Source organism: Ranitomeya imitator, chromosome 7 (assembly GCF_032444005.1).
Source record: "Ranitomeya imitator isolate aRanImi1 chromosome 7, aRanImi1.pri, whole genome shotgun sequence".
NCBI lineage: Eukaryota > Metazoa > Chordata > Amphibia > Anura > Dendrobatidae > Ranitomeya > Ranitomeya imitator.
The window spans coordinates 153,088,508-153,225,641 of NC_091288.1; the positions used below are offsets into that span (position 1 = coordinate 153,088,508).

Sequence of the window (137,134 nt, forward strand, 5' to 3'; positions counted from 1 at the left end):
TCAAATCCGCAACGTGTGCACACAGCCTTAGCATTTAGTGAGCCTAGCAAAAAGGCAAGCAAAAAACAAGTGTGGGATTGCACTTTTTTTGCAATTTCATCGCACTTTGAATTTTTTTCACATTTCCTGTTACACGACATGGTGAAACCAATGGTGTCGTTCAAAAGTAGAACTTGTCCCGCAAAAGATAAGCCCCCACATGGCCATATTGACGGAAACATTATGGCTCTGGAAAGAAGGGGAGCGATAAACGAAAAAAGCTCCAGGGGTGAAGGGGTTTAGAAACATGGATATGGACATATCTATGGAAATAGATATATAGATATATCTGTATGTATCCATCTATCCCATATCTATCTAATTCTATCCATCTGTCTGTGTCTATCTATCTATCTATCTATCTATCTATCATCTCTCTATCCCATATCTATCTATCTATCTATTATCTCTCTATCCCATATCTATCTATCTATTATCTGTCTGTGTCTATCTATCTATCTATCATCTCTCTATCCCATATCTATCTATCTATTATCTGTCTGTGTCTATCTATCTATTATCTCTCTATCCCATATCTATCTATCTATCTATCTATTATCTCTCTATCCCATATCTATCTATCTATTATCTGTCTGTGTCTATCTATCTATCTATCTATCTATCTATCTATCTATCTATCTATCATCTGTCTGTCTATTATCTATCTATCCCATATCTATCTATCCCACATCTATCTATCTATCTATCTATCTATCTATCTATCTATCTATCTATCTATCTATCTATCTATCTATCTATCTATCTATCTATCTATCTATCCCACATCTATCTATCTATCTCATATCTCTCTCTCTCTCTCTCTATCTAATATCTATCTATCTATCCCATATCTATCTATCTCTCTATCTATTATCTATCTATCTATCTATCTATCGCTCTGTGTAATGGAGTGTGGGTTGGACAAATGTAAAAGAGGAGTTGGACAGAAATGACACCACAAATCTTTTTGAAGAGAGAGGAGGGAGAGGAGGGAGGGGTTTGGGTGTGTTTTTGGAGGGGGTGTGCTAGATTCGGGCTTAGTGGCATTGCAAAGCATCATGGAACTTGTAGTATTAGGTCACAATAAGGAAGTAGTCGATTAACCCCATGAGAGCTGAATCCAGCACTGAAGATGTGCTGCTACAGCATGATAACAGCTAATATTGCTAAAATAAACACAGTAGATGTTTTCAGTGGCACATAATAGCAAGATTTATGAAAAAAAAAAAAAAACTTTATAGTAGTGGATAACTTCTTTAAGAAAGCTGTACAGTATGAGATTGAGTGCAAATGACGATATGCAGAAGCATATATTCTCAATGATGGAAGTGATATCACAGCTAAGATCTATTGGTGAAGATATTAAAGAAAGTCATGTAGCAGCTATATTGTTGTGCAGTTTACCAGATTCGTATACAGCCTTGATAAATGCCCTTGAGACGAGACCAGAAACTGACATTACATTAGATTTTGTGAAAACAAGACTAATAGATGAATATCAGAGAAGAAAAGAACAAAGAAATGATTCTTCTACTGAAAAGGACAGTGAAAACGCTCTTAAAGCTACAGAATTAAAAAAAAAACTATAATAAAGAGACAAGAGAATGCTTCAGATGTAAGAAAAAAGGTCATTTAAAGAAAGACTGTACCATATGGAAAGTAGAACAACAAAAATTACAACATAAAAAGCATACAGAGAAAGTAAAAAACACAATTTCCGATTCATGTGAGAATAATTGGAATGGCACATTTAAAGTAACAGACAAGAAATCATCACTTGGTTGTCTTCAGTGCACGGACTGTGTGACACTGAATTGTATCTCATGTTTATCCAGTATGAAGTAAATACTGTTTACTCAAGATATCTTGCTGATTGAAGCTTTCCTAAGAGAGCTGTCACACAGACCGCTCTCCAGCGACCAACGATCCCGAGGTCCCCAGTAACCAGGGTAAACATCGGGTAACTAAGCGCAGGGCCGCGCTTAGTAACCCGCTGTTTACCCTGGTTACCAGCGTAAAAAAACAAACAGTACATACTTACATTCAGCTGTCTGTCCCTTGCCGTCTGGTCCCTGCACTGACTGCTGGCCGCAAAGTGAAAGTGAAAGCACAGCACAGCGGTGAGTCACACAGCGGTGACTCACTGCTGTGGCTGTGCTCTGCTTTCACTACGGCCAGCAGTCAAGGCAGGAACCAGACAGCAAGGGACAGACAGCTGAATGTAAGTATGTACTGTTTGTTTTTTTACGCTGGAAACCAGGGTAAACAGCGGGTTACTAAGCGCGGCCCTGTGCTTAGTTACCCGATGTTTACCCTGGTTACCAGTGAAGACATCGCTGAATCGGTGTCACACACGCCGATTCAGCGATGTCTACGGGGAGTCCAGCGACGAAATAAAGTTCTGGACTTTCTTCCCCGACCAGCGATCTCCCAGCAGGGGCCTGATCGCTGCTGCCTGTCACACTGGACGATATCGCTAGCGAGGACGCTGCAACGTCACGGATCGCTAGCGATATCGTCTAGTGTGACAGTACCTTTAGTACAGTGGTGACTGCAAGAAGACGCACTCTGCAACACTTATAACTTCCTAGCAAAAAAAAATTTTGTTTCCAAAATTGTGCTGATGTAAAGTAGACGTGTGGGAAATGTTATTTATTAACTATTTTGTGTCACATACCTCTCTGGTTTAACAGAATAAAAATTCAAAACGTGAAAATTGCGAAATTTTCAAAATTTTCGCCAAATTTCCGCTTTTATCACAAATAAACACAGAATTTATTGACCTAAATTTACCACTAACATGAAGCCCAATATGTCACGAAAAAACAATCTCAGAACTGCTAGGATCCATTGAAGCGTTCCTGAGTTATTACCTCATAAAGGGACACTGGTCAGAATTGCAAAAAACGGCAAGGTCTTTAAGGTCAAAATAGGCTGGGTCATGAAGGGGTTAAAAAAGTTGGACATATCTATAACGGGAGGAATTTTCTCACCTTTAGCGAAATTAAGACTAAATTTAACTTACCCTCATCTGAATTAATATTCTTTTTAACCCTAAAAGAGCATATACAGAAATTACTGACTAGCCAACCATTAAATTTAGAAATTCTTTCTTCATTACTGTGTAGTGTAAAGAACAAACATATATGGAGTCTAAATAACCTCTACAGTCACTTCAATAGAGATACCTCTTGTTTTAAAAATATATACATGAAAAAATGGGAATCGGACCTCAACATTTCTTTACAAGTTGAGCAATGGGACAAGGCCATTAAGGATACATACATGTAAGCCCGCAAGGGCAGGGTCCTCGCCCTCTGTATCAGTCCGTCATTGTTAGTTTGTTTACTGTATGTGATATTTGTAACTTGTATGTAACCCCTTCTCATGTACAGCACCATGGAATCAATGGTGCTGTATAAATAAATAATAATAATAATAATAATGTCTACCATTTCAATGGCTCTACAGGAGTCCTACTTCAAGGTGATCACACGTTGGTACTACACACCAATTAGACTTGCGCATATATATCAGGATCACTCTCCTTTGTGCTGGAGGAAGTGCGGATATCAAGGAAATCTTTTTCATCTTTTTTGGGGCTGCCCGAAAATAAAACCTCTATGGTCAAAAGTTTCATTTCATATTAATTTATTTGTTAAAAATTTTGTGATTACTCCCCAGAGGGTTCTCCTTTCTCTGGACATGGAAAAAATTGATCCTCAGGTCAAATACATCCTAATACATATATTTCTAGTAGTCAAAAGTACAATAGCACTCTGGTGGAAAAAATCAGATTCACCCAGCTTTACAGATATTCTGGATAAAATCTATCAGCATAGTGCATTAGAATGGAGATTTCCTGCCAACACCAATGGTATTAGAAAATATCTGAAAAAATGGAAGATTTGGAATGACAAGTTTTGTAAAGAGTAAATCTCTTGTAGTCATGCAAAGTGGATAAAGATTGTTACTTTATATCTCTTTCCAATGCATTGCATAAGAAAAATTGTAGTATATTCTATTCAAAAGATCATATTTAATGTCTTTTTTTTTTCTTGTCTATTCAAGATTGATATTTGGCTCTCTAATTATATTGATTCCCTTTTCCCTCACCCTTTTTTTTTTTTTTCTTTCTCCAATGTTAACCCCTTCCCCATCTTCCCTTCCCTTTATCCCCTACCATTTCTTATGCAAAATTTCAATAAAAATATTTAAAAAGAATATGTAACATGTCATTTTCGTATGTGTTTCCCAATCACTTGGTCTTCTGTAAAAGGGCCATTGTGTTCATACTATGAATATTTCCATACGGCTACTTTCCCAAATTTTCAGTCTATAAGGGCTGTTATAGAGTCGTTCTTCTCTCCCTTCACCCACAAGGAAATTAAGGCATTGGCGCTCTGGGTTACCTCATCACTATTAGCTCTTTTTTGAGGGGGCGGCTTGCTGTTCTTATTGGCTCTTTTCCTTGAGTTGTTCTTCTTTTTTGGTTTTTCTGCCCTGAAGAATGAATAGATAACCCTGACCTTCTACATGTGTAATGGACAAGAGAAGAAGACCTTGAGATGAGGTTATAGTGTGAGGCAGGCGCCATCACTGATTGTAACTCACTGCTCCGTTGTTCTGTCCTCCTCGGATTGTCTTGATAGCTCCATGATTGCAAGTGCGGCATCAATCTCATCTCTGTGTAGATTAGACAATAAATACATTAGGGTTAGACGTACATTTGGCTCAGGCGTAGCCAGTCGCATTCAGACACGAGTCTGACATCGACGAATGGTCATGACCATATCTTTTAATAACCGTTATGTTGGTGGCACTATTAATTATACGGAGTGCATGCATGGAGCATCTTCAGCATCCTACACTCTTGAATGTTATGTGCCATTTTAACCCCTTTACCCCCAAGGGTGGTTTGCACGTTAATGACCGAGCCAATTTTTACAATTCTGACAACTGTCCCTTTGTGAGGTTATAACTCTGGAACGCTTCAACGGATCCCAGTGATTCTGACATTGTTTTCTCGTGACATATTGTACTTCATGACAATGGTAAAATTTCTTTAATATTACCTGCGTTTATTTGTGAAAAAAACGGAAATATGGCGAAAATTTAGAAAATTTTGCAATTTTCCAACTTTGAATTTTTATGCAATTAAATCACAGAGATATGTCACACAAAATACTTAATAAGTAACATTTCCCACATGTCTACTTTACATCAGCACAATTTTGGAACCAAAATTTTTTTTTGTTAGGGAGTTATAAGGGTTAAAAGTTGACCAGCAATTTCTCATTTCTACAACACCATTTTATTTTAGGGACCACATCTCATTTGAAGTCATTTTGAGGGGTCTATATGATAGAAAATACCCAAGTGTGACACCATTCTAAAAACTACACCCCTCAAGGTGCTCAAAACCATATTCAAGAAGTTTATTAACCCTTCTGGTGCTTCACAGGAATTTTTTGAATGTTTAAATAAAAATGAACATTTAACTTTTTTTCACAAAAAATTTAATTCAGCTCCAATTTGTTTAATTTTACCAAGGGTAACAGCAGAAAATAGACCCCAAACATTGTTGTACAATTTGTCCTGAGCACGACAATACCCCACATGTGGGGGTAAACCACTGTTTGGGCGCATGGCAGAGCTCGGAAGCGAAGGAGCGCCATTTGACTTTTCAATGCAAACTTGACTGGAATTGAGATGGGACGCCATGTTTCGTTTGGAGAGCCCCTGATGTGCCTAAACATTGAAACCCCCCACAAGTGACACCATTTTGGAAAGTAGACCTCTTAAGGAACTTATCTAGATGTGTGGTGAGCACTTTGACCCACCAAGTGCTTCACAGAAGTTTATAATGTAGAACCGTAAAAATAAAAAATCATATTTTTTCTCAAAAATTAACATTCCGCCCCCAATTTTTTATTTTCCCAAGGGTAAGAGAAGAAATTGGACCCCAAAAGTTGTTGTACAATTTGTCCTGAGTACGCTGATACCCCATATGTGGGGGTAAACCACTGTTTGGGCGGATGGGAGAGCTCGGAAGGGAAGGAGCGCCGTTTGACTTTTCAATGCAAAATTGACAGGAATTGAGATGGGACGCCATGTTGCGTTTGGAGAGCCACTGATGTGCCTAAACATTGAAACCCCCCACAAGTGACACCATTTTGGAAAGTAGACCCCCTAAGGAACTTATCTAGATGTGTGGTGAGCACTTTGACCCACCAAGTGCTTCACAGAAGTTTATAATGCAGAGCCGTAAAAATAAAACAAAACATTTTTCCCACAAAAATTATTTTTTTAGCCCCCAGTTTTGTATTTTCCCGAGGGTAACAGGAGAAAGTGGACCCCAAAATTTGTTGCCCAATTTGTCCTGAGTGCGATGATACACCATATGTGGGGGGAACCACTGTTTGGGCGCATGGGAGGGTTCGGAAGGGAAGGAGTGCCATTTGAATGCAGACTTAGATGGAATGGTCTGCAGGTGTCACATTGCGTTTGCAGAGCCCCTAATGTACCTAAACAGTAGAAACCCCCCACAAGTGACACCATTTTGGAAATTAGACCCCGCAAGGAACTTATCTACATGTGTGGTGAGCACTTTGACCCACCAAGGGCTTCACAGAAGTTTATAATGGAGAGCCGTAAAAATAAAACAAAAATTTTTTCCCACAAAAATTATTTTTTAGCCCCCAGTTTTGTATTTTCCCGAGGGTAACAGGAGAAATTGGACCCCAAAATTTGTTGTCCAATTTGTTCTGAGTGCGCTGATACCCCATATGTGGGGGGGAACCACTGTTTGGGCGCATGAGAGGGCTCGGAAGGGAAGGAGCTCCATTTGGAATGCAGGCTTAGATGGAATGGTCTGCAGGTGTCACATTGCATTTGCAGAGCCCCTAATGTACCGAAACAGTAGAAACCCCCCACAAGTGACATCATTTTGGAAACTAGACCCCCTAAGGAACTCATCTAGATGTGTTGTGAGAGCTTTGAACCCCCAAGTGTTTCACTACAGTTTGTAACGCAGAGCCGTGAAAATTGAAAAAAAAAATCTTTCCCCCAAAAATTATTTTTTAGCCCCCAGTTTTGTATTTTCCCGAGGGTAAGAGGAGAAATTTGACCACAAAAGTTGTTGTCCTATTTGTCCTGAGTACGCTGATACCCCATATGTTGGGGTAAACCCCTGTTTGGGCACACGGGAGAGCTCGGAAGGGAAGGAGCACTGTTTTACTTTTTCAACGCAGAATTGGCTGGAATTGAGATCGGACGCCATGTCGCGTTTGGAGAGCCCCTGATGTGCCTAAACAGTGGAAACCCCCCAATTATAACTGAAACCCTAATCCAAACACACCCCTAACCCTAATCCCAACAGTAACCCTAACCACACCTCTAACCCTGACACACACCTAACCCTAATCCCAACCCTATTCCCAACTGTAAATGTAATCTAAACCCTAACCGTAACTTTAGCCCCAACCCTAACTAGAGCAAAAAAGATAAGGTCTGCACCCACTACCACGTCAGGAATGGTGCAAAAGTATAGAGGTAAGTGCCACTAATAACACAAATCATATAAGAAAAAAGCACTAATAAATACCAAATATAAAAGCAACAAAGTTTATTAAATATATTTAGAGTAAGAACACCTCAGAGCTCCAGTGTTCACCTAGGTACGTACTTTCATTACTTGATCCTTTTGTGGGTCTTTTTTCGCTCTCGGTGTACAGGTGGTATACAGCCCCCCACACTCTCTTTGTGCATATATGTATCTCTGCACATTGTATCGGTTTATCTAGTCCTGAGCATAATTTACTGATGTGTATGTACATACCTGAGGGAACCTGTCTCTGTTTGGTGCCACCTGCTTCTGGCTCACCCTGTCACATTCCCATTTTTGTTTATTTTGTGTTCTTACTCTAAATATATTTAATAAACTTTGTTGCTTTTATATTTGGTATTTATTAGTGCTTTTTTCTTATATGATTTGTGCCCCAACCCTAACTGTAGCCTTAACCCTAGCCCCAACCCTAACTTTAGCCCCAACCCAAACTGTAGCCCTAACCCTAACCATAGCCCTAACCCTAACTTTAGCCCCAACCCTAACTGTAGCCTTAACCATAGCCCTAACCATAGCCCTAACCCTAGCCCTAACCCTAGCCCTAACCCTAGCCCTAACCCTAGCCCTAACCCTAACCCTAGCCCTAACCCTAACCCTAGCCCTAACCCTAGCCCTAACCCTAGCCCTAACAATAGCCCTAGCCCAAACCCTAACCCTAGCCCTAACCCTAGCCCTAACCCTAACCCTAATGGAAAAATGGAAATAAATACATTTTTTTAATTTTTCCCTAACTAAGGGGGTGATGAAGGGGGGTTTGATTTACTTTTATAGCGGGTTTTTTAGCGGATTTTTATGATTGGCAGCCGTCACACACTGAAAGACGCTTTTTATTGCAAAAAATATTTTTTTCGTTACCACATTTTGAGAGCTATAATTTTTCCATATTTTGGTCCACAGAGTCATGTGAGGTCTTGTTTTTTGCGGGACGAGTTGACGTTTTTATTGGTAACATTTTCGGGCACGTTACATTTTTTGATCGCTTTTTATTCCGATTTTTGCGAGGCAGAATGACCAAAAACCAGCTATTCATGAATTTCTTTTGGGGGAGGCGTTTATACCGTTCCGCGTTTGGTAAAATTGATAAAGCAGTTTTATTCTTCGGGTCAGTACGATTACAGCGACACCTCATTTATATCATTTTTTTATGTTTTGGCGCTTTTATATGATAAAAACTATTTTATAGAAAAAATAATTATTTTTGCATCGCTTTATTCTCAGGACTATAACTTTTTTTTTTTTTTGCTGATGATGCTGTATGGCGGCTCGTTTTTTGCGGGACAAAATGACACATTCAGCGGTATCATGGTTATTTATATCTGTCTTTTTGATCGCGTGTTATTCCACTTTTTGTTCGGCGGTATGATAATAAAGCGTTGTTTTTTGCCTCGTTTTTTTTTTTTTTTTCTTACGGTGTTTACTGAAGGGGTTAACTAGTGGGCCAGTTTTATAGGTCGGGTCGTTACGGACGCGGCGATTCTAAATATGTGTACTTTTATTGTTTTTTTTTTTATTTAGATAAAGAAATGTATTTAGGGGAATAATATATATATATATTTTTTCATTATTTAGGAATATTTTTTTTTATTTTTTTTTACACATTTTGAAAAAAAATTTTTTACTTTTTTACATTGTCCCAGGGGGGGACATCACAGATCAGTGATCTGACAGTGTGCACAGCACTCTGTCAGATCACTGATCTGACATGCAGCGCTGCAGCCTTCACAGTGCCTGCTCTGAGCAGGCTCTGTGAAGCCACCTCCCTCCCTGCAGGACCCGGATCCGCGGCCATCTTGGATCCGGGGCTGGAGGAAGCAGGGAGGGAGGTGAGACCCTCGCAGCAATGCGATCACATCGCGTTGCTGCGGGGGGCTCAGGGAAGCCCGCAGGGAGCCCCCTCCCTGTGGGAAGCTTCCCTATACCTCCGGCACATCGCGATCATCTTTGATCGCGGTGTGCCAGGGGTTAATGTGCCGGGGGCGGTCCGTGACCGCTCCTGGCACATAGTGCCGGATGTCAGCTGCGATAAACAGCTGACACCCGGCCGCGATCGGCGGCGCTCCCCCCGTGAGCGCCGCCGATCGCGCTGGACGTACTATCCCGTCCGTGGTCATGGGGGCCCACCCCACCTCGACGGGATAGTACGTCCCATGTCAGAAAGGGGTTAAAACAACTGGTAGTCAGCAAATGCGCTAATAACAATATGCTTGTTATAGAGAAGTCTGATCGCGGTTTAGTGCGATATATGCTGTACTCTGAATGTGAGTTATAACAATTTACAGTGAGGGACATCAACAATATAGATGACAGCTAGACCCTCACTGTGCGCTGTCGTTGAATGATCGGACCGATAAGGCCGAAAACACCATATCCCAAATTATATAATAGTTGAGGCATATGCAATGACTCTTACTGTGAGGGATAATTATCGAACGCTCCGACCGATGGGGCAAAGTGGACCTCATCGTAAATGAGATGATGTTCTTAGCATGCATTTGGATGCTCCATAAAAAAAGAGAGACTGATTTATAATGTGGATAGTTAAACTATCAGTCCAAAGATGTCTGATGGAGGCAGGATCACAGGGACAATAAATTGTCAGCATAAGGAGCAATGATTAAATGTGATCTTGACTTTAGCGCTGTTATAAGAAACACTCAAACAACAAAAACACATGGTAGTGATCGTCATATAGATAGATTCATGTCGAAAAGTATATACCCATGTGTGTTTGTAATAGACTATACCGGACCTATCATCATGAAACAGACAGACAAGGGAGAAACAACAATAGACTAGTCCAAAAATAGTGAATCAATTGTACTTTATTACTTTAGCAGTATACAAATGATATATTCCAGTATGCCCGTAACTGCCTTATGGATCTATTTGTGACTCTGGTAGTTATCCGTGGACATTGACATATTCGCCTATAGGAGTATTGTACTTTAGGTTCTTTAATACTACATCCTACTCAAACATTCGCATTAGGGATTTTTAGTTTTTTTGTAGTAGTCTCTAATGCTGTAAGAGTTACATGATGGTCTGAAGTTTTCTAGTAAGTGTTTGTAAATAGATGTCTCCTGATGAGATGTCTAATAGAGGGATGACGAAACGCGTGGAGACTAGGGAACTTTTACAGGAGGAGGGAGGAAGGAATCCAGCAAAGCCGTCCAACGTTAAAATTTAGCTTATTTACAAGACATTAAATAAAAAGATTCAAGAAAACCGTAAAAAACCTCAGCCTTTTCTGGTGCAAAGCAGATGCCCTTAGAGACCTTTTAGAAAGTGTTGTTGCTTTCATGTATGCAACCTATGAGGTTTGAGAGACATTAGATGTTTGTATGAGTGATATTGTGGAATCAGGACTTGTACTTCAGTGCGTTAATTGTATTTAGTTATTGAAGTTATTTAATGTTTTTATGATTAAAAGTTGTTTTCTGCCTTTGTTAGGTAGTCTATGTAACAGACAAGAAATGAGACGTTAAGATGAAGTTATAGAGTGAGGCCGGTGCCATCACTGAGCGTAACTCACTGGTCAGGTTTTCTTTTTTCCTCAAATTGTCTTGCTAGTTCCATAAGTCCGAATGATGCGTCAATCTCATCTCTATTTAGAGTATACAATTAATGCATTAACATTTGTGAGATTTTACACTTAAGCTATAAAGAGACAATACCTTTTCTATCCCCTAATTCATGGACATAAAAGTATATGAACCCTCTTACACAGAAGGTGCAGTACTATACAAATGGTGACTTACGTTGTGTACAGCCTGCAGTTTATTTCTGCATCGGGATCTCCAATCTCAGGAAGTACAGCTGCCTGGTCCAAGCAGTATTTTAGTGTTCTTCTTTTTCTTGGATATGTTGTTTCAGTACGATGCACAACTACTATTGGAGGAAATGGGGACTGTTAGGGTGCGCTCACATTAGCGTTTAAACTCGGTGGGTGCAATGTGAGATAACCTTGGATTGCAGTCCCTTCAATGTTAGTCAAAGAGGCCGTGCTCATCGCCGAGTTTTTTTCTCACTTGAAATTGGGGTGAGGAAACACGTGCAGCAATTTGCATATGGTGGCATAAAATGGACGAAACTCACCAATGAAAGTCAGTGGGTGCAATAAAAAAATTGCACAGCACGTAGATGATGCGTGTGCCGTTCGATTTTTACACCCCCATTTCGTGGGAAACCCGACATTTCATTAGCATGGTACAGTAAATTAACAGTGTAATCCGTCAGAATAGAATAGAATGGATAATACAGTACATGTAAATGTAAACCGTCAGAATAGAATCGAATGGATAATAGTGATGAGCGAATATACTCGTTACTCGAGATTTCCCGAGCACACTCGGGTGTCCTCCGAGTATTTGTAAGTGCTCGGAGATTTAGTTTTCCTTGCAGCAACTGAATGATTTACATCTGTTAGCCAGCTTGATTACATGTGGGGATTCCCTAGCAACCAGGCAACCCCCACATGTACTTATGCTGGCTAGTAGCTGTAAATCATTCAGCTGCGGCGATGAAAGCTAAATCTCTGAGCACTAAAAAATATTCAGAGGACACCCGAGCGTGCTCGGGAAATCTCGAGTAATGAGTATATTCGCTCATCACTAATGGATATAGATAGAATAAAAGAAAATAATAGCGTGAGGTTCCCTATATTATTCTTAACCAGCTGAGGGAAAGGAGACTGCTGGGGGCTGATGTTTATAGTCTGGGAAGGGGGTAATAAACATGGAGCTGAATCACTGAAGTCCAGATGTATTAATAATTGTGGTTTTAATACAACGCGTTTCAGAGTTTCACAGAACTTGAAGTTGAATAAAAAACACAATTATTAATACGTCTGGACTTCAGTGATTCAGCAGCGCAGAACAGGACCACGTTTTGTTACCCCTAAACTAATACCCAATGGTATACGTAGCCATTACTGGTTATTAACGAGGGAGAGTACCCCACAAAAAATTACATGGGATCGACCTGATTTAATAAATCAGTAAAGGCTAGGCAGACAGCTGTAAGCTAATATTAACAGCCTAGGAGGGTGCCGTGGATTTTGGCACCTTACCAGACTAAGAATATCAGTCCTCAGCCGACCCTCAGTTAGATGCGCCAATTCTGGCGCTAAGCCTCAGCTCTTCCTACTTGCCTTGGTTCAGTGACAAGTGGGGTAATGGTATTGGTGTTGATGTAATGTCAGCTGACATCAAGCCCAGATGTTAGTAAATGAGAGGCTTCTATAGCCACCTCCATTACTAACCCTTGTCAGTTTAGGTTAAAAAACACAGAAACACAGAAAAATAATTTAATTGAAAAAAAAAAAGCTATCCTCAACTGTCCGCTGATAATCAATAGCCCAACTCAGCTACATCTGGATGCTTTGCTGAGCGGTGACATAAAACACCACCGTTCTTCCCAGCATCCAGGAGACACCGAGCTGAGCATGAGAACGCAGTGTCAGTGCCGAGTGCTGACGTCAGGAAGATGACTGGAGTTCATAGCCAGTGAACTCTGGTCATCTCACTGACATCACAGCTCGCTGCGTGAGAAAGTTCTGTCAGATGACATCAACCCTAATATTGTTACCCACTTGCCACCACACCTGTGTGCAATTGTGGTGGCAAGTGGATAATAGTATTTGGGTTGATGTCAGCTTTGTAACGCCATCTGACAGAACTGCAGGTTATTAAAAGTAGGGGAACCCCACATTGTTTTTTTAGGTGGTTACCCTGTGTTAATAACTAGTACAGGCTAAATAATTAGCTGTGAGCTGATATTAATAGCCTGGAAAGCTTCATGTTTGTTACCCCCTTCTGAAAGCATAAACACCAGCCCCTAGCTGTCAGCTTTACCTCAGCTGGTTAAGGAACATGGTGGACCCCACACCATTTTTTACTTCTAATTCTTTAATTATTACCTAAATACGTGTACAGTAAACTAAACATGCACTGCACTAAATATATATCTCACTGACATCTATTAATCTGTCTGTCTATCTCTCTATCTCTGTATATGTTTGTTTTATTAGTTCAAAAACTAGCTTGAAATGACAGACAATTACTGTATGTAAAAGCACATTGCATACGTATTTCCTACATATGTCATGCGGATGGTAGGTGAGGGAAAGCGCACACTTGCATAGCACTCGCTTGGCATACAGATGCTCGGTGAGACTAGGTGAGAAATAAAACTCAGGACACTCGTATGACACTCTCTAACTTTTCTGGCCGAGAATTTCAGCTTCTTTTTATACACCAATGTGAGTGTTCCCTTAGGAGAATTATCTGCTTAGGAAACGATAGCAGCCAAATTTGGGTTTACAATTTACATTGGACTTTCTTCCAGATTTTCTCCCCTTATCAATAATTTCTATCTATTTTACTAGGAATATTGGTGATAATAAATATTTGTAAATATCTGTTATCCAGCACTTGTCAGGCTGCTCTTATAAAGGGAAGCCGTACCTCAATTCATTCTGCCCAACCACGTACAGCATGAATCAGAGTCTGGTTACACGATGGCAGCCAGGTATGTTTTTCTCTATAATGCTCTGATGTTTCAGAGATGACATATTCCGTCTCCCTCCCACTGTCCTTTGACGTCCCGGTTTCTTCCTGTCCGCTCCAGGTGATTGACAGATCGCTCCCTAGGTTCACATTTGAGAGATCTGTCAATCATCTAGAGTGGTGCGGGGAAAAGCTGCCGGAGCTCGTGTAGCTCTGACTCCTGCTGCCCGTAGTTCAGGAACTATTTATCTAATGGCCGGGTTTCCTTTACAGGAATTTTTTTGTACGACTATTTTATGTCTTCATTTTACACTTACATGGTATTTCCTTTTCCCAGAAAAAGTTGAGCATGCCATCAGATACATATTCCTTGTACCTGGCCCCTTTATTTGCTCTGGTAGATCTTGGTTCAGTCATTATTGCTGACAGCAATCTCGATTTTTGGTTCTCACTTCACAGAAAGTGAATATAAAATGTTGCGTTTTCACTGCGTCAGTAAAACGGTTAGTGGCGGAATGTTTGGTTGCCATAGAGAGAGAATATTTGGCTTGTTACATCATGCACAGTATGTGATGCCATCACTCACTGGTCACAGCTACTTACTGCAGGGTCGTATTCACCTCTTATTCAAAGTGTCCCCTCTTCAATATACAGTTTTTAGATGCAGTGACATATAATAATGATATATTGTATCATGTGAGGGGGAATATATTAACTTTCACATGTTCCTTCATCAAAATAATACATAATTAAACATCTAGAAGACACTACTCCCTCATAAAATATAAAATATAAAGTATGGTATCTTCCTATATATTCTGGCAGCTGATTGGCCGGTGATTTGACTGTTACAGCAACATGAAGCGCAATTATTTAAAGTCTTCCACCCCATAGTTGCATCAGAGAGACACTTTTATGGTAATTCACCTTATTAAAAAAAAAACTAAAAAAACGTGAAACATGACACCTATAAAAAGAGGCTCTTTATTATGTTGGCAGCATAGTGTTTATTATGTACATGCGGCATAAACCTCGGTGATGTAAAAATAAACATGGCCATTAGGGCAAAACAAGAAAACAAAACAATATGGTATATCACAGTCAACACGTCTGCGGGAATCCGCCCATTCAGGAGAAATCAGCATCCAATGGTCCAGCTTTCCTTAACAGGACACATAGCGCTCGAGCTCTACTCTCCAGGCCTCCTGAAAACTGAATGCCTCTGGAGGCCAACTATTTAAGCCCCCGACCACACCCTGGGGTGGAGATAAGGTGGACATCCTCCCACCTGCTCTATGGTTGTCCACAAAAACCCAGCCCTTAAAATGGCCGATTAACCCCTCTCAACATATAGTGTGCTGGAGCAAACTTCTGGACTTCAATTCACTGAAGGTAATGACCTCAGTGAGACGTATCTCCTCTCCAGCACATTGCCAGTGACTTTGTCACGCCTGTAATATATTTTGAGTGCATCATAATCTCAGTGCTATTACAGTAAAGAATCGCCATTAGTGTTGAATTGTCATCTATTTTATGCATGGCCAATGCAAAATTCAGTACTTGACATTTAAAGATAGGGCAATTTCAAATAAGGACAAAACATTATTTATTTTTTTCATAATACATTTTATTTCTAAACAGTACAATTTATAGTTTTGTTGAAAAATTCATTCATGGCAATGCTTGTAAACATCTGCATCAGGAAACATGGCAGAAAGTCTGGCTCCAGGACTAAAAGCTAATTTCCAGTTGCTGAGATACTACAATTCCAGATGGTTTTTAGGTTTAAAAAGTCCTAGAAAATACATGAAATTGTATGTTTCACTTACATGGTTGCATTTAAAAGCTGACGTCCCATTGGCCAGCTTACAACCCTTGAGTAGAAAAAAATGCTGAAAATTTTCATTCTCTAAAAGCTCAAAGCTAAAACTGAAGCGAAGCAGAGAGAAATCCGAGGACAGAAAAGCTGCTGGCTCACGTTCTGCATATAAATCCTTATATGATTTTCAGATCTTTCATTGCCGACTCCAGGCTCTAAAAGAGGAAAGCAGAAAATATAATTGTACAACTGTTGTACAGACAAGTCTAGGTTTATTGGGGTTCAATTCGAAAAGATCAACATATCATAATAGTGGGGCCACCTGTATATTAATGGAATGCTAACCAAAGTGCGTGTAAGGACTCATGCAGATGGCGGCAGTTTCGGTCCAAGAGTGATCCTTCAAAATATTGGATTCCACAACGCACATGTCCGATTTTGACCCAAAGAAAAAAACTTCAGCTTGTATGATTTGCCTCCGATGATCGGATGGCACTTGCCCATTCATGTCTATAGATCCGTGGAAAACATCAGACCTGACTCGGATGACATCTGAGTGCGGTCTGATTTTTACAGACAGACTGAATGGAAAAGATAGAGAAGCTTTTATTTTTAATTTAGTTCTCCACTTCTGAGAAAATTGGATCAAATTCTGATCAGAGTGTGATAAGTATAATTGGACCAATTTTCTCAGATAGAGGACATATGGTAGTCTGCATCTGTCCAAAAACAAATGCAATTAAAAAAAGGAAAGACACGTACAAAAGATTAGTTGTTCTTGCTAAACTTGAGCAATGTAAATATTTATAGGTTAATATGGGAAAGAAGACCCCACGTGTATCATCACAGGAGGTGGCCCCTGAGGAAGCTGCTCCCTGTGGCGATACGTGTGAGTCCTCTTTCCCATATGATGCTTTTTTATGCCAGTTTACCTGGTGACTATGGACAAGGCTCTTTATTGCAAATAGCTATTGCTTTTTTAATTTTATACAGTATATTCTTTTGATACTGTATTATTTATTGTCTGTACATGTGCATTGTACCTTTATTTTTTACTGAATACTACTTGTGAGGCAGTGACGGGTATTATATTTGAGGGACGCCATGTGTCCCCAGGATGCGCATAGAAGCGTATTAAGGCCGCTGGAGTGCATTGCAGTCACAGAGTTAGCTACGTTTGCAATGCAGAATCAAAGAAAGTGAGGTCTTAGAAAAGCTACAGTATTTGCCCAAGGCAGATTTAAGAAAACCTGTTAAGGGCTTTTATTTTTGGAGCGAACTACAGGATGTCAGTGGAGTGGTTCGCTCTCTCCAGCTGGGTCTTACAAGTGGCCCAGGGCCACTGATTCCATTTAGAAACCCTGCAGTAAAGGGTTTGGGCGTGTCAGTGCTTGTTTTGCAAGCTGAAGAGCATGTGGCTCTGCAACAGCTGGCTTGTGTGAGGCAACACAAAGCCAAGACCAGCGAACACCTGCATCCCGCAGCGTGACACGGTGGAGCAGTCGCCCACGGCAAACGGTCTTGGATACGGACTGCTTTGATGCCCTGGCTGCAATCTGAAGGAGTGCTTTTCATTTTGTGTGAGTTTTTGGACATTAAAATGTTTGCTTTTGAACTTTTCCTGGGTAACGGCCTCATTATTGTACTACATACTTGACAGCACTTTAGGGGTATTACCAATTCATACTTATCTTGGATATCCACCACATATTGGGTGGATACTGGGTTGTATCTCATGGCGCAATATTAAATGTTTTAATTTGTTTTATCTAGCCTTTTTGTGTTTGTTTCTTAATAAATATTACCATTTTGCAAATTTAGGAAGTCCAACCAATCTTTTGTTCTCTCCTTTGTTTGTAAAGAAAAAAGATCAGTGTTTTAAACATTTATTTTTAATTATTTTTATTCTTACTGTATTTTTTTAGTCTTGAAATCTCTGATTGCTTATATTATATTTTTCAATATCACAGTGTAAGGAAGTGGAGGTGCTGCCCACAGTCTTCACTTGAAGATCTGCAAAGTGATCTAAAGTATTATGATGTGTTGTATATCTTATAACTTGTTAGCAAAGAAGTTGTGTTCTGCCCAAGCACGAGTAGTTGACAGGCACAGTTAGAGTTAATGGTTGGGACTAGCCCAGAGTGGGAGGGGCTAAAGTGAAGTGACAACAGAGGGCTTCCTGTCAGAAAGTCAGATAGTGATAAGCCTGCAATAGTAGCAGACCTCAGGTCTGGCTGAGTAACAGAACTGCATGGTAGTGGGTACTTTTGTGGCAAGAAGGAGACGACCGAGGCAGGTAGTAAGCTCCTATGAGAGAAGCGACGAGAAGGAAGTGAGCAATGTCCAGAGCCAGTCCAGAGCAAAATAGACAAAAGGAAGAAGTGTTGGGTCCAGGGGCAGAAAGCCTAGGGGGACAGTATAGGGTTGTCTGTCAGTTAACATGATAGAGGAGGAAGGTTAAGCGAGAGAATAGGAAATGCCTTGTGTGGTGGTCCGGAGGCTTCAATAAAGTGGAAAGCTAAACAGTAGCCATATTGGCATAAAAACTCCCCTAAGGGGTGGGGAGGCAGTTATTGTGGACAAGGAGGCTCCCTGAATAGCGCATGTTGGGCTGTGTTGAGGCAGAGGAGCTAAACAAAGTAGACGGCAAGAGTGATTCTTGGAAAGTGAGAAGGAAGTCTGTGATAATGTTCCATGTCATAACAGAAACATTCTTGAAGATAACTACCTACTACCTGCTGTACATAGTTCCTCAAAAGTTATTGGTCAGTAAAAACCATTTATTTATGAACTGTGGTCTCCCTCCCTGAAGTCGATAATATCCGATCTTGTCCAGCCGAATAGTTCAGCACCATGCGGTCTGCAAGGGAGTATCACCATTACAGCTAAAGTCCACGGATCTCCATTTTCATGTAGCATGTCGGGGTGTGAAGCACAAGTAGCTCACCCATGGCTACTGCCTTGTGCCACGTTACAACAGTATTGTAGTTCATTGTGAAATTGTTGTTCTCCTGTGAATCTCAGCCTGTAGCTGTATGGAGGACTAACATGGCTGATATGGGGGCCTTCAACAGGCTCCAAGCCACAGTGGTAACCCATTGCTCCCCTTTCTTGAGAAAGGCATCTACACCGAAAAGTTAATATACATGTGTCTGTATACCATTGGGTCCAACACTTGAGAATCATCTTTTTTTTTGCATCAATAAATTTACAACACTTTTTTTGTGTGCCGGAGTTCATCTATTTCATTGTAAGGATGATTAACATGGCAGATATGGTCGCCTTCAGCAGGCTCCAAGCCACAGTGGTAACCCATTGCTCCCCTTGCTGGCCGATGAAAGTTGGTGCACTGGTAATAGCGTAACTTTTAATGCCACAAAAATATTTTTTGCTAAAGAATTCATGTACTTCAGTAAAAAAAAGCCCCCCAAGCATAAATATGCTTTAAGAGCAACATGCTGTTTATACACTTTCAGCTAAAGTTTAGGAAACAGGACATGACTATGACGCTGTGTGAATGATGAGTGTCGCTTACCTTGATGTCCCAGATACACATGCCTCCATCCATCCCAGTGGTGCAGAACTTTGTACATTTCACCTTCCCTCCAGTCAGCACAGAGATTTGACTGTAAAGTACATAAGATTTTTAATATTCTGAGTACCTAGTCAAAGAGAATCTGTCACCGACTTTTTTGTATATAAGCTTCGGCCACCGCCATCAGGGGCTTATCTACAGCATATCGAAGTTCTTGTCTATAACAGGAGCAGCAGTGCACAGCGCTCATTCTACTGTATCTGCTTAAAGGGAGATAGGGACAGCTGACAGATAATGGACTATACCCTGTGCTATTCTCTTTTTCAAAAGGCCAATAAGCTTGTGTTCAGTCTCTGAAGGCAATAGGGTTAACAACACATAAGGTCCATGTCATCTGCTGATTTGGGCAGTATTGGCCAGCCATCTAAGATGTGTAAACAAGAAAAGTAAATGGGTAGGCGTCATGCACGCAGGTGGCACAAGTGGTTCATGGACCCACTGTGCCCCAGGGTCAGGTTTACCTAGGAGGGGCGTAGCTAAGCGGCTACCTGGAGCTCCTGATGGTGGAGTCAGGCTTGAGCTGCAAGTAGCTGCAGGTAACACTCCTGGCAGTCCCCGATACTGCAGCTTCTGATCCCCCAGGGCAGGTACACAGACACGGATAGGACTTGGGCTCCATTCAGACTACTAGGTTTAGGGTCCACGGGTTGACTGGTTACTGACACAGAGTCTCAGACAGGGCTGGCTCGGATACTGAGAGGACAGTCCGGATACATGGAATACTCCGATAGGCACACGTTCAGACACACGGGTCTCAGATACTGATTCAGATACTGGCCGCACATGGACCGGGGGATGAGATTTGGGCACCGGCTGCACAAGAACCAGGGATTAGGGTTCAGGACCCTGAACTCTATGACTAAGAGCGAAGCGGGCCCAGAAATGCATCAGAATGGTTCCTGTTACCACACCATACCCATGTGGATTATAATTCCGAGCATCTTTAATAATACTTGAAGATTTGCTTTCATATTTGGATGTGCCTACCCATTTACTTTTTTTGTTTGGACATTTCTGTTGCTCAGCAGTTTTGGAATGGCTCTCCTGACGATAAAGACAGGTGTCTCTTAATGTGAGCAAGGTGGGAATTTTTTCTCCTTTTTTTATGCATCCGAGATGTATGTGGTCTCCTGACTCTCTCATGACATCAGAATGATCAGAAAGTTTAATATTCAAACACTCAATCTTTGTGTTTTCTTGGGATAACAGCTGTCACCGGAGGGGTATAGAAGCTGCCTACTCCCCTCTTCCTATGAAAACACATAAAAATACAGAAGAGCTTTCATATATGTGTGGAGGGAGTTATCAGAGATAGCTGTCAGCCAAATGAGCGAACATGAGGACATATTTGTCAGCCAAAAGCTATCCAAAGTGCATGGTCACTGTGACACGTGAAAAATTGTTCCAAATATTGATTACCTGATGCTGTTCTTGTGTAAAGACTCCAGAGAGCTGCTATTTGTATCAGAGCTGGCCTTCTTGTCTAGATTCTGAAATCTTTCTCTTGCAGTCATGCCTCTTTGTGAACTTTGCTTGGGAACATCCAATTTTCCTCCAAAGCTCTGGGTCCCCTGGGCTTCATTATACGTGTACAAGATAGGATAGCAGTCATGACCCTGGGATGGTAAATGAGAGAATTAAAAACTAGTGACAATAGAAATGTTTAAGGTGGTAGTCCAGCACCTAAAATATATATTCTGACTTCTCTATCCTTACACCCTAACCACTTTTGTACTTAGATTTATTACACAATACCCTACATTTTTCCCTATCTTACTAATCCCTAAATGTTTTTTTACTGCATTACTGTGATGTTTCATGAGTGGGACTGCACTCACTTCCCTGCAGTGTCCATTGCACCTCCTGGAATGGGACGTTATCAGGGGGAATCGCTGCAGTTACTAACTAGTCTCTTGCATCACTGCCCTCTGAAGATGTCCTGGATCCATGGTGATGGACGCTGCGGGAGAAGTGAGTGCAGCACCAGCTATCTGCTTGTACCTCCACTACAGCTTCTGTAAAAGAAGATGTCGTCAGTGGACAGAGATAGAAGACGTGAGTGACAAGAGCACCACCTCACACAGCTTCTAGCACCACTCTTAAACAAATCTTTGTCATTGACCTGTAATACAAGCTGTGAGTGACACCAGTGCCACCCCCTGATGATGCTTCATTTGAGGGTGGGGCTAGAAGTTGTGAGGCGACACTAGTGTGACTCACTACTTCTATCTCTTCTTTCAGTTAGAAGCTATGGTGTCACCGGAGATAGAAGCAGAGAGATGGCGCTGCACTCACATCTCCCACAGCATCCATTACCCAGGTTCCAGAAAGTCTTCAGAGGGTGGTGATGCAAGAAACTAATAATTATTCCAGTAGAGGCAATGGACACTGCGGGAAGTGAGTGCAGCCAGCTTCCTGTGACGTCACAAATGAAACGTCACAGGAAGTACAGTAAAAAAAAACCACTTAGTGATTAGCTAGATAAAAAGAAATATAGAGTGTTGTGTAAGAAAGAAAATGATTAAAGTGGTTAGAGTGTAAGGATAGATTGTTCGAAAATACATTTTAGATGTCAGACCACCCCTTTAATTAGTGTTAATGAGAATGTATCTATTGCTTTATATGATAGTTGTAGAGACCACAATGATGCATGCCTTCACGCCTTAAAGGGAACCTGTCACCTGAATTTGGCGGGACAGGTTTGCGGTCATATGGGCGGGGTTTTCGGGTGTTTGATTCACCCTTTCCTTACCCGCTGGCTGCATGCCGGCCGCAATATTGGGTTGAAGTTCATGCTGTGTCCTCTGAAGTACACCCCTGCGCTAGGCAAGATTGGAGGAAGAGAAATGCTGCCTATGACCCAAAGAACACATCCCTACTGTCAAGCATGGAGGTGGAAACATTTTGTTTTGGGGGTGTTTCTCTGCTAAGGGCACAGGACTACTTCACTGTTCAGATCAGGGGACTGTTAGAGCCATTGCAAAACCTTTACCTTTCATATTTTGAGGTAGTCTATTATGAATTTTGATGGCTATTTAGGATCATTATCCAGGTGTATAAGGCATCTATTACTAAGTTACCATGACAGAGCAGTAACAGAAGACCACTGCGTCTGATGAATCCTGCTTCGCCACTGAGAAGAAGTACTTCTCCGGCGTATTAAAGGTGTTTGTTTTCTTTCAGCAGGACAGGGGTTAATAGGCCATGTGGAAATCCCTGCTTTCAGCTGTGCTCAGTTAGCCACTCCTCTCTCCTATAAAAGCTAGGCCTTCTGGCCAGATCCTTGTCTGAGTTAGCACTTGCTGGATAGACCTGGAGTAGTGGGGAGCTGGTGTCTGGAGAGCTGGAGAAGTTAATTGTGGGACAGTTGTTGGGTTTGTATGCTTGGAAATTCCTCATCCTTACCTGCCTTATTTTCTTCCCGCCTCCTTCACACCCTGGTGAATACCTCTATTATTTGTGAGATTATATTTTGTGTGAGTGAAGTTTTCTTTTACTCTTGTCTTGGTTCCCCTGTTTGTTGGGTTTGTGTACTACGGTACACGGTAGCGCCTCTCTTCCCCGGCTGGGGAAGGGGACAGACGCAGGGCTGCAGTTAGGAGACAGAGCAAGGGCGGAGGCCCCAGCATCCTTACCATCTGAGGTATCCTGGGGAACAGGGCGAGTTAGGGCGCTGTTATGAACTCGTGGTTTAGGAGCAATATGGGACGAGCTCTGAAGGAGGTGGTACCTGTACTGACTGCAGTTCCTAAGCTTAACACAACACTAGCAGTAGCCGTGGGATGTTCCTATCACTCCCTAGACACCTCGTCACAGCCGGAGAACTAACTACCCCTAAAGATAGAAACAGGAAAGCTATCTTGCCTCAGAGAAAATCCCCAAAGGATAGACAGCCCCCCACAAATAATGACTGTGAGTGGAGAGGGAAATGACATACGTAGAATGAAACCAGGATGTAGCAAAGGAGGCCAGTCTAGCTAGATAGATAGAACAGGACAGAATACTGCGCGGTCAGTATTAAAAAACTAGAAAAATCCACACAGAGTTTACAAAAATCTCCACACCTGACTAAAGGTGTGGAGGGTAAATCTGCTTCCCAGAGCTTCCAGCTTAACTGAATAAATCTATACTGACAAGCTGGACAAAAAACATAGAATGTACAGAACAATTAAGTCCACAACATGTGGACAGAAAAGAGCAAAGCAAGGACTTATCTTTGCTGAACTGGTCAGGATATCAGGGAAATCCAAGCAGAGATGTGAATCCAACCAGGAACCATTGACAAGTGGCACTGGCTGAAGGAAAGAGCCAGGCATAAATAGCCGAGCAGAAAGACAATCAGTGGAAGCAGCTGCAGACTGCTAAATCCAAGGAGCAGCCATTCCACTTACAACCACTGGAGGGAGCCCAAGAGCGGAATTCACAACAGTACCCCCCCTTAAGGAGGGGTCACCGAACCCTCACCAGAGCCCCCAGGCCGATCAGGACGAGCCAAGTAAAAAGTACGAACGAAATCGGCGGCATGGACATCGGAGGCAACAACCCAAGAATTATCCTCCTGGCCATAACCCTTCCACTTGACAAGATACTGAAGCCTCCGCCTCGAAAAACGAGAATCCAACATTTTCTCAATCTCATATTCCAACTCTCCCTCAACCAACACCAGGGCAGGAGGATCAACCGAGGGAACAACGGGCACCACATATCTCCGTAACAAAGATCTATGGAAAACATTATGAATGGCAAAAGAGGCAGGAAGGGCCAAACGAAAAGACACCGGATTGATAATTTCAGAAATCTTATAAGGACCAATAAACCGAGGCTTAAACTTAGGGGAAGAAACCTTCATAGGAACATGACGAGAAGACAACCAAACCAAATCCCCCACACGAAGCCGGGGACCAACACACCGACGGCGGTTAGCAAAACGTTGAGCCTTTTCCTGAGACAACATCAAATTGTCTACCACATGAGTCCAAATCTGCTGTAACCTGTCCACCACAGAATCCACACCAACGGCAAGAAAGCCACCCAATCATCCTGATCAGCAGACACAAAGCATCTCAAATAGGTTTCCAAGGTCTTATTAGTTCGCTCAGTTTGGCCATTTGTCTGAGGATGAAACGCCGAAGAAAAAGACAAATCAATGCCCATCCTAGCACAAAAGGCCCGCCAAAACCTAGAAACAAACTGGGAACCTCTGTCAGACACAATATTCTCCAGAATGCCATGCAAACGAACCACATGCTGAAAAAACAATGGAACCAAATCTGAGGAGGAAGGCAACTTAGGCAAAGGTACCAGATGGACCATTTTAGAGAACCGGTCACAAACCACCCAGATAACAGACATCTTCTGGGAAACAGGAAGATCCTAAATAAAATCCATGGAAATATGCGTCCAGGGCCTCTCAGGGACCGGCAAAGGCAAAAGCAACCCACTAGCGCGGGAACAGCAAGGCTTGGCCCGTGCGCAAGTCCCACAGGACTGCACAAAAGCACGCACATCCCGCGACAAGGAAGGCCACCAAAAGGACCTAGCAACCAAATCTCTGGTACCAAAAATCCCAGGATGACCAGCCAACACTGAACAATGAACCTCAGAAATTACCTTACTTGTCCATCTATCAGGAACAAAAAGCTTCCCCACTGGACATTGGTCAGGTTTATCAGCCTGAAATTCCTGAAGCACCCGCCGCAAATCAGGGGAGATGGCAGAAAGAATCACCCCTTCCTTAAGAATGCCAACCGGCTCAAGGACTCCAGGAGAATCAGGCAAAAAACTCCTAGAGAGGGCATCAGCCGTAACATTCTTAGAACCCGGAAGATACGAGACCACATAATCAAAACGGGAGAAAAACAGGGACCATCGAGCCTGTCTAGGGTTCAGCCGCTTGGCCGACTCAAGATAAATCAGATTCTTATGATCAGTCAAGACCACAACGCGGTGCTTGGCTCCCTCAAGCCAATGTCGCCACTCCTCAAATGCCCACTTCATAGCCAACAACTCACGATTGCCGACGTCATAATTGCGCTCCGCAGGCGAAAACTTTCTGGAAAAAAAGCACACGGTTTCATCAAAGAACCATCAGAATTCCTCTGAGACAAAACGGCCCCTGCCCCAATCTCAGAAGCGTCAACCTCAACCTGAAAAGGAAGAGAAACATCCGGCTGACGCAATACAGGGGCAGAAGTAAATCGGCGTTTAAGCTCCTGAAAGGCCTCAACAGCCGCAGAGGACCAATTCGTCACATCAGCGCCTTTCTTCGTCAAATCAGTAAGGGGCTTAACCACACTGGAAAAGTTGGCAATGAAACGGCGATAGAAATTAGCAAAGCCCAAAAATTTCTGAAGGCTCTTCACAGATGTGGGTTGAATCCAGTCATGAATGGCTTGGACCTTAACAGGATCCATTTCCATAGACGAGGGAGAAAAAATAAAACCCAAAAAAGAGACCTTCTGAACTCTGAATATGCACTTAGACCCCTTCACAAATAAAGCATTATCACGAAGGATCTTGAATACCATCCTGACCTGCTTCACATGAGACTCCCAATCATCGGAAAAAATCAAAATATCATCCAAATTCACAATCAAGAATTTGTCAAGGTTATTGCGGAAAATATCATGCATGAAGGACTGAAATACAGAAGGAGCATTAGAAAGCCCGAAAGGCATCACAAGATATTCAAAATGGCCTTCAGGCGTATTAAATGTAGTTTTCCATTCGTCACCCTGTTTAATACGAACAAGATTATATGCCCCTCGAAGGTCAATCTTAGTAAACCAACTAGCCCCCTTAATCCGAGCAAACAAATCAGAAAGCAAAGGCAAGGGGTATTGGAATTTGACCATGATCTTATTAAGAAGACGATAATCTATACAGGGTCTCAAGGAGCCATCCTTCTTTGCAACAAAAAAGAAACCCGCTCCCAATGGTGACGAAGACGGCCGAATATGCCCCTTCTCCAAAGACTCCTTAATATAGCTCCGCATGGCGGCATGTTCTGGCACAGACAGGTTGAAAAGTCGGCCCTTAGGGAACTTGCAGCTAGGAATCAAGTTAATAGCACAATCACAGTCCCTATGTGGAGGAAGGGAACTGGACTTGGGCTCATCAAATACATCCTGGAAATCCAACAAAAACTCAGGGACCTCAGAAGAGGGGAAAGAGGAAATTGACATCAAAGGAACGTCACTATGTACCCCTTGACAACCCCAACTAGTCACAGACATAGTTTTCCAATCCAGCACCGGATTATGTTCCTGTAACCATGGAAAACCCAGTACAACAACATCATGCAGGTTATGCAACACCAGAAAACGGCAATCTTCCTGATGTGCAGGAGCCATGTACATGGTCAGCTGCGTCCAGCACTGAGGTTTATCCTTGGCCAATGGTGTAGCATCAATGCCCCTCAAAGGAATAGGGCTCTGCAAAGGCTGCAAGGAAAAACCACAGCGCCTGGCAAATTCCAAGTCCATTAAGTTCAGGGCAGCGCCTGAATCCACAAATGCCATGACAGAAAAGGACGATAATGAGCAAATCAGGGTCACAGATAAGAGAAATTTAGGCTGTACAGTACTGATGTGTGAAGACACAAAAGAGAATGGTAAAACCAAAAACACTCAGTTTGAAAAAATGTTTGCAGTAATCCGCAAGTGCTAGTAAAAGATGTAAATAACAGGGTATTTGGTTGATACGTTTTTTGCAAAAAATGTATACTAAGCTGCTCTACCAATCTTCACGGTATACCCATATCAGAGCAGTCCTAACTAATGTATGCAATCCCTATCTGATGTATTTAAAAACCTGATCATCTGTATATTACCTGTGTGAACAGGGTTCAGAGAGGAAAAATCCATGTGTGCATACAGGACAGAACAGCTTTTGTGCAGCTAGCCCAAGAGGAGTGGTGGAACTCCCCAGTCTTGTAGACACAAGAGAACAATCATGGAAACAGGAACACATGGGCTACTTGCACAGTGAACAAGTCTGTAAGAACATGTTCACACACCACCAAGAAACCTGAAGACACAAAAGAGAATGGTAAAACCAAAAACACTCAGTTTGAAAAAATGTTTGCAGTAATCCGCAAGTGCTAGTAAAAGATGTAAATAACAGGGTATTTGGTTGATACGTTTTTTGCAAAAAATGTATACTAAGCTGCTCTACCAATCTTCACGGTATACCCATATCAGAGCAGTCCTAACTAATGTATGCAATCCCTATCTGATGTATTTAAAAACCTGATCATCTGTATATTACCTGTGTGAACAGGGTTCAGAGAGGAAAAATCCATGTGTGCATACAGGACAGAACAGCTTTTGTGCAGCTAGCCCAAGAGGAGTGGTGGAACTCCCCAGTCTTGTAGACACAAGAGAACAATCATGGAAACAGGAACACATGGGCTACTTGCACAGTGAACAAGTCTGTAAGAACATGTTCACACACCACCAAGAAACCTGAAGACACAAAAGAGAATGGTAAAACCAAAAACACTCAGTTTGAAAAAATGTTTGCAGTAATCCGCAAGTGCTAGTAAAAGATGTAAATAACAGGGTATTTGGTTGATACGTTTTTTGCAAAAAATGTATACTAAGCTGCTCTACCAATCTTCACGGTATACCCATATCAGAGCAGTCCTAACTAATGTATGCAATCCCTATCTGATGTATTTAAAAACCTGATCATCTGTATATTACCTGTGTGAACAGGGTTCAGAGAGGAAAAATCCATGTGTGCATACAGGACAGAACAGCTTTTGTGCAGCTAGCCCAAGAGGAGTGGTGGAACTCCCCAGTCTTGTAGACACAAGAGAACAATCATGGAAACAGGAACACATGGGCTACTTGCACAGTGAACAAGTCTGTAAGAACATGTTCACACACCACCAAGAAACCTGAAGACACAAAAGAGAATGGTAAAACCAAAAACACTCAGTTTGAAAAAATGTTTGCAGTAATCCGCAAGTGCTAGTAAAAGATGTAAATAACAGGGTATTTGGTTGATACGTTTTTTGCAAAAAATGTATACTAAGCTGCTCTACCAATCTTCACGGTATACCCATATCAGAGCAGTCCTAACTAATGTATGCAATCCCTATCTGATGTATTTAAAAACCTGATCATCTGTATATTACCTGTGTGAACAGGGTTCAGAGAGGAAAAATCCATGTGTGCATACAGGACAGAACAGCTTTTGTGCAGCTAGCCCAAGAGGAGTGGTGGAACTCCCCAGTCTTGTAGACACAAGAGAACAATCATGGAAACAGGAACACATGGGCTACTTGCACAGTGAACAAGTCTGTAAGAACATGTTCACACACCACCAAGAAACCTGAAGACACAAAAGAGAATGGTAAAACCAAAAACACTCAGTTTGAAAAAATGTTTGCAGTAATCCGCAAGTGCTAGTAAAAGATGTAAATAACAGGGTATTTGGTTGATACGTTTTTTGCAAAAAATGTATACTAAGCTGCTCTACCAATCTTCACGGTATACCCATATCAGAGCAGTCCTAACTAATGTATGCAATCCCTATCTGATGTATTTAAAAACCTGATCATCTGTATATTACCTGTGTGAACAGGGTTCAGAGAGGAAAAATCCATGTGTGCATACAGGACAGAACCTGTGTCTTCAGGTTTCTTGGTGGTGTGTGAACATGTTCTTACAGACTTGTTCACTGTGCAAGTAGCCCATGTGTTCCTGTTTCCATGATTGTTCTCTTGTGTCTACAAGACTGGGGAGTTCCACCACTCCTCTTGGGCTAGCTGCACAAAAGCTGTTCTGTCCTGTATGCACACATGGATTTTTCCTCTCTGAACCCTGTTCACACAGGTAATATACAGATGATCAGGTTTTTAAATACATCAGATAGGGATTGCATACATTAGTTAGGACTGCTCTGATATGGGTATACCGTGAAGATTGGTAGAGCAGCTTAGTATACATTTTTTGCAAAAAACGTATCAACCAAATACCCTGTTATTTACATCTTTTACTAGCACTTGCGGATTACTGCAAACATTTTTTCAAACTGAGTGTTTTTGGTTTTACCATTCTCTTTTGTGTCTTCAGGTTTCTTGGTGGTGTGTGAACATGTTCTTACAGACTTGTTCACTGTGCAAGTAGCCCATGTGTTCCTGTTTCCATGATTGTTCTCTTGTGTCTACAAGACTGGGGAGTTCCACCACTCCTCTTGGGCTAGCTGCACAAAAGCTGTTCTGTCCTGTATGCACACATGGATTTTTCCTCTCTGAACCCTGTTCACACAGGTAATATACAGATGATCAGGTTTTTAAATACATCAGATAGGGATTGCATACATTAGTTAGGACTGCTCTGATATGGGTATACCGTGAAGATTGGTAGAGCAGCTTAGTATACATTTTTTGCAAAAAACGTATCAACCAAATACCCTGTTATTTACATCTTTTACTAGCACTTGCGGATTACTGCAAACATTTTTTCAAACTGAGTGTTTTTGGTTTTACCATTCTCTTTTGTGTCTTCAGGTTTCTTGGTGGTGTGTGAACATGTTCTTACAGACTTGTTCACTGTGCAAGTAGCCCATGTGTTCCTGTTTCCATGATTGTTCTCTTGTGTCTACAAGACTGGGGAGTTCCACCACTCCTCTTGGGCTAGCTGCACAAAAGCTGTTCTGTCCTGTATGCACACATGGATTTTTCCTCTCTGAACCCTGTTCACACAGGTAATATACAGATGATCAGGTTTTTAAATACATCAGATAGGGATTGCATACATTAGTTAGGACTGCTCTGATATGGGTATACCGTGAAGATTGGTAGAGCAGCTTAGTATACATTTTTTGCAAAAAACGTATCAACCAAATACCCTGTTATTTACATCTTTTACTAGCACTTGCGGATTACTGCAAACATTTTTTCAAACTGAGTGTTTTTGGTTTTACCATTCTCTTTTGTGTCTTCAGGTTTCTTGGTGGTGTGTGAACATGTTCTTACAGACTTGTTCACTGTGCAAGTAGCCCATGTGTTCCTGTTTCCATGATTGTTCTCTTGTGTCTACAAGACTGGGGAGTTCCACCACTCCTCTTGGGCTAGCTGCACAAAAGCTGTTCTGTCCTGTATGCACACATGGATTTTTCCTCTCTGAACCCTGTTCACACAGGTAATATACAGATGATCAGGTTTTTAAATACATCAGATAGGGATTGCATACATTAGTTAGGACTGCTCTGATATGGGTATACCGTGAAGATTGGTAGAGCAGCTTAGTATACATTTTTTGCAAAAAACGTATCAACCAAATACCCTGTTATTTACATCTTTTACTAGCACTTGCGGATTACTGCAAACATTTTTTCAAACTGAGTGTTTTTGGTTTTACCATTCTCTTTTGTGTCTTCAGGTTTCTTGGTGGTGTGTGAACATGTTCTTACAGACTTGTTCACTGTGCAAGTAGCCCATGTGTTCCTGTTTCCATGATTGTTCTCTTGTGTCTACAAGACTGGGGAGTTCCACCACTCCTCTTGGGCTAGCTGCACAAAAGCTGTTCTGTCCTGTATGCACACATGGATTTTTCCTCTCTGAACCCTGTTCACACAGGTAATATACAGATGATCAGGTTTTTAAATACATCAGATAGGGATTGCATACATTAGTTAGGACTGCTCTGATATGGGTATACCGTGAAGATTGGTAGAGCAGCTTAGTATACATTTTTTGCAAAAAACGTATCAACCAAATACCCTGTTATTTACATCTTTTACTAGCACTTGCGGATTACTGCAAACATTTTTTCAAACTGAGTGTTTTTGGTTTTACCATTCTCTTTTGTGTCTTCAGGTTTCTTGGTGGTGTGTGAACATGTTCTTACAGACTTGTTCACTGTGCAAGTAGCCCATGTGTTCCTGTTTCCATGATTGTTCTCTTGTGTCTACAAGACTGGGGAGTTCCACCACTCCTCTTGGGCTAGCTGCACAAAAGCTGTTCTGTCCTGTATGCACACATGGATTTTTCCTCTCTGAACCCTGTTCACACAGGTAATATACAGATGATCAGGTTTTTAAATACATCAGATAGGGATTGCATACATTAGTTAGGACTGCTCTGATATGGGTATACCGTGAAGATTGGTAGAGCAGCTTAGTATACATTTTTTGCAAAAAACGTATCAACCAAATACCCTGTTATTTACATCTTTTACTAGCACTTGCGGATTACTGCAAACATTTTTTCAAACTGAGTGTTTTTGGTTTTACCATTCTCTTTTGTGTCTTCAGGTTTCTTGGTGGTGTGTGAACATGTTCTTACAGACTTGTTCACTGTGCAAGTAGCCCATGTGTTCCTGTTTCCATGATTGTTCTCTTGTGTCTACAAGACTGGGGAGTTCCACCACTCCTCTTGGGCTAGCTGCACAAAAGCTGTTCTGTCCTGTATGCACACATGGATTTTTCCTCTCTGAACCCTGTTCACACAGGTAATATACAGATGATCAGGTTTTTAAATACATCAGATAGGGATTGCATACATTAGTTAGGACTGCTCTGATATGGGTATACCGTGAAGATTGGTAGAGCAGCTTAGTATACATTTTTTGCAAAAAACGTATCAACCAAATACCCTGTTATTTACATCTTTTACTAGCACTTGCGGATTACTGCAAACATTTTTTCAAACTGAGTGTTTTTGGTTTTACCATTCTCTTTTGTGTCTTCAGGTTTCTTGGTGGTGTGTGAACATGTTCTTACAGACCTGTTCACTGTGCAAGTAGCCCATGTGTTCCTGTTTCCATGATTGTTCTCTTGTGTCTACAAGACTGGGGAGTTCCACCACTCCTCTTGGGCTAGCTGCACAAAAGCTGTTCTGTCCTGTATGCACACATGGATTTTTCCTCTCTGAACCCTGTTCACACAGGTAATATACAGATGATCAGGTTTTTAAATACATCAGATAGGGATTGCATACATTAGTTAGGACTGCTCTGATATGGGTATACCGTGAAGATTGGTAGAGCAGCTTAGTATACATTTTTTGCAAAAAACGTATCAACCAAATACCCTGTTATTTACATCTTTTACTAGCACTTGCGGATTACTGCAAACATTTTTTCAAACTGAGTGTTTTTGGTTTTACCATTCTCTTTTGTGTCTTCAGGTTTCTTGGTGGTGTGTGAACATGTTCTTACAGACTTGTTCACTGTGCAAGTAGCCCATGTGTTCCTGTTTCCATGATTGTTCTCTTGTGTCTACAAGACTGGGGAGTTCCACCACTCCTCTTGGGCTAGCTGCACAAAAGCTGTTCTGTCCTGTATGCACACATGGATTTTTCCTCTCTGAACCCTGTTCACACAGGTAATATACAGATGATCAGGTTTTTAAATACATCAGATAGGGATTGCATACATTAGTTAGGACTGCTCTGATATGGGTATACCGTGAAGATTGGTAGAGCAGCTTAGTATACATTTTTTGCAAAAAACGTATCAACCAAATACCCTGTTATTTACATCTTTTACTAGCACTTGCGGATTACTGCAAACATTTTTTCAAACTGAGTGTTTTTGGTTTTACCATTCTCTTTTGTGTCTTCAGGTTTCTTGGTGGTGTGTGAACATGTTCTTACAGACTTGTTCACTGTGCAAGTAGCCCATGTGTTCCTGTTTCCATGATTGTTCTCTTGTGTCTACAAGACTGGGGAGTTCCACCACTCCTCTTGGGCTAGCTGCACAAAAGCTGTTCTGTCCTGTATGCACACATGGATTTTTCCTCTCTGAACCCTGTTCACACAGGTAATATACAGATGATCAGGTTTTTAAATACATCAGATAGGGATTGCATACATTAGTTAGGACTGCTCTGATATGGGTATACCGTGAAGATTGGTAGAGCAGCTTAGTATACATTTTTTGCAAAAAACGTATCAACCAAATACCCTGTTATTTACATCTTTTACTAGCACTTGCGGATTACTGCAAACATTTTTTCAAACTGAGTGTTTTTGGTTTTACCATTCTCTTTTGTGTCTTCAGGTTTCTTGGTGGTGTGTGAACATGTTCTTACAGACTTGTTCACTGTGCAAGTAGCCCATGTGTTCCTGTTTCCATGATTGTTCTCTTGTGTCTACAAGACTGGGGAGTTCCACCACTCCTCTTGGGCTAGCTGCACAAAAGCTGTTCTGTCCTGTATGCACACATGGATTTTTCCTCTCTGAACCCTGTTCACACAGGTAATATACAGATGATCAGGTTTTTAAATACATCAGATAGGGATTGCATACATTAGTTAGGACTGCTCTGATATGGGTATACCGTGAAGATTGGTAGAGCAGCTTAGTATACATTTTTTGCAAAAAACGTATCAACCAAATACCCTGTTATTTACATCTTTTACTAGCACTTGCGGATTACTGCAAACATTTTTTCAAACTGAGTGTTTTTGGTTTTACCATTCTCTTTTGTGTCTCCAGGTTTCTTGGTGGTGTGTGAACATGTTCTTACAGACTTGTTCACTGTGCAAGTAGCCCATGTGTTCCTGTTTCCATGATTGTTCTCTTGTGTCTACAAGACTGGGGAGTTCCACCACTCCTCTTGGGCTAGCTGCACAAAAGCTGTTCTGTCCTGTATGCACACATGGATTTTTCCTCTCTGAACCCTGTTCACACAGGTAATATACAGATGATCAGGTTTTTAAATACATCAGATAGGGATTGCATACATTAGTTAGGACTGCTCTGATATGGGTATACCGTGAAGATTGGTAGAGCATCTTAGTATACATTTTTTGCAAAAAACGTATCAACCAAATACCCTGTTATTTACATCTTTTACTAGCACTTGCGGATTACTGCAAACATTTTTTCAAACTGAGTGTTTTTGGTTTTACCATTCTCTTTTGTGTCTTCAGGTTTCTTGGTGGTGTGTGAACATGTTCTTACAGACTTGTTCACTGTGCAAGTAGCCCATGTGTTCCTGTTTCCATGATTGTTCTCTTGTGTCTACAAGACTGGGGAGTTCCACCACTCCTCTTGGGCTAGCTGCACAAAAGCTGTTCTGTCCTGTATGCACACATGGATTTTTCCTCTCTGAACCCTGTTCACACAGGTAATATACAGATGATCAGGTTTTTAAATACATCAGATAGGGATTGCATACATTAGTTAGGACTGCTCTGATATGGGTATACCGTGAAGATTGGTAGAGCAGCTTAGTATACATTTTTTGCAAAAAACGTATCAACCAAATACCCTGTTATTTACATCTTTTACTAGCACTTGCGGATTACTGCAAACATTTTTTCAAACTGAGTGTTTTTGGTTTTACCATTCTCTTTTGTGTCTTCAGGTTTCTTGGTGGTGTGTGAACATGTTCTTACAGACTTGTTCACTGTGCAAGTAGCCCATGTGTTCCTGTTTCCATGATTGTTCTCTTGTGTCTACAAGACTGGGGAGTTCCACCACTCCTCTTGGGCTAGCTGCACAAAAGCTGTTCTGTCCTGTATGCACACATGGATTTTTCCTCTCTGAACCCTGTTCACACAGGTAATATACAGATGATCAGGTTTTTAAATACATCAGATAGGGATTGCATACATTAGTTAGGACTGCTCTGATATGGGTATACCGTGAAGATTGGTAGAGCAGCTTAGTATACATTTTTTGCAAAAAACGTATCAACCAAATACCCTGTTATTTACATCTTTTACTAGCACTTGCGGATTACTGCAAACATTTTTTCAAACTGAGTGTTTTTGGTTTTACCATTCTCTTTTGTGTCTTCAGGTTTCTTGGTGGTGTGTGAACATGTTCTTACAGACTTGTTCACTGTGCAAGTAGCCCATGTGTTCCTGTTTCCATGATTGTTCTCTTGTGTCTACAAGACTGGGGAGTTCCACCACTCCTCTTGGGCTAGCTGCACAAAAGCTGTTCTGTCCTGTATGCACACATGGATTTTTCCTCTCTGAACCCTGTTCACACAGGTAATATACAGATGATCAGGTTTTTAAATACATCAGATAGGGATTGCATACATTAGTTAGGACTGCTCTGATATGGGTATACCGTGAAGATTGGTAGAGCAGCTTAGTATACATTTTTTGCAAAAAACGTATCAACCAAATACCCTGTTATTTACATCTTTTACTAGCACTTGCGGATTACTGCAAACATTTTTTCAAACTGAGTGTTTTTGGTTTTACCATTCTCTTTTGTGTCTTCAGGTTTCTTGGTGGTGTGTGAACATGTTCTTACAGACTTGTTCACTGTGCAAGTAGCCCATGTGTTCCTGTTTCCATGATTGTTCTCTTGTGTCTACAAGACTGGGGAGTTCCACCACTCCTCTTGGGCTAGCTGCACAAAAGCTGTTCTGTCCTGTATGCACACATGGATTTTTCCTCTCTGAACCCTGTTCACACAGGTAATATACAGATGATCAGGTTTTTAAATACATCAGATAGGGATTGCATACATTAGTTAGGACTGCTCTGATATGGGTATACCGTGAAGATTGGTAGAGCAGCTTAGTATACATTTTTTGCAAAAAACGTATCAACCAAATACCCTGTTATTTACATCTTTTACTAGCACTTGCGGATTACTGCAAACATTTTTTCAAACTGAGTGTTTTTGGTTTTACCATTCTCTTTTGTGTCTTCAGGTTTCTTGGTGGTGTGTGAACATGTTCTTACAGACTTGTTCACTGTGCAAGTAGCCCATGTGTTCCTGTTTCCATGATTGTTCTCTTGTGTCTACAAGACTGGGGAGTTCCACCACTCCTCTTGGGCTAGCTGCACAAAAGCTGTTCTGTCCTGTATGCACACATGGATTTTTCCTCTCTGAACCCTGTTCACACAGGTAATATACAGATGATCAGGTTTTTAAATACATCAGATAGGGATTGCATACATTAGTTAGGACTGCTCTGATATGGGTATACCGTGAAGATTGGTAGAGCAGCTTAGTATACATTTTTTGCAAAAAACGTATCAACCAAATACCCTGTTATTTACATCTTTTACTAGCACTTGCGGATTACTGCAAACATTTTTTCAAACTGAGTGTTTTTGGTTTTACCATTCTCTTTTGTGTCTTCAGGTTTCTTGGTGGTGTGTGAACATGTTCTTACAGACTTGTTCACTGTGCAAGTAGCCCATGTGTTCCTGTTTCCATGTACAGTACTGATGGTAACAGACCTAGCGACCCTCTTAGTACGCTTAGGGCAATCAGAAATAACATGAGCAGAATCACCACAGTAAAAACACAGCCTATTCTGACGTCTGAATTCCTGCCGTTCTGCTCTAGTCAAAATCCTATCACATTGCATAGGCTCAGGACTTTGCTCAGAGGACACTGCCATATGGTGCACAGATTTGCGCTCGCGCAGATGCCGATCAATCTGAATGGCTAGAGACATAGATTCGCTCAAACCAGCAGGCGTAGGGAAGCCCACCATAACATCTTTAAGGGCTTCAGAAAGACCTTTTCTGAAAATTGCAGCCAGAGCATCCTCATTCCATTTAGTGAGCACAGACCATTTTCTAAATTTCTGGCAGTATAATTCTGCCGCTTCCTGACCTTGACACAGGGCCAACAGGGTTTTTTCTGCATGATCCACAGAATTAGGTTCGTCATACAATAATCCGAGCGCTTGAAAAAATGTGTCTACATTCAGCAATGCCGGATCCCCTGATTCAAGGGAGAATGCCCAGTCCTGAGGGTCACCACGCAGCAGAGAGATGACAATTTTAACCTGCTGAATGGGATTACCAGAGGAACGGGGTTTCAAAGCAAAAAACAATTTGCAGTTATTTTTAAAGTTCAAAAACTTGGATCTGTCCCCAAAAAACAAATCCGGAGTAGGAATTTTAGGCTCTAAAGCCGGAGTCTGCACAACATAATCTTGGATACTCTGTACTCTTGCAGCAAGTTGATCCACACGAGAAAACAAACCCTGAACATCCATGCCAGCGCCAAAATCCTGAATCACCCAGAGATTAAGAGGGAAAAAAAGACAAAACAGAGTGCAGAAAAAAAAAGTGGCTCAGAATTTTTTTTTCCTTCTTTTGAGATGCATTTAATTTATTTTTGGCCACTTGTACTGTTTTGAACTGGTGGTTTAGGAGCAACATGGGACGAGCTCTGAAGGAGGTGGTACCTGTACTGACCGTAGTTCCTAAGCTTAACACAACACTAGCAGTAGCCGTGGGATGTTCCTATCACTCCCTAGACACCTCGTCACAGCCGGAGAACTAACTACCCCTAAAGATAGAAACAGGAAAGCTATCTTGCCTCAGAGAAAATCCCCAAAGGATAGACAGCCCCTCACAAATAATGACTGTGAGTGGAGAGGGAAATGACATACGTAGAATGAAACCAGGATGTAGCAAAGGAGGCCAGTTTAGCTAGATAGATAGAACAGGAATACTGTGTGGTCAGTATTAAAAAACTAGAAAAATCCACACAGAGTTTACAAAAATCTCCACACCTGACTAAAGGTGTGGAGGGTAAATCTGCTTCCCAGAGCTTCCAGCTTAACTGAATAAATCCATACTGACAAGCTGGACAAAAACATAGAATGTACAGAACAATTAAGTCCACAACATGTGGACAGAAAAGAGCAAAGCAAGGACTTATCTTTGCTGAACTGGTCAGGATATCAGGGAAATCCAAGCAGAGATGTGAATCCAACCAGGAACCATAGACAAGTGGCACTGGCTGAAGGAAAGAGCCAGGCATAAATAGCCGAGCAGAAAGACAATCAGTGGAAGCAGCTGCAGACTGCTAAATCCAAGGAGCAGCCATTCCACTTACAACCACCGGAGGGAGCCCAAGAGCGGAATTTACAACAGGGCGCCCCCTAGTGCTAGGGCCAGGAAAGGTGCCCCTGGTCCCAGTTTACTCACCAGTCCAATTGTGACACCATCCTCCCAACACAACCCCAAAGCATGATTGATCCACCCTCATCCTCAATTGTTGGCGAAATGTTCTTTTCCTGAAATAATGTGCCCTTTTTTTCTCCACAAATACCTTTGATCGTTGTGGCCAAAGAGTTCTATTTTAACCTCATCGGTCCACAGGACTTGTTTTCAAAATGCGTCAGACTTGTTTAGATGTTCTTTTGCATACTTTTGATGCTGAATTTTATGGTGAGGACGCTGGAGAGATTTTCTTCTGACAACTCTTCCATGAAGGCCATATTTGTGCAGGTGTCTGTGAACAGTAGAACAATGTACCACAACTTCAGAGTCTGTTAAATCTTTCTGAAGGTCTTTTGCAGTCAAGCACAGGTTCTGATTTGCCTCTTTAGGAATCCTACGAGCAACTCTCACTGAAATTTTGCTTGGTCTTTCAAAACTTATCTTGACCTCCACTGTTCCTGTTAACTGACATTTTTTAATTACATTTAGAACTGAGGAAAAGGCAACTTGAAAACGTTTTGCCATCTTCTTATAGTCTCCTCCTGCTTTATGGACCCCGACCATTTTCAGAGTGCTAGGCAGCTGCTTAGAAGAACCCATGGCTGCTGGTTTTTTTGGAACAAGGTTAGAGGAGGCTGATTTTTTATAAAGCTGGGAAATTTGTATCACCTGGCCTTACCTAACGATGATAGGGAACAAATCATAACCTTAACAGGCTAAATAAGGTCTGAAACCTTGGTCAAAGTTATCTGAGCATACAAATCCCTAAGGGTGCCCAAACGTTTGCATGGGCTCACTTTCCTTTTCGTAATTTTTAAAACGTAAAAGATGAAAATATATACTTTTTTGCCTAAAATACAAAGGAAATGTGTCACTTTAACTTTAGGCCTTTTAGAGATCATTTCATCTTCAACTTACTTAACTGTTCACAATAACAGTAATTTTCACAAGGGGTGCCCAAACTTTTACATTCCACTGTATATATGTGTAGAGGGATAGACCGATAGAAAGATAGATAGATAGAAAACACTGTTTTACAGTCAAATTGGTTCAGAAACTAAAACGGTTGACCGTAACTAATTTTTGGTGCTGAAAACGATTATGATTCTTAAATTTGCTGATTGGGTCTAATTTTCAAGATCCAGAGGAGGTTGTAATTTCTTATGACACCTTTCATGCAGATTTATAGAAAAATTGCATCTTTATTATTTCATAATCGTTATTGCATTATTATTAGCTGGTCTATTACATTGTCTATTTAGTCTATTGAGCCTTCAGTATTCTATCATCTTAGGGTGACCAATCAAAAATTGCCAACTCCGCTCTGGTGATGTAATCCTAATTACAGCTGGATCACCTACTTTTATAAATACTCTCTGTGTAAGGTATACAGTTTTAGGATATTTTAGCTTAGTTTCTTAGCATATTAACGTTTCTATGATTTTTCAGATATGCCTCGTTCTTGCATTAGCAAAACGGATAGTTTTTGCTATATATGCAGACAACTCACTTTTGTGTCACAAAGGTGAAACTTGACTACCATTATAAGGAAAGTTTACAACCTGTATTTTGGCTACAGAATAGAAGATCAGGACATGAATTGGGCTCCACACACGTGTATCACATCTTACCCAGTGGTTGCATGGGAAGAGGCAATCTGTGCCTTTTGCGGTCCCAATTATCTGGAGAGAGACAACTGATCACACTACTGATTGCTATTTCTGCATGGTGCCCCCATTTTAAAGAAAAAGAAGTGGACTTTACAGGATACAAACAGTCCATCTGTAATACGCCCAGTACCACTTATAGAAGAACTGCCGGGTCAAAAAGCACCAGAAAAAGTTTCAGTCAAGTCAAGTGAGGAAGAAGAGGGCGCTTGGTGTCATGAAGCATCTTCCTCTCATCACCCAGTCTTTCTGTCAGCAACCTCAACTGACCCACACCTATAACACAAAGTGAACTAAACGCTCTTGCTAGAGATTTGGATCTTCCCCAAAGTAAGGCTGAGCTCTTAGGTTCCTCTCCTAGCGGGCAATGTTCAGATTCCTTTGTTCTTCAACTTTGATAAAGATCTTGGCCAATACTTCTTCATGGAGGGCGATCTTGTGGCATGTAACAACATCAACAGTTTAATGGAAGCTCTGAAGATAAGTAAGGCTGCAAGCGCCAACTGTGAGAATACCTCCCTGTGTCTTCTCATAGGCAGCCAGACATTAGGGCTGGGATGCAAGGGGGCATATAGGGGCAGAATTTGTTCTCCTAAATGTTTCCTGTTATGCGGTACATAAAAATGGAAAAAGCACCCTCATGCTAAAGAACATTTTATCATACAGTTAAATCTCTCCCTAAGGTCATAATGAAGAGGAACTATCGGATCTTGTGATAAATATAATACCACATATCATATATGACTGAATTTGGTTTTCAATGTAGCAAAAATGTACAGAAATGTAAAAGGTAAATGCACTTACAGCAGCTACTAAACTATTTTCAGTGATAAATGTTACACACAGCAGGGGTAAAGTATCGGTTATTAGAGTTGTTACCCTGGAAAAGATAAAAACAGAAAATAGATTAATAACTGTGAAAAATGAAATGAAACAAAAATTGTACCTGATTGTCATGTCTGCATTTGTTGGATGCCGTCTTAAGGGGAATCTGTCAGTAGGATAAACCCTCCTAAGCCGTCTATATGGGCATGTAGGGAATAGGAAGCTAAATAAAATGATACCTTGATATCTGCGTTCCAATTAATTATTCCTGAGAAACCCATATTTTCATAATATGCAAATGAGCTGTTAAGCTCTATAGGCCGGACACTGATCTCTCTGAGAATCTGCCTCCAGAGATTATTATAAATGAAAAGGGACAGTTACCAGTGTGATGTCTAATGGCCGCTCTCTGCTCTCCTGATCTCACTGCAGAGCTGTGTGTGATTATACCTGACACATCTGCAGGTTCCTTTCACAGGCAGAAAGGGTGGCAATATAGCAGAGCTGTGAGAGCTGCAGCAAATGTGTTTGTAAGAAGACAAAGTTCAGTTCTACTTTTCTTTGATAGTTGCACTCACACTGGTAAGGTCCCTTTTTATTAAAAACTAGATGGTGGCCAGATTCTAACGCATCGGGTATTCTAGAATATGTATGTATGTATGTATGTATATAGCAGCCATATAGTATATAGCACAGGCCACGTACTATATAGGAACCATGTAGTATATAGCAGACAAATACTATGTGGCCTGTGCTATATACTACGTGGCTGCTATATACATACATACATATTGTAGAATACCCAATGCGTTAATACAGGCCACGCAGTATATAACACAGCCCAAATAGTATATAACACAGCCCACGCAGTATATAGCAACCACGCAGTATATAACACAGGCAACGTAGTATATAACACAGGCCATGCAGTATATAACAGTGGCCACTTAATATATAGCACAGGCTACGCAGTACATGACACAGTCCACATAGTATCTAACACTGGCCATGTAGTATATAGCAGCCAAGCGGTATATAACGCAGCCCACGCGGTATATAACACTGCCCATGCGGTATATAGCACTGCCCACATAGTATATAACACTGGCCACATAGTATATAACGCAGCCCATGCGGTATATAACACTGCACACATAGTATATAACACTGGCCACGCAGTAAATAGCAGCCACGCAGTATATAACACAGGCGACGTAGTATATAACACAGGCCATGCAGTATATAACAGTGGCCACGTAATATGTAGCACAGGCTACGCAGTACATAACACAGCCCACATAGTATCTAACACTGGCCACGTGGTATATAGCAGCCACGCGGTATATAACACTGCCCATGTGTTATATAACACTTCCCACATAGTATATAACACTGCCCATGTGGTATATAACACTTCCCAAATAGTATATAACACTGCCCATGTGGTATATAACACTTCCCACATAGTATATAACACTGGCCACATAGTATATAATGCACCCCACGCAGTATATAACACTGGCCACGTAGTATATAGCAGTCACGCTGTATACAACGCAGCCCACGTGCTATATAACACTGCCCACGCAGTATTTAGCAGTGTGGGCACATATCCGTTTTAAAAAAAGATAAATAAAATAAAAAATAGATACTCACCCGCCGGGATCCAGCAAAGCTGTCCCTATGCACGCGGCTGCTGACATCTTCCGTTCCCAGGATGCATTGCGAAATTACCCAGATGACTTAGCATCACGCGAGACCGCTAAGTCTTCTGGGTAATTTGTAAAGCATCTCTGGGAACGGAAGCTGGCGGCAGCCGCGAGCGCATGGTCGGACTACGGAAAGTGAGCATAGCAGGTTTTTTTTTTTTTTTTAATTATTTTTAACATTAGATCTTTTTACTATTGATGCTGCATAGGCAGCATCAATAGTAAAAACTTTGGTCACACAGGGTTAATAGCAGCGGTTACGCAGTGCGGTACCCGCGGCCCGTTACCGCTGGCATTAACCCTGTGTGAGCGGTGAGTGGAGGGGAGTATGCGGGCGCCGGGCACTGACTGCAGGGGAGTAGGGAGGGACTAATCGGACTGTGCCCGTCGCTGATTGGTCGCAGCAGCCATGACAGGCAACTGGCGAGACCAATCAGCAATGCGGGATTTCCGTGACGGACGTTGCCGACAGACAGAAAGACCAATGGAAGTACCCCTTAGACAATTATATATATAGATAAACCCTTTAGGCAGATTCTCAAGCAGATCAGGGTCTGGCCACCCATAGTACTGAACAGCTCATTTATAAATAAAAATAATGTGGATTTCTCTGGAGTAGATATCGAATTGCAGATATCAAGGTGTCATTTTACACAGCTTCCTATGACCTACCTGCCCATATAGACGGCTTAGGAGGGGTGATCCCTCTGACAGATTTCATTTAATATTTTGCATTCAATGTAATCACCTAATGAATCTCAATTATTGTGCCACAATACTCCTGATAAGAATGGTGGTAGTGCATTTTATTTTCAAATTCAAGTTTTTTATTTTTGTATTTAGAAAGTACAAGAAAATGCAATACAAGTAGTACAGGGGGTAAAATATAACTATAAATCTATGCATAACTTCAGTACATTGGGGGTATAGGGAGAATTTTCCATCAATATCCCGATCAAGCATGTATTTTTCCATATGAAAGATAAAGGGAGAGAGGGAGCGGACCACGACAGACCACCAATCAATAGAGTGTGATTATGAACATTGTTGTGACGATATGCCGGATAATCTAAAGGTACCGTCACATTTAGCGACGCTGCAGCGATATAGACAACAATGCCGATCGCTGCAGCGTCGCTGTTTAGGTCGTTGTGTGGTCGCTGGAGAGCTGTCACACAGACAGCTCTCCAGCGACCAACGATGCCGAAGTCCCCGGGTAACCAGGGTAAACATCGGGTTACTAAGCGCAGGTTTACCATTGTAAAAGTTAAAAAAACAAACAGTACATATTTACATTCCGGTGTCGGTCCCCCGGCGTCAGCTTCCCTGCACTGTGTCAGCGCCAGCCGGCGTAAAGCAGAGCACAGCGGTAACGTCACCGCTGTGCTCTGCTTTACGGCCGGCCGGCGCTGACACAGTCAGTGCGGGAAGCTGACGTCGGGGGACGTGACAGACACCGGAATGTGAGTATGTACTGTTTTTTTGGGTTTTTTTACTTTTACAATGGTAACCAGGGTAAACATCGGGTTACTAAGTGCGGCCCTGCGCTTAGTAACCCGAAATTTACCCTGGTTACCAGTGAACACATCGCTGGATCGGCGTCATACACGCCGATCAGCGACCAAAAAAAAGGTCCTGATCATTCCCAGCGACCAACGATCTCCCAGCAGGGGCCTGATCATTGGTCGCTGTCATGCATAACGATTTCGTTAACGATATCGTTGCTACGTCACAAAAAGCAACGATATCATTAACGAAATTGTTATGTGTGAAGGTACCTTTAGTTGGGGGCTAGATGGTAGGCGTCCGTTTTGGAAATCTATCCAATCCCTCCAAATCACACAGTATCAACATCAGTCGGTGAGAGGGCAATCAGGTGCTCCATCCTATTAAAGGGACTCTGTCACCTGAATTTGGAAGGAACAATCTTCAGCCATGGAGGAGGGGTTTTCGGGTGTTTGATTCACCCTTTCCTTACCCGCTGGCTGCATGCTGGCTGCAATATTGGATTGAAGGTAATTCTCTGTCCTCCATAGTACACGCCTGCGCAAGGCAAGATTGCACCTTGTGCAGGCATGTACTACGGAGGACAGAGAATGAACTTCAATCCAATATTACAGCCAGTATGCAGCTAGCGGGTAAGGAAAGGGTGAATCAAACACCCAAAAACCCCGCCCCTATGGCTGAAGATTGTTCCCTCCAAATTCAGGTGACAGAGTCCCTTTAAGGAGAGAAATCGCCGCAAACCATTGCTCCACAGTGTGTGGAGTAGTGCTTTTCCAATGACGTGGAATGACATTCTTAGCCATCTGTATTAGGTAGCCTATTGACGACCTTTTATACATGCGTTTACTTATTGGTGACATTGATAAGATGAGGGCTTCTGGCATATTGGGGATAGTCAGACCAGTTATTTTCTCAATCAAGGGATCCACCTTTGCCTAAAATGTATTTATTATAGGGCACCCCCACCATATGTGTGACATTGTCCCCTCCCCACACCTCCAACATCTGTTGAGATCACTGGGTACCCGTAGTGTATATTTTAATGTTTTGGGGGCACTTTTTATTTTTATATTTGGGGGCAAACTGTTCATTTTCTATAGTAATTCCTTCACAACATTTGACATACCTATATGTCATGGAATGGAAGGAGTTCCCGACCAATGAAGTATAGGTACATCATGACGTTCATGCGGACACAGGAGATATGCCTACGCGCTCACCACTGGGAGCTCAGCTTACAAGGCTGCTGAGACCCGACTCTCACAGCCAGCTGTTTAACCCCCTAAATGCTGCGTTCGATATAGCAACATTTAGGAGGCTGGGAGACCTTTCTCACATCTGATTGGTGCCCTCGTGACTTCATTGCAAGGGCCCAATAGTTGCCATGGTTACCTGAGGTCGTAGTGATGATATTTGGGTCACCAAGGTCAGAGCATGGTCTAAGAGGCTTCTGTCAGTGTAGCACTAACAGGTCTAATTCATTGCAGTGCATTATACCAGCGATCAGAATTATAAAAGTTAAAGTCCCATAGAGGGACTAAGTAAAAATGTTTTAAAAAATTGTCAAAATATATATTTTTTAAAAATCACAAAATAATAATAACACAAAATATTATACTCATAAAATGTACTTTTTATGTAAAAACAAAAATGAGCAAAAAAGTACACATATTTGATATTGCTGCCTCACTGTAAAAAAAAGGCATAAAACAATGCTTTTTCATCATAGCGTTGAACAAAAAGTGGAATAAAAAGCGATCAAAAAGACAAATGTAAATAAATCTGGTATCTCTTAAAACGTCATCTTGTCCCACCAAAAACAAGCTGCAATACAACTCCATAAACAGAGATATAAAAAAGTTATAGCTCTCAGAATAAAGTGATGCAAAAACAATTCTTTAAATCAAATAGTTTTTATTGCGTAAAAGCTGCAAAACGTAAAAAAAATTCTATAAATCTGGTATCGCTGTAATCATACTGACCTGAAGAATAAAGCTGCATTATCACTTTTACCATTTGGTTAACAGCATTAAAAGAAACAATTCCTGAATTGCTGTTTTTGTTCATTCTACCTCCCAAAAATCGGAATAGAAAGCGATCAAAAACATAATGTGCCCGAAAATGGTACCAATAAAATATCAACTCATCCCACAAATAAACAAGACCTCGCATGACTCGGTTAGCAGAGGTCTCAGGTCCATCATCTGTTAATGGAAATATAGGGGGCTTCCACATTACTAGTAACACAAACATACTGGAAAAGCCCTATGGCTCCTTGCCTCTCAAAAGAGATCCAGCGAATTTTGAGCTTCCAAATCGAAATGCCCCCTCCTTTCTGTGCCCAAACTGCAGTTAGCATCCACGTTTGGCATTTCTGTAGTGATGAGAGCCCGCCTAATTTATGGGGTCCATGTCTCCAGAAGCACGAGCTGGTCACAATGTACTGGGAATTACAATGTACACTGGCAGATTTGCAATTTTCCCTCAGCAACATCTCCAATGCTGCTTGTTTCTGGAAAATAGCCATGGAGTCAAAATCATCACTACATCTGTAGATAAATTCCCAGAGCGATGCCATTTCCAAACTGGGGTCACTTAAGGGCTCTGTATTGAGTCTGCAAACTATTGCATGACAACTTGTTCTCCTTGAGTCAAATAGCTCTTCGTCCCTCCCAAGTCTCACCGTGTGGCTAAACAGTACTGTACAATCACATATGGGGTATTTCTGCATTCAGCAGAAATTGTGTGAGAAATTTTGGTGCCATTTCTACATGTGAAAATGCAAAATCGGGTCAAAACAACATTTTTGTAATTTTTCTTTACTCTCCAATAGTATAAAACTCTGTGACACACCCGTGGTGTCAATATGATCAGTGCACTCTGAGATTCGTTGAGAGGTGTAGCTTGTGAAATGACATCACTTGTGGGGGGTTCTGCTCTTCTGGCACCTGAGTGGCTCTGCCGATGTAACATGGCACCCTCAAACCATTCCAGCAAAATGTGTACTACAATATGGGGCTCCTTTCCTTCTAAGCTTTGCACTGTGCCTCTAAAGTAGTTTTGACCACATGTGAGGTTTTGACGTACTCAGGAGAAATGACATAACATATTCTTTATGTTCAATTTTATCCTGGTTTTCCATTTTGAAAACTGAAAACTTGAGGCCAACGTATAATTTTTGTGGAAAAAAATGTACATTTTTCATTGACTCAGCCCAATGTTATACAATTCTGTGAATTGCTTGAGGGTTTAAAATGCTCACTACACAGCTAGATGAATTCCTCAAGAGGTTTAGTTTCCAAAATGGAGTCACTTGTGTTGGTTTCTGTTGTTTTGGCATGTCAGATGATTTCGCAATCTGTTCCAGCCAAAATCGCGCTCCAAAATTCAATTGGCATTTCTTCCCTTCTGAAGACTGTTGTGCTCCCAAACAATAGTTATTCCCCACATATGGAGTATCGGTGTACTCAGGACAAATTTGGCCATACAGCCCATTTTCTCCTGCTACCCTTGTGAAAATGAAAAATTTTCAGCTGAAGCAACATTTTCACCTGAAAAATGTATTTTTTTCATTTTCATGGCCCAATGTTTTAAAATTCTGTGAAGCACCTGTGGGTTTAAGGTGCTCACTATACCTCTAGATAGGTTCCTTGAAGTCTGTTTAGGCACATCAGGGGCTCTGCAAATGCGATATAGTGTCCGCTATCTATTCCAGCCAATTTTGAACTCCAAAAGTCAAATGGCGCTACTTCCATTACAAGCCTTAATGTGCGCCCAGTTTTCCACCACATATGGGTTATCAGCATACTCAAGAAAAGTTGCACAACAAATTGTATGGTTCACCTTCTCCTGTTAGCCTTGTGAAAATGAAACATTTTGGGCAAAAGGAACGTTTGTGAGAAAAATTTAATTTTTAATTTTCATAGCTCAACATTATAAAATTCTATGAAGCAACTGTGGGTTCAAGCTGCTCACCACACCTCTAGATAAGTTCTTTGAGGCATATAGTTTCCAAAATGGGGTCACTTGTGTGTGTATGTGATGGGGGGTTCCAGAGTTTAGGCACATCAGGGGCTCTACAAATGCAACATGGTGTCCCCATCTATTCCAGCCAATTTTGCGCTACAAACGTCAAATGGCACTCCTTCCCTTCCAAGCCCTGCCGTGTGCCCAACCAGTAGTTTTCGGTTTACTAAGGCAGGGGTCCCCAACTCCAGTCCTCAAGACCCACCAACATGTCATGTTTTCAGGATTTCCTTAGTTTTGCCCAGGTAATAATTGCATCACCTGTGCAATGCAAAGGAAATCCTGAAAACATGACCTGTTGGTGGGCCTTGAGGACTGGAGTTGGGGACCCCTGTACTAAGGTGAATTTGTAGAACAAATTGTATGGTCTGTTTTATCCTATTACCCTTATGAAAATGCAAAATTTGGGGCTAAATAAAATTAAAATGTTCATTTTTTCCTTCCATATTGCTTCAATTCCTGTGAAGCACCTAACGTGTTAATAGACTTCTTGAATGTTGTTTTGAGCACCTTGAGGAGTGCAGTTTTTTTAAATGGTGTAACTTTTAGATATTTTCTGTCATATTGGCTTCTCAAAGTTACTTCAAATGTGATGTTGTCTCTAAAAAAGTTTTTGAAAATGTTGGAAAAATGAGAAATTGCTATTAAACTTTTAACCATTCTCACTTCCTAACAAAAATTATGTTTAAAAAATTATGGTGACGTATAGTATACATATGACGTATATATGTATATATATATATATATATATATATATATATATATATATATATATATATATATATATATATATATATATATATATATATAGTGAAAAAAACGGAACAGCATCAAAATACTACCTTAAAAAATGTGCAAAGCTTCCCAAGCCACTGTTCATGGCGGCTCAAAATAGAAAAGGCAAAAAAGGAAAACAGCACTTCAAGGAGGATACTATATCCGAAACGTCGCCACGCCATTCGGGCAATAAAGTCCACATTTTTTTCATTTTTGTGGTGCTGTTTTCCTTTTTTGCCTATATATATATATATATATATATATATATATATATATATATATATATATATATATGTATATATTGTTTTCAATAAAATGCTTAGGGACTGGTAGATCCAACCTACCTTTCCTGAGACATGTGGGGTGAGTCATGCCTCCAGTATTTTATGATTCACAGCTGATTTTTATTGGCAATTGTCTGCCATTTGGTATTATACTGTAACAGACACTATATGTGTCCTTTGCACTCGCTATTGCACATTCACTGTGCCTTTTTTGATTGGTCTTTTTTCTGTGAATCTTGTACTAGCTTCATATTTGGCGTGGCATGCTCGCAATCTTGTACTAGCTTCATATTTGGGGTGGCATGCTCGCAAACGCCAGAAGCCTGACAAACAAGATGGAAGAACTAGAAGCAGAAATATCTACAGGTAACTTTGACATAGTGGGAATAACCGAGACATGGTTAGATGAAAGCTATGACTGGGCAGTTAACTTACAGGGTTACAGTCTGTTTAGAAAGGATCGTAAAAATCGGAGAGGAGGAGGGGTTTGTCTCTATGTAAAGTCTTGTCTAAAGTCCACTTTAAGGGAGGATATTAGCGAAGGGAATGAGGATGTCGAGTCCATATGGGTTGAAATTCATGGAGGGAAAAATGGTAACAAAATTCTCATTGGGGTCTGTTACAAACCCCCAAATATAACAGAAAGCATGGAAAGTCTACTTCTAAAGCAGATAGATGAAGCTGCAACCCATAATGAGGTCCTGGTTATGGGGGACTTTAACTACCCGGATATTAACTGGGAAACAGAAACCTGTGAAACCCATAAAGGCAACAGGTTTCTGCTAATAACCAAGAAAAATTATCTTTCACAATTGGTGCAGAATCCAACCAGAGGAGCAGCACTTTTAGACCTAATACTATCTAATAGACCTGACAGAATAACAAATCTGCAGGTGGTTGGGCATTTAGGAAATAGCGACCACAATATTGTGCAGTTTCACCTGTCTTTCACTAGGGGGACTTGTCAGGGAGTCACAAAAACATTGAACTTTAGGAAGGCAAAGTTTGAACAGCTTAGAGATGCCCTTAATCTGGTAGACTGGGACAATATCCTCAGAAATGAGAATACAGATAATAAATGGGAAATGTTTAAGAACATCCTAAATAGGCAGTGTAAGCGGTTTATACCTTGTGGGAATAAAAGGACTAGAAATAGGAAAAACCCAATGTGGCTAAACAAAGAAGTAAGACAGGCAATTAACAGTAAAAAGAAAGCATTTGCACTACTAAAGCAGGATGGCACCATTGAAGCTCTAAAAAACTATAGGGAGAAAAATACTTTATCTAAAAAACTAATTAAAGCTGCCAAAAAGGAAACAGAGAAGCACATTGCTAAGGAGAGTAAAACTAATCCCAAACTGTTCTTCAACTATATCAATAGTAAAAGAATAAAAACTGAAAATGTAGGCCCCTTAAAAAATAGTGAGGAAAGAATGGTTGTAGATGACGAGGAAAAAGCTAACATATTAAACACCTTCTTCTCCACGGTATTCACGGTGGAAAATGAAATGCTAGGTGAAATCCCAAGAAACAATGAAAACCCTATACTAAGGGTCACCAATCTAACCCAAGAAGAGGTGCGAAACCGGCTAAATAAGATTAAAATAGATAAATCTCCGGGTCCGGATGGCATACACCCACGAGTACTAAGAGAACTAAGTAATGTAATAGATAAACCACTATTTCTTATTTTTAGTGACTCTATAGCGACAGGGTCTGTTCCGCAGGACTGGCGCATAGCAAATGTGGTGCCAATATTCAAAAAGGGCTCTAAAAGTGAACCTGGAAATTATAGGCCAGTAAGTCTAACCTCTATTGTTGGTAAAATATTTGAAGGGTTTCTGAGGGATGTTATTCTGGATTATCTCAATGAGAATAACTGTTTAACTCCATATCAGCATGGGTTTATGAGAAATCGCTCCTGTCAAACCAATCTAATCAGTTTTTATGAAGAGGTAAGCTATAGGCTGGACCACGGTGAGTCATTGGACGTGGTATATCTCGATTTTTCCAAAGCGTTTGATACCGTGCCGCACAAGAGATTGGTACACAAAATGAGAATGCTTGGTCTGGGGGAAAATGTGTGTAAATGGGTTAGTAACTGGCTTAGTGATAGAAAGCAGAGGGTGGTTATAAATGGTATAGTCTCTAACTGGGTCGCTGTGACCAGTGGGGTACCGCAGGGGTCAGTATTGGGACCTGTTCTCTTCAACATATTCATTAATGATCTGGTAGAAGGTTTACACAGTAAAATATCGATATTTGCAGATGATACAAAACTATGTAAAGCAGTTAATACAAGAGAAGATAGTATTCTGCTACAGATGGATCTGGATAAGTTGGAAACTTGGGCTGAAAGGTGGCAGATGAGGTTTAACAATGATAAATGTAAGGTTATACACATGGGAAGAGGGAATCAATATCACCATTACACACTGAACGGGAAACCACTGGGTAAATCTGACAGGGAGAAGGACTTGGGGATCCTAGTTAATGATAAACTTACCTGGAGCAGCCAGTGCCAGGCAGCAGCTGCCAAGGCAAACAGGATCATGGGGTGCATTAAAAGAGGTCTGGATACACATGATGAGAGCATTATACTGCCTCTGTACAAATCCCTAGTTAGACCGCACATGGAGTACTGTGTCCAGTTTTGGGCACCGGTGCTCAGGAAGGATATAATGGAACTAGAGAGAGTACAAAGGAGGGCAACAAAATTAATAAAGGGGATGGGAGAACTACAATACCCAGATAGATTAGCGAAATTAGGATTATTTAGTCTAGAAAAAAGACGACTGAGGGGCGATCTAATAACCATGTATAAGTATATAAGGGGACAATACAAATATCTCGCTGAGGATCTGTTTATACCAAGGAAGGTGACGGGCACAAGGGGGCATTCTTTGCGTCTGGAGGAGAGAAGGTTTTTCCACCAACATAGAAGAGGATTCTTTACTGTTAGGGCAGTGAGAATCTGGAATTGCTTGCCTGAGGAGGTGGTGATGGCGAACTCAGTCGAGGGGTTCAAGAGAGGCCTGGATGTCTTCCTGGAGCAGAACAATATTGTATCATACAATTATTAGGTTCTGTAGAAGGACGTAGATCTGGGTATTTATTATGATGGAATATAGGCTGAACTGGATGGACAAATGTCTTTTTTCGGCCTTACTTACTAACTATATTTAATATTATTCACTGATTGTTATAAATTTCTTTGCTTGTTCAATCCACTATATATATGTATGCATTTGCACTTTATAACTGCTTGAGAAAGGTCCACACTTTGGACTGAAACATCGCACATGGGCCAATAAAATACTCTTATTTTTTCTACTGGAGTGCTGCCTTCATCTTTCTGGACAATATATATATATATATATATATATATATATATATATATATATATATATATATATATATATATATGTATATATAGGATATGTTATTTATAAATTATTTTGTACAGCATGAGTAAGTATTTTTTATTCTGCCTTGCCTTGGGGTGCCAGAAACGTTAGTAAACACTGTAATACACAGTCAATTAGGTGTGACTTTTATTTGTAAGCACTAAGAACGCACGCCATATTCTTACCTATTCTTCTTAGTAGCATCGACAAGACAAATGGTGCTGTCATGGCTCACCCAGGCCATACGGTCACCACTGTGAGAGAAACACACACTGTGCACCCAACCACAGCTGCTACTGGACTCAAACATCAGTTCACCAAAAGGCATCTTGGAACCCCATGGGGTAGGAGCTGGACGCTCCTCTACCTCTTTAATATATGATGAAAAAATCCTGTGAAGAAAACACAAATATGACATTTTAATAGAAACTCATCTTTTGCTCTAAGATGAAAAATCAATGTATGCAACTAATTTGAAAGAAATCTGTCAGCAAGGTTTCATCTCCCAAACTATTTATATGAGCAGCAGCTCTTTCAAACACAAGTCCAGAAATACCTTTATATGGCCAGTCCATTCCTCTATTACTGATAAATCAGCATTTGACTAGATATGCAAATGAGGCAGTAGATCTGAAGCCTCTGTCACTCCAGCTCTATTCCCCATCCAGTGCCAACTCCTCCTGCTTGACTGACCGTTTCTATGCTGTGCGACTCAAGCAGGAGGAGGTGAAACTTGGTGAGGAAAAGAGATGAAGTGACAGAGGCTTCAGATCTATAATAGCGTGTTGCTCGACTTGTCTTTGAAAGAGCTAAATGCCTTTATAAATAGTTTGGTGTGTGAAATCCTGCTGACCGATTCCATGTAATGCTTTTTCACTGAATTTTTCATTATGGAAGTCACTTTTCCCTGGCCTAGTCACCTCTGTACTACACAAGCTACTCTTAAAATAATAATAACTTTATATTTCTAGTGCCGACATATTCCGCAGCACTTTACATTTTAGAGGGGACTTGTACAGTCAATAGACATTATTTGTTAAAATCAATCTTCTGGAGTCCACCACGCCTGAGCTTCCCGATTGCCAGGGGCACTGTACTCCGATGTGCACAATGACAGCGCGCTCTCTTTCCAGCTCAGATCAGCAGTAACCAGCTGGCAGGAGAATGCACTGATAGTGTGTGCTGTAAGACTACCCGGGGTACAGACGAAATATAGTGGGGACTACAGACAAGGAGAAAGACTTGAATATTCTGGTTCAGCAGTACTTTGCAGTACTCAATGTCAGGAAGCAGCTATAAAAGCAAACACGATTTTAAGGTGTATAAAAGAAAGATAATATCCTGTGAAATAAATGTATTTATAAATGTATATCTTTATAAATCACTTGTAAGACCACATCTAGAATATGGGATCCAGTTTTGAGCTCCAAATTTTAAAAAGGATATTGAGAAGTTAGAGTCAGTCCAAAGGCGGGCAGCTAGATTATTAGCAGGGATGAAAGGCCTCTCATATGATGTAAGGTTGAAAAAGTTCAGCTTGTTTAGCTTAAAAAAAAAGATGTCTGAGAGGAGATCTCATTTACATGTATAAATATATGTGTAGTCAGTACAAAGCACTGACATAGTACTTATTCCTTCAAAGGTCCAGGGTGCTTTCTTTATAGGTTGAAGAAAAGTGATTCCAGCAGCTAAATAGGAAAGGGTTCTTTACAATTAGAGCAGTCAAACTGTAGAACGCTCTACCTCAAGAGGTAGTAATGACAGGCCCTATAACAGCATTTAAAGGGAATTTGTCAGTAGAATCAACCTTCCCACGCCGTCTAGATGGTCATGTAGGTCATAGGAAGCGGCATAAAATGATGCCTTGATATCTGCGATCTGATGTCTTATTCTAGAGAAATCCATGTTTTTGTTAATATGTAAATGTACTGTTCAGGACTATGGGTCGAACATTGATCTCCCTGAGAATTTACATCCAGAGAATAGTTTCCATGAGAGGGGGAGTTACCAGTGTGATGTAACTGACAGTCTGCTCTCCTAATCTATATGAGAAGCTCTGGAGAGGGACAGAAGCGCACACAAAATAGGGCAACACTGTGTGGTAAGGAACACGTATAATCGATGGTATCACTCACCTAAAGGTGTTGTGTGCAGACCCAACACCTATAAAAGCGTGAAGAGCTTCTGCTGCTGCCCTGCGGCTGGAGGAAAAAGTTCTTCCAGAGGTGTAATGAAAAATGGAAATTGGCATGTTTAGGTGTGCTGCGCTGCGGGAATGAAGAGCCTTGGCATTACAAAATATTTTCTTATTAATGCCAAAGTGTTTCTGCGCCGGACCGGTGGCTTTTTCAACTTATTCTCTTGGGCTCACATGAGTTGGCCAATTTATGGGCTAAGTAACTTCATTTTTTATATTTTCTAGCAGTAATACAGTTCCAATTTCATATATTCAATGTTTGCATATTATAGCATTTCAGAGTGCCGCTGTTTTTTCTTAGCTTTATTGACTTGGTCGACTCAGCTTGCACCTGTTCACACTTGTCTTGTTCTGCTTGAAGGTGCTGGACAATCTTGTGTGCCCATAAATGACAGCTTAGGAGGGTTGATCCTACTGACAGATTCCCTTTAAAAAGGCTCAGATTATTTTCTCACTACAAATGGCATTGTGGGTTATTATCAGTCTACTGATAGAGAATGTGGAACTGGTGGAGGAAGACTGAACCTGATGGACCTGTGTCTTTTTTTTCAGTGTATATCACTATGTAAAACCAAAATTAAAAAAACTTGGAAGAAGGGAGAATAAATAAAAGCGGTAAAATGAAAATAGTACATAGCGAAGGGGTTAATAACAAGGAAATGGCAAAGTTGCTTGATTTTACAAACACTTTACAATTTTAACCATTTATCATTACAAAGAATACACCTTTAGCCTCTATGCGACAGTAAAGAAACGTCATATGATCACAGGGATGTGGCATGGGCTCAGGAGCTGAGCCTGCTCTATACTAAGCAGATGCCGACTGTGTTACACATCCAGGATGTGCCTGTAACAGAAGTGCGCTCTGATCACTGCTATTAACCACTTAAATGCAGCTGTCAATTAGGTTCACATTGCGTTAGCGCATACGCTAGCGGATTGCGCTAACGCAACGTCCCAAAAGGGATCGCGTTTGGCGATCCCGCTAGCGCAGATGCCCGATCTGCGCTAGCGAGGAACGGACCTCGAACACTGCAAGCAGCGTCCGCGGTCCGTCCGAAACTAATGGGACATCGCTAGCCGAAAATGGCATGCGCTAGCGATGCGCTAGAAATCCGTTAGCACATTGCAGTCAATGGGTGCGCTAACGGATCCATTGCATGGCGTTAATTGCGAAAATTTGGCCATGTAACGGAGCCCGCTAGCGGACACCCATTAACGCAATGTGAACCTAGCCTTACTGACAGCAGCAGTTAAATGGATAATTTGTCAGTGCATGATGCGACTGGTGTGTGCTAATGGCAGATGAGAGCCTGGTGAAAGCTGCCATGGTGGCCATGTTGGGCTCTTATAAAGCCTAGAGGTAAACTTTATAGGAGAATGGTAGCCCCCCCCCTACTTTAAGTAGGGAATATAGGGGGGGTCACATGGCCACACAGACTATTCAGAACAATGGTCATTACTTTATGGTTCAGAAAGGGTTAAGCTCTAGGCTGGTTGCTTACATTTGCCTGTCAGAAAGTAAATCTGGCTTCAGCCAGCTGTGTTGGCGCTCTTTTAACGGCTGTCAATTGGTTGTCAGCGTGATGCTGGGCTGTCGCTGGGATATATAATGCCAGGTGCTGGCAGTTTTCAGTCATTCTGAGGTACCGCCTGAAGAAAGAAGATCCCACCCTCCCTCCCTTATTTATTTCTTTGTCGTGATGTTTGTATTGTGGAAAAATCGCCGAGTCTTTGGGTGGATGGTTTATTGGATTTTGGAGTGTTTGGTCATATATCTGATTAAGTTATTTGGTAATGGACTGTTATTTATTACTGAGTTACCCAAAAATAAACATCACGGCCTTATTTTTCCACTAAAGCTTTGTCGTGTTCTTATTTATGAATGAATGAGGCTTGTGTTGCCATGGCAAGTTAGCTCTATACTGTACGCATTATGGTAAGATCAGTTTATAGTGTAAGCAATCAAATGATCCCAGGTTGAAACCTCTTAGGAACATTAAAAATTAAAGTAAAAATATTTTTAAAATTAAAAAAAAAAATAAAATGACAAAAAAGGTTAAATCACTCCCCTTTTCCAATAAAAAAATAAACATATTTGGTATTGCCATAAATTCCAATTTATCAAGAAATAAAATTACTTCAGCCATAGATTAAACGCGGAGAACAAAATGTAAAAAAAAAAACAAGAATTGTAGCATTTTGCTCACTGCATTCCTCACAAACAATGCAATAAAGAGGGAGTAAAGCATCAAATGTGTCACAAAATGGTATCAATAAAACCACCAGCTCGGCACACAAAAAAGACAAAGCACTCACACGGGTCTCAGAAAATGGCGTCACACAAACCAATTTTTTTAAACACGCAAAGTTCTGAATTTTTTTAACCACTTTAATATATATATTAAAAAAAACATACAAGTTTGGTATCACTGAGATTGTACAGATCTGGAGAATCAGGTCATTTTGTTCAAGCTGCTTTGATGAATTCTTTTTGGTGTACATTAGCTTCACATGAAAATGGAAATTATAATGATAATTTACAACTACCGTGGCTTCTATCACAGCAAATACAATGCTATTACCTGCTCTTAAAATCACTGGAGCCTGCGGCCAGGAGGACATTGTTTGGATGCCAGTCCAAGCTCAGGACTGTGGAGCGGATTGGCTTCTTGATATGCTTGCAGACCCACCTATGATGAAGAGTATGGAACGTTACATGATGAGGGGTTTAACACATGGATGTGACAAAGATTTTTTTTTCCATTTAGTGAAAGCAAGCAGAAAGTGTTTACCATCTGGAAAGTGGTAAGACATTGAAAAACAGAGTATATAAGAAAGTTTTATACAATTACAGTTTACAATATACAATAATTACTTTACAAGCCAATCAACTCAATAAAATTAAAGGACGGCTAATAATAATTTGATTTTTTTTTTCTTAGTGTCCCTCTATATGTGAATGGTGATATAGAAAGTTTTGGCCCCTATACATCATTTGAGAAATTTTTAAAGTCACTTTCCTTTTTTATTTTGTGGATTTTTGGAGCAAAACTTATGAAAATTACACTAAGGCCTCTTTTCCACTTGCGAGAAATAAAACAGTCCGATTTACGGACCGAAAAAACGGATGTAACGTATGCGATTGTCATGCGAGTGTCATGCGATTTTTTTTATCGCAACATCTGTATGGCATCCGTATTGCTGTCCGATTTTTACGCACGGGTGTCCTTTGAAAAGCCGGCAATTCAGCGCAGTGTACAGTAAAATCACACTGACGGGTTAGATTAGAGTAGATATATACACATAGAATAGGTATATATACATATATATATATGTCAGGGAGACACCTATATATATATATATTTATATTTAATGCAGCGCTAGATAGCAGAAAAGCCGGCAATTCAATTGCCGGCTTTTCATTTCTCCTTCACAAACCCGACATGATATGAGACATGGTTTACATATAGTAAACCATCTCATATCCCCTTTTATTTTTTGCATATTCCACACTACTAATGTTAGTAGTGTGTATGTGCAAAATTTGGGCGCTCTAGCTATTAAATTATAGGGTTAAATCGCAGAAAAAATTGGTGTGGGCTCCCGTGCAATTTTCTCCGCCAGAGTGGTAAAGCCAGTGACTGAGGGCAGATATTAATAGCCTGGAGAGGGACCATGGTTATTGCCCCCCCGGCTAAAAATATCTGCCCCCAGCCACCCCAGAAAAGGCACATCTGGAAGATGCGCCTATTCTGGCACTTAGCCACTCTCTTCCCACTCCCGTGTAGCGGTGGGATATGGGATAATGAAGGGTTAATGTCACCTTGCTATTGTAAAGTGACATTAAGCCAGATTAATAATGGAGAGGCGTCAATTATGACACCTATCCATTATTAATCCAATAGTATGAAATGGTTAAAGAACACACACACACACATTATTACAAAGTATTTTAATGAAATAAATACACAGGTTTTTGTAATATTTTATTATACTGGTAATCCACCAGACCCTCGTTCTGTAAAAAAGGTAAAATAAAAAAACAACAATATTCCATACCTTCTGATGATCAGTCTCGTCCAAAGCTGTAAATCCATCTGAAGGGGTTAACTAATTTTACAAGCAGAAGCCTGCTAATGCAGCCACCCCTGCCTGTAAAACCCCGTGGAATGAATGGAATGTAGGTCAATGACCTGTAGTTACCTTCAGTCGCGGTGATGCGCCCTCTGCTGGATGTCCTCATATGAACTCGAGCGTGGGAAAATATTCTGAAAAGTTCCCAGGCTCGAGTTCATATGAGGACATCCAGCAGAGGGCGCATCACCGCAACTTGAGGTAACTACAGGTCATTGACCTACATTCCATTCATTCCACGGGGTTTTACAGGCAGGGGCGGCTGCATTAGCAGGCTTCTGCTTGTAAAATTAGTTAACCCCTTCAGATGGATTTACAGCGTTGGACAAGACTGATCTTCGGAAGGTATGGGATATTGTTGTTTTTTTTATTTTACCTTTTTTACAGAACGAGGTTCTTCAGGTGGATTACAAGTATAATAATATATTACAAAAACCTGTGTATTTATTTCATTAAAATACTTTGTAATAATGTGTGTGTGTGTTCTTTAACCATTTCATACTATTGGATTAATAATGGAGAGGTGTCATAATTGACACCTCTCCATTATTAATCTGGCTTAATGTCACCTTACAATAGCAAGGTGAATTACCAGCTTTTCTGCTATCTAGCGCTGCATTAAATATAAATATATATGTATAGGTGTCTCCCTGACATATATATATGTATATATACCTATTCTATGTGTATATATCTACTCTAATCTAACCTGTCAGTCTGATTTTACTGTACACCGCGCTGAATTGCCAACTTTTCAAAGGACACCGGTGCGTAAAAATCAGACAGCACTCACATGGTGTGAGTGCTGTGCGTTTTTTTTGTCGCATCCATTGACTTGCATTGGCGAGTCTCCTCCGAGAATCGCAGCAATACGCAGCATGCTGCGATTTTTTTTCTCAGTCCGATTTCAGCTGAGAAAAAAAATCGCAAATGGAATGTCACCTATTGACTAACATTGGTCCGAGTGCAATCCGATTTTTTATCGGATTGCACTCGTCCGTTTTCCTCGCAAGTGAAAAAGAGGCCTAAGAAAATAAATGGCCTTTTCTTACTTTCTTGCACTGTTTTGGGACTTTTGCCGCCAACAGTCGCACATTGGTGCTAAAAAAGTCACAATAAAATTGTACAAAAATTTTGGAGTACTAAAAAAATTCCAGGGGGAACTGGAGTGAAAATACGTGAAATTTTTAAACTTTTTAAAAAGTTGCAACTGATGAATCAGGTTAAAACGTGGAATTGCTAGACTCCGGTCATATAAAATAGATTTTAAAAAGATGCATATAGAATAATGAATTGGTTGCAAACCAAATAAAAGGCACAAAACTAGACAAATAACAGGCGCAAAGGCAACAGACTAAATATATAACAAAGTGTTAAAAATATATTCACCAGTCATTTTCTTGCTCAAAATAACAGATTGAGATGAGCCTTGAACCACTGCCCACTGCAAACTTATTTTCTTTTGGGGACCACTTGACGCATCGTGCAGCGCGGTTTATCCTGAGGATGACAAGTGTTGGTTTCCATGTATTGTTTCGCAGAGTCCAGACATAGGCATTTCTATCAGTGCCACACGTCACAATACGATTACTCTCCGGAGCCCAATCTATGCCTAGGGTAAAGTGCAAGAGTGATTTAGTCCTCACTACTACCTAGTTGTCACAGGCGTCATATTATTACTGTAGACCACATAGAGGATATCCCACCATCGTTGTAGCCTGATACCAGCCTGATAAATCAGCCTGATATCATTAGCTCAGATCTGTCATTAAAAAACAACAAAATATAATTAAATGAACAGAAAAAACCCGACCATGCTCAGGAAACTTGAGTAACGAGTACACTCGCTCATCACTAATAATAAGGTGATGCAAAGGGACCAAAAACCATGTGCCCTGTGGAGTTTTACTTAATCCCTCTTGTTTCCGCAGAGTACTAATCACTATTATTAGTAGTCATTAGTTGCGCCCACTTATTCCCCTTGAGCTATGAGCCTAGGGTGGTTACATCTACTGCCACAATGTCAGTGGGAGCATTTTGCCAAATACAGAAGGGAAGACTGTTCACTCACCAAGTACTTATTCTTTTACCTCCTTAATAACTGTCTTCTTTTGGTGCTGTTTTTTCATATTATAGAGAATAAATGGAATAATATCTCTCACCTGTTACTTGTCCATTGTGCTCTTTTAGCTCTTGAATTTTGGTCCATTTGTCTCCATCTTTTTTGTAAATATGGACATCATGACTGTTCGGACAAAAGGCAATTTCTGAAAAAAATTAAAGGGCTTCAAATAAAAGTATTGTCTATGACTTTTAACACTTTCATTCCCATGTCTACCTGTATAGTGCTACATCATAAATATGGCTCATAATGATTCTACATGGGCTGAAAGCATTGCATAGAATAACTGGGCTCTCCTCATATCGAAGATGTCTGTTCAGTTTTAGGAACAGACAAACAGAGTTCATGCCCAAAATGGATCCATAACTGATGCAGACAGAAGCAGAGAGATCCCATTAATTATTATGACGACGCCTGTGTTCCTTTACATGTACATTTTTTGAATGGCAAAAAGGATCTCGATCCTTCACTGAAGAAGCATTTATTATGGGAATGCCCCTATTACTGCTGTCCACACATAGATATACATTAATGGATATTAGAGATATGAGAGTCTAATTTATTAACCATGTATTACATGGGGTGGTGACAATTGCCTGGAAAAACATTTGACCATCAATAAAGGACCAGTGATCAAACGGGAAAACACTTGGAGCGCCCCCGTGGGCAGTGGGGTACTCGGTACCAGGTCCTTCGGTTCTCAGGGGGATGTCACAGTGGCTGACCCGGTCCGTGGCCCGTGGGACGTCCGTGTTAAAGGGAAAGGTCTTTAAAGGGATATGTTCGTGACGCCACCTGTGGTATTCGGTCAGAGTGACTGACGCTGCTTTGAGGGGTCCGCTGGGGTGATGTTATGGCAGCTAGATGGTATACCTTCCCACAGGTGAAGTATGTCCCCAGGGCTTCCCAGTGTGTAGATGGTGGATGGTGAGAGGCGCAGTAAAGAACAAGGACACAACGTTGCAGTCTCTTTACCTTTTACTGAAGGCTTCAGCATCCACAGTTCAGAGCACAGACCATGGGGCAGGCAGAGTCCGGCCGGTTTGGAGGCAAGTCCAGAGTCCCAGAGTTTTATCCAGGTAGAAATCAGTAGCCTTCCTCTAGCGCCGTGGTGTTGTAGTACCTACTGCTAAGCTTCTCATAAGGTCCTCACAACTGTTGAAGATGTTACAGATGTTATGTCTCTCTCTCTGTCCCCCAGATGGATAGGACAAACCCGTATGACCGGTGGCTTGAGGCGGTGTATAGGGACTCTATCATGCCCTGGCCTCTAAGCATTGCCACCTTGCCTCCTGGGCATAGGGCGGGCAGGTAACGTGAAATTAGCTGTCCTGCCGGTCTCTGGAGCAAGTCATAAAGGACTGTTGCTCCCTCAGTGTTCCAGCTACCAGGATCTTGCACCTCAGAAGGAGGCAGCCTGTGCAGGGCAGAACTCCTCTGATATCCACTCCTTTGCTACGACTTCTTCACCCTCTCTACAATACAGTTCTCTTTCAATGTCTCTTTCTGGAAGCTGCCGCACTCAGGGCAGGCGCAGCTCCGTGTCCTTCTGTCTCGGCCTCTGACAGGATCCCACCCATGTCAGGGACCAACTACCTGAGCAAAGCTCAGCCAGCAACTGCCTAACTTCCTCCCCAGGTCACCAGTTTTACCTAATTGTGAGGAGTGCCCTAATAAATAGGAGCACAGCTCCCTCTGGTGGCCTGGAGTACGAAATGTGTTGTATGTTTATATTTCCTGGATTCAGTTGTCATTCTTTGCCTCCAAATGTAACACCACTCCCCCCTAGAGGAGAATGATATTACTGCAACGACCAGGACCCTGGGGCGCTGCACATTTTTTTTCATTTGATCACATCTTTTACATGATCTTAAAAATGATCCCTCTTGTGTAATTTGGAATGTGGTGCTGACAATGATATAAAGTGTATGACCGTGGGGGAGGGGTGCAGGGGGTAGCGATAATTCATAAAAAACCCCAGCAGAGTATGGTTACATGTAGTTATAAATGAATGATGACCAACTCCCTTTACAGTTCACTGGAGCCAATTTATCTGCCCACTTTACTATGCTTTTCTTATACTAAAGATTGACCACATGATCAACTCTGCACAACAATGCACCTTCTAAATGGAAGTCGATGGGTTTTTCACCCTGAAAGTATTGATTCTTTACTGGAATCAGGACAGTAGCACAAGACCACCTTCATGGCTTTTTAATTTCTTATCAATTAAAAAATGCAGCAAGGTGTCAAGTTAAAAGTAAAGTTAATAATGAAATTTGGCAGCTTTATATCAAAAGTATTCCATTTTTGAAGTTTAGCCATTTAGCAAATAAAATATTGAACTTACAGGTCCTTCTCAAAAAATTAGCATATAGTGTTAAATTTCATTATTTACCATAATGTAATGATTACAATTAAACTTTCATATATTATAGATTCATTATCCACCAACTGAAATTTGTCAGGTCTTTTATTGTTTTAATACTGATGATTTTGGCATACAACTCCTGATAACCCAAAAAACTTGTCTCAATAAATTAGCATATTTCACCCATCCAATCAAATAAAAGTGTTTTTTAATAACAAACAAAAAAACCAACAAATAATAATGTTCAGTTATGCACTCAATACTTGGTCGGGAATCCTTTGGCAGAAATGACTGCTTCAATGCGGCGTGGCTTGGAGGCAATCAGCCTGTGACACTGCTGAGATGTTATGGAGGCCCAGGATGCTTCAATAGCGGCCTTAAGCTCATCCAGAGTGTTGGGTCTTGCGTCTCTCAACTTTCTCTTCACAATATCCCATAGATTCTCTATGGGGTTCAGGTCAGGAGAGTTGGCAGGCCAATTGAGCACAGTAATACCATGGTCAGTAAACCATTTACCAGTGGTTTTGGCACTGTGAGCAGGTGCCAGGTCGTGCTGAAAAATGAAATCTTCATCTCCATAAAGCATTTCAGCCGATGGAAGCATGAAGTGCTCCAAAATCTCCTGATAGCTAGCTGCATTGACCCTGCCCTTGATGAAACACAGTGGACCAACACCAGCAGCTGACATGGCACCCCACACCATCACTGACTGTGGGTACTTGACACTGGACTTCAGGCATTTTGGCATTTCCTTCTCCCCAGTCTTCCTCCAGACTCTGGCACCTTGATTTCCGAATGACATGCAAAATTTGCTTTCATCAGAAAAAAGTACTTGGGACCACTTAGCAACAGTCCAGTGCTGCTTCTCTGTAGCCCAGGTCAGGCGCCTCTGCCGCTGTTTATGGTTCAAAAGTGGCTTTACCTGGGGAATGCGGCACCTGTAGCCCATTTCCTGCACACGCCTGTGCACGGTGGCTCTGGATGTTTCCACACCAGACTCAGTCCACTGCTTCCTCAGGTTCCCCAAGGTCTGGAATCGGTCCTTCTCCACAATCTTCCTCAGGGTCCGGTCTTCTCTTCTCGTTGTACAGCGTTTTCTGCCACATTGTTTCCTTCCAACAGACTTACCATTGAGGTGCCTTGATACAGCACTCTGGGAACAGCCTATTTGTTGAGAAATTTCTTTCTGGGTCTTACCCTCTTGCTTGAGGGTGTCAATGATGGCCTTCTTGACATCTGTCAGGTCGCTAGTCTTACCCATGATGGGGGTTTTGAGTAATGAACCAGGCAGGGAGTTTATAAAAGCCTCAGGTATCTTTTGCATGTGTTTAGAGTTAATTAGTTGATTCAGAAGATTAGGGTAATAGGTCGTTTAGAGAACCTTTTCTTGATATGCTAATTTATTGAGACAGGTTTTTTGGGTTATCAGGAGTTGTATGCCAAAATCATCAGTATTAAAACAATAAAAGACCTGACAAATTTCAGTTGGTGGATAATGAATCTATAATATATGAAAGTTTAATTGTAATCATTACATTATGGTAAATAATGAAATTTAACACTATATGCTAATTTTTTGAGAAGGACCTGTATAGGAGTCAGTTGACAAAGTTTCCTACACCGTGATTGAAACATCTGATGGCCAAATCAAGAAATGTAGTGCCCGATTTGAAAAACTCACTTTTCTACCAATAGATGGGCCTTATCATATAGCTGATATTTTCCAGTTCTTTGGCCCAGATTTCATAAATCAAATTCTCTATATGTCATACTATAGTAATTTCAGGACTTACGAGTTCTATCTTTGTTCCAAGCATGGCAGCTTATGGGTTCCAAGAGGAAGCTGTGAAAAGCCATTCCTATGTAAAGGAAAATATATATAACACATGAAATAATAAATTGTTACAATAAAAAGGTTGTCTCATTAATAAAATACATTTTATTCAATAGATGTATATATTAATTGGCTGTCTTAAAAAAAAATTCTTGTGCTGAGACAATCTTATGAATGTGCTGTGTACTGGGTAATGGCTGTGTCTGACCCTGCCGAGCTGCTCCAGTTCATGTTCGGCACATAAGATATTCCCAGCACACGTACATATTTTAACACATCCAATTGTAAAACTTATTACATTTTAATTTATAGATCTTGATGGTGCTGCATCAACACATTATTTTATTCTCACATACAAATAAAAACCTTTCAAGTGGAGTTGTAAGAATCTTAAGAAAATACAAGTTTATTGGCTCGTCTATAAATTAAGGTAAAATCTATAAAAAGCTTACGCTACTTAAAATAAAAGTAATGTTAAGACCATGTCTTCAATGTATTCTGTGTACAGTTAAGCAGAACTAGATGACTGTTTATTATCTTTTCAAACAGGAACCAAATTAACCCCTCTGAATTCTCAATTAATGGCAATGACTAAAGGTACCGTCACACATAACGATTTCTTTAACGATATCGTTGCTTTTTGTGACGTAGCAACGATATCGTTAACGAAATCGTTATGTGTGACAGCGACCAACAATCAGGCCCCTGCTGGGAGATCGTTGGTCGCTGGGAGTGATCAGGACCTTTTTTTTGGTCGCTGATCACCCGTTGTCATCGCTGAATCAGCGTGTGTGACGCCGATCCAGCGATGTGTTCACTGGTAACCAGGGTAAATATCGGGTTACTAAGCGCAGGGCCGCGCTTAGTAACTCGATATTTACCCTGGTTACCATTGTAAAAGTAAAAAAAAACAGTACATACTCACATTCCGATGTCTGTCACGTCCCCCGCCTTCAGCTTCCCGCACTGATTGTGAGCGCCGTCCGTAAAGCACAGCGGTGACGTCACCGCTGTGCTCTGCTTTACGGCCTGCGCTGACACATTGAGTGCGGGAAGCTGACGGCGGGGGACATGACAGACACCGGAATGTGAGTATGTACTGTTTTTTTTTTACATTTACAATGGTAACCAGGGTAAACATCGGGTTACTAAGCGTGGCCCTGTGCTTAGTAACCCGATGTTTACCCTGGTTACCCGGGGACTTCGGCATCGTTGGTCGTTAGTCCAGACGTGTGACTGTGCAAAATTTTGTGGCTGTAGCTGCGACGGTGCAGATGCCAATCCCGGACATACACACACACACACACACACACACACACATGCAAACACACATTCAGCTTTATATATTAGATTGGCGCACAGGGTTTTGAAAGCAAAAAAAGAACATATAGTCGCCAACTGGACCCCTCTGCTCTCCAAGCCTATTCTTCCCTAAGAGGACCTTGTGTGATCTAACAGCCAATCAGTGGCCACTAGAGTTGGTGCCAATCGATTCATAAGACCCAGTTTACAGGCCAGGTGAATGTGAACCCTAAGAACCGTCTCCTACCTCTCGGTATTCGTGGCTCTTCTTTTGATTACCCGGCTTTGCAACGTCATCGTTTTGGCCTCACACACATGGCCAGCTAATCAAAAGAAAAGTGCGAAGAAGGCGGCTCGCAGAGTTTCCACCCAATGGCTAGAGATTACTAAACTGGCTGCTAGACTAGGTCCTGCTGATCGATTTGCACCAACACTAGCAGCCATTTATTGGCTGCAGCCTTTTCACACCGTCAGAGTAGGAAGAAGTGTGTGGAATTGTGATTGGGTTTGTGCCTTACTACCTCAGGTAAAGCACATAAACACAATGTACTTCACACAGACTTGTTTCACAATATTGTGAAACTTCAGAAATGTGTAGCAAACCCAGTATAGATATTTCCAAACAGTACCCAGCCCTGCGACACAAACTGCTATTGGCACTAAGGTTGTATTTACTTGAGTTATTTTGTTATGATTTCTTTCGCATTTAATTTTCTAAATCAATGCGAAACTGCATCATCCTAATAAAGAACAAGTTTTCTCTGATCCTCAAAGCCACCAGCAAAACTTATAACCGAAAGTAACCACAAAAATAATTCTTCTACACCCTAAGGGCTGACGTCCGTAGATCTGGGACTGATCATGGACCGCAACGCACGGTCTGGCTTCGGGTCTCTCGGCCAAAGTATGAAAACTTCCTCTTTTTTTCTATAAGGCCGTCATGCTCTGGTTGGGAGACCCGCGGCCAGTCTGTGCAGCGCGATCTGTGATCGGACGTCTGCATGAGCCCTTAATCTATAGTGCAATGGGATGCATCACTCTATAGAGATGAAATTGATTGATTTACTTGCATTCATTCAATGAATCAGTAGCATTAAGGCTGTTTCACATGTTGCGGCCACTTTGCGTGGTTTTGTTATGCAATTGCGATAGACAATGTTTTTGCTTTGATTTTGAAAAATCGAAACAAAGCAATGAGTTTTTGCTGTGATTGAGCTAAAAACAAATGAACGCGGCTGCAACATGTGAATGCAGCGTAAGACTGTATGTTTACTATGCTTGAAGATTACATGAGAAACAAATTTCTCATGAAACAAAATTAAAATATCACATATATCTATGTATTTTTGTGCAGTATCTATAGCTTGAATAAATAAACTAGGTTGCAGAGCTATAAGTAACTGAAAAAGGAAATGGAATATCTATTATAACATTACATTGTGGGCCTATTTCTGCTAAAGAAAATGCAGATAAGTATGTTTTTGTTTTGTTTTTCAAATATATTTCCTCTTTTAAAGAGGACCTGTAGCTGCTGAAAAAAACTGAGCTAAGTACTTTGTAAAGATCCCTTATTCTGTCACTTTGCGCTGCGTAGCTCCATTGCAGAGATATTCTTATTTGCTGTTAAATCTCTACTTAGCAGTTCAATTGGGCATTTCTTTCTTGTCTTCTCTGTGGTTGTCTGTTATCACCCCTACCTAAAATGCTGCAATCACAGGTCTGCAGCGTTTGAGATAAATAAACTGCCCAAGAAGAGATGTGATTGTCAGCTTTTGGGAGGGAGGATGAAGTTCCATATTCCCAGAGAAGACTCTGAAAAAAGGTCCAGTTGCACAACAAGCAGAGATTTCACATACTGTGCTCCAGAAGAAACAATTGTGAATATCTCTGCAATGGAATAACGCAGCACAATTTCAGAAAAGAGTGGCATAATCAAGAGAGCTCATAGATTTTTACAGGGAATTCAATCCAACATTTTTGAGCAAGAGACCTCTTCAAGCAACAATATCAAACATTAAGGCTATGTGCACACGTAGGAAGGGACCCTGCGGGTTCTCCCGCAGCGGATTTGATAAATCTGCAGGGCAAAACCACTGCGGTTATTCCTGAAGATTTATTGCGGTTTGTCTTGCGGTTTCCGCTGCGGGTTTTACTCCTGCACTTGTTTAACTATTGATGCTGCATATGCAGCATCAATAGTAATGTTAAAAATAATTTAAAAAAATTATTATACTCACCCCCGATGTCCCGATCTCCTCGGCACTGCACGTGGCGGTCCGGTTCCAAAGATGCTATGAGAGAAGGACCTTTGTGACGTCACGGTCATGTGACCGCGACGTCATCGCAGGCCCTGCTCGCATAGCAACCCTGTGACCGGACGGCAGCGTGCAGCACTGAGAGGTGAGTATATCATTATTTTTTATTTGAATTCTTTTTTTTAACACAAATATGGTTCCCATGGCTGGGAGGAGAGTCTCCTCTCCTCCACCCTGGGTACCATCCGCACATGATTCGCTTACTTCCCGCATGGTGGGCATAGCCCCATGCGGGAAGTAAGCGGATCAATGCATTCCTATGTGTGCAGAATCGCCGCGATTCTGCACAAAAGAAGTGACATGCTGCGGATTGTAAACCGCTGCGTTCCCGCGCGTTTTTTTCCGCAGCATGTGCACAACGTTTTCGGTTTCCCATAGGTTTACATTGAACTGTAAACTCATGTTGGAAAATGGCAGCAAACACAAGAATAACATTTCTTACAAATTTCACAAATTTTTTACCACTGAAATAAAAAAAGCTATGCATGTTTGGTGTCTGCTTACTCATATTGATATGGAGAATCTTATTACCTGGTCACTTTTACCATATAGTGAAAATGGTAAATAAAAAAACAAAACACAATTATGGAATTACACTTTTTTGGATTTTCTTCCCCTGTTTTCCTGTACTCAATGTGGTAAAATGAATGGCCATTCAAAAGTTAAACTTGTCCCGCAGAAAAACAAGCCCTCATATGGCTATATTGATGAAAAATAAAAACGTTATGGCTCTTGGAAGAAAGGGAGGTAAAAAACAAAATACGGAAAATCGCCTGGGGGTCAAGGGATCAAGTTTAATCCAAAGCAGGAAATCCTGGTATAATGTCTACGATTGTCTTTTAGCAAATTCTCAGGATTTAAGGTGAAGAGTGACAAATTGGAGACAATTTACTTTATGTTAATCAAACTTTGCAATTCTAAAATTTGTCGAAATGTTATATGGGACATAGTTGGATAAGTTTGTCCAAGTTTGACTGAGTGACTGAGCCAATTTTGACCTTTCTGACCAGGCCAATTTTTACAATTCTGACCACTGTCACTTTATGAGGTTATTGCTCTGGAACACTTCATCCTATCCCACTGATTCTAAAATTGTTTTTTGTTGACATATTGTACTTCATTTTAGAACATTTTGCAATTTTCAAACTTTTAGTTTTTGTGCCCTTAAATAAGAGAGATATGTCATGCAAAATAGTTAATAAATAACATTTCTCACATGTCTACTTTACATCAGCACAATTTTGGAAACATAATGTTTTTTGTTATGAAGTTATAAGGGTAAAAATTTGACCAGTGATTTGCATTTTTCCAACAAAATTAACAAAACCATTTTTTTAGGGACTGCAGCATATTTGAAGTTGTTTTGAGGGGTCTATATGATAGAAAATACCCAAAAGTGACACCATTCTAAATACTGCACCCCTCAAGGTGCTCAAAACCACATTCAAGAAGTTTAGTAACCCTTCAGGTGCTTCATGAGAACTAAAGCATTGTGGAAGGAAAAAACTAACATTTAACTTTTTTCACAAAAAATGTATTTTAGACCCAAACTTTTTTATTTTCTCAAATGTATCAGGATAAAATGGACCATAAAATTTGTTGTGCAATTTCTCCTGAGTACATCAATATCCCATATGTGGGGGAAAGCCACTGTTTTGGCACAAGACTGGTCTCAGAAGGGAGGGAGCACTGTTTGACTTTTTGAATGCAAAATTGGCAGGAATAGATGGCGGGCACCATGTCGTGTTTGGAGACCCTCTGATGTGCCTAAACCCAACCTTAACCCCAACACACCCCTAACCCCAATGTGGTATTTAGTTAACAAGATTTTTGATTAAAAAATGTGAAAGCCATCCCACCTCATCAAGGCAACCGTAACTGGGCCAGTCCTAACTCTAATATTAAAAACCTTCCCCTTTGTCAAGTGGTGTGCATGTAGATAAGGGCTGAGGCCTGCCTTTCTTTTGAGCTGGGTATTATTGATGTGGTCTCTCTCGGCTGTGCGTCCACTATTTGGGCTCAGTTCCTCTCAGCCCTTATCTACATGCACGTCACTTGACAAACTGTAAGGTTTTTAATATTAGAGTTAGGACTGTCCCAATTACGGTTGCCGTGACGAGGCGGGATGGCTTTTGCATTTTTTTTACTCAAAAAACATGTTACCTAAATACCGTAAATTATTTTCATGCATTATGCTATTTATTTACTGCAGGGTATTTAATCATGATGTTTCTATCTTTGTTTTTTTCTGTTTGAATATTGTGTGCGGATCTTGCTGAGCAGCAGTTGAAAGGAGCATCTAAAAGGAGCATCTAAAAGGAGCATGAACTAAGTAGTTGAAAAAACACTGCAGCACATGCTGTAGGAGAGAAGGAAGCAATATAAGATAATGAAGTACATTACCAAAATGCATAACTTTGCAATTCTTGGAGGATAAATAACCCCTTACCATCTCATGACGCACTATTATGTTATGGAGTATGTTTTTAAAAAAATGAAAAATAAAATCTATAAAAGTTAAATCACACCCTTTTTCTCAATTCAAAAACAGAAATAGGCAAACTAAAAAAATAAGCAGATTTAGTTTTGAGTCATCAGTAAAATATAAACTTATTAAACTCATGAGGTAAATAATGTAAAGAGAAAAAATGCTACACCCACCGCCCCCCCAAAAAATACAATACAAAGTGAACAAAAGTAATACATACACCAAAATGGGACTAATAAAAAAAAGTACTGATAATCACACAAAAAATAAACTCTCAGATAGCAGTATCGACGGAGAATATAAATGTTTGTTATGTGTCTCGGAAAATGGCATCACAAACCAATTATTGTTTCACAAAGTTCAACTTTTTTTACGCCACTGATATTGTAGAAAAAAACTCTATACGTTTGTTTTTTTTTACGTAATTTAAAGTCATTTTAAAAGCACAATGAAGGACATAAAAACAAAACCCAAAAATAAAATGGCGGAATTTAATACTTTTAACATTTGACCTCACTTCGATTTTTTTCTGTTTTTCAGTACATTATATGTTACAATGAATGGTGTTGTTCAAAACTGCAACTCATCCTGCAAAAACAAGCCCTCATATGGTATGTCACCGGAAAAAATAAAAAAAGTTATGGGTCTTGGTAGAAGAAAAGGAAAAATAATAGAGCAAAAATGAAACTTGTCTGTTTCATTAAGAGTTAAATAAAGTCCTACTCTTTAGTCTTACTTTTAAACAGGTTTGTGAAGCAACATTAGGGTGATTATTTGCCAGGAGAGATCAGAAATGAATAAATGATACCTCAATGGTAAGTAGTTTTGTGTGTATGACTAAGACAGGTTTACTGCACTGAGGTTATGAAAGAAGCGATTTATATAGAAAAATATTTCCTTCCCTTATTCAAACCACAGCGTAATAGTCACGGATGTCATACTATGCTAGACTTGTCTAAAGGCAGAGCTAACATGCATTTTATGCTGTAGGTAAAGAATAAGGTCCCGATTCATAATTACACTTGCACCTTTTTTAGTCTTCTTTTCTGTGTTTTTAACCTTTAGCCAATAAATTCCTCTTTTAATATGAGCCTTTTTTTCCCAAGTCCATTTTTTTATTATTATTAGTGATGAGCGTGTGTTCTCGTTACTCGAGTTTTGCCGAGCATGATCGGGTGGTCTTTGAGTATCTGGGGCGTGCTCGTAGATTATGTTTGAGTCCCCGCAGCTGCATGATTTGTGTCTACTAGACAGCCTGAATACATGTGGGGATTCCCTAACAAGCAAGCAATCCCTGCATGTATTTAGGTTGTCTAACAGCCTCAAATCATGCAGCTGTGGAGACAAAAACATAATCTACGAGCATGACCAAAATACCCAAGCATGCTTGAAAAACCCAAGTATCGAGCACACTCGCTCATCACTAATTATTATTTATTATAGGCCATTTATTCCTTGGAGCCTTACATGTGAAAAGGGGTACAAATAATAAGAAAAAAGTACAATAATTTTGAACAAAATGAGTCAACGACTGGTAAAAGAAGAGAGAGGACTTTGCCGACGACGCCTCACAGTCTACAAGGGATGGGTGAGGATAGAGTAGGTGAGGGTAGAGCTGGCCATGCAGCATTATGGTGGAACAAGGGTTACTGCAGGTTGTAGGCTTGTTGGAAGGTCTTGAGGTTCCTTTTGAAGGTTTCCACGGTAGGCGAGAGTCTGATATGTTGTGATACAGAGTTCCAGAGTAGGGGGATGCGTCGGAGAAATATATGTGATTGTGGGAAGAGGAGATAAGAGGGGAGTAGAGAAGGAGATCTTGTGAGGATCGGAGGTTGCGTGCAGGTAAGTTTCAATTTCGAAGCATGTCCAGTATGTTCTCCCTGCTTCCCTTCTTTACCTTTCAGTATGCACCACCAGTGTACTCCCTCACTACCTGTAAAAAGAAGTCACGAGCAGGCAAGGTGCAGTATTGACAATGACCTTTTAAAGAGAGTCAACACTGTAAGCAGGAGAGCACACTGTGTCAGAATTGACAAGAGAGAACAGAGACTAACCAGGGAGGTTACTGCAGCTGTGGGGAGCGCCTCACAGGCTAGCCCCCTGATTACGTTACATTTCATGGTAAAAGAAGCAGGGATAAGTGAGTGCAGCCCCAGTCCCTGATGATGTTCTGCATGAGAACCCCAAGTGTTTGCTGGGAGACTTAAACGGAAGGACATTGGAAGTGGGGAAAAAACAGACAAAAGAAAATAAAGTACAGAGGGTATTGTAGGGAATTTTTAATTGATGTACATTACAAAAGTAGTTATTTTAGTATTAGGAGGGGTGGTTTGACATACAAATTAATTTTCATCCTAAATCCCCATCTATTTAGCGCCATAATCTACACTATTTTCTAAAATACTTGAATTTAAAAAAAACTATCCTTCCTAACTGCACTCTCTCATTGCTTTTAATTTTTTTCCTACTTCCTTTTTGATGACACTTCATTTAAGAATCCCAGTGCATCTTGGGATACTCAAATGATCATTGCCACATTGCCCCCTCCCTGAAACGACAAGTCAGTGACCTTCATTTCAGGGACTGGGCTAATGCACTGTTCTGTAAACAATGACAGTGTTCTCTCCATCCGGCTCAAATCAGCCGTAACGTGCAGACAACAGAGCGCTCAGGGCGTTATGAGGGGGCAGAGCATGTGGTCTCTACACGTCAGTTATTTTGATAATGCACAATTACAGAGCGCTCTGTTGCTGGCTCGCTAATGCTGGTTTGAGCCGGCAAGAGAGAGTGCGCTGTCATTGTGCACACTGCACAGGGACTAGCTCAGCACCTGAAATGAAGGTCACCGATGACTCTTCATTTCAGGGAGGGGCAGGGGTTGCAGCGCTGACTTCAGCCTCTGCCCCTGATGACCCTTCATTTGAGATATCCATAGTCAGAGTCTAAGGGGTCCCCTGTTTTAAAGGAAGTGGTATTTGCCCAATATTGCATCTCAAACATATCCGCTGAACACTGGCACAAGCTGGTGGATTACCAAACAAGTCCAGGTCAGAGCTAGAGAGCAAGCCCAAAGGCAGAATCTGACCTGCTGCTATTGACTATCTTTTTTAACTATCTCCAAGAGGAAAGTCATCTAGTCTAAGGTAAAACAGAGGAAGCATCCAGCAGTTAATCTAGAAGACTGGTCGGGGAAGTAGCCAGGTCAGAACACTAGAATCACAATCTAAAGGGCACAAGGGCAATGTTAATTATACAATCACTGGCACAGTGTTACAAACTTGGGGAAGTTACATGGAGCTAAAGTCTCCCCAGCATCATCCAGTAACATACAAGCAACACCACTAATTTGGCTACAGTGGTCATGTGGAGGGTGGTCCTTTCTCTGCAGTAGTACATGTCCTACAGTTATGTTAATGTTTACATTCCCAGAAAACCATTTAAAATATTTAAGCGTCATTCACACATCATTGTGCATTATGTCCTGTTAGTGCTCAAGGGTGCAACCATTTGAAAGTTTGCTACGAATCTCAGCCTTTCATACTTATACCATTATAGCTACTGTCATACTCTGTAGAAAATTGCGCAAAACCTTAAAACTAATTCATGATTACTATTCCAGCCATTAGTGCAGTTTGCTTTAAAAAATTTCAATTAAAAAAACTGCTTTACTCCCATTCCGCGGTTCATCGTTCATCTGAGTGACTGTCCTTGCTCTCGCTGATCATTATTGTCTCTCAGCAGAGCTGTCAACATGACATAGGGACATAGGAGCTACAATCAGGGAGCTCAACATCTCTTCCTGAACTCACTGATTGGCTGCAGTGTTATTGATTTGATGTCAGCACTGCAGACAATAACAGACACAAGGAGCAATGGAGGAAACTTAGAGCTGGACCTGGGCAGGGTGAGTAGAGTCAGTTTGTTTGTTTTTTTCAATCCAGAAAACCCCTTCAACAACCCCTGAGTTGACATGTAATCTGTGCATCCATTGAACCTGTTTGGCATATAACACAGGGAAATGTCTTTAAGCCTATTTCTGTACTACAGAAGTCCATAGAATACTCCAACTGAGTATGTGAGGCTACCACTATTGGCATCCTCCAGGATAAGGACTCTACAGCTGTCAGTGACCAAGATGTTTACATTTTTAATTAATTAGTCATTAATGGTTGGTCTGAAAAGATTAACATTCTGGACCACAACACCATATGATAAAAATGAAAAATTGCTATTAATTTCTGCCTCTAATCAGTTTCTTTATGAGAGTCCCTACAAGGGGGCTAAGGTTTATTAATTGAGAATGCCATCAAGATCTTTCAAAATATATATATTTGTTAAACCAGAACACTTCGTTTAGTATTGTAATACAGTGGGTACAGAAAGTATTCAGACCCCTTTACATTTTTCACTCTTGGTTTCATTGCAGCCATTTGGTAAATTAAAAAAAGTTCATTTTTTCCTCATTAATGTACACTCTGTCCTCCATCTTGACTGAAAAAACACAGAAATGTAGAAGTTTTTGCAAATTTAAAAAAAAAGAAAAACTGTAATATCACATGATCATAAGTATTCACACCCTTTGCTCAGTATTGAGTAGAAGCCCCCCTATGAGCTAGTACAGCCATGAGTCTTCTGGGGAATGAAACTTCAGTGTCTGTGCAGATCTTATGCATAAGTGGGGAAAATCTGACTCTCCTGCCTGCGATTGTGGAGCTGACCGTCCAACAATTCAGCACATTGTCGAGGAGTGTCCCCTCAGATCTTATACTGGTGACAAGAATGATTTCTACACTGGAAATGACAATGTTATTGCATACATAGAAAACAGCAATCCGACTCTGATTTCTGTTCCTTTGTTCTTTTCAGTCACTGTTTATTGTTTGTTATTTATACTTATATGATGATCAAACAATTAAATAAATAACCATCTGACACTGATTTCTGATACAAAAAAAAATGTGCTTCTGCTTTTGAGTACATTAGAAAAGAACAAATGTGTAATTGTAATTCAAATCCACGAGGACAGATGCCAGGAGCATCGTATCGCTGGTCAGTCACAGTTTGGCACTGTTGCTGTCAGCTCTCCTATCTCTCCCCATCAATTGAATCTCTGTATTATTTCCCGACTTTTTCTCTTATCGTCTTCAGTGCTGCAATTATACAACATATTACTGTCCGGAGTATTTATCAAGTGTTTCAGGCCTTTAATTTCCTATCTCTATTATTGAGCTGTGAGCACTGAATTCCCCTCACTATCTTAAAATCATCTTAAACTGGCTGCTTCATGACTGCGTATTCCAAAATGGGACCTCCGAGCTACCAGGCCTCTCTTACCACATTGATCCTTGTACCCCCCTGCCAGGACCAATTAATGCCCCCTTAAATAAAACACAACAATTAATTTCTTTGGATAATTTTGGCCACAGCGGCCATTTTATTAAATACCCAACATAACAACCATTTATACATTTGTATAAAAACTTGAGGGGAGGGTTCTTGGAGCTAATAAATCTGGCACCTAATAGGCAAAGCCCAAAACCAACATGGAAAAAACCCCTTCTTTACCCTCAGCCGTAACCACCAGCTCGAGGGCACCATGTAACCCGTTTACCGGGCAAACCAACCCCAAAGCTCCCGAGGTCAAATCCCCGTCCAGAGCCAGTAAACCAGCCAGATCAGCCCCATGAAACCAACTCCAAGAACCCCGCCCCCCGCCAACCAGCCACTGTGACAAGAATGCAATAACGACCTTTACAAAAACAAATTCAGCACCTAAAATCCCCAACTATTCCCTCATTACACCAAAAAACTAGGGAGGGAGGGTGGGCTTCTCAGGTCAGATGCTCAAACAGTAATGGCCCCTTTCCCGCACTTTCCACGACCCGCCCCCACCCCCACTAGGCCACCCCTCTACTCCTCCCCATCCCCTGAACCAATCCCTTTTCCCTGCCTTATTATTTAAAAATTGCTCCCCTGCGTTCCCTTGGCAACGCAGTCATGGGGGGCTTTCGTTAACTCCGTTCCTCCAGCCCCCCCTCTTGACTGCGTATTCCAAAATGGGACCTCCGAGCTACCAGGCCTCTCTTACCACATTGATCCTTGTACCCCCCTGCCAGGACCAATTAATGCCCCCTTAAATAAAACACAACAATTAATTTCTTTGGATAATTTTGGCCACAGCGGCCATTTTATTAAATAACCAACATAACAACCATTTATACATTTGTATAAAAACTTGAGGGGAGGGTTCTTGGAGCTAATAAATCTGGCACCTAATAGGCAAAGCCCAAAACCAACATGGAAAAAACCCCTTCTTTACCCTCAGCCGTAACCACCAGCTCGAGGGCACCATGTAACCCGTTTACCGGGCAAACCAACCCCAAAGCTCCCGAGGTCAAATCCCCGTCCAGAGCCAGTAAACCAGTCAGATCAGCCCCATGAAACCAACTCCAAGAACCCTGCCCCCCGCCAACCACGAGCAGCACCTCAGGCTCGCGAGTGCCCCACCACCGCCATGGCCCTCTCCACCCCTTCTTGTATTGCCAACATCCACAAATCCAAACCGATATCGTTCAAATGAACGCCATCACTCCTCCAGTAATTTCCCACACCAGCTTCCAACTCAAAATGGCGAACCGCTATCCCCCCGTTACGAGAAACAAAACTCGCCACAGCCCTGTTTAGCTTCACCCGGGCCCTATTGATACCCCTCAAAGAGCGTGCTGCCCTCCACGTTTTCCTGGGCACAATGTCGGACCACACCGTAACCATCCCTGGAAAGGATACCCACAATCGCAAAAGATCATACCGTATATCTCGAATTAGTTCTCTCACCGGCTTAGACCCCAAATCATTACCACCCAAATGTACAACAACAATATCCGGAGAACGATCCAAACTAACCGATCGGGAAAATTCGGTCAAAAACCCGCGCCACGACATGCCCCGAAAACCCAACCAACGGACCACCACCGCCTCCCTCTGAAATCCCAATTGCCTACCATCGTGTCTAACATCGGCACGAATCGCCCCCCAATGCACGAAAGAATGTCCGAAAATCCACGCCAGAAGTGGGGTCCGTCCTGCAAAATACAATAATGATTAATACCCCCCTAAACAAATAACAAATCAATTACGCACATAAGATAAATAACGATTCGACGACCACCTACCAATACGCCGAATAACCTCCGGACCCAGCCCTAAACCAGCAGCCTCAGATGCTGCCCCAATTCGAAAGGAATGTGTCCCAAATGACGACGGATCCAGGCCCAAACTTGTCAACGCTTGTCTCAGAACTGCCGTAAACAGAAACCGCGATAAAAATTCGCCCTGACGGTGCCGCAAAAGTGGGCCCGACCTATCCGGCTCCAGACCCCAATAATCTTCCAAACACATATGAGGGCACATCGCCCCCCCAATCACTTTTCCTAAAACCACACGCCTACCTTTCCCCAACTGATCAGTCTTCGACCGCCGAATCCAAAAAGCAACCCCACCTGACCAAAATTCAGTATCCTCCGCCAACAAACCTCCAGCTGTGAACCTGCTAGGGGAAACCAACTCCCCTATTCTCAAAGCCCCGAAAAAAGCTAGCGAAAAAGCCAGTCGAAACAAAACAGCCTCGTAATCAGAACTACATACCTCCCCCAAAGCTACCCCCAAATGCTCCAACATCCCGAAAGATATGGGCCGCCGAGTATCGCACGTTGAAAAGCCCCTTCTAAAACCTTTTAATGCCTGCCGAATCAGAAAATTCTTAGTAACATCAACGGAACCCTGAAGCTTAAAACCAAAAGCAACACCAGCTATAAATTTATTCAATTTTGATACGGACCAACCCCATTCCTCCGCCGAACCAATTAAAAGCAACAATGCCATCTCCCTATCACCATCCGATTCGACTGAACCCAACTGTTCCAACCACCCTTCCCACAAATGCCATGACGCCTCATAACCTGACCACGTCCTTCCCGACACTGACGACTGTATCAGCCGACCTCCTCGTCCGCAACAATCTGCCACAAATGAAAAGGGCATGTCGTTCCTGCATCTTCCGCTTCTGGAGCCAACTCCCACTGCCAAACGCTCCCACTGCAAACGAGACAGAGCATCGGCTATAGAGTTTTGCACGCCAGGAACATGTACAGCTGAAATCCATGCATTCAACTCCAAGCACCGCAAAACTAACTCCCGAACCAATTTGATTACCGGAGGGGATGAAGAAGACAGACTATTGATCACCGACACTACACTCGAATTGTCGCAATGAAAACGTATCCGCCTATCCTGAAACGTACTGCCCCAAATGAACACCGAAACCACAATTGGAAACGGCTCCAACAACGCCAAATTTTTTGTAAACCCCGCTTCGCGCCACCAATCCGGCCATCCCCCAACGCTCCACCTTCCAGCACAATAAGCCCCGTATCCAACACTACCAGCCGCATCTGTAAAAATTTCGCAATCAAAATCGTTCAAATCTTCCTGTTGGATCAGGGACCTGCCATTATAGTTGTCCAAAAAACGTCTCCAAACCACCAAATCCTCTCTGTGCTCTTTTTTCAAGCGTACAAAATGATGCGCGGACCGCACTCCGGCCGGAGCTCTCGACAATCTCCTACAAAATATCCTGCCCATCGGCATAATCCGGCACGCAAAGTTTAACCGCCCCAACAGTGACTGAAGCTCTTTCAACGTAACCTTGCGCAGCTTCTCACATCTCATTACCTCTTGCCTTAAGGCTCCCAACTTCTCCTCAGGCAAGCGACACTCCATCCTCTCCGAATCTATGAGAATTCCTAAAAAACTCAACACCGTAACAGGTCCCTCCGTTTTATCACGCGCTAAGGGCACCCCAAACTGACCTCCTACCCACTCCATCGTAGCCAACAAATTGCCACACAACAAAGAATCCGGGGGGCCAACGAACAAAAAATCGTCTAAGTAATGAATAACCGACGGAACCTGGGAAACATCCTGAACGACCCACTCCAGAAAAGTACTAAAGGCTTCAAACAGCGAGCAGGAAATTGAACAACCCATCGGCAAACACCTATCCAAGTAGAACCCCCCATTCCAAAAACATCCCAACAGCGGGATACTATCGGGGTGAACCGGAAGCAGACGAAAAGCCGATTCAACATCTGTCTTAGCCATTAACGCGCCTGTGCCATACCTACGTACCCATTGCACAGCCGTATCAAAAGAGGTATAAACCACAGAGCAGAGATCATCCGCTATCCCGTCATTAACTGACTGGCCCTTCGGATAAGACAAATGCTGAATAAGGCGAAACTTGTTGGGCTCTTTTTTAGGGACCACCCCAAGCGGCGAAACAACCACCCCCTCTACAGGTAAATCACTAAACGGCCCCGCCATGCGCCCCAACTCAACCTCCTTTGCCAATTTTGCCGTAACCACATCCGGCTGCAAGTTAGCCGACCTCAGGTTCTTCTTAGAAAAGGGGATAGCATGAGCCGGATGAGGAATTCTAAACCCCTCAGAAAACCCATCACATAGCAACCTAGCCTTTTCCCTATCCGGATACCTACTTAGATAAGGGGCCATCCTTAGAACCTTCACCGGTGTCACCCCCATGACCGCCTCCCACTCCTGGTTTACCCCTCGCTTTCTTAAAACACTTGGCCGCTCCATGTGAGGCCCCTCCGCAGTGGAAACAGGCATGCTTGAACTTGAATGTGCTGCCATATTTGCATTGGCCTTCATTGAACTGCCAACACGTCCCTGTTTTGTCCTTAACCCCTTGTGACCCCTGTCCTCCACTTCCCTGTCCCGACTGCTGACCGCTACTCCCTCCACCCCCATGAAAGGGCTGCCCAAACCTCGTCGGAGCCATTACCTTCAACCACAAACCTATATCTTTTTGTTCCCACTTTATCTCGGGTCTAATCGCCTTCCTTTGCCGAAACTGCTCGTCGTAGCGTAACCACGCCTGGCCCCCATACGCCCTGTATGCTTCCCCTATCGCATCGACATAGCAGAACAAACCTGTACAGTTCTCCGGGAACTTTTTGCCTATAACTCCAGCCAAAATAAAAAACGCCTGTTGCCAATTCGCAAACGTCTGCGGTATCAATCGCCAACGCCTCTTCTCCTCCTCCTCCTTTTTGCTATCCTCTTTCTTACCCTTATCCAAATTAAACTTCTCCAGGGGCAACAGGAAAAAATCTCTACATATTCGTCCTTCCATATTTTCTCCTTAACCTCTTTCTTTAAATGAGCCCCCAACGGCCCCTCAAAACACACGTAAACCTCCCCCTTAGCTCTATCATCCAACTTGATTCTATCCCCTTTTTCCTTATCCGTCTGTACCGACACCGACACCCCCGCCGATGACGCCTGTTCCACCCCACTCGCCCTATCAGATCCAACTCCCCCTCCCGAACCCGTACCAGAAACCGGCAACCAAGCCCCTAATGGAGACGACCGCCCACTACCCCGGCCCTCCCCATCCAATCTCCTCAAAATCTGAGACATACCCGCCAAAAGCTCTCTAACCACCGGGACCCTCGCGGTGCTGGGCCCACCACTCCCCGCCAAATCGACCCCACCATACCAACTATCCCCGACCCGAGCACCACTATCCCACCCCGCAACAGAATCATTTTCATACTCACCAAGCTGCGCGGGTGCTGTGTCCCCGCCAGCCGTGCGATCACCGAACTCCCTCGGGTCGCTCCTGGAACCAGAATCCTCCGCGCCGCTGTGTTGCTCCAGGCCCGCGCCCCTGGCCGCCACGTCACCAGGGTGTGACCGGAGCAGGTGAGCTGGAACTTTCCCTGGACCTTCTGGGTGACCTGGACCTGGCCGCCACCAGCCCGACTCCGGACCTGTCTTCTTGCCGGGCTCTCCCACGAGCCCCGGCAGCAGCCGACGTTCTTCCATGCTGTGCTGGGCCAGGCTGCGGGGTTGAGGTGCGCCTGCCCATCGCTCTGCCTCTTGCCGCGCCGCCTCTGCCAGGCACCCGGGGTGATCCAAACCCCGAGGTACCCGCCGCCACTCCGCTGCTGCTCTCTTGTCCCACCGCTCCCTGAGTCCTGCTCCTCGTCGCCGGTGATGTCGCCGGCGCCGCAGACACCGCCGCTGCCCGCCGGGTACCGCTCCTGCTGGGCGCCGCCATATTGGTGCCGCGAACCGGAAGTCCTCGGGCACTTCCGGTGCGGCCTGCTCACCTCCCTGGGCCTGTGCCGCCGCTGCTCGCGGCCGCCGTCCAGCGCCCGCAACGCCGGCCGGTGGATTCCTGCCGGAGGACGGGCCGGAGGGGGTAGGTGACCGCCGGCCCGAACGCTCCGCAGGGTCCCTGGAGGGGCTCTGTGGCCGGCGGTTGCCGCGCCCTCCGATCTCCGGCGACAGTCTCTCTGGGGGACGGGTCCTCCTGGATCTGGTCCCCTGGGCTCCCGGGCTGCCCAGCAACGACGCCAGCTGGTCCTCCAGCCAGCCTCCCCGCCGCGATCTCGCCATTTCCCGCAGCTGTCCCATGATCGCGTCTACGGAGGCCATCCTGCACCCGGTCAGCTGTCACGTCTTCTCAGGTCAGATGCTCAAACAGTAATGGCCCCTTTCCCGCACTTTCCACGACCCGCCCCCACCCCCACTAGGCCACCCCTCTACTCCTCCCCATCCCCTGAACCAATCCCTTTTCCCTGCCTTATTATTTAAAAATTGCTCCCCTGCGTTCCCTTGGCAACGCAGTCATGGGGGGCTTTCGTTAACTCCGTTCCTCCAGCCCCCCCTTTTTCTCTGTCTAAACTTTTATACAATGTTAGTTCCTTTTCATTGGCTGTACTATATCATGTGGTGTGATAGCTATGAACACATGGGAAAATATTCTGAAAAGTTCCCAGGCTCGAGTTCATATGAGTTCATCCAGTAGAGGGCGCATCACCGCAACTCGAGGTAACTACAGGTCATTCACTTACATTCCATTCATTTGCCGGGTTTTTACAGGCAGGGGTGGCTGCATTAGCAGGCTTCTGCGTGTAAAATTAGTTAACCCTTTCAGATGGATTTACAGCGTGGGACGAGACTGATCATCGGAAGGTATGGAATATTGTTGTTTGTTTTGTTTACATTTGTTTCAGGTGACAAGGGTCTTCAGGTGGATTACCAGTATAATAAAATATTCCAACAACCTGTGTATTTATTTCATCAAAATACTTTGTAATAATGTGTGTATGTTTTTTTTAACCGTGTATGTTTTTTTTAACCATTTCATACTATTGGATTAATAATGGATTGGTGTCATAATTGATGCCTCTCCATTATTAATCTGGCTTAATGTCACCCTATAATAGCAAGGTGACATTAACCCTTCATTACCCCATATCCCACCGCTACATGGGAATGGGAAGAGAGTGGCCAAGTGCCAGAATAGGCGCATCTTCCAGATGTGCCTTTTCTGGGGTGGCTGGGGGCAGATGTTTTTAGCCAGGGGGGGGGGGGGGGGCAATAACCATGGACCCTCTCCAGGCTATTAATATCTGCCCTCAGTCACTGGCTTTACCATTCTGGTGGAGAAAATTGCACGGGAGCCCACGCCAATTTTTTCCACTATTTAACCCTTTAATTTAATAGCTAGAGCGCCCAAATTTTGCACATACACACTACTAACATTAGTAGTGTGGAATATGCAAAAAAAAAGAGATATGAGATGGTTTACTGTATGTAAACCATGTCTCATATCATGTCGGGTTTGAGAAGGAGATATGTTATGAACAGGTGATTCAGAACCACAATGGACCTAGTGATTAAGAGCACACAAAGTGACCTGATAGTTACTAACATAAGACGAGCTCTGAGACGTGGGAACTCTGCTGACCGCAATCCCTAATCCTATCATACAACACTAGAGGTAGCCGTGGATTGCGCCTAACGCTCCCTATGCAACTCAGCACAGCCTGAGAAACTAGCTAGCCCTGAAGATAGAAAAATAAGCCTACCTTGCCTCAGAGAAATTCCCCAAAGGAAAAGGCAGCCCCCCACATATAATGACTGTGAGTTAAGATGAAAATACAAACACAGAGATGAAATAGATTTTAGCAAAGTGAGGCCCGACTTACTGAATAGACCGAGGATAGGAAAGATAGCTTTGCGGTCAACACAAAAACCTACAAACAACCACGCAGAGGGGCAAAAAGACCCTCCGCACCGACTAACGGTACGGAGGTGCTCCCTCTGCGTCTCAGAGCTTCCAGCAAGCAAGAAAAACCAATATAGCAAGCTGGACAGAAAATATAGCAAACAAAAGTAACACAAGCAAAACTTATGCTTATGCAGGGCAGACAGGCCACAAGAACGATCCAGGAGAAAGCAAGACCAATACTGGAACATTGACTGGAGGCCAGGAACAAAGAACTAGGTGGCGTTAAATAGAGCAGCACCTAACGACTTAACCTCGTCACCTGAGGAAGGAAACTCAGAAGCCGCAGCCCCACTCACATCCACCAGAGGAAGCTCATAGACAGAACCAGCCGAAGTACCACTCATGACCACAGGAGGGAGCTTGACCACAGAATTCACAACAGAGATAGCAAAAGCCGGCAATTGAATTACCGGCTTTTAACTTATCTAGCGCTGTATGAAATATTAATATATGTATATGTGTCTTACTGATATATATATATATATATATATATACATATATATACAGTACAGATCAAAAGTTTGGACATACCTTCTCGCTTAAAGATTTTTCTGTATTTTTATGACTGTGAAAATTGTACATTCACACTGAAGGCATCAAAACTATGAAATAACACATGTAGAATTATATACTTAACAAAAAAGTGTGAAACAACTGAAATTATGTCTTATATTCTAGGTTCTTCAAAGTAGCCACCTTTTGCATTGATAACTGCTTTGCACACTCTTGGCATTCTCTTGATGAGCTTCAAGAGGTAGTCACCGGGAATGGTCTTCCAACAATCTTGAAGAAGTTCCCAGAGATGCTTAGCACTTGTTGGCCCTTTTGCCTTCACTCTGCGGTCCAGCTCACCCCAAACCATCTCGATTGGGTTCAGGTCTGGTGACTGTGGAGGCCAGGTCATCTGGCGTAGCACCCCATCACTCTCCTTCTTGGTCAAATAGCCCTTACACAGCCTGGAGGTGTGTTTGGGGTCATTGTCTTGTTGAAAAATAAATTATGGTCCAACTAAACGCAAACCGGATGGAATAGCATGCCGCTGCAAGATGCTGTGGTAGCCATGCTGGTTCAGTATCCCTTCAAGTTTGAATACATCCCCAACAGTGTCACCAGTAAAGCACCCCCATACCATCACACCTCCTCCTCCATGCTTCACGGTGGGAACCAGGCCTGTAGAGTCCATCCGTTCACCTTTTCTGCGTCGCACAAAGACACGGTGGTTGGAACCAAAGATCTTAAATTTGGACTCATCAGACCAAAGCACAGATTTCCACTGGTCTAATGTCCATTTCTTGTGTTCGTTAGCCCAAACAAGTCTCTTCTGCTTGTTGCCTGTCCTTAGCAGTGGTTTCCTAGCAGCTATTTTACCATGAAGGCTTGCTGCACAAAGTCTCCTCTTAACAGTTGTTGTAGAGATGTGTCTGCTACTAGAACTCTGTGGTCTCTAATCTGAGCTGCTGCTAAAGGGCCACTGTCACCCCCCTCCAGCCGTTATAAACTAAAAGAGCCACCTTGTGCAGCAGTAATGCTGCATTCTAACAAGGTGGCTCTTTTAGTTTTAGGTTCAAGTATACCCCCAATAAAGCGTTTTTATACTTCGCCACAATTCCTGTCTCTAGCCAGGGAGGCAGGTCCTCACTTCCCAGCTCTAACCGCTCCTCTGCCGTCACTTCTATCTTCCTGCGCTTTCGGCGCCGCCCCCTCAGCGCTGTGTATGTTTCAAAACTGGCGCCTGTGGAGTGTACTGCTGTGCTGCACAAGGTGGCTCTTTTAGTTTATAATGGCTGGAGGGGGTGACAGTGGCCCTTTAACCTGCGATTTCTATAGCTGGTGACTCAGATAAATTTATCATCAGAAGCAGAGGTGACTCTTGGTCTTTCTTTCCTGGGGCGGTCCTTATGTGAGCCAGTTTCTTTGTAGCGCTTGATGGTTTTTGTCACAGCACTTGGGGACACTTTCAAAGTTTTCCCCATTTTTCGGACTGACCTTCATTTCTTAAAGTAATGATGGCCACTAGTTTTTCTTTACTTAGCTGCTTTTTTCTTGCCATAATACAAATTCTAACAGTCTGTTCAGTAGGTCTATCAGCTGTGTATCCACCAGACTTCTGCACAACACAACTGATGGTCCCAACCCCATTTATAAGGCAAGAAATCGCACTTATTAAACCTGACAGGGCACACCTGTGAAGTGAAATCCATTCCCGGTGACTAACTCTTGAAGCTCATCAAGAGAATGCCAAGAGTGTGCAAAGCAGTCATCAAAGCAAAAGGTGGCTACTTTGAAGAACCTAGAATATAAGACATAATTTCAGTTGTTTCACACTTTTTTGTTAAGTATATAATTCCACATGTGTTAATTCATAGATTTGATGACTTCAGTGTGAATTTACAATTTTCATAGTCATGAAAATACAGAAAAATATTTAAATGAGAAGGTGTATCCAAACTTTTGGTCTGTACTGTATATATATATATATGCCCCTATACTATGTGTAGACATTTATCATAGCTATTCTATTCTAACCTGTCAGTGTGATTTCACTGTACACGGCACTGAATTGCCGGCTTTTCTATAGAACACCGCTGCGTATTTCTCGCAAGTCACACTGTTGGTCCATGTGTAATCTGTAGTTTTCTCGCCCCTTAGACTTTCATTGGCATATTTTTTGCGCAATATGCTGACAAACGCAGCATGCTGCGATTTTCTACAGCCGTAGAAGACCGTATAATACGGATCAGTAAAATACGGCTGATTGGAGCTGGGCCATAGAGAATCATTGTACCGTATGCAATCCGTATTTTCTGCACCTCTCATACGTCCGTAAACCTCGCTAGTGTGACGCCGGCCTTAACCATGGAGAAAGTTTATCAATGTGAATAGTTGAATAGTTGAATGTGAAGTGTTGAATAGTGTAAAACTGGTTTAGGTTTGGACTTGGCAGCCAGCCCCCAAATAATGCACTGGAGACTTCTCACCCCATATACAGTAGCTGCACTGGGTGAGATAAAAGTCCATAATTGCATTGACTCAGATTAATCCTATGGGTAGAGAGTGCTGTGAATGCATGGTCTGAATACTGCTCACTGTCAATGTCGGCTTCACCACTACTGGAGCGGAATGTCTAAAATAACAATTTGTGCCCAGATTCGGGAGTTGTGTAGGATGTGAGCAGACAATTCCCTTTGCTCGGTGATTTGGCAGGCTGCCCAAAGGCTCTACAAAACATTGAATTACTAATTTGGTGTGTGTGTCCTTGATGAGGGCAGGCAGGAAGGAACTGGAGAACAGACAGCTGACGCCCCGTTATAACGACAGGTTGCCTTTATGGAGGAATATCATTTATTCCAATGGCCATTCACAAGTGGGCGCCAATAAGCATTTGCATAAAAAATTAAGGCACTGGTGACACTCACCGGGTAAGTTTAAAAGTGCAAGATTTATTCACATCACTAAAAATTCTGACACGGGAGAGAGTGGCACATGTAGCGGACTAGTCTTGCACCGTGAATGTGTAAGTACGTTGCGGGATGCAGTGACGCAAGGGAGGCAGAGCAGGGGTTAACAATATAACAATTTAATTGACACAAAAGGGAAACTCCTCGCAGGTAGATAAATAGTTAAATTGTAAAGAGAAAATGTAAGATAACAGCAGTCCAATTATCCAACTTATCCTGTCCTTATGTTCCTCCACCGCAGATGTTCCATAGGGGTTGTAGTACCGGCGACGGCTGGGGTAGTATACACAGATAGGGTCCCACAGACAACGGACCAACTTCTGGTGGCAATGGGCGGTCTCTGGTTTTACACATTGAGCCCCTATTCCATAAGCATGTGCAGCTAAAGTAACAAGAGCTGCAGCAATCCTGGGGTTAAACGTGGGCTGATGTGCACTGTCCAGCAGAAAGCACCGCAGCCTACTGTCCTGTAACCGACCCTCACTCCTCTGCACGTGCGTGGTATTATCTGTCACTGGGTGTGCGGCTCTCTCTACACTCACTGTCCCTCTCGTGGTACTGGAAGATGTCAGCTGCAGTCCGTCGCAGCGCCGGCACTCGGGATGTGGAGCGCGCTGCTCACCCACCTGCACTCTCCATGACGGCAGGAAACTCTGCCACTTTGCGCGCTTTCCCCTTAGCTTCCAGTTCACCTGGGTCCCCTCCTTCTGGGCCAAGGGACCTGTCCGGTCTCCTATTCCTTCCCCCGGGCAACACTGGATGCAGCCTTGACCGTTCCGGACCAGGCTCAATACAGGTACCCGCAGTCTGGTCTTCCTCCTTACAAATGGCCACAAATGTGTATTGCCACTGGTTTTAAAGGTTGTCTGGTCTAAAATGAGTATGACTGGTGCTCTTTATCACAACTGTGAGCAGGCTCATACTGGCCCATAGGGTAACAGGGGAATCCCCCAGGTAGGCCCCTGTGTAGATCTGGGCCCCCAACCCCACTGTATGGGCAGTATTTGGCATAATTTACTTGAATCGCTCTGTACAGAAAAAAACAGCATCTCATCCTTCATTAACCATGCTACCCAGTTTATTATATAGAGATATACTGTAGGTAAATTTGTGAACGAAAGTAGTATAATATTTGCATGCAGGTGAAAAGTGGGCCCCCCAAAGTCAATGTTATTGGTGGGCGCTTGTCATCCCAGTCCGGCACTATCTGTGGGTCAAGGCCAAATGGAGGACATTAATACCCTCCCTATCAGAGGAGGATTGGAGCGAGGCCTTGACCTCCTCACAATATGTTTCATCGGCAATTGATAACTAACAAGTCCAAATGTGTATAGTCCATCAATGCTACCTGACTCCTAGCAGGTTATATCAAACTAGCTATTGAACCTGGGCGTCGAGCATTTTTATTGGTTGCTGTTGTGAGAGTTTGTGAGTGGGGGTCTTATGCATGTCTTCCTCCCCTGGCTGCTCTCCTCCCTTTTTTTCAAAAGCCAAATAGGGTTTCTTCCTTCTCAGCCAAGACATATGGCCTAACAATAACTTCTCAGAACATATGGGTGAGCAAAGCTTTAGGGAGAAATTGCGCAATAAATTGTCCGGTCTCGTTTCTCCTATTAACCCTAGTGTACCTGACAAATTTGCAGCAAATACAAAAATTTTATTTTTGCATCTAAAATGTCATATATCCACAACTCAATGTTATACAATTCTGTGAGGCACCTATGGGTTCAAAATACTAACTACACTGCTAGATTAATTCCTTGAGGGGACTAGTTTCCAAACTTGTGGGGGATTTCTGCTGTTTTCATCATGTCAGGGGCTCTTTAATTGCAGGAATATAAACCAGCTCACCCGTGATGCACAAATAAAACCTCGGGAGCACGGACCCGCTGTGTCCAGGCGTACAAAGTCCAAAAAAGAAGAGAATGTCCAGCTTCACCGAATCCGTAAAAAAGAGTTTTCTTTATTCATAAACTTTAAACATAGAGGATACAGACTTCAGCACGAACCATATGGGTAAGAATCTCAACGCGTTTCTGGAGACTAAGCTCCCTTAATCATGACAAGTCGTTGAGATTCTTACCCATATGGTTCGTGTACTTTTATTGTTAAGACTTTTTTTATTCAAATATTTATTGATGGAATAAATATTGATTTTTTTCATTATTAGTTTTTATTATTTTTTAAAAATATTTTTACAATTATTTAAGAATTTTTTTTATTTCATTCTTACGTTTACACTGTGCCCACCATGGGACACTCATTTTCTGCAGACTGATCACTTCTATAGCATGCAGATCTGCATGCTATCGAAGTTGTCAGCGCTGCAGCTTCTATACACTAACCTGAGAGACTTTCTGGTCATCACTGAGCATGACAGGAAGTCTCTCAGGTCTGGAGAGCCGGATGTCGTCATGACGACATCGGGTCTCCATGGCAGCGATCGGGACCCCGCGGCATGCAGCGGGGTCTCTGATCCAAAGGCAGAGAGGCTGTCAGCCCCTCTACAAGCTCTGCAACACTGCGATCATGTTTGATTGTAGCGTTCCGAGGGTTAAAATGGCCAGGAGCGGTCTGTGACCACTCCTGGCACTTAGTGCAGGGTGTCAGCTGTGAGAACTAGCTGACACCAGGCCGCGATCAGCCGCGCTTTTCCCCCGTGGGTGCAGCCGATCGCTGAGGACTTACTATCCCATCCATGGTCATACGGGCCCAGGGCACATAGACGGATAGTACGTCTGATGTCAGAAAGGGGTTAAAATTTTTGTGAAGAAAGGTAAATGTTAATTTTTTTCTTCCTCATTTCTTTAGTTCCTGCGAAGCACTGGAAGGGTTAATAAACTTCTTGAATGTGGTTTTGAGCTCCTTGAGGGGTGCAGTTTTTAGAATGGTGTCACTTATGGGTATTCTTTGTCATATAGGCCCCCAAAGTCGCTTCAAATGTGATGTGGTCCCTAAACAAATGGTTTTGTAAATTTTGCTGGAAAAATGAGAAATCGCTGATTAACTTTTAACCTTTCTAACTTACTAACAAAGAAAATAAATGTTTCAGAAATTATGCAGATGTAAAGTAGACATGTGCGAAATGTAACTTATTAACCATTTTGTGTAATATAACTTTCTCATTTAATGGTATAAGAATAAAAATGTGAAAATTTACAAATTTTAACTAAATTTTTGATATTTTCACAAATAAACGCAATTCAAATATAACAAATCTTACCACATTATGAAGTACAATACGTCACGAAAAAAACAATCACAAAATCAGTGGGATCATTGAAGCTTTCCAGGGTTATTACCAAACTAACTGATACTGGTCAAATTAAAAAAAATTAGCCTGGTCATTAAGGTCAAAAGTGGCTCAGTCACTAAGAGGTTAAAGTCTGTGGCATTTATTTACATTGAATTGCAGGCATGGGAGGAGTTTGTGGGTGGGGTCTTAAGAATGTCTTCCTCCTCTTGCTGCTTTCCTCCCTTTTTTTTACTGCACCCGAACTTTCTAGAGTGTGTGCATACTGCCCCTATGCCTGGCATGTACCCACTGCTATATTGACATTATAGTACATTGCTTCAATAAAATGGCACCAGAATCAGCACATGTGCATACCATGATCTCCGTCACCATTTTATTGAAGTAATGTACTACAACTTCAACATTGCGCGCGAGCCAGACATAGGTATAATGACGATGGCTGGCGCATTGCTATGGCCGGAGCATTGCTATGTTGACGTTGTAATAGAATTCTTCAATAAAATGGCACCGAAGTCTGCATGTGTGCATGCCATTTTTATGAAGACACTGTGTGAAAAATATAGGGGGATTTAAGTAATGCCCATCAACTGTATCATATCATACTACAGTCCTCTGTCAACGTGTGTAGCTGTAACAGCTCACCTGGCTCAGCAGGTGGCCCAGACTTCTCAGCTTCAAAGAAGAAATTCACACCCCCACCAGCTAGCAAGTATCAAACTCCTACAGGAAGACCTCCTGTGGAGCCCAAGCCATGTATAACTGCATTGTCAAGACAGCTATTATTTCATAAGGAGAATATGGTTTTATCGTATGTCCTAGCCACACACTGATTACATTTTTTGAGATCTCTGGATTGGGCCTAATACCTTCCAGGATTTCAATCTGCTCTAGCAACCCAGGGTGGGGAGGAAGTAGAATAGCTATTAGGAGCTAGGTAAAAAAGCTGTGTATGGTTTCGACTGGTAGCAGGGTCCTGGTCAGATCCGATGGCATCAAAACCGCCTCCCTAGGACATTCCATTAAAGGGAACCTGTCAGCAGGATTGTGCACAGTAACCTATAGACACTGTAAGGTTGGCAACTTTATACTGATTAAAATGATACCTTGGTTGATTAAATCCATCTTGTGGTTGTTGTTTAATTTTTATTTTCAGTTTTGAGTTAATGATATGCTCGTACTTTGGGGCGGCCTGTGGGGGGTCTCTATGTGGTGCTCTGCTTAGGTATTCATCAGTATGGCTTCTGACAGGTCACTGATCCCTCACTGACCTGCCCTCTATTTTACATAATGAATATCATATATATTTAAAGAAAAAATCCCCTGCTGCAGACGCTGTTTCTGCACAGGCGCCGGCGGCGCCATCTTGCTAGAGAAAAAAAAAATTGCCTCTTCCAAGAAAATCGCCGATCGTTTCTACTGTGCAGGTGCCACCGGCACCATCTTAGTGGAGACATTTTTTTTTTTAGCAAGATGGCACTGCCTGCTTGGAGGATGAATTTTTTTTTTCTAGCAAGATGGCACTGCCGGCGCCTGTGCAGCAGCAGCTATCAGATCGCTGATAGCTGCTACTGCGCAGGCATGGCCGGCGCCATTTTCAAACTGATGGTTTTAGGAATTTTTGGATACCATCAAAAGAATAATTAAATGCATAATATGGATGCGATCATAGTGCAGTGCAGGCACCAGCACCTGCCTGCAGAAGGGGATTATTATCTTTTTTTTTTTTTTTTAAATACCGTATATAAAATATTCATTATTTAAACTAGGGGCAGGTCACTGAGGGATCAGTGACCTGTCACAAGTCATACTGATGAATACCTAAGCAGAGCACCACATGAAGATCCCCCCCTACAGGCCCGCCCCGGAGCATGAGCATATCATTAGCTCAAAGCTGAAAATAAAGATTAAACAGCAACCACAAGATGGATTTCATCAACCCAGGTATCATTTCAATCAGTAGAACAGCATCAATCTGACAGTGTCTGTAGGTTACTGTGCACAATCCTGCTGACAGGTTCCATTTAAGGAGTTATGACCCATTTTAGGTTTTGGAGTTTTTAGCCCCTAGAGGCAAGGGGAGGGGATTTAGGTTCAGCCCAGAGGGCAGGAGGGGAGTGACCCCAAGGGGTTAAATACTCGGGGAAAGCATGGCTTATTGCTATTCTCTGTGGAGGTCGCGACAACATATCGTATGGGGAAAAATCAAGGAACAGAGGGGACCATTAGCCTCCCATGAGACAGCCCCTCCCCCACAAGCCAGACTTTTCATCTAACTGGCATCTGTCTCTTATATTCTGCATAGTTTGTCCTACCACTTTTGTTCTTGTATCTCTGACTATATTTATAACCATTGTGTGCATAGTGTTTTGTCTAGTGTGCCATTAAGGCAATTAAATATATAATTTATCTTTGGGCTGTTCTTTTATCTCGATCCACAAATCCACACATCTGTTCTCTCGGCTTAACTTTCCACTTCCCATTAACAGACCGGGCTTATATCTAACTGGCGGCAGCCCTAACAGGCTGGCAGCGCTCGGTTTCACTGGTACTATTGAAAGGGGTCTCTCAGCCTTTCAGGGTTGTGAGTGAGTGTGGTACCATGCCAGCGGCTGCATAGGCCAGCCTCCCTCACTCCTCGTGCCTTCCTGGGCTCTTGTGGAGAGTGGGTATCTGGGTAAAACTGTGCCAAGCTGACCTTACGTGTCCCCAGGAGGTGCAAAATGCCACGTTGATGCAAGTGATCAGCCCATACTGTCTGTTCTTTTGGACAGAAAAGTGATGTCAGGCGGTGTGGCCAGGTGCAGGTTCTTCTTATTTGGTGGCAGTGGTGGGATTCTGCATGATCTCTATGGTGCCATTCTTCTCATGTGGCAGCAGCAGTGGGGTGTATTGATTCTTACCATGTTGATCTCAGTAAGGCACCAGGCAGACAACCCCAAGGCGCGTTTCCCTGTCTGTCTGGTGCCTTACTGAGATCTACATGGGTAAGAATCAATCCTTCATGTCTTAAACCAGGGGTGTCAAACTGCATTCCTCGAGGGCCGCAAACAGGTCATGTTTTCAGGATTTCCTTATATTTCACAGATGATAATTTAATCACCTGCACAGAATGATTCCAGCACCTTGTGTAATGCAAAGGAAATCTTGAAAACACGCATGGTCTGAGGCCCTCGAGGAATGCAGTTTGACACCCCTGTCTTAAACTATTTAATTGCCATTTTGAGGTTCATCTTAGTCATTCACTACATACTTATAGCTATACTGAGTTTGACACTTGTCCTGGTATAGTGGTAATAGTATTGGATCCAGACTTCTTCCCTTTATTACTTATCTTTTTTCTTTATAACTATAGTTTTATTGACTTTTTGATAATATTGTTATATGATACCATAATAAAAGACTTTTGTATTGTACATAGACAGACTCTTTTGACTCAGTTTTCTCAGTATTTAGTTGTATATTTAGGAGTTGTGCTGTTGGCTGTCTCAGTCTGTGGACCGGACTGGAACAGCTAAAGGGTCAAATGTGGTCCATCGGTTGCAGTTTGCTCAGGTCTGGTCTAGCCGGATTCTGGCTGGGAACATGCTCCCAGCACTGACACTGGAGAATTCTTACAGCTTGCAGGTTTACAATTCTGCAGTCACATGTAGTAGACCAAAATTAGCAGGATTCACAAGTCTGCAGTCACATGGCATGGTAGAGAACAGTCTTTTGACAAATTCTCTTTAACCTCTTAACAACCAGGGGTGTTATGAACTGGTGGTTTAGGAGCAACATGGGATGAGCTCTGAAGGACGTGGTACCTGTACTGACCGCAGTTCCTAAGCTTAACACAACACTAGCAGTCGCCGTGGGATGTTCCTGTCACTCCCTAGACACCTCGTCACAGCCGGAGAACTAACTACCCCTAAAGATAGAAACAGGAAAGCTATCTTGCCTCAGAGAAAATCCCCAAAGGATAGACAGCCCCCCACAAATAATGACTGTGAGTGGAGAGGGAAATGATATACATAGAATGAAACCAGGATGTAGCAAAGGAGGACAGTCTAGCTAGATAGATAGAACAGGACAGAATACTGTGCGGTCAGTATTAAAAAAACTAGAAAAATCCACACAGAGTTTACAAAAATCTCCACACCTGACTAAAGGTGTGGAGGGTAAATCTGCTTCCCAGAGCTTCCAGCTTAACTGAATAAATCCATACTGACAAGCTGGACAAAAAACATAGAATGTACAGAACAATTAAGTCCACTACATGTGGACAGAAAAGAGCAAAGCAAGGACTTATCTTTGCTGAACTGGTCAGGATATCAGGGAAATCCAAGCAGAGATGTGAATCCAACCAGGAACCATTGACAAGGAAAGAGCCAGGCATAAATAGCCGAGCAGAAAGACAATCAGTGGAAGCAGCTGCAGACTGCTAAATCCAAGGAGCAGCCATTCCAATTAAAACCACCGGAGGGAGCCCAAGGGCAGAACTCACAAAAGTGCCACTTACAACCACCAGAGGGAGCCCAAGAGCGGAATTCACAACAGTACCCCCCCCTTGAGGAGGGGTCACCGAACCCTCACCAGAGCCCCCAGGCCGATCAGGACGAGCCAAGTGAAAAGCACGAACCAAATCGGCGGCATGGACATCGGAGGCAACAACCCAAGAATTATCCTCCTGGCCATAACCCTTCCACTTGACAAGATACTGAAGCCTCCGCCTCGAAAAACGAGAATCCAACATTTTCTCAACCTCATATTCCAACTCTCCCTCAACCAACACCGGGGCAGGAGGATCAACTGAGGGAACAACGGGCACCACATATCTCCGTAACAAAGATCTATGGAAAACATTAAGAATGGCAAAAGAGGCTGTAAGGGCCAAACGAAAAGACACCGGATTGATAATTTCAGAAATCTTATAAGGACCAATAAACCGAGGCTTAAACTTAGGGGAAGAAACCTTCATAGGAACATGACGAGAAGACAACCAAACCAAATCCCCCACACGAAGCCGGGGACCAACACACCGGCGGCGGTTAGCAAAACGTTGAGCCTTTTCCTGAGACAACGTCAAATTGTCTACCACATGAGTCCAAATCTGCTGTAACCTGTCCACCACAGTGTCCACACCAGGACAATCAGAAGGCTCAACCTGCCCCGAAGAAAAACGAGGATGAAAACCAAAATTACAAAAGAAAGGTGAAACCAAAGTAGCCGAACTAGCCCTATTATTTAGGGCAAACTCGGCCAACGGCAAGAAAGCCACCCAATCATCCTGATCAGCAGACACAAAGCATCTCAAATAGGTTTCCAAGGTCTGATTAGTTCGCTCAGTTTGGCCATTTGTCTGAGGATGAAACGCCAAAGAAAAAGACAAATCAATTCCCATCCTAGCACAAAAGGCCCGTCAAAACCTAGAAACAAACTGGGAACCTCTGTCAGACACAATATTCTCCGGAATGCCATGCAAACGAACCACATGCTGAAAAAACAATGGAACCAAATCTGAGGAGGAAGGCAACTTAGGCAAAGGTACCAGATGGACCATTTTAGAGAACCGGTCAAAAAACCACCCAGATAACAGACATCTTCTGGGAAACAGGAAGATCCGAAATAAAATCCATGGAAATATGCATCCAGGGCCTCTCAGGGACCGGTAAAGGCAAAAGCAACCCACTAGCGCGGGAACAGCAAGGCTTGGCCCGGGCGCAAGTCCCACAGGACTGCACAAAAGCACGCACATCCCGCGACAAGAAAGGCCACCAAAAGGACCTAGCAACCAAATCTCTGGTACCAAAAATCCCAGGATGACCAGCCAACACTGAACAATGAACCTCAGAAATTACCTTACTTGTCCATCTATCAGGAACAAACAGCTTCCCCACAGGACAGCGGTCAGGTTTATCAGCCTGAAATTCCTGAAGCACCCGCCGCAAATCAGGGGAGATGGCAGAAAGAATCACCCCTTCCTTAAGAATGCCAACCGGCTCAAGGACTCCAGGAGAATCAGGCAAAAAACTCCTAGAGAGGGCATCAGCCTTAACATTCTTAGATCCCGGAAGATACGAGACCACAAAATCAAAACGGGAGAAAAACAGGGACCATCGAGCCTGTCTAGGGTTCAGCCGCTTGGCCGATTCGAGGTAAATCAGATTCTTATGATCAGTCAAGACCACAACGCGGTGCTTGGCTCCCTCAAGCCAATGTCGCCACTCCTCAAATGCCCACTTCATAGCCAACAACTCACGATTGCCGACATCATAATTGTGCTCCGCAGGCGAAAACTTTCTGGAAAAAAAAGCACACTGTTTCATCAAAGAACCATCAGAATTCCTCTGAGACAAAACGGCCCCTGCCCCAATCTCAGAAGCGTCAACCTCAACCTGAAAAGGAAGAGAAATATCCGGCTGACGCAACACAGGGGCAGAAGTAAATCGGCGTTTAAGCTCCTGAAAGGCCTCAACAGCCGCAGAGGACCAGTTCGTCACATCAGCGCCTTTCTTCGTCAAATCAGTAAGGGGCTTAACCACACTGGAAAAGTTGGCAATGAAACGGCGATAGAAATTAGCAAAGCCCAAAAATTTCTGAAGGCTCTTCACAGATGTGGGTTGAATCCAGTCATGAATGGCTTGGACCTTAACAGGATCCATTTCCATAGACGAGGGAGAAAAAATAAAACCCAAAAAAGAGACCTTCTGAACTCCGAATAGGCACTTAGACCCCTTCACAAATAAAGCATTATCACGAAGGATCTGGAATACCATCCTGACCTGCTTCACATGAGACTCCCAATCATCGGAAAAAATCAAAATATCATCGAAATACACAATCATGAATTTATCAAGGTAATTGCGGAAAATATCATGCATGAAGGACTGAAATACAGAAGGAGCATTAGAAAGCCCGAAAGGCATCACAAGATATTCAAATGGCCTTCGAGCGTATTAAATGCAGTTTTCCATTCGTCACCCTTTTTAATACGAACAAGATTATATGCCCCTCGAAGGTCAATCTTAGTAGACTAACTAGCCCCCTTAATCCGAGCAAACAAATCAGAAAGCCAAGGCAAGGGGTATTGGAATTTGACCGCGATCTTATTAAGAAGACGATAATCTATACAGGGTCTCAAGGAGCCTACCTTCTTTGCAACAAAAAAGAAACCCGCTCCCAATGGTGACGAAGACGGCCGAATATGCCCCTTCTCCAAAGACTCCTTAACATAACTCCGCATGGCGGCATGCTCTGGCACAGACAGATTGAAAAGTCGGCCCTTAGGGAACTTGCAGCCAGGAATCAAGTTAATAGCACAATCACAGTCCCTATGTGGAGGAAGGGAACTGGACTTGGGCTCATCAAATACATCTTGGAAATCCGACAAAAACTCAGGGACCTCAGAAGAGGGGGAAGAGGAAATTGACATCAAAGCAACGTCACTATGTACCCCTTGACAACCCCAACTAGTCACAGACATAGTTTTCCAATCCAGCACCGGATTATGTTCCTGTAACCATGGAAAACCCAGTACAACAACATCATGCAGGTTATGCAACACCAGAAAACGGCAATCTTCCTGATGTGCTGGAGCCATGTACATGGTCAGCTGTGTCCAGTACTGAGGTTTATCCTTGGCCAATGGTGTAGCATCAATGCCCCTCAAAGGAATAGGGCTCTGCAAAAGCTGCAAGGAAAAACCACAGCGCCTGGCGAATTCCAAGTCCATTAAGTTCAGGGCAGCGCCTGAATCCACAAATGCCATGACAGAAAAGGACGATAATGAGCAAATCAGGGTCACAGATAAGAGAAATTTAGGCTGTACAGTACTGATGGTAACAGACCTAGCGACCCTCTTAGTACGCTTAGGGCAATCAGAAATAACATGAGCAGAATCACCACAGTAAAAACACAGCCTATTCTGACGTCTGAATTCCTGCCGTTCTGCTCTAGTCAAAATCCTATCACATTGCATAGGCTCAGGACTCTGCTCAGAGGACACTGCCATATGGTGCACAGCTTTGCGCTCGCGCAGACGCCGATCAATCTGAATGACTAGAGACATAGATTCGCTCAAACCAGCAGGCGTAGGTAAGCCCACCATAACATCTTTAAGGGCTTCAGAAAGACCTTTTCTGAAAATTGCAGCCAGAGCATCCTCATTTAGTGAGCACAGACCATTTTCTAAATTTCTGGTAGTATAATTCTGCCGCTTCCTGACCTTGACACAGGGCCAACAGGGTTTTTTCTGCATGATCCACAGAATTAAGTTCGTCATACAATAATCCAAGCGCTTGAAAAAATGCGTCTACATTCAGCAATGCCGGATCCCCTGATTCAAGGGAGAATGCCCAGTCCTGAGGGTCACCACGCAGCAGAGAGATGACAATTTTAACCTGCTGAATGGGATTACCAGAGGAACGGGGTTTAAAAGCAAAAAACAATTTGCAGTTATTTTTAAAGTTCAAAAACTTGGATCTGTCCCCAAAAAAAAAATCAGGAGTAGGAATCTTAGGCTCTAAAGCCGGAGTCTGGACAACATAATCTTGGATACTCTGTACTCTTGCAGCAAGTTGATCCACACGAGAAAACAAACCCTGAACATCCATGCCAGCGCCAAAATCCTGAACCACCCAGAGATTAAGAGGAAAAAAAAGACAAAACAGAGTGCAGGAAAAAAATGGCTCAGAATTTTTTTTCGTTCTTTTGAGATGCATTTAATTCATTTTGGCCACTTGTACTGTTATAAACTGGTGGTTTAGGAGCAACATGGGACGAGCTCTGAAGGAGGTGGTACCTGTACTGACCGCAGTTCCTAAGCTTAACACAACACTAGCAGTAGCCGTGGGATGTTCCTGTTACTCCCTAGACACCTCGTCACAGCCGGAGAACTAACTACCCCCTAAAGATAGAAACAGGAAAGCTATCTTGCCTCAGAGAAAATCCCCAAAGGATAGACAGCCCCCCACAAATAATGACTGTGAGTGGAGAGGGAAATGACATACGTAGAATGAAACCAGGATGTAGCAAAGGAGGACAGTCTAGCTAGATAGATAGAACAGGACAGAATACTGTGCGGTCAGTATTAAAAAAACTAGAAAAATCCACACAGAGTTTACAAAAATCTCCACACCTGACTAAAGGTGTGGAGGGTAAATCTGCTTCCCAGAGCTTCCAGCTTAACTGAATAAATCCATACTGACAAGCTGGACAAAAAACATAGAATGTACAGAACAATTAAGTCCACTACATGTGGACAGAAAAGAGCAAAGCAAGAACTTATCTTTGCTGAACTGGTCAGGATATCAGGGAAATCCAAGCAGAGATGTGAATCCAACCAGGAACCATTGACAAGTGGCACTGGCTGAAGGAAAGAGCCAGGCACAAATAGCCGAGCAGAAAGGCAATCAGTGGAAGCAGCTGCAGACTGCTAAATCCAAGGAGCAGCCATTCCACTTAAAACCACCGGAGGGAGCCCAAGAGCAGAACTCACAAAAGTGCCACTTACAACCACCGGAGGGAGCCCAAGAGCGGAATTCACAACACAGGGGTATTTCAGTTTTTGAGTTTCCATTTTTTGCTCCCTTTCTTTCCAGAGCCAAAACTTTTTTATTTTTTGGTCAATATGGCCACATGAGGGCTTGTTTTTTGCGGGAAAAGTTGTACCTTGAAAAAGCACCATTGGTTTTAATATATCGTGTACTGGAAAATGGGGAAAAAAACTGCAAGTGTGATAAAATTGCAAAAAAATGCAATTCCTCAGTTGTTTTCTTTTTTTACCATTCCTAAGTTCTTTTTTATTTAAGTGGTGAAAAAAAATTCCAAAATTTGTTTTAAAAAAATGGAGCCATTTTCCTAGACCTGTGTTGTCTCCATGTGTCACGATCTGGGGCTGGTTGAGGGCTTATTTTTTGCACACGGAGCTGCTGTTTTATTGATACCATGTTGGTGTGGATCGTATGATTGTATGATCTTTTGATTGCCCGTATATTATTGTAATATAGTGGCGACCAAAAAAATGTAATTCGGGCGTTTTGAACATTTTTCTCATTACACTGTTTAGTGATCGGGTTAATTCTTTTTTTATATTGATAGATCAGATGATTCTGAATGCGGCGATACCGAATATGTGTATTTGATTTTTTTTATTACTTTATTTTGAATGGGGTGAAGGGGGTAATTTGAACTTTTATATTTTTTTAAATATTAAACAATAGTAAACAATAGTCTCCATGGGAGACTAGAAACTGCAATACTTCGATTGCTTCTGTTACACACAGGCGATTATCAGATCGCCTGTGTGTAGCGGAAATGCTCACGTACTATGAGCACTGACCTCAGGGTGGGCGCTCATTGCAATCTGGCAATGAGAACCTTAGAGATCTGCTGCAGACCTCTGGTTGTCATGCCGACCCATCGGTGACTCGCGATCATATGACGGGTTCACCGATGGGCAGGATTAGTGATGCGCTTCCTGTAAGCACGAGTTACATGCCGCTGTAAGAGATTGACAGCGGCATTTAACCAGTTAACAGCTGTGGATGGATCGCGATTACACCCGTAGCTTGTTGCCACGGAAAGGTGCGGGTTTAGCGTCGGAGCCCAAACCAAACAGGGGGAGTCCGACATGGGAGTACTATTATGCCACATGTTGGAAGGAGGTAATTTTTCTCTTTGGGGAGCATAAATTAGAAGTATTTAGGTGTTCATTTTAGTTAATGCTATTTTATGTTTTTTACCAAACCATATTATTTTAAACATTAAAGGGAACATGTCACTTAATTCATGCTGTCCAAATTACGGGCAGCATGAATCATATCCTGGCTGCATGATTGCATTTCAGAGAAAATCTAGTTATAATATCTGTCCATCACCGCTAGCTGCACTGGGAAAAGCACAGGGCAGGGCAGCACTAGTCTCATCTCCAGCTACAGTCACTGGCCAGATCTTCTAAGTATATGTTCTCGGAGGTGCCAGAACGTTTCACTGAATAACATACCTGGTTATAATCCCACAGTCAGGCTCAAATTTATGCTGCCTGTGGTTTTGGCAGCTTGAATCAAGTGACAGGTTCCCTTTAAGAATTAACCAGCAACTTGATTACCTCATGAGGCTAAAATGCTGATAATCAGAAAAAAATGTTCCCTTCCTTCACAAAGCTGTGAGAAATGAGGCTAAGAGCTCAAGAAGTCTGTGCATGTGGCCTAAAGAACACTGTACATTGGGAGCTTTCCCCAAATTATACTTTTACGTTCCCGTCAGCCGTCATTGACAAGAAAGTGGCCAAAAGTGTGTTGTCTGGCAGGTAAACGTCGGCATACAGTCATAGCTTGTTAAACAGTATAGGAAAATGTAGCAGACTGCACATGCATCCTGTCGGTGGCCAACGTCTGGATCAGGGCCGGCTCCAGGTTTTTGAGGGCCCCGGGCGAAAGAGTCTCAGTGCCCCCCCCCCAGCAGAGAAATATAGGTATAGTACAATGACAGATTTAACTTCTTACATTATATGAGTGATATCTATTGTAAATTCTACAATACCATACAGCAGAGGGGCTTTATATAAGTCTACCCCTTATATGCCAATTTTTGTGACCTACTCCCTCTTCCTCAGTTACCAGTAGGCATTTTATTGTTAGCTAAACTTGCTGCAAAGAAAAAACTGCATACATTGAATATGACAATATTTTAATGGAAAACTTTTTAAAGTATACATTAGAAAATATTAACGAAGAACATTTGTAAAAGTTCAAAATGGGTAGCATATAGCACAGCCACATAGTATATAGCACAGCCACACATTATATAGCACAGCCACATAGTATATAGCAGCCATGTAGTATATAACACAACCACATAGTATATAGCACAGCCATGTAGTATATAACAGCCACGTAGTATATAACACAGCCACGCAGCATATAGCACAGCCACATAGTATATAGCACAGCCACATAGTATCTAGCACAGCCACGTAGTATATAGCAGTGTGGGCACCATATCCCTGTTTAAAAAGAATTAAAATAAAAAATTGTTCTATGCTCACCTTCTGGCGGCCCCCGGATCCAGCCCAGGCCTTAGTGATGCTCCCGCCAGCTCCCGTTCCCAGTGATGCTTTGCGGCAATGACCTGTGATGACGTAGCGGTCTCGTGTGATCCTACATCATCTGGGGTCATTTTGCAAGGCATCACTGGGAACGGGAGCTGCCGGGAGCATCGCAAGGATCAGGAAGGCTGTGGAGGCCGCCAGAAGGGGAGAATAGCAAGATTTTTTTATTATTATTATTATTTTTAACATTATATCTTTTTACTATTGATGCTGCATAGGCAGCATCAATAGTAAAAAGTTGGTCACACTTGTCAAAATGGATCCCCCCGTCTCGCTAGGGCCCCGACACTTGCCCTAGTGCGCTGGGTGCTGACGCCGGCCCTGCGCCTGGTGTACACCTCTTAAGCACTGTATATGCACCCAACAGTGACCATAAATGCAGTCTGTGTCCAGACTCCTCAACACTGAAATTGTAACACCAAGAAAGCCATGAAAAGCCATGAAATGATAGAGATCACAGGATGGATAGACATGTTAATGATATGCAAATGATGAAAAAATTGAAACAGAATTTTCAAATCATCTCAATTTATTCAGTGTCAATTATGAATGCTAGGTGCAGAAATATCGGCACTTACACACCTTGGCTGCTATGAATGAGATTATTAACCCCTTCATGACCCAGCCTATTTTGACCTTAAAGACCTTGCCGTTTTTTGCAATTCTGACCAGTGTCCCTTTATGAGGTAATAACTCAGGAACGCTTCAACGGATCCTAGCGGTTCTGAGATTGTTTTTTCGTGACATATTGGGCTTCATGTTAATGGTAAATTTAGGTCAATAAATTCTGCGTTTATTTGTGATAAAAACGGAAATTTGGCGAAAATTTTGAAAATTTTGCAATTTTCACATTTTGAATTGTTATTCTGTTAAACCAGAGAGATATGTGACACAAAATAGTTAATAAATAACATTTCCCACATGTTTACTTTACATCAGCACAATTTTGGAAACAAAATTTTTTTTTGTTAGGAAGTTATAAGGGTTAAAATTTGACCAGCGATTTGTCATTTTTACAACGAAATTTACAAAACCATTTTTTTTAGGGACCACCTCACATTTGAAGTCAGTTTGAGGGGTCTATATGGCTGAAAATACCCAAAAGTGACACCATTCTAAAAACTGCACCCCTCAAGGTATTCAAAACCACATTCAAGAAGTTTATTAACCCTTCAGGTGCTTCACAGCAGCAGAAGCAACAAGGAAGGAAAAAATGAACATTTAACTTTTTAGTCACAAAAATTATCTTTTAGCAACAATTTTTTTATTTTCCCAATGGTAAAAGGAGAAACTGAACCACGAAAGTTGTTGTCCAATTTGTCCTGAGTACGCTGATACCTCATATGTGGGGGGGACCACTGTTTGGGCGCACGGCAGGGCTTGGAAGGGAAGGAGCGCCATTTGACTTTTTGAATCAAAAATTGGCTCCACTCTTTAGCGGACACCATGTCACGTTTGGAGAGCACCCGTGTGCCTAAAAATTGGAGCTCCCCCACAAGTGACCCCATTTTGGAAACTAGACGCCCCAAGGAACTTATCTAGATGCATAGTGAGCACTTTGAACCCCCAGGTGCTTCACAAATTGATCCATAAAAATGAAAAAGTACTTTTTTTTCACAAAAAAATTATTTTAGCCTCAATTTTTTCATTTTCACATGGGCAACAGGATAAAATGGATCCTAAAATGTGTTGGGCAATTTCTCCTGAGTACACCAATACCTCACATGTGGGGGTAAATCACTGTTTGGGCACATGGTAAGGCTCGGAAGGGAAGGAGCGCCATTTGACTTTTTGAATGAAAAATTATTTCCATCGTTAGCGGACACCATGTCGCGTTTGGATAGCTCCTGTGTGCCTAAACATTGGCGCTCCCCCACAAGTGACCCCATTTTGGAAACTAGACCCCCCAAGGAACTTATTTAGATGCCTAGTGAGCACTTTAAACCCTCAGATGCTTCACAAATTGATCTGTAAAAATGAAAAAGTACTTTTTTTCACAAAAAAATTCTTTTCGCCTCAATTTTTTCATTTTCACATGGGCAGTAGGATAAAATGGATCATAAAATTTGTTGGGCAATTTCTCCCGAGTACGCCGATACCTCATATGTGGGGGTAAACCACTGTTTGGGCACTCGGCAGGGCTCGGAAGGGAAGGCGCGCCATTTGACTTTTTGAATGGAAAATTAGCTCCAATTGTTAGCGGACACCATGTCGCGTTTGGAGAGCCCCTGTGTGCCTAAACATTGGAGCTCCCCCACAAGTGACCCCATTTTGGAAACTAGACCCCCCAAGGAACTTATCTAGATGCACATTGAGCACTTTAAACCCCCAGGTGCTTCACAGAAGTTTATAACGCAGAGCCATGAAAATAAAAAATAATTTTTCTTTCCTCAAAAATGATTTTTTAGCCTGGAATTTCCTATTTTGCCAAGGATAATAGGAGAAATTGGACCCCAAATATTGTTGTCCAGTTTGTCCTGAGTACGCTGATACCCCATATGTGGGGGTAAACCACTGTTTGGGCGCACGGCAGGGCTCGGAAGGGATGGCATGCCATTTGGCTTTTTAAATGGAAAATTAGCTCCAATCATTAGCGGACACCATGTCACGTTTGGAGAGCCCCTGTGTGCCTAAACATTGGAGATCCCCCAGAAATGACCCAATTTTGGAAACTAGACCCCCAAAGGAACTAATCTAGATGTGTGGTGAGGACTTTGAACCCCCAAGTGCTTCACAGAAGTTTATAACGCAGAGCCATGAAAATAAAAAAAAAAATTATTTTCTCAAAAATGATCTTTTAGCTTGCAATTTTTTATTTTCCCAAGGGTAACAGGAGAAATTTGACCCCAAAAGTTGTTGTCCAGTTTCTCCTGAGTACGCTGATACCCCATATGTGGGGGTAAATCACTGTTTGGGCACATGCCGAGGCTCGGAAGTGAAGTAGTGACATTTTGAAATGCAGACTTTGATGGAATGCTCTGTGGGCGTCACGTTGCATTTGCAGAGCCCCTGATGTGGCTTAACAGTAGAAACCCCCCACAAGTGACCCCATTTTGGAAACTAGACCCCCAAAGGAACTTATCTAGCTGTGTGGTGAGCACTTTGAACCCCCAAGTGCTTCATAGAAGTTTATAATGCAGAGCCGTGAAAATAATAAATACGTTTTCTTTCCTCAAAAATAATTATTTAGCCCAGAATTTTTTATTTTCCCAAGGGTAACAGGAGAAATTGGACCCCAATAGTTGTTGTCCAGTTTCTCCTGAGTACGCTGATACCCCATGTGTGGGGGTAAACCACTGTTTGGGCACACGTCGGGGCTCAGAAGGGAAGTAGTGACTTTTGAAATGCAGACTTTGATGGAATGGTCTGCGGGCGTCACATTGCGTTTGCAGAGCCCCTGGTGTGCCTAAACAGTAGAAACCCCCCACAAGTGACCCCATTTTAGAAACTAGACCCCCCAAGGAACTTATCTAGATATGTGGTGAGCACTTTGAACCCCCAAGTGCTTCACAGACGTTTACAACGCAGAGCCGTGAAAATAAAAAATCATTTTTCTTTCCTCAAAAATGATGTTTTAGCAAGCATTTTTTTAGATTCACAAGGGTAACAGGAGAAATTGGACCCCAATAATTGTTGCGCAGTTTATCCTGAGTACACTGATACCCCATATGTGGGGGTAAACCACTGTTTGGGCACACTTCAGGGCTCGGAAGTGAGGGAGCACCATTTGACTTTTTGAATACGAGATTGGCTGGAATCAATGGTGGCGCCATGTTGCGTTTGGAGATCCCTGATGTGCCTAAACAGTGGAAACCACTCAATTCTACCTCCAACACTAACCCCCCCACACCCCTAACTCTAATCCCAACTGTAGCCATAACCCTAATCACAACCCTAACCACAACCCTAATTCCAACCCTAACCCTAAGGCTATGTGCCCACGTTGCGGATTCGTGTGAGATATTTCCGCACCATTTTTGAAAAATCCGCGGGTAAAAGGCACTGCGTTTTACCTGCGGATTTTCCGCGGATTTCCAGTGTTTTTTGTGCGGATTTCACCTGCGGATTCCTATTGAGGAACAGGTGTAAAAAGCCGCGGAATCCGCACAAAGAATTGACATGCTGCGGAAAATACAACGCAGCGTTTCCGCGCGGTATTTTCTGCACCATGGGCACAGCGGATTTGGTTTTTCATATGTTTACATGGTACTGTAAACCTGATGGAACACTGCTGCGAATCCGCAGCGGCCAATCCGCAGCCAAATCCGCACAGTGTGCACATAGCCTAATTCTAAAGGTATGTGCACACGCTGCGGAAAACGCTGCAGATCCGCAGCAGTTTCCCATGAGTTTACAGTTCAATGTAAACCTACGGGAAACAAAAATCGCTGTACACATGCTGCGGAAAAACTGCACGGAAACGCAGCGGTTTACATTCCGCAGCATGTCACTTCTTTGTGCGGATTCCGCAGCGGTTTTACAACTGCTCAAATAGAAAATCGCAATTGTAAAACCGCAGTGAAATGCGCAGAAAAAAACGCGGTAAATCCGCCATAAATCCGCAGCGGTTTAGCACTGCGGATTTATCAAATCCGCAGCGGAAAAATCCGCAGAGGACCAGAATACGTGTGCACATACCGAAACCCTAACCCTAGCCCTAACCCTAGCCCTAACCCTAGCCCTAACCCTAACCCTAACCCTACCCCTAACCCTACCCCTAGCCCTAACCCTAGCCCTAACCCTAGCCCTAACCCTAGCCCTAACCCTAACCCTACCCCTAACCCTAACCCTAGCCCTAACCCTAGCCCTAACCCTAACCCTACCCCTAACCCTAACCCTACCCCTAACCCTAACCCTATTCTAACATTAGTGGAAAAAAAAAAATTTCTTTATTTTTTTATTGTCCCTACCTATGGGGGTGACAAAGGGGGGGGGTCATGTATTATTTTTTTTATTTTGATCACTGAGATATAATCTATCTCAGTGATCAAAATGCACTTTGGAACGAATCTGCCGGCCGGCAGATTCGGCGGGCGCACTGCGCATGCGCCCGCCATTTTGGAAGATGGCGGCGCCCAGGGAGAAGACGGACGGGACCCCGGCTGGATCGGTAAGTATGATGGGGTGGGGGGGGGACCACGGGGGGGGGGGATCGGAGCACGGGGGGGGGATCAGAGCACGGGGGGGGAATCGGAGCGCGGCAGGCGTGGAACGGAGCACGGGGGGCGTGGAACGGAGCACGGAGGGCTGGAACGGAGCATGGGGGGGTGGAACGGAGCACGGGGGGGTGGATCTGAATGCAGGGGGGGGGTGATTGGAGCACGGGGGGGTGATTGGAGCACGGGGGGAGCGGACAAGAGCACGGGGGGGAGCGGAGCACTGGATGGAGGGGAGCCGGAGCAGTGTACCGGCCAGATCGGGGGGCTGGGGGGGCGATCGGTGGGGTGGGCTGAGGGCACACTAGTATTTCCAGCCATGGCCGATGATATTGCAGCATCGGCCATGGCTGGATTGTAATATTTCACCCGTTATAATGGGTGAAATATTACAAATCGCTCTGATTGGCAGTTTCACTTTCAACAGCCAATCAGAGCGATCGTAGCCACGAGGGGGTGAAGCCACCCCCCCTGGGCTAAACTACCACTCCCCCTGTCCCTGCAGATCGGGTGAAATGGGAGTTAACCCTTTCACCCGATCTGCAGGGACGCGATCTTTCTGTGACACAGCATATGCGTCACAGGTCGGATTGGCACCGACTTTCATGACGCATACGCTGTGTCACAGGTCGGGAAGGGGTTAATAGTTGCCTGAGGAATGTTCTGCCCCAATGGAATGCACCTGGTCACACAAATCATCAAGATCTACTGCTGGCAGCTTTCTATGCAATTGCCAAACCAAAGACCTCCCAAATGTGCTTGATGTGAGAGAAGTCGGGAGACTCTGTAAGCCATGGCAGAATGTCTAGGCCATGTATGACCACAGCAAAATGAGCAGCATGCAACCTTGCATAGTCATGTTCATAAAATGGGACACTTGATGAGTGTCTCATCGCATCCAAAGCAAAAGCATCACTCATCTCTAAAGAGGACAGATATTGATTCCAACCTTGATTATGATCTTCTTCTGGGCCATGAAAACCTTTCAGAGTGGTGGCACGAAGTCACTATAACCCTTGTAGCTGGACATCTGGCTTGTAGCCCAATGTCATGCAAACGTCTTCTGATTGTTTGTGTAGTTAGTGTTTCACACCTTAGGCATGGTGTGTGACATTCAATTTCACTTGGAGAACAGAATGGATCATTAGGCGCCATTCTTCAAATCTGATGAGACCATGGAGAAACATCATGAAGAGGCCGTCATGAGGAAATGTCACACCTGTCCTACCTCGGAATTATGATGTGAGATGCCATACTTTTCTGCAGCCAGACCCCTCTAGTCTTCATTCCAGGTACAGCTCAATTTAATTGTGGTACCAGTGGTATGGTCATTTCTCCAAATGGTCCCAAAGTGAGCCGTTTTTCATCATGACAACGCCAGGCTGGATGTTGATCATGTTGATCATGTTGCCAAGAGCAATGAGCGTTACCTAAATGTGCTATCTACTATGTCCTACAGCGTTTCTAGACTTGTCTCCCATTGAGCACATCTGGGACATCATTGGTCAGCAATTGCAAAGGGAGTTGCCAGTAGTGGATCTTGATGATTTGCTTTCCAAGTGCATTCAGAGTGACAGAATATTCCTCACCATTAAAAACCTCATTGATAGCAGTCAAGGTGTGTAAGTGCAGGAATTTTTGAGCGTGACACTCATACTTAATACTGAATAAATCAAGATGTCTTGAATAATTTGGGCACGCGCCTCTAAATCCATCAGGTGAGTCTGAAATGTGACGTGAGCAAAAGTTTTGAAACTCATTAAAGTGATTTTGTACGTCAGAATTCTGGTTAAAACACTGGTGATGAATTGGTGTCTGTTTTAGTTTTCTTTTAATTTGCGTATCTTAAACATATCTATCCATCTTGTAATTTTCATAATTTCCGAACTCTTTCTTCATACTGTTGCAATTTCAATGTTGAGGAATATATATATACATATTTTATATACATATGAGTATATACAGTATATATGGATGAATATCTGATGTGTATTAAAGGCAAAAAAGTAAAGTAATACACTTTTGGAAGCAACCACACCATATCTCATCATTCTTAACCACATTTAAGAAAACAACTTGGCACATACAGTGGGGGAAATAAGTATTTGACCCTTTGCTGATTTTGTAAGTTTGCCCACTGACAAAGACATGAACAATCTATAATTTTAAAGGTAGGTTAATTTTAACATTGAGCGATAGACTATCAAAAATATCAAAAATAAAATCCAGAAAATCACATTGTATAAATTATTCAAATTTGTTTGCATTTTGCAGTGAGAAATACATATTTGATCCCCTACCAGCCATTAAGAGTTCTGGCTGCTATAGACCAGTTAGATACTCCTAATCAACTTGTTACCTGTATTAAAGACAGCTGTCTTACATAGTCACCTTTATAAAAGATTCCTGTAAACAGACTCAATTAATCAGTCAGACTCTAACCTCTACAACATGGGCAAGACGAAAGAGCTTTATAAGGATATCAGAGACCTGCACAAAGCTGGAATGGGCTACAAAACCAAGATGCTGGGTAAGGAGGAGACAATTGTTGGTGCAATAGTAAGAAAATGGAAGAAATACAAAATGACTGTCAATCGACATCGATTTTGGACACCATGCAAAATCTCACCTTGTGGGGTATCCTTGATCATGAGGAAGGTGAGAGATCAGCCTAAAACTACTCGATTGGGAACTCGTTAATGATCTCAAGGCAGCTGGGACCACAGTCATCAAGAAAACCATTGGTAATACATTACGCCGTAAAGGTTTAAAATCCTGCAGTGCCCGCAAGGTCCCCCTGCTCAAGAAGGCCCATGTCCAGGCCTGTCTGAAGATTGCCAATGAACACCTGGATGATTCTGTGCGTGATTGGGAGAAGGTGCTGTGGTCAGATGAGATAAAAATTGAGCTCTTTGGCATTAACTCAACTCGCCGTGTATGGAGGAAGAGAAATGCTACCTATGACACAAAGGGCGAAGCATGGAGGTGGGAACATTATGTTTTGTGGGTGTTTCTCTGCTAAGGGCACAGGACTACTTCACCGCATCAATGTGAGAATGGATGGAGCCATGTACCGTAAAATCCTGAGTGACAACCTCCTTCCCTCCGCTAGGACATTAAAAATGGGTCGTGGCTTGGTCTTCCAGCAAGACAATGACCCAAAACATACCGCCAAGGCAACAAAGGAGTGGCTCAAAAATAAGCACATTAAGGTCATGGAGTGACCTAGCCAGTCTCCAGACCTTAATCCCATAGAAAACTTATGGAGGGAGTTGAAGCTTCGAGTTGCCAAGCGACAGCCTCAAAATCTTAATGATTTAGAGATGATCTTCATAGAGGAGTGGACAAAAATTCCTCCTGACATGTGCCACCAAGTATTAAGTCTTGAGTGCCAGAGGGATCAAATACTTATTTCTCACCGCAAAATGCAGACAAATTGCTATAATTTATACAATGTGATTTTCTAGATTTTATTTTCGATATTCTATCTCTCAACGTTAAAATTAGTCTACCCTTAAAAGTATAGACTGTTCATGTCTTTGTCAGTGGGCAACATTACAAAATCAGCAAGGGATCAAATACTTATTTCCCCCACTGTATGTGTCTGAAAATACTGGCAACCATATTTCTTTCTCTTTTTAAGGCCGGGGTCACACTTGCGAGTTCAATGCGAAAAAGTCGTGGGAGTCTCTCGCATCAATACCCGGCACTGCCGCCGGCACTCGGGACCGGAGTGTGCAGCTGCATGTATTTCTATGCAGCCACATGCTCTGGTTCCGAGTGCTGGCGGCTGGGCCTGGTATTGATGCTAGAGACTCGGTCGAGTTTCTCGCATCACACTCGCAAGTGTGACCTTGGCCTAACCCACAAGCCAGCAGACAGGTATAACTGCACAATTGTTGCTCAGCAGAAGGGATCATGGTCAACAATGTTCATGATTTCAGCTGGCTGAGTATGATAGCACTGTATTTCAGAACAGCTTTTATTCATTTCTCTGTGTTTTGTTGAATTCAAATTATATCTATATAATTTACATGATGCATTTTAAAGATATGCAAACTTTAAAAAAAAAACATAAAAGGGGTGGCTTTGCCAAAAATAAAAAGTGGTTTGGGCTTTGTGCAAACTTGAAAGAGTTGTCCGGTCTGTAGTGAAATATGTATAGGTACATGTATATATGTGTGACTAGCAGTAATTTAACATCTGTCCTGAGACTGCAGGTCTCACAGGGGTCACAGCATATGTTATCCTGAGAAAGCAGTCTACTGTCTCTAATCTCGCCAGAAGGCCTCACTAAGAACCAATAAGGGGAAGCGTTTCACACCTTCGGTCTCTTTTGAAGAGAGATGTCAATTACAGCCTGACACTATCTGTGAGAAACTTACGCAGAGAATTTAAGAGGAAGTAATATATTCATTGGTGAAGTGTTCAAGGGCCAGTCACAAAGAAGCAATTATAAATATTAACATGAGAGGCTGGTCTAGAAATTTGACCTCCAGGGTGACTCTATAAATTAGACCTACACACAAAGGGGTGGTGTTCACAGATAGAGGGGCAGCCAAGCTGATGTGTTCCAGTCCATATTCGTCCCCCCCTCATGGAGCAGAAAGCAGATTACAAAGATAGCTATTTCTGTAAGTTTTCTTATTTTATAACTGTTTTGCATATTGTATGTCATTTTTATTACCATATTTTTATACCCTTGTTATTGTAAGCACTGTACCTTTTATATTAAGGCATAAAACTTTAACAAGTTTAACCTTGCATGTTCTAAAGAATCCATAGCCTTAAAGTATGTGAGCCTTATGATTGGCAGACAGTAATAGTAATATTTCCGGGACTCATCGCCTGTGTGTTTGGCGAGTGGTGGCAGCGTGTATGAGCGGGTGTGTGGCCTGTGTCGGTGTGTGATTTATGCTCCCATTACAGCATAGGACAGAGGTTGAATGCTGGACTGAGAGATGGGACATAGATTAACCCTTGCAGGCACAACCCCAAGTCGCGTCCTGAGAAGTGGGTACGTGACACGGTCTAAAACGAAAAGCCTGTAGTCATGCTATTTGACTGCAGACTTGTGAATCCTCCTATCACGCACACTGCACAATGTGAGGATTCTCTGGTGTCAATGCTTGAAGCGGTGGTCATGTGACCGCAAGTATTTGATATGCATAATCCCGGCCACAATCTGACTAGGTAGATGGGCATGACCTCACTTAATGCAAGTGTATTCAGTGAAGCTGAAATCAGTCTAGTCAGATTGGGCCGAGAGTATGGATATCGCATATTTGCAGTCACATGACCACTTTTTCCGGCATTGACACTGGAGAATCCTCACAGTGTGCAGTGTGTGCGATGTGAGGATTCACGAGTCAGCAGTTCCTTGAGTGAATACAGACTTGTAGTTTTAGACCAGACAACACCTTTAATAAATTGGACTCACTAATGTACTTTATCTACTATATAATTGTCTAAGGGTCACTTCCGTCTGTCTGTCTTTCTGTCTGTCTGTCTTTCTGTCATGGATATTCATTGGTCGCGGCCTCTGTCTGTCATGGTAATCCAAGTCGCTGATTGGTCGCGGCAAAACAGCCACGACCGATCAGCGACGGGCACAGTCTGGATGAAAATGGCCGCACCTTACTCCCCGCAGTTAGTGCCGGGCACCCGCATACTCCCCTCCGGTCACCGCTCACACAGGGTTAATGCCGGCGGTAACAGACCGTGTTATGCTGCGGGTAACACACTCTGCAACCGCCGCTATTAACCCTGTGTGTCCCCAACTTTTTACTACTGATGCTGCCTATGCGGCATCAATAGTAAAAAAACGTAATGTTAAAAATAATAAAAAAACAAAAAACCTGCTATACTCACCCTCCGTAGTCCGCAGAGTCGCTCGTGCCGGCCGCCATCTTCCGTTCCGCTAAGTCATCTTGGTAATTTTGCAATGCATCTTGGGAACGGAAGATGGCAGCAGCCGTGTGCGTATCTCCGGAGCTTCGGTGGATCCTAGGGGGTGAGTATATAACTATTTTTTATTTTAATAATTTTTTTTAACAGGGATATGGTGCCCACACTGCTGTATACTACGTGGGCTGTTAGATACCGCGTGGCTGCTATATACTACATAGGCAGTGTTATATACTATGTGGGCTGTGTGATATACTTCGTGGGCTGTGTGATATACTTCGTGGGCTGTGCTATATATTACGTGGCCACTGTTATATACTGCGTGGGCAGTGTTATATACTATGTGGCTGCTATATACTGCGTGGGCAGTGTTATATACTATGTGGCTGCTATATACTGCGTGGGCTGTGCTATATATTACGTGGCCAGTGTTATATACTGCGTGGCCTGTGTTATATGGTACGTCGCCTGTGTTATATACTGCGTGGCCACTGTTATATATTGCGTGGCCTGTATTAACGCATAGGGTATTCTACAATATGTATGTATATAGCAGCCACATAGTATATAGCACAGGCCACGTAGTATTTGTCTGCTATATACTACATGGCTCCTATATACTACGTGGCCTGTGCTATATACTATGTGGCTGCTATATACATACATAAATACATATTCTAGAATACCCGATGTGTTAGAATCGGGCCACCATCTAGTTTAAAATAAAACTTTAGTTTGGCTTTAATCCAGTTACAGGTGAAAACTTTTTCTACTCTATCTGTATTGATATGTGACCAGTGATGTGTATGTAGAAATGTAGAAGGCTGGCTGTATAGAAAAGTCAGCCTCTTCTATGTTAGCTGATTCAGAGTCACAGAAGGGGCTGCCTTAGCTATTAAAATGAACTAGTCAGCCATCCCCTTTATACACATCAGTACTGGGGCGGATATATCATTGGTGCATCCTTTGCAGCTGCACATGGGCCCAAGAGGTAAGAGGGCCCATTTCAACCTCCAAAACATATGGAATTGTGCATGATGATGATCTATTGCGGTGCAGAGGGCCCATATATTGTTCTTGTACAGGGACCATCTTATGACTGTGTCGCCAGTGCATCGATGGTCATGTGTTGACCCAAGAAGTGGGTAGAAAGTTCTTTCATATGTTAGAACTTGGGACCAGTAGTATAAATGGGTCATAAAGGCAGCTTTAATGAATGAATTACATTAGTAAGTTCAATTAATGACACCCAAACCACTTTTTAATTGGGCATATTTTCCTGCCTTTCTGTTATTGATTGCTTATCCATATGTCCATGAGATGGGTTGCTAATATATAGCATATAATATTTATCTATATGTTTTGTTAGAACTTGGGACCAGTAGTATAAATGGGTCATAAAGGCAGCTTTAATGAATTAATTACATTAGTAAGTTCAATTAATGACACCCAAACCACTTTTTAATTGGGCATATTTTCCTGCCTTTCTGTTATTGATTGCTTATCCATATGTCCACGAGATGGGTTGCTAATATATAGCATATAATATTTATCTATATGTTTTGTTAGAACTTGGGACCAGTAGTATAAATGGGTCAAAAAGGCAGCTTTAATGAATTAATTAATTATATTAGTAAGTTCAATTAATGACACCCAAACCACTTTTTAATTGGGCATATTTTCCTGCCTTTCTGTTATTGATTGCTTATCCATATGTCCATGAGATGGGTTGCTAATATATAGCATATAATATTTATCTATATGTTTTGTAAGTTATTTATGCTATTGCTGCCTCTATCCACCGATGTATTCCTATCATTGTTGTACAGATACAATTAATGCTGTTTTTACCTTTGATAACTTGTGTTATATGTGATTATATAGGGTGGACTATAGCTCTATTATGGGCCTATGCATGGTCATTTGGACTTCTTAGTGTTTTTATTTGCTCATATTTCAATAAATATTAATTTATTAGGTGACCCCTTTGTCCGTCACACTTCTTTTTCTTCGTTGTTTCAATCATTATAATTCAGTAGATTTTTAAAAATATGCAGGAAGTGGAGGGAAGTTTTGTACAAGACTCCCAAGTTGTTGGCAATCACATGATTTGGACCTATCGGTCAGTGATACCTCCTGCAGACAGCTGAGTGTGATCATTATCCGAGCTGGTGGGGTCTATAGTGCTGATCTGCCCTTCAGGAGACAGCAGATGTCCTATCAGTCCTACTACAGCGGCTTCACTTACTGCATAGCTGTCATGGCTAGGAAGGCTGATGCCTGCACTACCAATCTATGGGCTTCTAAAAAAAACTGCTTAATATTCTCTATAACTAAATCACATAGTTACAGAATGTAATAATTGGTCATCTAAGGATAGTTGTAGAATAGCTGCACCTACCTATGACGCTTGTGCTGTCCGGTGACTGTGGAATCAGATGGAGAAGAAAGTATAAAGTCTGTTAAAGTTTCGCAAAACTTCTCTTTTCCTCTCTGAGTAATGCAGCCACTTCCTTGTGTGGGCGGAGGTGCTTAAAGCAAAAAAAATCCCACAAATAGGCCAATATTTCCTCCCTCCCCCTTCTCACTAGCGCTCCTTCTAGACTGAACTCAGACGTATTCACATCTGGACATTTAAAATGACCAAATTTTCCCAAAAGTACTAGAATAAGAATGTCCTCTGTGTCAGCACATGGGGAGGGGTAGGGGTCTAGCATAACAGGGGCATTTCTAAACACTGCACCCTTTGTATCTTAGTCAGCGACTAAATAGATTAGGGAGTCGGAGAAGGTTTCATTTCCAAAGATGCATAAAACAATAATATAAGTTGCTCTATGTAGTGCAGTGAAATCTCCCTCCGCACATTCCTCTGGTTTATTAGTTTATTTATTATGGCCGGAGCAGATGAGAACAAGAGCACAGCATCCCAAAGCATATCTCAATCCTTGCATCACCACGGGTCTTTAGGGCTTTGTTGATCACCACAAAGATTTACCTTTACCTTTTGTAATGTTGTATTTGTCTGTATATGCCACTGCTTAATTTTAAAGTGCTATGGAATATGTTGGCACTATATAAATAAAATTATTATTATTAATAATTAATTACATGATATCAGAGTATATGCATAATACAGACCAAGTGAGCATGCCACAAATCCAACATGCGTTTTGCTTCCGCTTCAACAGGAAGTGTGGTGGAGTGGTATTGGCTGGCTAATATAGTGTGAATACAGCTGCTGCAAATAGATAATCAGGGAAACCGTCACCTCACTGGGTGCCGACGCATGCGCATGGACATGACATCTGCTGCCCACCGACTGCAAGATGCACATCAATAAAGTGCGACAATATCACACCGTTCATGATGTGGGACCAGCTAGCCAGTAAGGACGGTGCACATCATTCATGGCAGCTGTGACGCCCCTGGGGTCCAGTCGCCACAGAGGTACTTAACCTCATCCAGAGGTGTGGTGTCCCACTCTCAGGTAAGGAGGGGACACCACCCACGACTCTAACACTCACATCCAACACACACCAGTTCAATCGGGGCACCTGAGCGTATCCTTAGGGAGGGAGGCCTCATCCCAGGCTAGATAGGACTAGGTGGTGGGAGTGGGTGGAGTAGGTAGAAAAAGGGGAGGAGCTTAGAAGGCAGGAAGAACAGTGCAGAGGGGAGTCTGTGAGAAGTGGAGCTGAGGAGACTTGAGGGTCTGCAGCTCTTGACAGCCTAAAGAGAGAAATGTGAGGGAAAGACAGAAAGAAGCTCCCGGGAACACAGAAGGGGTCCTAGGGGCACGGGAAGTGCAGAAGCAACCCATGGGGCCCGTATTCACGCAGACCATAGTTGGGTGGAGGGACCAGGTTGCAGTCAGGGGGCCAGCCCCAACTTAGTGTAAATCTTCAAGTTCAGCTAAGAAACTGGAGGCTGTGGCTTCTGCAAGAGTAACAAACACATCCACCCATACTATGCCAAAAAGGCAGCCATATAAAATCAAGGAGACTGAGAGGACGTCGCCCGACCAGGTTCATGGCGGCTGGCTTGGGACACTGTGGGTAAGGTGCTGAACAGAAGTGGAAGCAGGCGTAGTGAGACGGCCAGAGAAAGGCATATGAAATTAGTCCTGGAAAGGTGCACCCCAAGTTACCTGGGAGTTTGCTGGACCACTGATCTGGAGAACAGAGCATCCGGCTGGCATTTGTGGACTGGGAAACTGTGAGTAAAAGTGGAAACTGCACCTTACTGTGTCCTTGTGTTATTTGTTGTGAGTTCTGTTTTTGGGCTCCCTCTGGTGGTTACTGATGGTACTGGGTGATTTGTGTTCTCCTGTCTCTGGTGTCCACCTGTTCTATTAGGATTTGGGAGTTTCCTATTTAACCGGGCTTTCTTGTCATTTCCCCGCCGGCTATCAAGGTTATCAGAGTGTTTTGTTACCTCAGCTTCTGGCTTCAGTAATCTTCAGGACAAGCTAAGTTTTTGATTTTCTTGTTTCTCGTTTTGCTTTATTTTTGTCTTGTCCAGCTTGCATGTAATTGTTTCTTTGCTGCTGGTTGCTCTAGTGGGCTGTAATTGCTCCTCATGTTCCATGAGTTGGAACATGAGTTCAAGTAATTACAGGATGGTTTTTTGAAGGGTTTTTTGCTGACCGCGCAGTTTACTTTTGTATCCTCTGCTATCTAGTTTTAGCGGGCCTCATTTTGCTAAATCTGTTTTCATACTGTGTATGTGCCTTCCTCTCATTTCACCGTCATTATTTGTGGGGGGCTGCTATTTCTGTGGGGTATTTCTCTGGAGGCAAGAGAGGTCTGTGTTTCTTCTAATAGGGGAAGTTAGATCTTCGGCTGGTGCGAGACATCTAGGATCAACATAGGCACGTTCCCCGGCTATTGTTATTTGTGTGTTCAGGTTTAGGGTCGCGGTCAGCTCAGGTTCCATCACCCTAGAGCTCGTGCGTGCTTGTCCTTTTGTGATTCCCTGCCATTGGAATCATGACAGTTATTCCTACAATACCTGCCAAGCATAACCACCACCGTCATCTTATCATTCAACACTACATCTGCCCTTGGGTTAGCTCTACCATGGGGAGCTGCACCAACTCGGCTGCATCACTATCTGCTCCAAAGGATCTGAACTGCAGCATCGGCCACCATCTTATTGCTGAATATCATGGGTGGCGTCACGAACAATTTCCCAAACCTTCCTATAAACTTTATTTCCCATTTTCTACAAAACACCCCTTTAATTGGAGGCCCACGGCCACGGACCGGGTCACTGCTGCCATGACCTTCCCCTTTAAGAACTGTGTCGGACCCAGTACCGAGTACCCCACAGCCCTATGGGGCGCTCCACAGCCATCTTTAAAACTGGAAAAAGAGTTGAAGATATTTTGTGATATCATGGCTGTAGATCTAATGGGAAGGGGAATTGGGATAGAGATATTGTGAAGAAAAAGAAAAATGTGAATGTAAGTGATAATGATAGTGAAAAAACCTAGTAAAAAGGAAGAAAGGAAAAAGTTTCTATGTGTATATATAGATAAAGAAGAACACAGCAGCACATGTACATGAATGTACATGAAAACACAGACAAATATTCAATACGAATTATACTTCTCAAAAATATTTTTTCAGAAACATTTTTTCAAAAAAAATTTTTTTCATAAAACTTACAGTTATAGATAAAATGAAGATTCTTAGCACATAAATTGGCCAATTCATGTGTGCCCATCAACCACGGCAAGGTGATCTCTCTCTGATGGGTCCTACTCTACCATACATGGTACTTCTAGCCCACCAGCCTACAACTCTGGACAAAACATGTCACTCTGGGCTAAACCTACAATTTATGGGCAGGTAGAGTTGATTACCACCACCTGCAAGGTCAATGGGAGGAGTGCAAAGATCAGTCAGGATGCAGCCGCATCCATACATCAAATAGAGAAAAAAAAACAACCAGCACTCCTAATGTGAACACAAGCTGCAAGCTGCATCATATACATAAAGAAGAACACAGCAGCACATGTACATGAATCTAGGCCATGTGAAAACACAGACAAATATTCAATACAAATTATACTTCTCAAAAATATTTTTTCATAAAAAATTTAAAAAAACATTTTTTTTCATAAAACTTACAGTTATAGATAAAATGAATGTTCTTAGCGCATAAATTGGCCAATTCATATGTGCCCATCAACCACGGCAAGGTGATCTCCCTCTGATGGGTCCTACTCTACCATACATGCCACTTTTGGGCCACCAGTCTACAACTCTGGACAAAACATGTCACTCTGGGCTAAACCTACTATTTATGGGCAGGTAGAGTTGATTACCACCACCTGCAAGGTCCATGGGAGGATTGCCCAAAAGTGGCATGTATGCGATATGGCACCCCCACTCCTCGTTGGCTTTCCCTTCTAGACCCTATTATACCACCAGAAAGTGTGTGGAGGTGACCGTAACAATGAAAACAATGACTAATGTAATTTTCATGTTGCTAAAAAAGAGGCCAGTAATAAGATGGTTTCTGAGCATTAGCACAAAAATTGTGTATTTGGTCACGGTTACAAAAGAGGACCAAGTTAGCTCAAATAGATAAAAATCCCAAAAGATGGTATTAGAATACTTGCTGGTATAGCGATTTATAGATCAATACGGTTGATATTACTAGATAGTTTAAATGTCAGTGGTAAATCTGGTATAAACGTCATATAGACCACCGCAATCAGGTCAGATGGTACAGATACATCCTATATATTCAGCCAGCAAAATACACAGTAACCAAAGCATATTCCTGGACACAAAATAGACAGAAAACAGCATTTAGTATATGCAATGTGCCCCCACATTCAATCTAAATATTAGGTAGGGAGTCAAATGCACCATCATTTAGGATGTAATAGAAGTAAATCCGTTACTCAGATACCTAAACATTATTAGTAAGTGTCCAGTGTAGAGGCTTGTGCAGCGCCCCAGAGTCCTGGTCGTTGCAGTAATGTCGCTCTGCCACTAAGGGGAGTGATGTTATGTCTGATTGCACTAAAGGAGTTCACCTGACCAGGTATCACAGTCATACATTACACTTCACACTCTGGCCACCAGGGGGAGCAAAAGGCACTATGTACTCCTCACACTCTGGTAAAACTGAGGGTTGGACAGGAAGTGAGAGAGAACGCAGCCTGGGAGAGCTCCAGGGAGGACCTGTCAGGGGTGGATTCCTGGCAGGCACCTAGCAGAAAGGACAGATCATTACAGAGCCGCGCCTGCACTACCTTGCGGCGGCATCCTAAGGAAGGACACGAAGCGAAGGATATTGTGGAGAAGTGAGAAACGAAATCGCAGCACAAGGAGATAAACCAGTAGGAGTCGTGCCCCGAGATCGGCAAAATCCTACTGAGGCGCGTAGCCGGTGGCCGGAGCACCGAGGAAGTAACAGACTTCAAGCATTACTTCAAACAGCAGCAGGACAGTTGATTATAGGTTGGCTCTCTACCTTACATCACCTAAGCAGACATAGGGGCAAACGTGGAGAGGGGTGTCTCTAGGGTCCCAGAATAACTCCAGGCCTTCCCGTCAAACGGGTGTGTCCTAGCCAGATAAACTTGGGGGACAGAGAAGAGAAAGAATGAATACGAAAGTTGTGAGGACTATCCCGAATGCTCAGCAGGGAAGGACTACAACACACAGGCGCTAGTTGGTAGGCACTGATTTCCACCTGCAAAGGGAACTCTGGATGTGCATTCGGACCGGCCGGTCTCAGATAGCCCTGTTAGCAGTACTCTGGATTGCGGATCCCGAAGTCTTCAGTAAAAAGGTAAAGAGACTGCAACCCTGCGTCCTCGTTATTAACTGCGCCTCACATCATCGCCACCTACACTACTGGGAAGCCCTGGGGACATACTTCACCTGTGGGAAGGTATACCATCTAGCTGCCATTCCATCACCCCAGCGGACCCCTAAGCAGCGTCGGTCACCCTGACCGAATACCACAGGTGGCGTCACGAACCCTTGACAAACTTTCATCACCCCTTTTATTGGACGCCCCTTAGCAGGGTCACGGACCGGGTCCAGCCACCGTGACAACCCCAGCACCGAGACCGAGAGGACCGAGACCGAGAGGACCGGTACCGAGAACCCTGCGGCCCTGCGTCTGGGGGTGCACCACTTGTACTCAGCTGCGGATGAGGTAGGCACAGGGAGCGGTATTGCTGAAATGTCCAGGCAGGTTTATTAAGACTGCATAAACCGCTCAGGATCGCAAAACAAAAGAACAGCCTCTGCCAGCACAAAGCAAAAACATAAAGTAAAAAGTCTATACAATATATAGCGGGTCCGCCCACTCAGAATAATGTCCGGTTCTTTAGGCCTTAGCCCATACCAACACACAGGAGATCCACACATCTCCAGCTCCAGGCACTGAATGAGACACTCGGCCTCCATTTTAGCTGCCAAACCACGCCCCTGGGATGAAGATATATGAGCAGTCATTCCCACCCATCTCTTATGACTGCTCATAAAACCCGGCCCTAGAATAGCCTAATAACTCTCTCAGCACTATATGTGCTGGAGCATGCTTCCGAGCTCACATCACTGCGTATACAAACCGCGATGACACCTATCTCCCCTTAAGGACCCATCCGGCTGCCAATTAACACCAGATGCAAACACAAAAAGAGACAAAATGGATAATATTCCCTAAACCTCAGATTAGTGTTCACTGGTGTTATGCACAGCATGAGTATTAAAAACAGTGGTGCATGTATAGCATTATACATATCATTTGTCTACATATTATATATATGCGTATATATATATACAGTATATATATATATATATATATATATATATATATATATATGCATTATACCTATAGTTTTTTGAAAACATGATAAACCGTAGCTCCCAATAGTTTCCCCCTCTATTTCAAGGGTTTTATCAGGGAAAAAGGTTTCATATTAGTTGACCAATACGATCAGAACATAGCTTTGCTTCCACTGGATTATGGATATTTCAGAGTCACTTAGTAGCACCTATAGACATACCCCATGCTGTAAGACACGTTGTTATGATAATTTTGAATAAAAGTTTTGCATATAGTAGGGGGGGGGGCCTTTTTTAGTTTAAGTTGTTGTAGCTTAACTATTCTGTTATTACAGAAGCATTCCAGCTACATACAGTAAATTTTTCACTCATTGTTTCATTGCAGCCATGTGGTAAATTCAAAATAGTTCATTTTTTCTCATTAATGTACACTCTGCACCCCATCTTGACTGAAAAAAAAACAAATGTAGTAATTTTTGCAAATGTATTAAAAAAGAAAAGCTGAAGCATCACATGGTCATAAGTATTCAGACCCTTTGCTCAGTCACTCATATTTAAGTCACATGCTGTCCATTTCCTTGTGATCCTCCTTGAGATGTTCTACTGCTTCATTGGAGTCCAGCTGTGTTTAATTAAACTGATAGGACTTGATTTTGAAAGGCACGCACCTGTCTATATAAGACCTCACAGCTCACAGTGCATGTCATACCAAATGAGAATCATGAGGTCACAGGAACTGGCCAAGGAGCTCAGAGACAGAATTGTGGCAAGGCACAGATCTGGCCAAGGTTACAAAAGAATTTCTGCAGTACTCAAGGTTCCTAAGAGCACAGTGGCCTCCATAATCCTTAAATGGAAGAAGTTTGGGACCATCAGAAGTCTTCCTAGACCTGGCCGTCAAGCCAAACTGAGCAATCGTGGGAGAAGAGTCTTGGTGAGAGAGGTAAAGAAAAACCCCAAGATCACTGTGGCTGAGATCCAGAGATGCAGCAGGGAGATGGAATAAAGTTCCACAAAGTCAACTCACTGCAGCCCTCCACCAGTCAGGCCTTTAGAGTGGCCCGACGGAAGCCTCTCCTCAGTGCAAGACATATGAAAGGCCGCATAGAGTTTGCTAAAAAACACAGGAAGGACTCCCAGACTATTAGAAATAAGAGTCTCTGGTCTGATGAGACAAAGATAGACCTTTTTGGTGATAATTTTAAGCGTATTGTGTGGAGAAAATCAGGCACTGCTCATCACCTGCCCAATGCAATCCCAACAGTGAAACATGGTGGTGGCAGCATCATGCTATGGGGGTGTTTTTCTGCTGCAGGGACAAGACAACTGGTTGTCATTGAAGGAAACATGAATGTGGCCAAGTACAGAGATATACTGGATGAAAACCTGTTCCAGAGTGCTCTGGACCTCAGACTTGGCCGAATGTTCACCTTCCAACAAGACAATGGTCCTAAGCACACAGCTAAAATAACAAAGCAGTGGCTTCAGAACAACTCTATGACCATTCTTGACTGGCCCAGCCAGAGTCCTGAGCTAAACCCAATTGAGCATCTCTGGAGAGATCTGAAAATGGCTGTCCACAAACGTTCACCATCCAACCTGATGGAACTGGAGAGGATCTGGAAGGAAGAATAGCACAGAATCCCCAAATCCATGTGTGAAAAACTTGTTGCATCATGGCTCATGGCTGTACTAGCTCAAAACGGTGCTTCTACTCAATACTGAACAAAGGGTCTGAATACCTATGACCATGTGATATTTCAGTTTTTCTTTTTTAATAAATTTGCAAGAAGTTCTGTTTTTTTTAGTCAGGATGGGGTGCAGAGTGTACATTAATGAGAAAAAAATGAACTTTTTTGAATTTACCAAATGGCTGCAATGAAACCAAGAGTGAAAAATTTAAAGAGGTCTGAATACTTTCTGTACCCACTGTATGTATTGTCTAATCCCTTCTAGATATATCAGTAGTGCAGTGTACATATGATACAATGCTTACTATTTGCCAGCTTTGTCGGCTCAAACAAAGTCTTATGTGTGGCGTGATAGCGGTTTCCCCAATGTCAGCTAGGAGACTAAGAGCGAAGCTCCATATACTTATGAGAAAGCAAATTCCAGTCCACACATAAGAAAGACATTATGATTGCCTTAGAAATAGAGTAGAAACATGATGGAAGCTTTTATTTTAGAAATGTTGATTTCTATGTTCTCTATTACAGGAAAACATGAGGACTACATCACAATTACCATTGATGATTCTCCTCATGGACCCGGGAATGAACGGAGATACGTCCTCACAGGCAGCAAGATCTCAGTGCCTGGACCCCCTCATGTAGTAATCAACATCAACCCTGATGAGGATGAGGTCACCTCCTCTGACAGTAAGTTCTCAGGGTTTTTACGAAATAGATTTAATACAAAATATATTAAAAAAATAAATATATAGAAAAATCAACCTAATATACAGTACAGACCAAAAGTTTGGACACACCTTCTCATTTAAAGATTTTTCTGTATTTTCATGACTATGAAAATTGTACGTTCACACTAAGGGCATCAAAACTATGAATTAACACATGTGGAATTATATACTTAACAAAAAAGTATGAAACAACTGAAATTATGTCTTATATTCTAGGTTATTCAAAGTAGCCACCTTTTGCTTTGATGACTGCTTTGCACACTCTTGGCATTCTCTTGATGAGCTTCAAGAAGTAGTCACCGGAAATGGTCTTCCAACAATCTTGAAGGAGTTCCCAGACATGCTTAGCACTTGTTGGCCCTTTTGCCTTCACTCTGCGGTCCAGCTCACTCCAAACCATCTCGATTGGGTTCAGGTCTGGTGACTGTGGAGGCCAGGTCATCTGGCGTAGCACCCCATCACTCTCCTTCTTGGTCAAATAGCCCTTACACAGCCTGGAGGTGTGTTTGGGGTCATTGTCCTGTTGAAAAATAAATGATGGTCCAAATAAAAGCAAACTGGATGGAATAGCATGCCGTTGCAAGATGCTGTGGTAGCCATGCTGGTTCAGTATGCCTTCAATTTTGAATAAATCCCTAACAATGTCACCAGCAAAGCACCCCCACACCATCACACCTCCTCCTCCATGCTTCACGGTGGGAACCAGGCATGTAGAGTCCATCCGTTCACCTTTTCTGCGTCGCACAAAGACACGGTGGTTGGAACCAAAGATCTCAAATTTGGACTCATCAGACCAAAGCACAGATTTTCACAGGTCTAATGTTTATTCCTTGTGTTCTTTAGCCAAAACAAGTCTCTTGTTGTTGCTTGTTGCCTGTCCTTAGCAGTGGTTTCCTACCAGCTATTTTACCATGAAGGCCTGCTGCACAAAGTCTTCTCTTAACAGTTGTTGTAGAGATGTGTCTGCTGCTAGAACTCTGTGCGGCATTGACCTGGTCTCTAATTTGAGCTGCTGTTAACCTGCGATTTCTGAGGCTGGTGACTCGGATAAACATATCCTCAAAAGCAGAGGTGACTCTTGGTCTTCCTTTCCTGGGGCGGCCCTCATGTGAGCCAGTTTCTTTGTAGCGCTTGATGGTTTTTGCAACTGCACTTGGGGACACTTTCAAAGTTTTCCCAATTTTTCAGACTGACTGACCTTCATTTCTTAAAGTAATGATGACCACTCATTTTTCTTTACTTAGCTGCTTTTTTCTTGCCATGATACACATTCTAACAGTCTATTCAGTAGGACTATCAGCTGTGTATCCACCAGACTTCTGCACAACACAACTGATGGTCCCAACTCCATTTATAAGGCAAGAAATCCCACTTATTAAACCTGACAGGGCACACCTGTGAAGTGAAAACCATTCCCGGTGACTACCTCTTGAAGCTCATCAAGAGAATGCCAAGAGTGTGCAAAGCAGTCATCAAAGCAAAAGGCGGCTACTTTGAAGAACCTAGAATATAAGACATAATTTCAGTTATTTCACACTTTTTTGTTAAGTATATAATTCCACATGTGTTAATTCATAGTTTTGATGCCTTCAGTGTGAATGTTCAATTTTCATAGTCAAGAAAATACAGAAAAATCTTTAAATGAGAAGGTGTTCAAACTTTTGGTCTGTACTGTATAACTAAAAAAATGGTCTCCTATAAGAACTTGTCAGTGAATGAGCCATTAATTTATTGGTAGCTATAGAGGCTCTGTTCCTCTGTTGTCATAATTCAATGTACCATTCTAGGGGTTATAAAATCAAATATCTGTAGAAAACATGTTTTGCAGAGCTGGCCAGCGACCACATGGAGAGAGACTTGATAAATCTGGTGCTGCCCCCAGCTGGCATCTCCCCGTATCTATCTAGTTGACTGACAGGTATCTCCCATATCTTTAATTAGGGTAGACCTGTCAATCAAGTGTAGCGGGCAAGGGGAAGCCGGCTGCGAACAACGTCGGACCAGTCAGGTATCTCACTTTAGTCCCCGAGTGGCGCTTCAAACTGTGCTTTCTCTGAATCACTGGAGCATTTCTCTGGAGATTGGGTCCCCCTTTTCTCAATCTAATGTACTATTTATAATAACCTGTAAATGTTAATAACCTTCATCACAAGTTATAATAACCTATAAATGGTAATAATCTTAATCACTTAGAGTCTTGCATTTTATGAAATCTAATTTGAATATTTTGTATTACAGGAGAATTTGACAGTTTCTGTACTTCTGGAGACATTACAAAGCCGCACAAGGCCGGTATAGTGGAGGTGAAAAAGTCCAAGATTAATCCGGACTTAAGTGATTACAAACAGACACCTCCATCTATTCTAAAAGGAAGAAATCAAATGAAAAATAAAAACACAGGGAAAAATGATTCCTTTCAAGAATCAGATTATCGATATGTTTATACATATGATTCTGAGTCCTTACAACCTGAACGTCAAATGAGATATTTCCGAAACAAACAAGGAGGCCGTAAAAAGTAGTAAGTGTTTTAATATCTCATCTCAAAGTTTATCAGAAGATCATCTTTCACTCCTTTCAAAAGGACATAAGGCCCCAATCTATCAACTCTTTTACACCAGTATTCCGACATTAAACAGCTTTGAAATGTTATAACATTTTGGTGAAACTCCAGGCTTCCCTGAAAGATCATGACATTTTGCATTCTCATGTCACTTTCGGCCAGTTCCGATAAAGTGCCAGAGCTTGGGCAGGAAGGGTGCCGTGTCATCCTCAGCTCGTCAAATTCATGATGATTGGCGGTATTTGTTAAGCCACAAAACATGCTCCCACCGTTGTGGGGGGAATAGGTTCATTGATTAAAAGACTGGGTTCTTGGGTGCGGAATTATTACAGACACTAATGTGGGAGATTTCATGGTATTTAAGGTGCAGTATACATGTTCTGCAAATACCGTCTGTTGTTAAATGGTTAAATGGTTAACGTGCAATGTTTCATCGCTGTATTCCAACAAGCCACAGGATTTAACTATTGCTGCCCTGTCCCATTATTTGGATGATTACAGTGGATACAGTAAAGAAATGAGTTTGTAATTTCCTCAGTGCTTTATTTACCGTACTTAATTCTATTTTTTTTTTCTTTTGCAAAGGAATCCAGCAGGAGCACACAACTCCACTACAACTCCTTTACATGGTGGCTACTATGTGAGGATCTGGCAACCTGTGATGAAGCAAAAAAGACACAGATTCCAGGATTGTTCTCTGCTTTCACCTATGGATATGAGACTTACCGGACTTTCTGCAGTCAGACGTGTTCATGGACAAGTGACTTACCTACTGCACAATGAGGCAGATTCCAGGCTTGGACTGCTCTCACCTATGGATATGACACTTACCAGACTTTCTGCAGTCAGACATGTTCACAGACAAGTGGCTTACCTGCTGCATAAGGAGGCAGATTCCAGGCTTGGACTGCTCTCACCTATGGATATGAGACTTACCGAACTTTGCGCAGTCAGACGGGTTAACGGACAAGTGACTTATCTGCTGCATGAAGAGGCAAGTGACTTACCTGCTGCATGAAGAGCCAGATTCCATGCTTTGTCTGCTCTCATTCATTCATATAGACTTTCTGCGGCCAAGTGTACTCACGACACAGGTGAGGTACCGGCTGTTAGAAGAGGCAGATTCCGGGCTCGGTTTCTGCTATCACCTATCCACAGCCCAAGGGAAGGGCACTCCTTTAACCATGGTTCTCTAGAGGTTTCCTCCATTTGGGTTTTTTCCTCTTCTGAGTGTAAAAGGATGACTCTTTCTGAGTCAAGAGCCCATCATCATCAGAGCCACATTTAAAAGACTGTTGTCCTGACTTCTAATGGAAACTTCCACATTATCCAACTTGAATAAAGTTATTAATGAAGTCAGCGTATATCATGCGTATCTGAGCTTTTATTATGGATGTTTCCAATACAGCAGAATGTATATACACTACCGTTCAAAAGTTTAGGGTCACCCAGAAATTGTGTTTTCCATGAAAACTTAAACTTTTATTATTCAAATGAGTTGCCAAATGAATTGAAAATCTAGTCCAGACATTGACAAGGTTCAAAAATTTTTTTTTAATTTTAAATAATAATTTTCTCCTTCAAACTTTGCTTTCGTCAAAGAATGCTCTCTTTGCATCAATTATAGCATTGCAGACCTTTGGCATTCTAGCAGTTAATTTGCTGAGGTAATCTGGAGAAATTTCACCCCATGCATCTAGAAGTCCCTCCCACAAGTTGGTTTGGCTTGATGAGCACTTTTTGCGTACCATACGGTCAAGCTGCTCCCACAACAGCTCAATGGGGATTAGATCGGGTGAATGCGCTGGCCACTCCATTACAGATAGAATACCAGCTGCCTGCTTCTTCCCTAAATAGTTCTTGCATAATTTGCAGGTGTTCTTTGGGCCATTGTCCTGTTATAGGATGAAATTGGCTCCTATCAAGCACTGTCCACAGGGTATGGCATGGTGTTGCAAAATGGAGTGATAGCCTTCCTTATTCAAAATCCCTTTTACCATGTTCAAATCTCCCACTTTACCAGCACCAAAGCAACCCCAGACCACCACATTACCTCCACTATGCTTGACATATGGCGTCAGGCATTCTTCCAGCATCTTTTCAGTTGTTCTGCGTCTCACAAATGTTCTTCTGCATGATCCAAACACCTCAAACTTGGATTCGTCTGTCCATGACACTTTTTTCCAATCTTCCTCTGTCCAATGTCTGTGTTCTTTTGCCCATATTAATCTTTTCCTTTTATTAGCCAGTCTCAGATATGGCTTTTTCTTTGCTACTCTGCCCCGAAGGCCGACATCCCGGAGCCAACTCTTCTGTAGACGTTGACACTGGCGTTTCGCGTGTACTATTTAATGAAGCTGCCAGTTGAGGACCTGTGAGGCGTCGATTTCTCAAACTACAGACTCTAATGTACTTGTCTTGTTGCTCAGTTATGCAGCGGGGCCTCACGCTTCTCTTTCTACTCTGGTTAGAGCCTGTTTGTGCTCTCCTCTGAAGGGAGTAGTGCACACCGTTGTAGGAAATCTTCAGTTTCTTGGCAATTTCTCTCATGGAATAGCCTTAGTTTCTAAGAACAAGAATAGACTGTCAAGTTTCACATGAAAGTTCTTTTTTTCTGGCCATTTTGAGAGTTTAATGGAACCAACAAATGTAATGCTCCAGTTTCTCAATTAGCTCAAAGCAAGGTCAGGTTTATAGGTTCTCTAATCAGCCTGTTTTCAGCTGTGCTAACATACTTGCAAAAGGGTTTTCAAGGGTATTCTAACCATCCATTAGCCTTCTTCCACAGTTCGCAAACACAAAGTACCATAAGAACATTGGAGTGATGGTTGTTGGAAATGGGCCTCTAAACACCTATGAAGATATTGCATTACAAACCAGACGTTTGCACCTAGAATAGCCATTTACCACATTAACAATGTGTAGAGTGTATTTCTGAATCATTTAATGTTAGTTTCATTAGAAAAAACTGTGCTTTTCTTTCAAAAATAATGAAAATTCTAAGTGACCCTAAACTTTTGAACGGTAGTGTACATAGCACTGGACTACTTTGTATAGTTATTACCATTACAAATGGTTGCTATCATCCCGTTTTTTTGCACACATGTAAACTAGGGTACAAGTAATGTTGTGCTTAAAAACAATATATCCACTTCTCAACATGTGATCTACATGTAAATCACATGTCTGATGCACTTCTATGGAGAGAGTTCTGGAGCACAGCCCAATTCATATACTTTGGTATGTAAAAGTTTGGGCAGTCCTGGTCAAAATTACTGTTATTGGGAACAGTTAAAGGGAACCTGTCACCTGAATTTGGCGGGACCGGTTTTCGGTCATATGGGCGGAGTTTTCGGGTGTTTGATTCACCCTTTCCTTACCTGTATGCTGGCTGCAATATTAGATTGAAGTTCATTCTATGTCCTCCGTAGTACACTCCTGCGCAAGTTCTATTTTAACCTCATCGATCCACAGGACTTGTTTCTGAAATGCATTAGGCTTGTTCAGATGTTCTTTTGCATACTTCTGATGCTTTATTTTATAGTAAGGTCACAGGAGAGGTTTTCTTCTGATGACTCTTCCATGAAGGCCATATTTGTGCAGGTGTCTTCAGCAATCCTATGAGCAGCTCTCTCTCTCAAATATTGCTTGGTCTTTCTGACCGTATCTTTTCCTCCACTGCTCATTAACTTATATTTCATAATTGCATTTCAAACTGAGGAAAGGGCAACTTGAAAATGCTTTGATATCTTTTTATAGCCTCCTGCTTTGTGAGCCTCTACCATCACTAACAAGCTGTCGTATATACTCGAGTATAAGCTGACAAGAGTATAAGCTGAGACCCCAAATTTTGCCACAAAGAACTGGGAAAACTTAATGACTCGAGTATAAGCCTAGGGTGGAAAATGCAGAAGCTACCGGTAAATGTCAAAAATAGATACCAATAAAAGTAAAATTGATTGAGACATCAGTAGGTTACGTGCTTTTGAATATCCATATTGAATCAGGAGCCCCATATAATGCTCCACACAGTTCATGATGGGCCCCATAAGATGCTCCATACAGACATTTGCCCTATACAATGCGGCACAAATGCTGATTATGGCCCATAAGATGCCCCATACAGACATTTGCCCCATACAATGCGGCACAATTGCTGATTATGGCCCATAAGATGCCCCATACAGATATTTTCCCCATACAATGCTGTACAAATGCTGATTATTGCCCCATAAGATGCTCCAGACACATTTGCCCCAAAAAATGCTGCACAAATGCTGATTATGGCCTCATAAGATGCTCCATAGAAACATTTTCCCCATACAATGCTGCACAAATGCTGATTATGGCCCCATAAGATGCTCCATAGAAACATATGCCCCATATAATGCTGCACAAATGCTGATTATGGCCCTATAAGATTCTCCATACACACATTTGCCCCATATAATGCTGCACAAATGCTGATTATGGCCTCATAAGATGCTCCATAGAAACATTTTCCTCATGCAATGCTGCACAAATGCTGACTAGGGCCCCATAAGATGCTCCATAGACACATTTACCCTATATGCTATTGGTGCGACTAAAAAAAAATAAAAAAAAAATAATCATATACTCACCTCTCGTCACTCAGGTCCCTGGCACTTGCTATAGTCCACCGCTGGGCGACGCGCCATCTTCCTCTGCACTGATATTCAGGCAGAGGGCGGCGTGCACACTAATCGCGTCATCGTGCCCTCTGACCTAAGCGTCACTGCAGAGGAAGATGGAGCGGCGCCCAGCGGTGGAACGCGGCCAGGTGAATATCACACCCTGCCCTCATACTCACCTGCTCCTGCCGCGGTCCCTACACGTCCCTTGTTCTCCGGGCGCTAACAGCTTCTTCCTGTGCTGAGTGGTCACATGGTACCGCTCATTACATTAATGAATATGCGGCTCCACCCCTATAGGAGTGGAGTCTGGTCCATATTCATTACTGTAATGAGCGGTACCATGTGACCGCTCAATGCTGGAAGAATCTGCCAGCGCCCGGAGAAGCAAGGACTGCAGGGACCGTGCCAGGAGTAGGTGAGTATAATTAGACAGCTGCCGCTCCCCTTCCCTGCTGACCCCTGGGAATGACTCGAGTATAAGCCGAGAGGGGCAATTTCAGCCTAAAAAAATGGGCTAAAAAAAAAATTTGTGCTGCTGTAAGGTGGACATATGGAACATGTTGTTTATTAACCTTGGGGCTATTTAGTTTGGAAAAACGAAGACTAAGCGGTGATCTTATTTTAATGTGTAAATATATGAGGGGACAGTACAAAGACCTTTCTGATGATCTTTTTAATCATAGACCTGAGACAGGGACAAGGAGGCATCCTCTAGGTCTGGAGGAAAGAAGCATAATAACAGACGCGGATTCTTTACTGTAAGAGCAGTGAGACTATGGAACTCTCTGCCGTATGATGTTGTAATGAGTGATTCATTACTTAAATTTAAGAGGGGACTGGATACCTTTCTGGAAAAGTATAATGTTACCGCAGAGGTCCCCAACTCCAGTCCTCAAGGCCCACCAACAGGTCATGTTTTCAGGATTTCCTTTGCATTGCACAGGTGATGCAATTATTACCTGGGCAAGACTAAGGAAATCCTGAAAACATGACCTGTTGGTGGGCCTTGAGGACTGGAGTTGGGGACCTCTGTGTTACAGGGTATATACACTAGATTCCTTGATAGGGCGTTGATCCAGGGAACTAGTCTGATTGCCGTATGTGGAGTCGGGAAGGAATTTTTTTCCCCAATGTGGAGCTTACTCTTTGCCATATGTTTTTTTTTTTTTGCCTTCCTCTGGATCAACATGTTAGGGCATGTTAGGTTAGGCTATGGGTTGAACTTGATGGACTTATAGTCTTCCTTCAACCTTAATAACTATGTAACCATTGTGTGGCAACTCTGATTTAAAGGGCACAGAAATTAAGTTTAATCCCTTAGTGATGGGACCAAATTTGAGATCTGACCAGCGTCACTTTATTATGGTAATAACTCTGGAACGCTTCAACAAATCCCAGTGATTGAGATTTTTTCGTGACATACTTTATGATAATGGTAAATTTAGGTCAATATGATGCGTTTATTTATTAAGAGAAAAAAAAAACGACAACAGAAATTTGAGAAAAATGTTAAATTAGCAATTTTCAAACTTTGAATGATTATCCCTTTAATCCAGATAAAGAAAAAAAAAAAACCAACCAGCACTCCCAATGTGAACACATGCAAGCTGCAAGCTGTATCATAAAGATATAAAGAAACACAGCAGCACATGTATATGAATCTAGGCCATGTGAAAACACAGACAAATATTCGATATGAATCATACTACTCAAAAATATTTTTTCATAAAAAAATTTTCAAAAATTTTTTTTTCATAAAACTTACAGTTATAGATAAAATGAAGATTCTTAGCGCATAAATTGGCCAATTCATGTGTGCCCATCAACCACGGCAAGGTGATCTCCCTCTGATGGGTCCTACTCTACTGTACATGCCACTCTTGGGCCACCAGCCTACAACTTAGGACAAACATGTCACTCTGGGCTAAACCTACAATTTATGGGCAAGTAGAGATGATTACCGCCACCTGTAAGGTCAATGGGAGGAGTGCAAGATCAGTCTGGATGCAGCCACATCCATACACTAAACAAAGAAAAAAAAAAGAAAAGAAAAAACCAACCAGCACTCCCAATGTGAGCACATGCAAGCTGCAAGCTGTATCATAAAGATATAAAGAAACACAGCAGCACATGTATATGGATCTAGGCCATGTGAAAACACAGACAAATATTCAATATGAATCATACTACTCAAAAATATTTTTTCATAAAAAAATTTTCAAAAAATATTTTTGAGTAGCGGTAATCATCTCTACTTGCCCATAAATTGTAGGTTTAGCCCAGAGTGACATGTTTGTCCAAAGTTGTAGGCGGGTGGCCCAAGAGTGGCATGTACAGTAGAGTAGGACCCATCAGGGGGAGATCACCTTGCCGTGGTTGATGGGCACACATGAATTGGCCAATTTATGCGCTAAGAATCTTCATTTTATCTATAACTGTAAGTTTTATGAAAAAAAAATTTTTGAAAATTTTTTTATGAAAAAATATTTTTGAGTAGTATGATTCATATCGAATATTTGTCTGTGTTTTCACATGGCCTAGATTCATATACATGTGCTGCTGTGTTTCTTTATATCTTTAATCCAGATAGTTATACCACACACAAACAATAAATTAACATTTCCCTCATGCCTGCTTTACATCAACACCATTTGTAAAATCTACTATACAATTGTCTAAGGGTCACTTCCGTGTGTCTGTCTGTCACGGATATTCATTGGTCGCGGCCTCTGTCTGTCATGGAAATCCAAGTCGCTGATTGTTGTGGCAAAACGCCCAATCAACGACGGCCATAGTCTGGCAGCGAAATGGCCGCTGGTTTACTCCCCTCCAGTCAGCCCTCACACAGGGTTAATGCCAGAGTTAACGGACCGCGGTGTAATGCACTCCATTAACCAGCTATTAACCCTGTGTGACCAACCTTTTACTATTGATGCTGCGTATGCAGCATCAATAGTAAAACGATCTAATGTTACAAATAATAATAAAGAAAAAGAAAAAAAAAACAGTGGTTATTCTCACCCTCCGACGTCACCTGCTGTCCTCGGCAGTGCAGGCGGCAGGTTCCGGTGCCAAGGATGCTATGCGAGAAGGACCTGCCATGATGTCGCGGTCATGTGACAGCGACGTCATCACATGTCCTGCACTCATACCAACCCCAGGACCGGAAGCTGCCGCGTGCACTACACACAGGCGCCAGGACTTCAAGGGGCCTTCAGAGGGTGAGTATATGCTTATTTTTTATTTTAAGTCTTTTTTAACCACGCATATAGTGCCCACATTGCTATATACTACGTGGGCTGTGTTACATACTGCGTGGGCTGTGTTATATACCACATCTATGTGCTATATACGATGTAGCTGGGCAATATACAACGTGACTGTCCAATATACTACGTAGCTGTGCAATATACTATGTGGCTGTGTCGGTTCTATTATATACTATGTCGACTGTGCAATATACTACGTGGCAGTGCAATATACTATGATATACGACATAGCTATGTTATATACTACGTGGCTGACCAATACACTACGTGGCTGTGTTATATACTACATAGCTCTGCTATATACTACGTAGCTCTGTTGTATACTACGTCGGTTGTGTTACATACTACGTCACTGTGCAATATAGTACGTAGCCTGTGCTATATACAACCTACATATTCTAGAATACCCAATACATTAGAATCGGGCCACCATCTAGTGTTCTTAGACTTTTGTTAGCATTTTAGGAGGTTTAAAATTATAGCAGTGATTTTTCAAGGAAATTTACAATTTTTTTGGGGGGGGGTTTTTTGGGAACTATCCATGTTTGAAGTGCCTTTAGGGTCCCATATATTGGGAAAGCCTCAAAAGTTAAACCATTTTGAAAACCGAACCCCTGACATATTGCAAATTGCAGTTAAGGTACCGTCACACATAGCGACGCTGCAGCGATACCGACAACGATCCGGATCGCTGCAGCGTCGCTGTTTGGTCGCTGGAGAGCTGTCACACAGACAGCTCTCCAGCGACCAACGATCCCGAGGTCCCCGGTAACCAGGGTAAACATCGGGTAACTAAGCGCAGGGCCGCGCTTAGTAACCCGATGTTTACCCTGGTTACCATCCTAAAAAGTAAAAAAACAAACGCTACATACTTACCTACCGCTGTCTGTCCTCGGCGCTCTGCTTCTCTGGTCTGGCTGTGAGCGCCG

General features: G+C 42.4%; 1 protein-coding gene across 1 annotated transcript; it reads right to left on the reverse strand.

Moving 5' to 3' along the window:
- Nucleotides 1–15,142: 15,142 nt before the first annotated feature.
- ARPC1B (actin related protein 2/3 complex subunit 1B) lies at nt 15,143–117,170 on the reverse strand. Its single transcript, XM_069733911.1, has 10 exons — nt 116,882–117,170; nt 65,305–65,370; nt 61,181–61,285; nt 60,408–60,630; nt 57,467–57,574; nt 52,870–53,076; nt 40,955–41,030; nt 21,006–21,202; nt 19,527–19,617; nt 15,143–16,206 (listed from the first exon to the last, which is right to left on the reverse strand). The coding sequence occupies exons 2-10, from the start codon at nt 65,366–65,368 to the stop codon at nt 16,168–16,170; spliced, it is 1,110 nt and encodes a 369-aa protein (XP_069590012.1). The 5' UTR covers nt 65,369–65,370; nt 116,882–117,170; the 3' UTR covers nt 15,143–16,167.
- Nucleotides 117,171–137,134: the final 19,964 nt, after the last annotated feature.

Coding starts and splice junctions, on each gene's coding strand:
- ARPC1B (XM_069733911.1), bottom strand. CDS start 65,368: ATGGCTTTTCACAGCTTCCTCTTGGAACCCATAAGCTGCCATGCTTGG. Junction 41,031..52,869: donor GATGCTACTAAGAAGAATAG/GTAAGAATATGG, acceptor TATCTTTTCCAG/GGTAACAACTCTAATAACCG. Junction 16,207..19,526: donor TGTGTATCTGGGACATCAAG/GTAAGCGACACT, acceptor TTCCTCTTTTAG/AGCCTGGAGTCGGCAATGAA.